General features: G+C 35.2%; 8 protein-coding genes across 11 annotated transcripts; 6 read left to right on the top strand and 2 right to left on the bottom strand.

The window, feature by feature from the left end:
* The first annotated feature begins 23303 nt into the window (after positions 1–23303).
* On the top strand, positions 23304–35341 carry LOC147074101 (uncharacterized). The gene is made up of 4 exons (XM_085943889.1): positions 23304–23480; positions 23795–23944; positions 31447–31581; positions 35315–35341. The coding sequence occupies exons 1-4, from the start codon at positions 23334–23336 to the stop codon at positions 35339–35341; spliced, it is 459 nt and encodes a 152-aa protein (XP_085800015.1). The 5' UTR covers positions 23304–23333.
* A 6388-nt stretch (positions 35342–41729) lies between these two features.
* Positions 41730–43186, top strand: LOC147074100 (uncharacterized). 3 transcript variants are annotated; one of them, XM_085943725.1, is made up of 4 exons: positions 41730–41862; positions 42322–42433; positions 42528–42680; positions 42916–43186. In XM_085943725.1, the coding sequence occupies exons 1-4, from the start codon at positions 41852–41854 to the stop codon at positions 42961–42963; spliced, it is 324 nt and encodes a 107-aa protein (XP_085799851.1). In that variant the 5' UTR covers positions 41730–41851; the 3' UTR covers positions 42964–43186. The 3 variants fall into 3 exon arrangements, 1 of the variants encoding a protein (XP_085799851.1); XR_015070245.1 differs by lacking the exons at positions 42322–42433; positions 42916–43186 and having other exon boundaries at positions 41735–41862; positions 42528–42663; XR_015070246.1 differs by lacking the exons at positions 41730–41862; positions 42322–42433 and having other exon boundaries at positions 42652–42791; positions 42916–43048.
* An 11861-nt stretch (positions 43187–55047) lies between these two features.
* LOC147074099 (uncharacterized) lies at positions 55048–71779 on the top strand. Its single transcript, XM_085943722.1, has 3 exons — positions 55048–55444; positions 55561–55653; positions 71389–71779. The coding sequence occupies exons 1-3, from the start codon at positions 55298–55300 to the stop codon at positions 71647–71649; spliced, it is 501 nt and encodes a 166-aa protein (XP_085799848.1). The 5' UTR covers positions 55048–55297; the 3' UTR covers positions 71650–71779.
* Positions 71780–72057: 278 nt separating this feature from the next.
* On the top strand, positions 72058–101537 carry LOC147074097 (uncharacterized). 2 transcript variants are annotated; one of them, XM_085943719.1, is made up of 7 exons: positions 72744–72878; positions 73596–73656; positions 74031–74164; positions 74720–74795; positions 97840–97941; positions 98562–98684; positions 101398–101537. In XM_085943719.1, exons 2-5 carry the CDS (start codon positions 73605–73607, stop codon positions 97845–97847), a joined length of 270 nt encoding a protein of 89 aa, XP_085799845.1. In that variant the 5' UTR covers positions 72744–72878; positions 73596–73604; the 3' UTR covers positions 97848–97941; positions 98562–98684; positions 101398–101537. The 2 variants fall into 2 exon arrangements, with proteins under 2 accessions (XP_085799844.1, XP_085799845.1); XM_085943718.1 differs by lacking the exons at positions 97840–97941; positions 98562–98684; positions 101398–101537 and adding an exon at positions 76423–76683 and having other exon boundaries at positions 72058–72878; positions 74720–76381.
* LOC147074098 (uncharacterized) lies at positions 83707–89213 on the bottom strand. Its single transcript, XM_085943704.1, has 8 exons — positions 88953–89213; positions 87994–88314; positions 86774–86926; positions 86031–86194; positions 85661–85722; positions 85231–85367; positions 84736–84921; positions 83707–84644 (listed from the first exon to the last, which is right to left on the bottom strand). The coding sequence occupies exons 1-8, from the start codon at positions 89094–89096 to the stop codon at positions 84129–84131; spliced, it is 1683 nt and encodes a 560-aa protein (XP_085799830.1). The 5' UTR covers positions 89097–89213; the 3' UTR covers positions 83707–84128.
* On the top strand, positions 101496–104008 carry LOC147074096 (RNA polymerase-associated protein CTR9 homolog). Its single transcript, XM_085943727.1, has 3 exons — positions 101496–101635; positions 101864–102136; positions 103857–104008. Exons 1-3 carry the CDS (start codon positions 101628–101630, stop codon positions 103876–103878), a joined length of 303 nt encoding a protein of 100 aa, XP_085799853.1. The 5' UTR covers positions 101496–101627; the 3' UTR covers positions 103879–104008.
* Positions 104009–111609: 7601 nt separating this feature from the next.
* On the bottom strand, positions 111610–116418 carry LOC147074095 (uncharacterized). The gene is made up of 3 exons (XM_085943844.1): positions 116212–116418; positions 113116–113268; positions 111610–112918 (listed from the first exon to the last, which is right to left on the bottom strand). The coding sequence occupies exons 1-3, from the start codon at positions 116356–116358 to the stop codon at positions 111824–111826; spliced, it is 1395 nt and encodes a 464-aa protein (XP_085799970.1). The 5' UTR covers positions 116359–116418; the 3' UTR covers positions 111610–111823.
* A 755-nt stretch (positions 116419–117173) lies between these two features.
* LOC147074094 (uncharacterized) lies at positions 117174–121334 on the top strand. Its single transcript, XM_085943888.1, has 4 exons — positions 117174–117736; positions 118618–118712; positions 119153–119417; positions 121318–121334. The coding sequence occupies exons 1-4, from the start codon at positions 117400–117402 to the stop codon at positions 121332–121334; spliced, it is 714 nt and encodes a 237-aa protein (XP_085800014.1). The 5' UTR covers positions 117174–117399.
* Positions 121335–139564: the final 18230 nt, after the last annotated feature.

Genomic DNA, 139564 nt, shown 5'->3' with positions numbered 1-139564 from the left:
GCGATGTTGTCAATGTATGGTGCCATTTAACAGGTTGTGAAAATGGTAAACGTCAAAAATGCCCTGCGTCACCGTATAATAAGTATTATTTCAGGCAGGTTTGCCACTTTCTTTCTACTGGCCATGCGTATCCGCCATGCAAGTCCCAACTACTGCGTTAGGTAGGTACATTACTTAAAAATATTACTCACTTTTCCGCCTTTCCGAACAGGACTAAGGAAATGAAAATCACATATCCGACGATGCATAGGTACATATAAAAGTCGCATCTAATTCTTTTTTATGGCCACCACTGAGTCGTAGGTACCCACTGTAAAAATATTTCTGTATTCTTCTCTGGGTGTCGATGAAGCACTGATCTAGCTGAAATAGAAAATAATACTAAATTACGGTTTTGCTTCTCAGAGCAATGAGCCTCACGCAACAGTAGACTTTTCTACGATTCATTGACTAACATTCATATTTGAGAGGAAGCTTGATGTATTATTGTATGTATGTCGAGTGTAATTGTTGTTGTTTGAGCCATATTAAAATATAGTGCAGATGTATGTATACTTCATTTTAATGTAATATTGTACACAACTTACGTAATTAACACATCCTCCATGGCACCGTTTTTGTTAAACATTGTTTAAATTAATACATAATAATATGTATGTACTAGACACAAAAGTATATTAGTATATATTCTGCTAATTCCGCTTTTGATTTTGTCTTAGAACACACTAATGTTTTGTATAAATATAAAATGTGCCGTTAATATTTACGTACGTCAAAAACTTTCAAGAGGACGCCAGCATTGTTGCCAGATGAAATGAAAAATATGAATTTGCCGAATATTGCCATAAATTTTGTAAATTTTCCCAAGCCGTAACAAGGAACATTATCTATCTAGTACGATAAAAAATATGAGTAGGTTTTTTTATGTGTGGGAATTAATCGCACAATGCAATAATCAAAATTCACAAAAAAAAAATAACTTTAACATTTGGAAAGTAGTTTTCACATATATTAAATGATTTCACAAATAAATAGATGAAATCACACAAAATAGTTTGTTTCACAAAACAAAAATCATAAATCACTCATTGTAAATATAAATTCACTCAATTTTGACAACTGCACACATTTGTAAAATTGTTTTCACCGACAAATAATATATCGCACAAAGAAAAGGTAGAAATTCACAAATGTCAAACTAATAATTGTAGCAGCAATACAATTTATTAGAAGGCAATCGCAAAAATGATGCTTAGGTGTCAATATAATTATTGTTTAACGCAGTAATATAAATATGTGTATATTCGTGCTGCTATCGTTCATATAGTATTTGATGTAAATCTACAACCAAATAACACCACCTAGATATATCTTTTTCGGTTCATCGATATAAATTTTGGTAAATGTGGCGCAGATGCCATCATGAGATTGTATATGTATCATTTTTGAACTAAACCTAACCTAACCTATTCTAACGTAATCTAACCTAATATAACTTAACCTAACCTAACCCAACTTAACCTAACCTAACCCAACCTAACCTGACCTGACCTAACCTAACCTAACCTAACCCAACCTTATCTAACCTAACCTACCCCAACCTAATATTAGGTACCTAATAATATAATCTTAGATTGTGATAATGAAGTATCAAAATCTATGAGCATTTCAAATTTTAAATTAACAATTATTGGATCGAAAAACCTATGTGCCGACAGAAAAAGGTATTTATTATAATTGTCTACTGGAATAAACTGTTTTCGTAAAAAAATCATAAAAGCTCATGACGGCATCTGCGGCACAATTAGGTACCTAAGTTTTAATTAACGTCACTTTCTAAATAGGTATTTATAGTATTATTTGAATCTGAAAGTAGGTACCTAACACATACTTATGTTTTGCCAAAATATTGTTTAAAATCATTAAACCTAATTTTCATAGTGTTTGTATTCTTTACGATTAATTGGTTACAATAGTATATTGATACGTGAAGACTACTTTTTCCTTAGTGCAAATCGATCATTTGAGTGTTGTAGTTGATTTGTGAATATCATCCATTTCCGATGTGACGAACATCTTTTTAAATGTTGTCAGCGCTTTGTGAAAACAGTCTATTCAATTGTGCGAATATATATTCCCCTTTTTTTATTGTTTAAATATCAACAATAATTAAATTACATTATATAATAACTACCCTTTTAAAAAATGACACCTTTTAAATTATTTATGTTTTCTTTAAAATATACAGGATATCTTTCTAAAATAAGTACGCAAATTAACTATTTAGCATGATTGATACAACATTTAAAAATATGTTTTTTATTGTTTAGACCTAAAATATAATTAAATAATAAATGTAATACTCTTAAAGTGACATTCTTCTAATTCATGTTCTTTAAATGCTGTTGATCAGAGAACAATAATCAGTTTTTTAAATTAATTGAAATATGTAAAATCCTAATGTAATTCACAATTATTTCATTGTATTTGATAAATTTATATTTGTCATGATTTTGTGATAATGTAATATGTAATATTATAAACCATGTCTGGAATATTATTCATTTATCATGCTATGTACTATTATTTTTTGTTGTACATTTATATTTCTGCAATAAAAATAATACTTATATCAATTTTTTGACTTTTTATTACCATATTACAATGCACCAGATTATTTAAAAAAAGCCCGCCAGCTACACCATGTTGATAGAGAGAGACAGAATATTACTTTAGAGAGAGACAACTTTGAACCAGTAGGTATATTTGAGTGGCATGTGCTTAGTTGCAAGTTGTATCCCATCGGAGTTGGCGGGTATTTGAGTGGTGCCAAAAATAATAAAGTTCTAATTGTTTGTAGTGGGTTTACACATAATTGAAGTTATTCTAAATACATATTATTCGCTATTGACTCTGAAGTCCCTTGAGATGTTGATCGTATTTTTGCCTTGTGTTCTTCTGCGCTGGCCCCTTTTTACCCCCTTTTCTTCTCGATTATTTACCTCTCTGGTTGTTCATCTTGTTTTTTACCGGCTGGCAGGACTGACGCTTGTATTGTGGCGTGCTTTGTCTTTGGTATTCCATTTTTTGTATTGTATTCCATATTTGGTCTTATGGTGTGATTGTATTGCTTTCGTTCGAAGCGAGAAAATTTTGTCAAACGTTAAACTGTGAAATTTGTGCAATAATGGAGCGTAATGAAGCCAACAACGTCGCGGAGGGACTAGCGATGGAGACCGACTCGAATGAATCGGAATTGCTGTTGGACGATCCAGTGCGTGAATTGAGGGCAACAGTAATGTCTCTTGACAATAAGGTATCACAGATTTTTTCAATCTTGACCCAACAGGGCCTGCCTGCAGCGGTGCCTACTCCGCAGAGGCCGACGGTAAATATCGACTCTCCGGTAAGTTTTTTACGGCCGCCCGCAAGGCCTGAGACAGCGGAAAAACCCAACAGGATTCCGTTGCCTGTTTTTAGCGTCATAGTTCAGGAGCCTGCTTTTCCGACGCCAGACAAAGCTCGGGTAGCGGAACTTACCAGGCTCCAACTGTTCGACACAGATAATTGGGCGGGGGTTCGCTACGCTGAAACCAAAAAACAATATTTGGCGGCCCCGTCTTTCGTTGAATTGGGACTCAACGATGAGTTACGCCCCTACGACCATTCATCGCAAACAATACATTTAATGGAGCGTACGATTGCCGGTCTCCAAAATGCGATGCTCGCTCAAAAAGAGTGTATTCGGGACGCGTTGCAGCGAGTGGTCGACTCTGTCAGCGACCACACCATCGGTACGGCTCTTTTTGAGACGGTCGTAAAGGAGTTCGGGCCCTCTTCAGCACTCAACAAAGTGTCTGAAGACGTCACCCGAATCCTTTGTGGAAAGCGGGCAGAGTTAGTTCAGACGAGGCGGAAGAAAATCCTCTCCGGTATAAGAGACACCTTCACCCGAGAGGCTCTTAACAAGATCCCACCTAGCGCCGAACACATCTTCAATAAAGATAAACTGGCGGTATTCCTAGAGAGAGGTGGGGGTCGTGAGAAGGTCTTCGATCAGACCACCAAAGTGGTTGACCAGGTCAGGGAGAGTCAACCTAGCACTTCATCAGGTGGACGCAAGGACACCTTTCGGAGGCAGGGATATACGAGGAGGATACCAGACCAGGTTAGGGGTGGCCTGCCGAGAGGCCCACGCCCATCCAACCGAGGTTTTCCCAGAGATAACCGAGGTGGTGCAAGGGGCACTTACCCAAGACGCAGGTGACCGGGTCTCCCTCACCACGTTCAAAGGGGGACGCCTCCAGCATTTCCAGGAAATCTGGCAGGCCAAGGGTGCACCACCACCATTATTAAAAATAATAACGGGAACCCGTATTCCGTTTATAAAGAAACCCCCTCTAATAATGCCTTCCGTGCAATTCCAGAAGGATTTCCAAACGCGACAATCGCCGGAGATCACTTCACAAATCGCGGAACTGAAGGAATCCGGAGTATTGGAATTGGCAGAACCATCTCCAAGCTTCCTCTCAACCCTGTTCCTAGTAAGGAAGCAAGACGGCAGTCAACGACCCGTCTTCAACCTAAAACGCCTAAACGGTTTCCTACAACCAAGGCCGTTCAAACTGTTCCACCACTTCAAGGTCCCAACATTCCTGCAAAGGGAAGACTGGTTAGTAAAAATAGACCTAAGCCAAGCGTACCTACATGTACCTATAGCTATACAACATCGCCGATTTCTTCGGCTAGTTTACCAAGGAGAACTCCTTCAATTCACGTGCCTTCCATTCGGACTGTCGGCAGCACCAAGACTGTTTGCCTCGTTAACAAACTGGGTGGCCGAACACCTCCGGGGAAAGGGTATGAGAATCGTCACTTACTTAGACGACTTTCTGATGGCAAATCAGTCCAGAGAGATTCTCCTGTCGCAACTGACTTATATGATAGATTTCATGCAAGCTCTAGGCTGGATAATCAACAAGAAAAAATCTTGTCTGATTCCAAGCCAACAGCGGGAGTTCTTGGGTATCACGTGGGATACTCACAACAATCGGAAATATCTATCAACAGAGAAGTGCACATCACTTCGTCACCACCTGCAATTGCAGATCCAAAAAGGCAGTTGGTCGCTCAGGCAGGCCCAACGCCTCCTCGGGCGACTCAACTTTGCAACCTTCGTCACTCCACAGGGGAAGTTGCATTGCCGACGTCTACAACGTACGAGCGCTCAATTATCGAGGAGCCACCCTCACAAATCAGCATCGATTCCTCCACAAGCTCGAGAGGACATCATGTGGTGGATTCGAGCGGTGGGCTCCTCAGGAAAGATTCACAGGGCAACCTACAATCACTTCCTCACCACAGACGCAGCCGATTCAGGCTGGGGAGCGCAGTTAGACGAGTACCACCTATCAGGTACATGGACAAAACGCCAATCCACGTGGCACTCCAACCGAAAAGAGCTGTTTGCGGTACTTTCAGCCATACAACTCCGGGAACAAACGCTCAGGGGATCAGAATTACTCCTACAAACCGACAACAAAACAGTGGTGGCCTACATCAACAACGAAGGGGGCACAAAGTCCGCAAGCCTACTAAGTCTTTGCCGACAGATCCTGGAAATCGCCAACCAGGCCAGTATATCATTGACTGCACAATACCTTCCAGGAAAATACAACTGCGTGGCAGACCATCTCTCACGCAGCAAAATTATCCCAGAATGGCACCTAGTTATGGCGGCTACAGCTCCCCTATTTCAAAGATGGGGACTCCCAGACGTAGACCTGTTCGCGTCCAACACAGCCCATGTTGTCGCAACCTATCGTCGCTATAGGATTTGTTTCCCGAATATCCATTTTAGTCGAAATCGACATTTTAATGCAGTTCGATTTCTTTTACCGAACTCTACCGAAATCATTTATAAAAACAATATATTTTTATCTAGAAATAGAGATATTTAAAAAAAAAAAAAACCCGAATAGGCTAAATTAAGCAACAATTATTCCGTGCTTTTCTCCCGAACGTCCAACTACCCGTTCCTGAATATCCAAGTTAATTTGTGTCAAAATATACCGCTGGCTGAGTTTTTATTTCCCGAATATCACTTAAGCCAATCAAACCGCGCTGATCTCGTGCATCTCGCTCCCACATTCACGCTGTCTAGCTCTAAAACAATCACGCCCGCAATCATACTTTTTGGCCCTCCGGATTCATCTTTTAAAGTTCGAGCTGTTAAGTATTGTTTTTAAAGTTACCATTGTTTTAATAGTGAGTTCAACAAATTTGAAGAGATAAATCATGGCTGATACGTCACCAGTTCGCCCTGAACTTACAACAGAGTTATGGAAGTGAGTATTTTAACCTAAATAACTGTATTTTGTATCGATGAATAGCGACAAAACCCAACGGTCATATGAATTATACAGCATTTCTACAGTGTGACCCGGTAACTACCGTAACGTAAAGAATTAATTATTATTTCTTCATCAAACATGGTTTGTCTTTATTTTACTTTTAACGTAGGTACCTATTTCTGTGAAAATAAAGACGGTGATATTATTTATTTTAGAATGCGTTAATAGTTAATTTAATTTATTATTTACGTTACCTAGTAATATTTTATTTAGTTAATATTATACACTGACGATATAATATGTACTAATCTAATATTATCAGCTAATGGTTAATAATTTATACATGCTCACATAGTTCTTATTCCTTACAATAATAAATATATAATATTTATTTGGTGGTTTGTAATAAAACTAACAAGTTCGATTGAAGACTATAATGACGCATTATTTTTCTGTCAATAAGAATATCATATAAAAATGTTACAATATGGAAAGAAAATATAGAAATTGATTGTATTAAAACTTAAATTTTACTTTGGTCCTAATCTCGAATTGTTTAATGAAATTTTGACTACGTCATTTTTAGGGTTTGTATTATATGAAAACAGCTTCCTTTTATTTAATTTGCTTATTTTATTTTGTGTTTTATTTAAATTTACCTTTTTCCAGTACCTTCAGAGACTGTATAGAAGCCCCGTCACCAAACCAAACCCAAGGCGAAGAGAATGAGATGTCCATAATATGTTCCTCTTCTCAAAATTCCTGTGGCGTTAAAAGAAAAATTAATCCAACGGAGTGGACACGAAATGTCCGGAAAAATAAAAGGGAACATGGCGAAGAATACGTCGATATTATGAAGAAAACACATCCAGCAAAAATTGTGAAAAGCACAATATGTTTCCCAACATGTCATCTAAAATGTATGAGTAAATTTACGGAAGACGAAAGAAAAATTATCCACTCTCAATTTTATAAGTTAAGTGATGATAAAAAAAACCATTATTACAGCAAATATACAACGAGGTCAATACCAACAAGAAAACGGACAAAGAAAGAAACAAGTCGGAAACGCTTCTCATATACTTATTATTTTGAACTGCTTGCCGAAAAAATTAAGGTGTGCCAAAAATTTTTTTGCAGCACTTTAGACATCTGTGATAGTAGAGTGTTTTATTTTCACGAGAAGGTGCAAAATAGTGTGACAAATGTGCCTAGAACCCCGACAAAAGGGAAATATGTGAAGAGGTGTACAAGCACTACTGATTTAGATATTGTCCGGTCTCACATTCAATCGTTTCCGGCTGTTGAATCGCACTACTGTCGGAAGAGCACAACCATGAAATATCTTGAAGCATCATTGAACGTACAGAAAATGTACGACTTGTATTTTTCACAAACGGAAAACCCGGTCAAAATAAACATTTACCGTGAAGTATTTAAACGAGATTTTAGCCTGGCATTTCAACATCCAAAAAAAGATCGGTGTGATTCGTGTGAAAAATTTAAATACCTGAAAAATCCAACTGCTGACGAAATTATGGACAACGACAAACATATCCAAAGAAAAGTTGAAGGCGCTGAAGAAAGAACCAAAGACAGAGGTATTATAATTAATACCAATGTTAATAATGTTACTCTTGTTTCTGCTGTGGTAACATTTGATTTACAAAATGTTTTTAGTTTGCCCAAAGCTAATGTTTCCAATTTTTATTATAGAAGCAAAATTAATATGTATAATTTAACCGGTCATTGCAATAGTCATATATATAACGCAATTTGGCACGAAGGATATAGTGGTCGCTCAGGTAACGATATTGCAAGTGCGCTTATTAAAATATTAAAAGCTATCGCTTCGGACAATCCGGATGTCCAACATTTAATATTATGGTCGGATAGTTGCGTCCCACAAAATAAAAACTCTTTCATGAGCACCGCCATAAAAAACTTTTTATTGAATCAGGAGATAAAAACAATTAAAGTCGTAGAGCAAAAATTTTCTGAGCCAGGTCATGGAAACATTCAAGAGATCGATTCAGCACACAATGTCATAGAAAAATCATTAAGAAACATCGAAATATATAGCCCATTGGGATAAGTTCGCCAATTTTTAAAAATTCGTAGCGTTAAAAATAAATTTGTCGTACTACAAATGATGGCAGGTGATAGTCTTGATTATGGGAATGCAGCGGTAAAACTATTGTACGCACAAATTCCGTACACAAAAATTAAACATATTCGTTATAACCTCGACCAAATTGATTTAGTAGAATATAAAATATCATTTGCCTCAGATTTCATAACAGTTAATATTTATAAGAAAGTTAACCGTACACCGTCTAACAAGGAAATAAGTTTTCCTACAATTTGAAGGATGTCCACTAATATCACGAAATTGACCGAGAAAAAAGTGAAAGATTTGATAGCAATGTTTCCATACATGCCAGACATTGATGTCACATATTATAAAGCTATTTTAGGATTAAGCGATAAAGGACTTTTTCCTAATTCGATTTAGACAAATGTTTTTAGACCTAAGATTAGCATAGATCAACGTTACCAGGCGACATTTTTAATGATCCCGTCTATTAACTAAATACTCATTCACTTATTTTTATTAATTATGTACCGATATGTCTTTGTAAAATTTTATGCTTTTTGTAAAAAATGCTAAATGTAATCCTAGTGCATAAACTAAACGTTTTAAAACATGTTTATGACTACATTTTCTATGTGACTCCACTTGACCATGGTCTTTTTTTTGTAATTTATTATAAGTAGACTTATTTGTATAAGTGTATTGCAATATTATAATGGGTAAAAAATGATTAATTTTAAATGATTTTAAAAATTTAGATTATTGTTTATGATTCAAATCTGTCAACGAATTTATTATAGGCACAAATTGTCCAAAACCGTTTACTTGTCGAAGTAAAAACTTTTATTTCTATGGATTGAGAACCTCTGAGTCGTGCGTAAATAATTTTTATCCATTGCATGTAATTTGCACTCATGTTTATGTGACATATTTATGTGGCGACTCAAGAGTCTAGACTCGGTATCAATGACTAATTCTGGCAAATATAACAAAAGATCATTGTTTAAATGTGGGTATTTGAAACAAGGTGTTAAGTTTCATGGTTAGTTTGAACCATATTTATTTTTCTATTTATATAATTATTATAATCTAAAATGTGTACTGTTAGTTTTCTTATTTTTTGTATGAATACTTATTTGACAAAGATTGGGGTGATCAAAATAAATTATCAACTAACTGTACGAAAATCGTATGTACCTACTCTTCGGAAACTATAAACCATAGTTTGAAAAACATTAAATCATTAATAAATACAAATATTTATTTAATTATCGATACATTTTTGACGAATTCTGAAAATTCCATGTCAATATGTCGACACATTAAAGAGATATTGCGATTTTAATAAAAACGTCGATATTTTTCGCGACTGCAAAAAAGGTACCTACCAATTTATTGTTTTACCTAATCACGTACGGTAAATAAAGTATTATAATTATATGTTGTATACGTACATAGTTATATCTTGTTGTTTAAATAAACTATATTTTTATTGAAGAAATTTATTCGCTATCAATAAAAATGTTGTCTGAAGGTACATCAATTTCCTTTACACGTTTTGTCGCGACAGCTAATCGGTTTACACGATCTGGTTTCGGTGTAGCATGTTTTTTTTAAATATTTTAATCACACAGGTACCTACGTGATAATATTGGAATATTATTTATATCATTGTGAAAAATTCTTCTGTCTAGAACCAATGATTTTTAATGCGCACTATGCGCTCGTCGAGAGTTTCAAAAACTATGAATGAAGTACAATGCACTTCAATTATCTTTGTTGGTTTCACTATTTTGCTATATTTTTTTCTGTTCACTTGTTTAACTATTTACTTTACTTATACATATTATTATTTTTGTTTACTGAACCCTCTCTATTTTATTCTGTATTGAATTTCTATTTCTCTATACCTGTAAGTATTAATTGTCGTATTTGTATTACATAATTGAAGAGGCCTTGTGCTTTCCAGTGTGAAGTATATTATGTTGTTTAATAAAAAAAGGACTAAATACTTGTTTTTTTTATTTATACAAGAATTATGAAGTTTCAAAACTATGGCCCGCGCGACGAACGTAAGTTGCCACGCGGTTTTTCCCCTCTGTTTTCGATCGAGCAAGCGCAAGTGCCTAGCAGTTAGGGTTGCCAACTTTTCCTGTGACGATTACGGGACAAATATCTCAAAACTGAACATCACCATCAGTCAGCCATTACCTAATTTTCTGAGGAAACTTTTTATGTGCAACTTAATTACATATACCTATACAGAGCTTTTTTTAAACAAAGGTGCCGGAACTCACTTCTTGCCAAACTTCTTACCTTCTAAAGAAAATTACATTCAAATATAATTTAAAGCAACCTTTTCTATGCCAGGAAGCGCATAAAAAATTAAACAAACAAACAAATAGGTACACATAAACAATTAAAGTTGTAAAAAATAATATTGTAAAAACATATATTTGAATAAAAGTATGTGGTGCTTTCCATAGTCCCCATATCCTGAAGCGGGCCCCCAGTCCAGGATCTTTGGCGGACCCTTACCTATACACACATATTACACTAAGATTAAAGGCAGTGTGACCCTCTATAGTAGCGTTTTTCAAATGGTGTTCGAGGTAAAATTAAGGGTATTCAGTGTATCATAAGGGCATTTTCGCCAAAGTTTGTACATGTTTGAAATTTGGGTAATATTATTTTTTCACTCAAATTAACCATTTTTATATAGCTAGCAGATTCCTTGTTCTATTGCTGAATTGGTGATAGCAATTTTTCAGCAAAATATTGATTAATACAATATTTATATCATTTTTATTATGAAATTGGGCATAATAAGTTTCCGTTCCGTGACTACGAAACTTAGCTTTTAAAACATGAATGAAACACTTTTTATCACTTAAAAGAGCTCTATTAGATTAAAAAAACCATACACTTCAAAATAAAACTACAAATAGTCAAAAAATATTATTGAATTTTAATTCTTGGGCACATTTCGTTCCCCTCCGTTACCCTATGTCTATAATGGCAGAGCATTTTTCCTTTAGTATTTGAAAAAACCAATCAATGTTCGTTCTGCTATTTTTTTAAAGACAATAATCACTTTTACTAAATTTTATTGGAAAAATAAATAAGTTTCGTTATTTAATAATCAAATGAAAAATAGTTAACGTTCAACTTTTTTGGGGACATTTTCGGAATGGAACGAAATGGTAACGGAGTGTTATTTGTAAAGCTTAAGTTACATGTTACCATAAAAACAAATTTTTGTTTTATGAAATTTATTTGAATTTTTTGATAGACAGATAAATATTCAACGTGCGTCAAAATAACAAAACAAATCAAACTTAATCACTAAAATAGACATATTTTATAATAAATTTCACAATACTTGTAAAATAAGGTAGGTAATAATTTTGACACACTATACATTACCATAACTTTATTTGGCATTTATATTATTTGTAACTCAGATAAAAAATATTTTTAAGCAAATTAACAATATATGAAAAAAAAAATCAGCAAGGGATTCAGACGCGAGTTCCTAGCGCGGCACGGAGTATATAACTTTTACGAAAATAATTATAGTCAAACTCGGTTATTACGATCTCTGACATAGCGAGATCTCGGATGTAATAACGAAACATTTGTTGACAATTGGTTTATGATTTTCGCCATACATTTAATTCTTTCACTGTTATAACGAGCAACTTATCGGATATACCGAGCTAAAATACTGTTAATGTGTCGACCGTTTTAAAACATTTCGACCCTAAGCAATAAAATCCGATTGGACAGGATGCCGCCGGGGTCGGATTACGTTTATGACACTAGTAAAGTGTCTAAGTACCTACCTTATTGGTGTTTCACCGACAATAATAAAAAAGTATCCACGCATATGGTTGAAAAATCCAAGGTTTGTGAAGTCCGTAGGTACCTACCAGCGTTAATTACAATAAACAACTTCTTTTGTAGTTTATGAATGCCATGCTCGTTTCGGGGATTTTTACGATGGTTTCCAAATTTTTTATTTTCGGCTTTTTGTGTAATGTGACATGCTCATTTAAAAATACCTATTCTCTGATATAACGAGTAACGCTTATAACAAGCAAATTCAGTCGGTCCCATCTTCCTCGTAATAACCAAGTTCGACTTTATGTTGTCTTGAAATTTAATTGTATTCATCAACATAAAATGTAGCTATACAGGTTGATTGTAATCAAGACGTACTTTTCTGACATTTCGTGAATACCTACAGTTCTAGGTATTAAATCTAATCGAGAGTACACATTTCTGTTAAACGTGACAAAAAAATACTTTTTCATACATTTTTATAAATTTCTATGCCTAAAATGTATGGAGAAGTTTTAAAATTTTGGTGGCGTATAACAGAAAGAGTATGACAGAGCCAGTGCCTGTCTCGCAATTATTTCAGTCTGGTGTTTTTTCTTTTCCTTCTGTTGTTTTTTTTTATCTCCATACTTTTATGTGCGCTATTTTTGCGTATTCAGACATATCACATACTTTTTTAATCTTTATTATATTATTATATTATAGTCAGGTTATTTTTTATATTTTTTAATGAAAATATTTTTGTTTTTCATACGAACAGACAAAATAATTTTTTTTATAATCTATGAAGAACTAAACACACACTGTAAACCCAACTTTATGCATGCCATTTCGTTACTTTTACATTCCACATATACGTTACCACCAATATAGTTTCGGAGTGGAAGTAACGGATTCTGTTTCAGAAGTGTTTGAAGCCAAAATTTAGCTTAGTTTTATTGTTAAACCTGCGATATGTTTTATTATATCTGTAGTATGAAAGATAAGCTCCATATGTGTAGTATGTGAAATAGAAATATGTGTTTTCTTACCTTATAAATCGTGGTAACAGTAGTGGAACTTCTTAAATGACCAACCCAGAAAGCAACCTGTTCCGATAGCGATACCGACACACACCAACAATTTAAAGTGTACATGGCGATCAGTGTTATACAAAAATGTTGCTACATTAAAAAAAAACATATTTATAGTGAAAATTTTTCGCCTTCATGCTAAAATCGTGGTAACGGAATGTGGAGTTCCACTTTTTCAAATATCCTGGGACACACTTTAAACGTGATTTTTTTTCAATATTGGTACAAATTTACGAAAAAACTATATATTTTCCAAAAATATATAATGTAAGCTGTTGAAAACACTACGAATTTAATTTTACACACTCAAAATTAATGACGAAATCAGACTTTGTTTATTTGAATTTATGGGTGGGACATGGTAAAAACGCACTACCTTTCGATCTAAATAATCAATTAAAAATATATACAGGTCAGATAGTTGTATTTAACTGATTGAATAGAGTAAATTAATAAATTTGCATGTTAAAAGTACATAACTTTCCAACATTTTATAATATAATAACTATGAAAAAATCAATCAAAGTCATGGGACATGCCAAAAACGCAATGTACAAACTTTGGCGAAAATGCCCATAAACATTAACCAAAAAATGCAATTCCACAACATTTATTTTAAAATGTAAATACGCCTGAAGGAAAGAAGCTCCGCAAGCGATTTTTTTACGTTTAGAGCAAATTTGTGATGTGCGTTTATCTCACTTATCTGGGCGATCCCCCAGGCTAGAGCCCTGTCAGCCCTCTCGTTTTGGGGGCCATGGTATTTTAAAAGTTCAGTCCAATTCTCGTCTGGCAAATCGTCTCGATTCCTTTTCTTAGCGTTACGAGTCTATGGCCGAATGTCTTACACTGAGTAACCACCGATCAACGTATTTTGAAGGATCGAGAAGTGTCAAAGATGGTCAGGCGAGTTTGATAAACAAAACTGCCGAACCTTTTTTGGTCTTCAATGAAACTCTTATTGGGGTAAAAATTAGATTCATTTTCGAAAATTCACTTTCACGTTCACTTGAAGACATGGTAATATAACTCAAGGCATATATTAAACGCGATGGTTTTCCAGGATATATCTTTTCCTATGAGATGATGCAGGAAAATAAGCTTGTAGTATGTACCTAAGCGCGAACATTGTTTCACCTAATTGCTTTTGAAACATTAAAAATACCGTAAAAAATGTGCCTATAACGCATCGATGACAATTTTGATTTGTAATATATTTGGGAAAACGGATAATTGCTCCCATGTCAATTCAGAAAATTCTTTATTTTTCTTTAAAGAAAGACATTTTATTTTGTTAAAATAATTACTTTCGTTAAATAAATAACTTTCTTTCAAATATGTGATACATCTCGTAAGAAAACAATTAGCATCAGATATGAAATCATTCTTCTCGTTTTTTAGCAATTTATAAATTTCCGGGACAATTGAGTATTCATCCGGGATCTGGGACAGCGATTCCGATTCCGGGAAATTTCGGCCAATCCGGGATGGTTGGCAACCCTACTTGCAGTCCGGTAGTCCATGGGGCTCAAACCTTAGGCAAAATCCGCATGCGACGCCCTTTTGGGTAAGGCAATTATTATTTTTCATTTTTCAACGGCTCTTGGTTTTTTTAGTAAGTACTAATCACCGCTCATGGTTCTAATAAATATGCGATACAAAGATTGTCAGTGTTGCTCAACGATTATATTGCTCAAAATACTTGAAAGAAGATAGCATTTGCTGTAAACATAATGGTTGTGGTACTGAGAAGTACTCAGGTGGGGAGCGGAATAAACGATAGACTCGTATGGTAGGTAATAGATAGGCAGATAATTATCAGCAGGTAATACGACATTGCAAAACTAGGTAGGTAATAAATAATAAATTCAATATTTGCGGTAATGAGAGTAATAGCTAGGAAAATAATTTCACTAAACTATTATAATATAGCGAAATAGGGGTAATGCTGTGGTACCTATGCATCCCGGTGAAAAGCCTAAAACAATTGAAAATATACATTTTTAGTCGATGGATTATTTTATAACTAAGTATTTAATTATTTATTCCGAAATAAACCGAACATAGCGAATACCGCATATTATTATTACCTATTAAATTAGGTGATTAGGATCCTTCATATAACATAATTAGGTATTTATATAAGTAGTAAAAGTAATTATTAACATTTATCGTGTAAATAAATATAACATTTGAGGTTCGTATTTTTTGACCACTCAGTACTCCGTCGGTCGTGCCGCATTACGCTACGGTCTTAAATCCCGAATATCCATGTTTTGTCCCGAATATCCGCTATTCTGAGAGAGCGCTAAAAATTTCCCGAATATCCAGAGTGAGTACTTGTAAATAAAACGCATTTTCTGTGAATTTAATGATTTATACCAGTATATTATTCTTGGAATCTATTTTTAGATAATGTCGCAATCATATAGTGTAGAAAGAATGATTGATACATCTACTGATATTAAAATATACGACAATGAAGTTTGTTTTTCGTCTCCTGTAAAATTGACATTTGGTCTATTCGGGAAACAAAACCTATAGCGACGAGGTGTTCTTGCTCAGAAGTTGACGCGACTAATATGTCGTCGATGTAGGCATAGCAGAAGTCCAGGCCTTGCAGCACCTCGTCGATGAAGCGCTGGAATGTCTGGGCTGCATTCCTCAAACCGTACGACATATATGGAAATTCGAACAGTCCGAAAGGGGTTGTGATCGCTGTCTTGGGGATGTCTTCTTTGGCAACAGGGATCTGATTGTAGGCCCTCACCAGGTCAATTGTGGAGAAAATCTTCCTGTCGCGCAGTGATTGCGCGAAGTCCTGGATGTGCCGCACGGGATACCTGTCTGGTATGGTTCGTGCGTTTAATCCGCGATAATCTCCGCATGGTCTCCACTGGTCCTCGTTCTTGGGAACCAGGTGAAGCGGTGAGGCCCATGAGCTTTCGGATGGACGTGCTATTCCGAGTTTAGTCATGGTGTCAAATTCCTTCTTGGCAATTCGCAGTTTGTCAGGGGCTAGGCGTCTGGGTCGTATGGCGACTGATGGTCCTGCAGTGGTACGGATGTGATGTTGAGTATTGTGGATGACTTCTCTTCCTGCTCCATCCGGGCGAGTAAGGTCGGGAAACTGCTGCAGTAATCCATGAAATGTGGATTTGCCTGCGACAGTCTTGATCGATGTGATCTCCGATGTGCTGTAGCGTCCAGAAGTCGTAAGATGAGTCGTTTGATCCAATAGCTTGCGGTTTTTGACGTCGACGAGTAATCCAAAATGAATTAAAAAATCGACGCCAATGATGGGTTTTGTTACATCCGCCACGACGAAATTCCATGTGAAATCTCGCCGTAGTCCTAAGTTCAGGGTCATCGTGATGCTGCCATATGTTGAAATTACCGTTCCATTTGCGGCCGAAAGTTCGTATTGTGCTTTTGTTCGGCGCCCCTGCACTTTCGTGCGTGGGAAAACGCAAAGATCTGCGCCGGTGTCGATTAAGAATTGAATTTGCGTAGCGAGGTCGGTAACGAAAAGACGGCTTGAAATAGGGCTGAAATCGCTTGCCGCATTTAACGAGCGCCCTGGGCGTTTCCCTCGGCGAAAGTGCACGGTGTGACGCACTTCTTCGCCTGCTGGCCGAATCTGTGATGGTACCAGCACATGCCGTGGCGTGATTGGCTTCGTTCTCTGGTTCGGGATGCGCTTCGATTTCTGCTGGGCTGACGTGACTGCCTGCTAGCTGGGCGGGAATCCTGGTTAAAATCCTTGGAGAGTTCTTCGCGGAGTGTTGAGATTTCCTGGCGTAACGTGACGACCAGCTGCTTGATCCGGCTGTCGAACATGTTCTCCATGGCTGTTTCAGCGATGGTGGCTTTCGATGATGATGCAGCAGACATGGCGTCTGCTAGGTCGGCAACTTTGTTCAAATCGGCGTCCTTCTGTGTGGCCAGGACCACTTGCATGGTGTTTGGTAGGCGGCCCATCCACAGAGTGCGCAGGATTTCGTCTGACATGGCTGTGCCTGCGAGGGTTCGCAAGTGACGCAGAAATTGTGATGGTTTCCTGTCGCCAATTTCTTTATGTTCCAGGAGTCGCCTCGTCTTTTGTTCTTGGGTGGAGCTCAGTCTTCGTGTCATCTCCGTCCTTAAAAGCTGGTATGCTCCTTCCTCTGGTGGATTGAGGATGATGTCTCGTACTTCCGCGGCGTAGCGTGGCTCCAGTGCTCCCAGGATGTATCCGAATTTGGTTGCGTCGGTCTTGATCCCAGATGCCTCGAAGCTCCTTTCTGCCATGCAGAACCACATTTCAGGGTCCTCCGGGCAGAATGGTGGAATCCTCACCGCCACGCGGCTGATCTGTGCTGCTGCTTGCTGGGCCGGTGCTGTGGTGTTTTCTCCGGCAATGCTGCCATACCCAGTGGAATCTTGTCCAGTGGGCATCTTGAAAAGCAAGTGATTTTAATTGAAAAGAAATACGCGGGAAAACGGATGTTGAAAAACTTCGCGGGAAAAACGAGATCGACGATTCAGTTAACTTTCTCAAAGCAAACGCAGTGTAAATTTATAAAAAAAATTAAATATGCAAGTAAAGTCTGTAAAGATTGATCAGCTGAATTGATTGATTTACTTTTGAGGGGTCACCACTATTGGTAGGAGGTGTGAGTGAGGATGAGGTAGGTAGATGGACTTCAATGGATCGAAGGTAGATGCGTGTTTGAGTAAATCTCAGTTTATTCTCCTCAACAATACTTGAACAATTCTTACAGACAATATATTTAGAATTACAGTTAAATTGATAAAGTTAAATTATAAAGGCGTGTTGCTATGAGAAAAGTTGAACCGAGAGCGACGAGCAGAGATTCGACTATGTGTTTCAAAGATTTGACGACGTATGTTATCAGATTCGCCCCGCTTTGAGCTTTTATAGAAATTATAACAAAGAAAGGTTATCTGAGGTCAGGACGTTGACCGGTGACCACATGTCACTTGTTTACTGTGAGTTTACTAAGTACGAGCAAATCTGATAAGTTGGCACATTTCCTGATTACCTTATAAGGCCACGGAAATGCTGCTAACGCATACTTGTTACAATGTTGCTCAATAATTATTGTGAATAATTATAATTTATCAAGAAAGCAAATGTGTTTATGATGAAATTTGATGTCTTGCAAATTGCTGCGAAAGTTGACTGACCTGCCAGTGTGTGCAGTCAGTCAGATTATGAATCATGCCAACACGCTTTTCTTATCAACTAGTTTACATAGTAACAAATATTATTAGATACTTAAATATATTATGATAATTTATATGTAATGGTGAGTTTCCATGCTAGTCCCGACAGTTTTAATGGCGATTGTTGATGCACAATATAAATTTATCATAGCTTCCGTTGGTGGAAATGGCAGAATTTCTGATGGTGGAGTTTTTAGAGCTAGTGGAATTTCAAGTTACATTCAAGAGCAAGCAAACAGTTTGCAACAAACACATCTTGTTGGTAGAAATATGAAAGTTCCTTATGTCTTTGTCGCTGATGATGCGTTTCCTCTTCAACCACATATAATGAAACCATATGCACATAAATGTCAAGGTTCAATGAGAATTTTCAACTACAGGCTTTCTAGAGCAAGAAATTATGTCGAAAATGCTTTTGGTGTAATGTCTAGTATTTTTAGGGTACTAAGAAAACCAATTCTTCTTGCTCCAGAACGTGTTGATAAAATAATATTAGCCACATGTTCGTTACACAACTTCTTACTTTCAGAGAAATCGTCTGCTAATATATATGCCCCTGAAGGTATATTTGATAGAGAGAATATCGAAACAGGTGAAATAGAAAATGGAAGTTGGCGAAATGAAGAATCGACACGTAACCTATTACCTCTAGAAAAGCAAGGGAGTAATAATTATTCCTTGGATGCAAAAGGTGTACGAGAAGAATTTAGGGAATATTTTGTCAGTTCACAAGGAGAGTTATCTTGGCAATATAAAATATTATAAAATACACTTTGTACTTACTTAGATACTAGGTACTTAAATATAAAATTTAAAAACAACTAAGAAATTTCATTTTTTTAAATCATTAGTTTTACATACCTACCTACCCACTTGAAATGTGAAGTCGATAAAAGTGCATTATTTGGAACGGCCCTCAAAAATCAATCATTTTAATGATTCCACTAGGAGAAACTATATTATTTCTATGTGAAATTGATGCTTATTCCTTATTAATTGACTATTTATAAAACCAACATAATATGTCATTCTATCCATCTAGTGTTTATGGCAGTGTTACTTTGAACAAAGTTGTTTTTTGAGGGCCATTCCAAATAGTGTACTTTTACCGTGATGCCTAATAATATCTTTGAGCATATATTAATAGATTTATTGAATTTTAAATATTACTTAAGAAAGAACTATAGTATATTGGTAAAACGACTACAAAATGAGAAATAAACAACACTTTGACAGTTGAAAAACAAGGCGATGCGTTTGTGTTACCAGCCTGCCTAGAAATTCCATAAACAAAAATGTATCGACTGATATGTTTATAGAACCGAATAATGAACAATAATTCTGCATAGCCTAACATAACCTAACCTACTTTCAAACTAACAGCCTCATATAATATAAATTTTGACTGTTACCTTTTCAATTAAATTAAACTTATACATAAAATAGGTATAAACAGTTTCAAACTTACAGTTATTGGAATGTTTCCCAGTGTCGATCGGCATGTTGTAGCGTTTGATAAAAACGATAACACTTTATAATAGGGCCACTTCGATTCATATAAGTCATCGAGGCCCGATCCCGATTTCTTTATTTTCGTTTTAAGTTGTGTATTTTTCTGTTAATTTCCACAACTGTGGTATCAAAATTTTTGGCAAGTTCTGATATTGCATCACTTTTTTTCGTACGGATTTTATAATCTTACGCGGTCACATCCCATAACTCCGGTTTAAGGTGATATTTCCCTATTAAATCAAATGTATCTGCTTTATTGTCCGATGCACTTTACTACCTGTCAAACTAGCTAGGTACCTACGAATAATGTCAGGTACTTGACATAAAGTAGACTGTGGCTCAACTTTGGTGATATATCGCTCCAAGTTCGAACTTGTCGTAAACGCGGTGTTTACATTTGCGTACCTATATAAGTAGATTGAATAAGTGGCAGGTGAGGTCGACACACGCAAAATAAGTGGCAGATACAAATATACTCACTGTTTCACTTAAGTGAATATGGTGTCATACATAAATATGACGATATTAGTGTCAAATGTAAACGTACCATAAGAAGACGACACTGTTTTTTATCTGTCAGACTTTTGATTATCATTTGTTTTCTTTTGCGAACGTTTTCATTTGACGTGTTAAAATTCAAATTTCGAATTTGCAGGAATAATCGAAAAAATGTGACATTTCTATTAGTAACCATAAATAATCAATTTAAATCAAGACATTTATTGTAAGATGATTATGTTTTTGTAAATTACGAATATTGTAAAAAATTACATTACGTATCATTAATTAACTTTTATCACCTGTAATAATACCGCTTATTGGCAAATAATAATACCTAGTCAATTATTACTATTTTATGCTATAATTAGGTATTTACTATAATTACGTAGTAACTACTTTTCCATTTTTCACGTGATAAAAATAATATCATTTTTATTTCCTCACCCAGATAATTTGTTAAATAATAAATTAAGCATGTTTGAATTTATTCAGTAGTATTATCAAGAACCTTCTAATTTAAAAATAAAATACCATTTTTGCTCCTAAGCAAAGCATGTTGATACACCCCTTCAGAGTGGTTATAACTATGAGTATCTTGGTATCTTGAATGACTTATTACGAGAGATAGTTTTTACATTTTTTTCAATCTAATGGGATCTTCCCCATTGAATAAATAAAACGTATTGTAACGCAATAATCTAAATGTATGAAAAATTAGACTATCCTGCAGTGGGGATGGGTGGAGGTAGGGTGGATCCATTAAGCTTTATCAATTATACGTATTTGTTTACATTGAAATAAGAATACAATTTAAAGCTGTTGTCAGTTAGTTTTTAAAATTCAATTAAACCCTGAGAAAACCAAGCCTTAATACGCATCTGTCTACAAAATATTTAAAATAATTCCATTAAATCATACTTATCAAATCATTTTCGATATTTAAAACTCATTCACCGCGGAGTGTTTAATTACTATTATTAATTACCACATTTAAATAACATGCTAATTAAGTATATCTAATGGCCATCTAATGCGGAAACAACAGTTGTACCGTCAGCGCTGTAAGGATTTTAACTCTTTTTCCGACCATGTCCGATCCTAATAAATAGGGATCATATCGTCGTTTCCATTGCAAAATTGAATATCTGCAAAATCTCAAGTTTTCAGGGGAGCATAAAAACAGTTTACAAAATGTATGGCACTTGAATCAATTCAAAAAAGGTTTTCATAATTTAATCGATAATGCAATTTTTGTAAATTGTGTTATTTTGCATGTGTGTAAAGGTGATTTTTGCGGTTTTAATTATACAAAAATGTCAAAAACGCATATTTTGCAGATATACAATTTTGCAATGGAAACGACGATATGGGGCCTCCACAGAGTCGAGGTATGTATTAACATATTTTTGTTTTTTACGAGAAATGGATGTCAGCCACTTTGCTCAACCTATTAGGTCCATACCCTGACTCACACACAAATTGAAAAAGAATATGTGTATTTGCCAGACCCAGGATTAGAACCTGGGATCCACGGCGTTATACTCCAACGCTTAAGCCGCGCGGCCACCTCGGGCGAAACTCATTTACGGAGTGTTTTATGTGGGCGAAGTTGTCGCGGAGCGGAGCGGCGCGCGCAACTCAAACGTATAACCGTGTGTGAAAATGTTCGTAGACAGTCGTTTTGTCGTTATACGTTTGAGTTGTTCGTTTGGAGTACTTGGCCATTAGATATAATTAACGTGTTATTTAAATGTGGTGATTAAAAGGTATTTAAAAGTTCAGCAGTGATTGTGTTAATAGATAGAAGAATATTTTTACCTATTATTGTTTGGTTTAGGCAGGGTTTAATAAATTATAAAAAAACTAACCAACAACATATTGTGTAATATGTATTCTTAGTTCAACGAAAACAAATAAGTATGAATGAAAAAGTACAATATATAAACATATTAGGTAAGTACTTATATTCTTTTAAAATCTCATTTGTGGAAATCGGCGATTGCCAACTGTTCTGCTAGATTGGCGCTAGATTCTCTAAATTGGCGGTGACGACATGCAAATCGTACAATTGACAAATCAGCGAAATGTCAAACTGTCTAAGGTGAATGAAAATCCATCCCGAAGGGAAAACTATGGCGCCGTCTATGCATAGTTCACAATTAAGTATATTAATATCCAACACCGCCAAGCCGTCTGCAAGACCTAGCGAGACAGACTGGCGACCGATAGCTGGCTCTGTTAGTATAGATAATTCAAGTAAACTCCTATGGTGTGTCTAACATATTAATATGAACATATCACGATTAAATGCCGAATAATGCTTATAACAACACTTGATTGATTGCCATTTATTAGTCTATGGATCCTCCGAATTGGTTTGACGTTTCATGTCAAACCATTTCTGATGGTCTGAGAACGGTTTGATTTTCAATGATACACTGAACCAAACGTCAAATCTCAAACCATTGCTGGTCGACTCTTCTCATACAATTTGTACGGATATTGTCTATGGTTTATTTTGATTTGTTTGACTCAGGTTAAAAGATACGAACCTATCGAAACTTGTTTCGAGCGATTGTGTTACTAAATTAATATTCCTAATGTCTGGGGAGGTTTTTTTGTTAATATTTTTTAATAGTTTTCAGAATTGCGGCAACATTTTTCTAATAATTATTACCTTGAGTGGATCCGGTTTGTCACGTTGTTTCTAGCATACTAATTATTAGAATGGATGTAAAGCGAGAATGTGATGGAGAACAATCTGATACAGAAGGCAAGCCTTTGTTTGATAAACAGACTAGCCATTCAAACAGCCCGGAAGTTCGCACACATGTAAAGCAGGAGAATGCCGACATTTCAAGTTTCAATTTTGAGGTTAGTTTTTGGAAAATGATTTCTTTTACAATCACTTTACATTGGGAATTACAACGATAAGTATACTATTATAATAATATGTTGATTTTTTACAAACTGTCTATGGACATGCCATGATATTAAACTTTGTTACAAAAAAGAAATTGTTTATTATACAATTTGACAGCTACGATACTTACATCTGTAATATAGGTTCGGTTCTCTACAATTTATGTTAAATATAATTATTACCTATACATTGTTAAATGGATGTTAGGTACATGAACTGAAATTGGTTATACCGTGATTACAAAATATAATAATGCTTCTTTCAGTATCTTATGGCAGACCTCTCAAATATAAAATCTGAGACAAATGTTCAACAAGCCGTCGTCAAGCGCGAGATTATTAAAGATGTTTCACACCCATTATATTATGATGAAGAACCTCAACCGGGTTGTTCGTATTCAGATTATAGGCAAATTGTAAGTATATATAATGTGTACTGTCTTATATAGAAGGTTGGAATTTGCAATGCATCTTTCATACTCATTTCACCAATATTAATTCGTTACAACTTACTTCATTTAGTGGTTTTAGCTCACACTAATATTTTAATAGAATTTATGTGTAGGTAAGTATATAAATCTTTCGTCACGTAGATCAAAATGGTGATTTTATGGTATTTTCAGAGCATAACCCTGGGAATTTCTTAAACGTTGCATATAATCAATTTATATAATTTTGAAGCCTTATTATCCTTTATATTTATTTTAAACATTTGATGACTGCGTAAAGTATTTTTATTACAAAAAATAGTATTCTTTTAAACCTCTCGATGTAATGTTTTAGAATATACCTAGTCATATTTCGGTACGTCCATGTTCAGTGGTGTAAAGATTTTTTAGATTTATTAATTTTTAAATGCATTTATAAAACCATTAGTAAAATTAATGTTAACATTATATAGTGAAATATTTACGATGAAAAAATTATATTTATAATCTCTGTGATCCCAAATTGGACAAGAATTAGGCATTTTATTATTCGAAAAATGGGCTTTTAAATATTAAAAGATAATTAAGTTACTGTTTATAAGCTATGTATTTGACCATTCAAATGTGATAAACATCCTACGAATAATGATTGTTATATAATCGCATTGTCAATTACCACAAATGTTTAATCGACCCATGGTGAATTGACCCGAGTTACGTAAGTAAGAAGAAAGAGATTGAATTGCGCACTGTGACTTTGGTGATGTTCGCGCACACCGTAGGCAGGCACAAAGTGACGCAAGTCGAAACCACAAGTTGTATATTTGAGACTGGTCCTCTGCAGCAAACAGAGAGCAGTAATACACCCCTTCAACACGTTACTTCCCTTGGAATGTGATAGTGACCATGGAGCAAAAGATGAAAAATGAAAATTGCGTTTTGTGAGATTTCCCTTTTCGTCGAAATCTCACGCAACTCCGCAACCTCATTTGAGCGAAAATTTGCTCACCTATCGAATTCCTTCCAACACAAACAACCGCTACTTTGATTCTCCCTGTGAACGCAATGGTCAATGTAGTTGGACCAAGGTTTCACTGTACTTAACTTAACGACAAAGTCTTATGTCGAAAGACTTATGTCAAATTATACTAGACTTATGTATATGACAAGGCACAATATGAAGTAATATATCTAACGATGATGTTGGACGAGACAATTATTAACTAATATTTGGCGATGTCCTTTATATGAAATCGACCTAACGGCTTACCATTCAGATCACCTAATTCATAAACCAACGGAGAGATCTTAGTTAAAACTATATTTTCCACGTACCGTTGCGCAAGCTTGGTACTGAAATAATTTGCAGCATCTGAGAGTTTGAAGTTCCTCCTCCAGACCCTCTGACCTACGATGAGTTCAGTATCTTTCCTTCTGAGATTATACCTTCTGGCGTTCGATTGAAAATTTTCCAAAAGCTGAGCTTGGACGATTTCGAAGACGAACGGCAAGTTCTGTATGCGATCAGCATACTGCGCACAGTCTGCTGCCGCAGGGAGAACTGCGTCTTTGGCCTTGAGATAGTCTTTCGGAAGATGAAAACGACCATCCAAGATTATCTCTCGACCATGCATGAGGAAATAGGGGGAGTACTTGGTTGCTAAGTTTACAGATGCGTTTATCGCAGTCTGCACGCTTTGAAGATATTGCGACCAGAGTCTCTGAACCTTTCCTACGAGGATTGCCAGTGAGGTACCCACTGTCTGGTTATATCTCTCAACTGTGTTGCCTGCGGAGAGTAAACCGCATTAAGGAACAATTTGGGAATAGAGTACTTTTTAATGAACGCCTTGAATTCCTTCGATATGATTTGACGACCATTGTCCGTTAGAATACTGTTAGGTACTCCATGTTTAAGAAAGATCTCCTGTTCAATGAATTTTATGATAGGTGTTGCTGTAGCTTTTCTAAGTGGGTGTAACCACACATATTTAGAAAAGACGTCGACAACTGAGAGAATAATATGCATGTATCCCTCCTTTGATTTTGGTAGAGGCCCTATCAAATCAATCGACAACGATTGCATCGGGCGGTCGACTTCCTTCGGATTCGACATAAGTCCCGCCGGTGCATTAGTTGTGTGTTTATATGCTTTGCATATAGCAAAACCCTTAATAAATAACTTAACATCTCTGTAAATCCCTGGCCAATAGAACAGTGAGGAAATGCGCTTGAAAGTTTTGAATGTGCCAAAATGCACAAAAGCGTTTCCACTATGAAACTCCGAGATCAGTTTTGTTCTATCCGCGCCCTTGACGCACTCTTTCCAAGTAGAGTCATCAAGGGACAGATCTCCTGCCTTGAATTGTCAGACAATCTCTGCAATTCCGCGCTCAAGTTTTTGGTACCTTAAGGCACCTTGAGAAACTCAAACAAACCTCCGCGTGGAACCACAAAATTTTTGACGTTGTTAACGTTTGACCATACCATTTCGAGAAAGTAACATAAAACTAGCCAAGTCTTTTATACTAAATGGAAAATGATGCGGATGTCCACATCCACAACATAAAATTTACTACCATTTGCTGCACCTATTTTCACAGATACGAGTATTTCTTATTACTATACGAAAATGTTATGCACGAAGCCGCAGCGAACAAACACCTACCTATACACTGATCGAAACTGACTAAAACTGGCACAAAATTTACAGAGAAATACAATAATGATTATCCTAAAATAATTTCATTGTAAAGTTATTTTAATTCTACCTATCACTAATCATAGCATAACGTAACTACAATGACATCACACTATTCTTAACGGAATGTTCCAGAATGATTTTGCATTATAACAAAACACGGTACGGCACTGTGAAATTTTGTGAAAAGGGAAAAAAATCCTACGGAGTCGATGTAATTTTTGCCTTTTTCAGGCAAGAGGTGAGCGCTCGTGAATTTTGTAACAAAAAGTTGTTACATAATTCGATTTTCACTGAATTTGTTTTTGGATCGAACCAAACAAATTTTACTATTTGTGGACGCACGAGATATGCTATGCGACCAAACGGAAGCCATAGTCTGACTATCTTGTAAGTTTTCATTCAAGCTAATCTTTTTATAGACGAGAATTCATTTAAGTAATTGCAGGAAGACTTAGCTTTGATTGAGTACGTAGAACATCATCGTGAACTGGAAGGCCACGCGACTTCTACGTCTTATCCATCATCCTTCAGAAGCGACTTCACGTTCCTCCAACGTGAAAAATCCAAGAGTGCCTCCTGGGTGTATGGCAGGGAATGAAAAAAACGTCCTCTTCGTCGTCCTTCACCATTTGTCTCAAGTTGGCTGACTTGATATGATGATTGATATCCACGAACATATGCTTTTCAATAAATTCTAAAACAGTATATTGGAAGGCACAACATGTTAATTATACAAAAGCGCGTTAAACGATTAACGCAAAAGTTATAAGTGTGCACGGATTGCACAGATAAACGTAGATTTATTTCGGATGCTGGATTCTAACCAACCATCCTTGCGCGCCGAAAGCGGAAATGCTCCCTCAAAAACTTCACACTCGTTCACAAAATCACGTGTCGTAAATAATTTGATTGAATCAAATAAATTAACCATATTTCACACTGTGGAAATATTTCCAAAGTAACTTTAATGTTACTATTATGAGTTATAAACTGATTCGAAATAATGCGGAACGCAACAAAAAAATGTGCGTGTTCCTTTTATCACTGTCGAGCAGGAAGAAACCGCACCTTTTTCAAGAATGCGCGCGCCCGCTCACTTCTCGTCATTCCAACCAAAACATTCCGTGATCGAAGAAACGTGACGTTTACAACTAAACTAAGGACAAATGTGCTATGGGAAAAAATACATGTGACATATAATATGAGATAATTAAATGCTGGTGACTGAAATTAACACGTTAGTCAAATGAAACAACAAACCCACTTCACTGTCTAAACCGCGATGGAGGCGCAAATGTAACATTACAGGAACTGAAAGTTCTTCAATTGTTATTATAAATACTTGCCTACATACAAGAGTGGTACTCTTATGTAATAAATGTACTTAAATGAGGATAATGACTATACCTATATCGGACTTATAACTTTATGATGCTGCTCGTGCCGACCTCGTTCTCACCTCCACCTGCCTTTGCCACCTTTCGGTGTAGAACATGAGATTCTTTCACTCAAAGGGCATGGATACGGCCACTATCCAGAGCAGCTAAACCCACGCCGGGAAGCATCTCCCATGGCGTGGATTCCCAGACTCATACAGAGTCTGGAGTAAGGTTTATGTGTTTCATCTAATCTACAAGGTACCTCCGTCCACCAGGGTGGACGCCAGCAAGCTTTTCTTTGGAAGGGAAACAGCTGCAAAAGACCATGTGCTTGGTAGGACAATAGGTTGAAAATGAAAAGAATAGTTAAGTTATATCGCTGTGACGCGGCAACATTTAATAGATGAAATTGGTCCAGCGATAAGGTATAAAAGAATATAAAGAAATTACGTGGACGGAGACCCTCACACGAGCATCCCCGCCACCAGCAAATATTATTAGCCTACACTACAAATGACAATGATAATGATGGTTATGGTTACATATTTACATGAATCCGATGAGTCCGACATGAAGTTGCATGACGGATGTTATAGAGTTCTCCTCTTTGGTTTTCCCTTCATCTCGTCCATGGGTAATTTACTACACACACGCACTTAACACTGAAAGGTACGGGACTATAACGTCGCCTAGATTCTCGTCCATGGCAGTCCGCCATCTTGTACCCAATCCGTGATTCCGCCACCCGGCGGAGCGCCGTGCGGGCGATCCGCCCAGCAGAACAGTTCGAACCAGAAAGAGAACGTTGCCTCGGATTCGTGCGGCACCTTGACATCGCCCCGCGCCCCTCCCACCTTCTGCCAATGCGCTCGTCGATTCCTTGCAGCCAGTGACATGAATGAGTGTTGCAAGTCAAAAGTCACAAGTTAGACTTTTGGTAACGAGTTTATCACGTTACATCATATTTGTTTACATTTGTAATGAAAAATGGAAAAATGGAACACCCAATTTGAAATTGGAATTTTTCAGTTATTATAGGTGCACAAATGAAAAAAAATCGTGCGCAAACGTGCACTAACAATTCACAAACAAACGCACCCAAAAAAAGTTGGAGTTTTAACATTGGGTGATCCAGGTAAATGGACCTGCTGTTAATATTATTTATAGAGACAAATAAATGAATGAATTATTTTTAAGAAATGGCAACACTAATTAGTAGTCAGAAATTGCGTTCCAGCAAAATGTCTGCCAAATGGTCCGCGATCCAACCGTCCAGTTTGATTTGTTTCGTTCAGCTTGGTTTGTTTTGTTGAAACATAACTTTGATATCAGGCGTTTAACAGTATCTACCAGTATTATTATAATGATACCGGCAATACAATAATCTCTAGGAACAATGTGATCTCCCCAGGGATAAGTTCTTGGACCCTTCTATGGAATATCCTGTTTGATGACTTTCTGTCGATCCCGCTTCCACACGACTACAGTGTTATTGGTAATTTCTAATGGCGCACTTCTCCTTATGAGTGCCAACAGCGTCAATGGTCTCGAGCAAGCTGCTAACGAGGCTTTGCTACCTAACCATAATGATCTGTGGTTTTACTTACAAACTTACTTTTGCACCGAATAAAACAGAATCCACTCAAGGATGCAGCCAACCTCAGGTCAATGTCGCTCACCATCCGTATGGGTAGTACTTTAGTTAAAATCAAAGATAGGATTACATATCTAGGCATTTTACTGGATGATAAATTATAATTTCTGCACCACGCCAAGATATCGGTGGCTAAAGCCAAATCTGTTTACCATTAGATCTCCTGGCCTACTGGAAGTAATTATTGGGGTCTTAGGTTAAAATACAGATCTCTTAAAATAGCTTATGATGCAAACCGTATGAGTATCGAGTATCGCCAGTATCATAGATGTAAGTTATTGTCTATCCGGAACAATCTTTTCATACGTCAACACTCAGCATTACTTGCCCTCACTAAGGCTTATAAGATGACTTCCACCAACGCGTTGCCTGTCCTTGCTGGAGTCCTTCCGTTAGACTCACACATTCAAGTTCGTGGTACCATAACTGCTTTGCTCGGAGGTTTGGAGGCGGAGGTTGGCGCTATCTTAATATCGCCACCTCCAGGACTTGGATCATTGGGCCGGTGCGCTCGAAAAGTTATTGTACGCGTGTATGAAACCGAGCCGCGAGCATGGCAGGGGCGATGGACCACCTCTTCCAAGATCAGTCAAACGCACTTGTTTTTCCTAATATAAAGTGGCGCACGGAGATAACCAGATTGACTACACGATTGCACTTATAAGTTCTTAACTGGACAAGGTGGTTTGCCTCCAAACTTTATCAGTTTGGCCTAATAGAATCTCCGACTTATGTTATGTGACAATGCTTATGACGTATGCTTATGTGACGAATTGCAGAATGCCGATCACATCCTTTCTCAGTCTTTAAAAAGTTGGCGAGAAGGCCTTTTCTCATCAAAAAATTGACCGTAATACATTATATCGAAGTAGAAATCACGCACATTCTAGTGCACGCCAACTAAGGTCACGGGAAGTTGCTCCTGGGAGACTTTCGGAACAAATTTGAAGAGCGCATAAAAATATCTAGTAAGCAAATATCTCCCAGTTCACGCGATTTGCTCGAAACCGGAAGTTAAAAACCAATCTGTCATGAAACGCATATCAGCGCCGAATGTTCCATAAAAATACCTCTCATTATGCTTCAAGTATAATAATTATCAACACAAATGTGTGCGATAGTGCAATAAAATACTTGAACATTACGTGTAGCTTCAACGTAAGTTGCATGCTGGACATCATGCGAGAAGACTTTAAATAAGTATTTTAGGCAGACTAGAGTATGCGGTGTGATGCCGCTAAGCTGATGAGATGGAATTGGTCTGGAATATCGTTCGTTGAGTATACATTACGTTGATTTGCCAAATGCAGTCACAAATTGGCACCAACTGACAGCAGAAGAAAGAGCTGTTTTACCGTTACATAATAATATTGATAATGTTGTAATTTTCAGAATCGTGAATCCGGTGTGATTAACATAAAGTCTGAGAATGATAATGATGGAGTCATCAATGAAGAATTTATTGACAACGCAATCCGCCAAAACATTATTCAGAATCCTCAACGTTGTTCCTCTGATCCACAATACAAGTCATTAGATCAGGTACCTACGTTTAATTATAAAGGTCGTATTTTTAAGCCTGATGGCACTTACTTTAAGTTGAAAAATTATTATCTTTTCATCATTTGTTCCTAAAAAGATCGATACTTACTAAACTGGCATTAACATTTTAAAATGATTTCGTGGATATAGATGTGGCTACTGTAACGAAAGAGTTTTTGCCGTTACACAATATTAATAATGTTATTTTCAGAATCGTGAAAACGGTCTTATATATATAAAGTCTGATAATGTGGGAGTCGTCATCAAAGAAGAATCCTTTGTTAACGCAATCAGCCAAATCAATAATGAGAATCCTCAACGTGGCTGCTCTGATCCAGTAGAACAGGTACGTTCAAATTATTATAAAGGATGTTTTTTAAGTCCGATAGAACTTTAAATTGTAAAAAATAGCACGAGGTAAATTTTTATTTTATTTTAATTCGAAAGAAAGACTTGCATGGCATTAACATTTTTTACGGCTAATGGCCACCGCAGCTGTTCTGAACGAAACAAATACTGGACGTCCAATTTAGAGCACTTTTTTTGTACACTGCTGGTTGTAAATCACGAATAAAAGCGAAGCCACAAGGGCGCTTCGTACGCGCTGCTTCGCGAGACCGCTGTATTCCGACTGCGAGTGGGAGTAAGTACGCAACAGCGCTGCGTTCTCACTTCCTCTCGCAGTCGTAATACAGTGATCTCGCGACGCTGCGCGTACGCAGCGCCCGTGTGGTTTCGCTCTTACACGAATAGTGTTGGCTTCCGGTGCGTCAATTGTCGGGTTTTTATCGGCAATAATCAGAACCCCCACATGAATAATTAATGATCCTTAAATAATTCTTAAAACAATTTAGCGTAGTGTCAAATCTGATGACTATAGAGATCAATAAATGACTAGTTCATTTGTGACGACTGATTTTCAAAGTAAATTATGTTAATTTGCTAGCGTTGTTCAAGCGTGATTCTATATATGTTGTTTTATCAGTCTATACTGTTCATAAATGTCAAAATGTCAGGACAGTGTCACAGATTAGTTTGACACATATATTTTATTGATTTTAATATTATTAAATTGACAACCCTCTTCTTTTTGTAGATATCTTCTCAGCAATATTTCACACATAATTCACTGGACTTCGTAAGAAAAGATACAGTTGACTATAACTTCACCAATGTCAATATAACAGATGAAATCAATAAAATGGAAAATATGACACAGCATTCAGCAATTACTACAGATGAACAAAACATAAAACAAAAAGTAGTAGTAAAAGTAGTTTTTAAACACATTTATGTGAATTTCGATAATTTGCTAGCGTTGTTCAATCGTGACTCTATTCATGTTGTTTTATTAGCATAGACTGGAGATTAGTTTGACAGTTAAGCGTTTCGTAAGTTCTATCTAAGCAAAAAACAACCAATCCTAATAATATATACCTGACGAAACACTGTATCAATGCTATTTGAGTTATTTTATTGATTTTAATACAATTGAATTGAATATACCAAACCTTTTCTTTTTGTAGATTTCGTCTCAGCAATGTTTCACACATAACCCACTGGATATCGTAAGAAAAGATACCGTTGACAATAACCTGACTAATATCGACATAACACATGCATCTAATAAAGTGAAAAATATAATACAGCATTCAGAGATAACTATAGATTTACAAAACGTAAAAGAGGAAGTTCTGAAATCATACTTGCCAAAAGTGGTTCGAATTGTGTTGAGAAGGGTAACATATTTTCCACGGAATTTTATTTGCAATTATTGTTATGAAGTCTTTGAATCTGGAAAGCATCTTAATAGTCACTACATTTCATGCATAAAGCCTCAGCATCTTAGATCATACAAGACGTGTATTGTTGAAACTCCAAATCAATGCAAACTGTGTTTTAAAAATTTTCTTACAATTAGTTATCTCAAAAATCATCAATTGACACATACTGGTGAAAGAACACATCAGTGTGATGTTTGTTTAAAAGATTTTAGGCGAATTAGTGAACTCAAAATACATAAAATGACACATACTGGTGAAAAACCACATCAGTGCGATGTGTGTTTTAAAAAATTCATACAAAATAGTTCTCTCAAATTACATAAAATGACACATACTGGTGAAAAACCACATCAATGCGATGTGTGTTTCAAAGAGTTCATCGTAAATTGTAAACTCAAAATATACGTCACATAATATTACGCACACTGGTGAAAAATTACATCAATGCGATGTGTGTTTTAAAAAATTTCTGGTCATTGCTCATCCCAAAAGTCACAAAATGACACATACTGGTGATAAACGACATCAATGCGATGTATGTTTTAAAAAAATTCTGCAAATTGGTCATTTAAAAACACATCAAATGATTCATTCCGGTGTAAAACCACATCAGTGCAATGTGTGTTTTAAAAAGTTTATCGCAAATAGTCAACTCATAAGACATAAAATGAAGCATACTGGTGAAAGACCCTATCAGTGCGATGTGTGTTTTAAAAAGTTCATAGTAAAAAATGATCTCAAAAGACATAAAATGACACATACTGATGAAAAACCACATCAATGCGATATGTGTTTTAAAAAATTCGTACAAAATAGTTATCTCAAATTACATAAAATTACACATACTGGTGAAAACCCACATCAATGCGATGTGTGTTTTAAAAAGTTCATTACAAATAGTGATCTCAAAAGACATAAAAAAGACACATACTGATGAAAAACCACATCGTGGGACTTGTTTAAAATCTAGTACCCATGAGAACAAATGACAACCTAACCATTGCTATCAGGCATAATCCTCAACCTGACTGATGATTCCACATACGAGTCAGAAAGTACCGCAAGAAAACGATGACGTAATATTCCATACGAAATAATCTGACACGTGCAAATATGACTATTTGCAAAGTTTTCATCGTAAAAAAAAACTCACAGATAACGAGGAGATGCTGTGCCCATCTAAATAATCTAAGAGCGCGATGTAAAACCATATTTAGGCGCGTACGTCCATTAGATACTTTATGGGTCCGATTTCGACGACCTAAGTTCTGTGAGAAAAACATTATTTATTGTTATTAGAATTTCCAAGTGGAAGAGTGAAAGGAATTGTGACCGGTTTTTCCTTTTAGAACTGCTGCTTAACGTATATGGTTCTGCATCGCGCTCTAAGATCATAACTAATGGATTATCATAACTCTTTTTATAAACTTAGTGTTATGTTCAAAATGAACATAACTAACATTCATACCTCTGGCAACCCCAAAGAAGATCTATGGTAACGTCGATGGAGCAACGCGATTAATAACAGATGTCGCTGTTGGAATTTCCGGCCGCAACGGACGTCGCGAGGTGTGAAACAAGCAACAGGGCTTTTTGATTCTATCTGTCATCCAGTATAGTCGTGCTCTGCTTTGGTTTTACCCAACATTTATAATGGACGTTACTTAACGGAGCACGGTTGCAGCCGCAGTGCTTGAAGCCTCTGTATCGTCCCAATTTGGTATTTTAAAACTATTATTATTTGATTCACTACTCTTTCAATGTTTTTTTTCTAACTTAGCTGCTCGTATTTCTTTTAGTAATTCCAAATTTCAATATCGAGCCGCTCAATAACCTTTTAATGTAATTCTAATTTCTTGCTTTGACGATAATATAGTTTCTGTCAAGTATATAAATTGATCTTTTATTTATTGTTCCCACTTTATTCCACACTGTTATAAAATTATTATCTTTCACGGTTTCAAGATCGTGTGGCGCCCAGAACATTATTATTCACATCTTTAACCATAGATTGCACGTGCCTTCAGCCGTGTAATGCCTTCTTGTTTTCTAATTTAATTTTACAGTTGTCAGTTGCGAGGTTACGGAAGTAATTATTGTTCAGCTTGAAAAGGATGCAGGTAATCCATGGCCCTTGCTTATGTCTCATGCTCGCTTTACACTTTACTCTATTCTAAATCCCATTTTAGAAACTGTGCCTTTTATTTTGTAGTTGTGACGACAATGATCACAACTACAAAATACTAATATATCAATAGTTAGAGAGAATATTTATGTTTTATATTCGTTTGGCAGATTGTTGCCTTTAAATTCACTCATTAACCCAACGCCATACTATTTAAAGTTGAAATAAATGTAGCAGTAAAATAACATTTAATTTTCACTGGTAGGGACAACCACCAGATGTTTTACATGCAGATGTTTTGCAGTACATATTATACATATATTTATGTAGTGTATAACATGATATATAACATGAACATTATACATGATTTTTTTATATCGAATATAATTACAGTAGGTAACGATGGTCACAACATTGTAGTTTGATTTGATATACCTAAAATAAGGATTGAGGTGCACAAGAAAAAAATGATAATAGTGTTTAAATGATAATCCACATTCCATATTCTTCCAGACTCAAGGTCGGTGACCACTTCACACCAGTTAGGTGTTTAGGTTTCCACTATTTGAGGACGTATCTGTGAAAACAAAACCATAAAATAAATTTTCATAATAGATGGTGTCATATACAAATTCATCGGGCACATCTGTACCTTACAGCTGAAAGTCTGTAAGTCACAAATTTAATATTTTGCAGGAGAGCAGTTTTAACTAAAAACAATCAGTCAAGTATCTCTACAAAAGAAACTTTTCGAATATCCTCGATTATTTTGCTAAATTTGTTATTTGTAAACGTCATTCGAGGTTAGACTTCTTTTTTTTTAAATTAAGTACCTACTTAATTCATAATTGGGAAATTATTGGACTTCAGCACTATCTGCTTTAAAGTGTCTATTGTATAATGTCAATATATACTATGAACCTGGGATTTTAAATAAAGTAATTAAACGAATAAGATATCATTTAAAATTATATAATCATTACAGGTTTATGTTAAGCCATTTCACATGATGCAAACATAAAAATAATAATAAAAAAATAACAAATTTGTATAATATCGTAGGTATAACGTCGTTGCACAAAATAAAACCCCAAGTGCTACCTATCACTTTTTGGTTTAAAGTTATTTTCGAAAAACTAAACCTCTAATGTGATGTGTCTCATATATTTAAAAGTGCTAAAATCTCCGATCTGCTGACTCGTCACATTGGAGGTATTATTATAATTGTGCACGCACTCGGCACATCGGAGCTTATGAGTTCTACGCTAACATTGTGCCGGCAAACTATCAGTTGCTAAATGTGTGTTTTTCGTGATATAAATATGCTGTTATTCTAAATGTTATTGAAAAAATATTTTGGAGTAAGTTATTTTTATGATTTCCATGTACTATTCATCAATTTCGTCGTCTTTCTTTTTGTTTTAATAGATAATATGTAATTTGGACATTAAAAGTAAAGAATAGTGCATAATGTCTAGATACTGGACTTAAGGTGTAAAAACAGAAGATATACCGAAGGAACAAAGAACGCCAATGCCGTTGTGGTCATATTATGACCATACCTAAAAGTAATTAATATTCTTTACTTTGCGGAAATATTTCTGATGAACAGCGTAAAAAAATATTTGAATTCTTTTGGGCTAATAAATCATAGCCCGAGAAAAAGTCGTATATCCAAGGTTTTGTATGCACTCGAAATATAAGAAAACGAAGGGTTACGTCATCATCCTTGTGCAAAAAAAACAGGATGGGCACGACCAGCGCTCGACAATTTGCTGAAGATATTTACATAGTTATCAAATCGTATGTGTATTTTATAAAAAGAAGTGTCAGATTTTCTATTCTATGGCCTATCTACCTTGGACGGTCAACATATTTTTTCCACGAGACGGAGCGTAATTTTACAAATTTCACGAGCCGGAACAGCGTTACGTGCGTCCGACCCTCGATATTTCCGATAGCAATGAGCCTTTCCAAATTGTTGTATAATAAATAATGATAGCTGGTAATGAACTTTTTTATTTTACTTGTTTACTGTTTTCTGCATATATCTGTGCCATTATTACTTATAACTACTGTTTGTCTTTGTCAATATATTGTTTCTGTTCCAATAAATATAAATATAAAAAAAATAATTCAGCTTTTCTATAGTGTTGACAACGTACAATAAATATCTCCAATGTGCCAAAACGGTGCATCACTTACCTCCGATGTGAAACATATTATTGTTATTTCTTTTATTGTAGAACTGATAAGCATTATCGATCATCTCAAGAACTGAAATAGTGTAATTAATATTACTCCGATGAACTGCATTACTATGAAATTAAAAACCATTCTACTGATTTATTAAAACTGTTTTTTGTCTTTATCTCGAAACAAGATTTTTGCACATCGGAGGTATAGGTGTTTTGTACAAAGACGATAAATTTGATGAACTTTGATATGCAGATATTTTTCGCATTATAAAGTTTATACCTACATGTAATGGATTTAACATTTGTACTCTTCCATTTGAGTCGTTTTTTGCAACCCGGGTTTCGCCTTTCAGCATCTTCGGGCACTGTGTACACTCACCAAAAGGCAAATAAATACTGCCAATGAATATACTATTATATAATAACGATACTATTAAATCTAGCTTACAAATCAATACAATAAAGTAGGTAAAAACTACATTACCTTCTTATCAAGTCAAGGGTCACAATAAAAAAAAGATACCGAAAGGCGGGCTTCGCCTTCGGTCGCAAAAACGACTGGAATGGAATTAATAGTACAAATTTAAATCCATTAGAATTTGAATTCAAATTCCATCAAGTACTTTCGGTCGATAGTATTAATATTATACACGTTGCATTGTGCTTTCAACCAAACATACCTACATATCGGATTATATATATTTTTTTAATAATTCAGATGGTATCCGACTGCGATATTTGGAAAACCGTTCATCCATTCCCCTTTTCCTCAACACTATCAGTGCAGATAGTGACTAACAATGCACGAAGATTAAAACAATCTGCCAATTTAGAAATATAGGTATGATCCATAATCCAATTTAATTAGGAAACTCCACACGATACCTTTAATTATTGTGCATGATGTGCATGATGTGTCACTAGATTTATCGTCATGTACCTATTGTCAAATTAAATAAATGTCTATAGCTTTCTTTTGTAGAAACTTTGACTATTAATTAATAGGTTAGCAGTGGTGTCGGCAAACACTGAAAACGCCCCACTGGAATTATTACATAGATAACGTAAATGTATTCCAAATTTGATTTTTTTTAAATACTTCTTTGTGGCTGTTCAAACACTATTTTTTTATTGAATAATTACCTAAATATATATTTGAGGCTATTACAATAGTACTAATTATTGTTTATGCTTAATTTGAATCATTGAAAAGAATGAAACAAATTTAAATCTTTATGAAAGACATCATTATTATTATAGCAACGGGTAATATTATAGTATTGTAATATCTACATATTTATTTCAATCCACTGCTGGGTTCCGCAACCCAGGGCTCGAAATGGACCGGAACGCACCGGAGCGCCGTTCCGTTTCGTGAAATCGGTAAAATTATCGCTGTCTCGTGGAAAAAAAATATTGAACGTTTGAACTAGATAAGCCATTTAACAAACTTATTTTTATAAAATACACATAAAGTTTGATAACTTCCTAAATATCTTCAGAAAATTGTCGAGCGCTCCGGTTCGTAATCTTGTTCAATTCGAGCACTGCCGCAACCTGATTCTACTACTATCGGTTTAACGAATTTGTGATATTATACCTATCTCTATCGTTCTTATTATCATCGACCTGAATCAATTCACTGCTGGATAAAGGCCTCCCTAGCCTGATACTACTTCTTTCTGTAATATGAATTGCTGTATTTATCAAAATCGGTAATATAATATATATCTACATATTCATATCGTCATCATCATCATCAACCAGGATCAATCCACTGCTGGATGAAGGGTTGCGGAACCTGATTCTACTACTATCGGTTTAGCGAATTTGTAATAATATACCTATTTCTACCGTCCTTATCATCATCGACCTGAACCAAATTACTGCTGGATAAAGGCCTCCCATAGCCTGATTATACTCCTTTCTGTCATTTGAATTGCTGTATTTATCAAAATTGGTGATATTATATTACCTATATAATATTTATAATGTAAATTGTGTTAACCAACACACACACACACACACTTGAAAATCCATCGATTTATTTTAATGTGAATTAAGCATACCTACCTAGTTAAAATCTCTAATCCATTAGTAATGTTGAGAGATGGTGTCAAACGAGAGAGATTTTCTGTAAGTAGAATTACGCAGAATCCAATAATTCTTTTCAGTATAACTCAGAGACGTCCATAGATAAAATACCGCCCCTAGGCAGCGCCAAAATGCCGCCTCATTTTTTATATAGTATTTTTATCATTCTTTCCATGACTCCAATATCTAAGAAATGTGTTGTATGGATATATTATATATTACTAACAAAATTTCCGACTAATTATTCGCAAATCTGCACGTGTCGTTTCTGGTCACCAAGGACGTCGAAGGGCAACGGAAGTAAACTAAATATTGTGAATCCGACAAAACCAGTGAGCTGATTTTTTTAATAGAAAGATATTTTCGTTATTACTAAGTTAAGGTACCTAACTATTTCTATATATTGCAAATGATTCTCTTCGATTTGCCGCCCTTCGAGTAACTCCCGCCCCCAAGCGACGCTCAATCTGCCTACCCCCACGGGACGTCACTGGTTACATTACACGCGTCTCGACCTGCCAAAAGTATTAGGATAGCTAGTGTCCGTTTATGTCGCATGTCTTCTTGAGACATGCTGTATCAAAAAATTAAAGCAAACATTCTTCTTATTGTGCCATCCTCTAGCGGAGGTCGGCCACCATCAAGGCGATATTATCTTTGTCGTAATGAGCAATGTTAGCCGTGTCATACAATCGCTAGACTACATCGTTGAGAAGCTAGCTGAAAATTAAATAAACATAAAATACTTAGTCATTCACCACTACACAAAGACAATCAATGGTAACTTGTATGATATTATACAGAATCTTAACTTGATTAATCGAACGTGCATAAAATAGTAAAGCATCCTTTTTGATAAGTTCACGAATAGTATTGCACCATTTTTGTTAGGTTGGTTATTAGTATAAGCATTATAAGTAAGTTAATAATATCGAGTACTTAATGTCAAACAACACTATCTACAAAAGTGCAACTTTACAGGGGAGCTAAAAATCGTTACCTATTTTAGATTCTTGTAACTCAACAAGAGAAATGTTTATTTAATACCTAATGTTCATATTTTATAATTTATTGTGTATTGTACATTTATCTTGCTTATGATGATGTTAAAATTTATAGGAATAGTTTTTAAAAAAATACGAGTATGATAACAAAGGTAACTTAATATGTAGTTAGCGTTCAACTTTACTGACGATTTAAAAAGAAATTAGAAAAGATTGACATAAAGTTGTTTGACTATCATGTAGCCGGAAATGCTAAATAACGTTATCTAAAATAAAATCCTTTTTTATAGAATATAACGTTGTTTGACTTTAAGCACTCGATATAACAACAACAATAATGATTTAATCTGTGAGTTATTGTCAATAAGCGAATCGAATGGTTGAAAATGTATTTTGGGCGATAATTTACCTTACTTTACTTTACGATAAATTTATATGTAAAAACTTACTAAAATGATATACCTACTTAAGTAGGTACTTAAAAAAATCTTAAATATATTTTTTATACGTCAAAATAAATTAAAAGTTAGGTACCCACCTATGTATATAAAAACAAAAGGATTTATTTAGTAAAATTTGGATTCAGCAAAAGATCGCACTTGAGACCCTAAAAGGCCGCAGGTTCATTGTCCCTGATTCCTTGCTTAGTAACTCGATAGGTACTAAAAACAATTAATTACCTACCTAATAATTAATCTGTGAAATCCAGTGTAAATATTAATTATTCGAATTTGACTTTGAAGTCCTTGAGATAGGGTTTGCTCTTTCTTCTTCGCGTGAGGTTATATTCTACTAATTTATTTTCCTTTTTCTTTTCGTTGGTCATTCTCCCCTTTTTATTTACTGGTCATACCCGCTCGCCTTTTTTATGTAGGGAGTTTGGCATTCCTTTGTTTTCATTATGGATTTGGCTTAAAAGCCTCCCCCAAACCAAAGCGAATATTCGCAGCGAATTCGCAACGCCCTCGCTATCGCTGTCGCTACCGCTTGGATTTGATGCGAATTTCGCGTTTGGCCCCACACCAAAGCGTCAGCGACGCAGCCATAGACTAAATAATTTTATTTACGCGCCAGATTTAAAATTGTAAATATTATTAATATTTTACGCCAATTATTCTATAATTTTTATGAATTAAATATAAAAAATACACGTACACTATAGCACTTTCAGAATTGCTACAACTTTTACCCACTTTGCGTAAAGTGTATTTTAATTATCTGAAACAAGGTGGCAGCATTGGATGCAGCCATAGACTAAATACATATACGAATGTCAAAGTGACAGTTGTGTGTTGACAAAATGTACACGTCATCTGAATGCTTATTACACGCTGAAGATATAATGAGATGGCGTGCGACAAATTACATCGACATTTAATATAACCTTACTTTATGACAGGGCAAGATTGCCATGGCTCATAGGTAAGATAGATTTACTCAGTTTCATAACTGCACAAATTATAAATAAGCATTTACCATGAAGGGTTAACAGGATTTGAAGGTAATATGCTATTGAAATAACATGTCTCCGTTATTTGAATTGTAGGTTTTGACTATTTTGCGTTTCTACGCAGAGGGAGCGTACCAAAAACGGGTAGGCCAAGTCTTCTGCGCAATGAGCCAGGCATCAGTAAGCAGATGCATAGGAAACGTGTCCGATGCTATAATAGCAGTGCTTAGTAATACTTACATACAGTCGCCATACAGCGCTGACAGTCTTTAGTGTTGTGTTGATACCCTCTGATCAATTTATACAATATTACAATGTACATGTCATGTAACTAGAGTAACTGCGCATAGACACAACAAGTAAATTACCTACTCAATAAGAATTTAACGGGAATATTATTTTGTGTCGGTAAAAATATTTTTTAATTTCAGACTTCAAGAAAGGGCAGGTTTCCCGAAAATCATTGGGTGCATTAACTGCACCCATGTGCGAATATACCCGTCATACTTGGAGACTTTCAAAAATGAGCGCAGAAAATTTTCTGTAAATGTGAAATTCGTAATAAAATCTATGTTGTTTCTGATACATTCATATTCATTACGTATAATATCATAACATGACATTTATTTTTATGCAGGTATCTGACATGTCTGACATGGACATTCTGGCAGTGAGTGCCAGATTTCCTTTGAGTGTTTATGACCAATTCATATTTAGTGGATCGTTGGTAAAAACTGAAATGAAACATCTACAGAACGACAAGAATTGGGAATTTTGTTTTATTAGGGAAGTATGTTAAACTTTACTTTACTATGGCAGTACCAGTAACAAATATTTTTGTTTGGTTTATATTCATCCGTATTTTGTACAGGTACTTCAAAGGAATCAAAATTTTGCATAGGTATGAATATGATATTTAATGAAACAGTTTTTTAATTATTTAAATCCTGATTTCTAATATTTTTACAACTTTCAGTCGAAAACATATTCAAATTAACAGACTGTGTATATTGAAATCATTCTAGTGCCACCATAGGCCAGCCAGACTCACTACACGGCTGCCCGCTGTTTGACCAGGGATGTGATTGAGTGTTTTTGGATAATGGACCACACCAGATCGCATAGCTACAGCAACAAGTGCAAGACCAACCGTGGCTATACATACAGTATACATGTATATATTAAATATAATTTATGTATATTTATTTATGGCTTATACACCGAAACAAAATATGTCACTTAACTGTACTTGAATATTTTTGCAGGATCATTCAATAAAAAATACTTGGTTTAGGTTAAGAAAGTTTTAATAATCATTTTTGCACAGAATACAAGAAAAATATTTATATAATTATTAGAATTACAATGAGCTTTAAAAGTTACACGATATTGTAATAAAATGGACAAATATGAAAAAAAATAACAATAAATTGTATATAGATAGGTAGACAGGGTTCAGATGATTCTGGCAGTGCAGGCGACTCATTTAGGTGTCAGTATTGTTACTTTCAAATGACAATAACACCATTCCAATGTGATTCGGTCGTGCCAGAAGACTCTGTCCTTCCTCTATTTAGTAACCGGGCGTTTTACAACTTTAAATGAAAATTAAGTGGGTATATAGATAGTATATTTTTTCTAGTATAATATTATTTAATTAGGTGACTTTTTATTTCTTTATTACTTGAAATGGTGTTTATATGGTAGATGGATTATAATGGTTTTGAAATATAGTTATTTTTGTTAATTCTACTTTAACTGAGTCATTTACCTTGACAGCTGTTTCGGCACATAAACTCATTTTCGGAACATTCAACAATAATTTGTGATTATAAAAGAGCTACAGGTCACGTAGCAAATTAAATACGCTTAGTTAAATAATAAATACATACCAAATATTTTACAAAATACACCACATACATCCATCTAATATGGTATATAAAATACAGATTCAAGTATCAAATAATTCTTGGATAAATAGATGTTTATGTAAGTATATGTTTTTTTAAATACTTACATGATACTGTGTTGTATAACATTTAAATTTATATTTTTGATTTTGATTTACATACTTAAATGTACCTACATAAATTTGTAATGTACAGTAGGTACTTAATTACATTTTTAACATTAGGAAATTACCATTATTCGATTCTATCCACCCGCCATGTCTATAATCACCCCAACGCTGGATAGAAAGAGACATCACACAAAATTGGCTGTTTGATAATAAATGGTAGTTGAAAAATATTTTAGAGTATGATTATGTCCATAGAAACAGGTTTTAAGTCATTCATATTTGTCCGAATAATGTGTAGCAGAAAAATAGAAATTTTAAAAAGGGTCTATTCAGTATTCACCCCATTCTACGGCAAACATTTTTCTTAATAAAAATAGGTACATCAATAGAGGAATCATAAAATGGACCTTGGCCCTCGCCCACGCCTTATTCATCCTTGTATATTATATTATCACACTTAATGTTTTGGAAAATTCATTAACATTGTGCACAAATGCCACTTTTGTTGATTGACACTTCACTTAGTTGATCTCTTTGTTCACGTGAAGTACAATAAAAGTATGTAGCAGCGAAGAACTAGAGACCGAAAATAGTAGAAGGAGCTAGAAGAGGCTTTCATCTAGCAGTGGAATGACCCCGACTGATGTTGATGATGAAATATTATTTTATTCCTGTTAATGCCGGGGGTTTCATTTTTAATTTCTTCTGGTGCTTTGTACCTACGTTGAAAGGTTGAAGATCTTTGCTAAAATTAAATTCATCACAAAGCATTAGTATATCTCCAACATCGTTCAGGTAGGTATCCATGATGATAATATAATATTATGTACTTAGAGGAGGTACCTGACCTTTATATTTACATGCACATAAAATTATTAATCTTATTGCCTAATGCAGACCAAGATATACCTACCTACATAATATTACATGAACAGAAGTTTAAGAACATCTCAATTAAGTTTAAAATGTTTGTAGGTAGGTATACAAATTAATGTGAAACAGAAAACATTGGTTATGTTAGGTAGGTACATGGAACATGTAGATATTATCTTGGTTCGCGGTCGGCACTGGGCAAAACCAGTTTATTAGCTCAATATACCTATACATAATGAAGGAAATATATACCTAGTAGGTATATAGGTACATAATATCGTTTTTGTGATTGAGGTCTCTTGAGATCAAAAAACAAACAACCTAGGTACCTATGTCCTACTGTAAATAACCCGATAGTAAGTAGTATGTAAAGTTTTTGGTCTAAAACCTTACAAAATACCACAATGACGACATGGAGTACCTACTTATCTACCTATATGTATATTATATCTTTAGCTACAATAGAAATGCTATACTGCATAATGTTAGATGCAAAAAAATAATCTTAGACTACCTATCTAACCTAAAAAAATATTATCAACGAATATAAAATGGGTATTCACGTGACCGATACCGAATATGATTGAAGTAGGTATTGTAAATGATACGTATCTTATCTATGAATGATACCTAATTATAACATTATTGATATGACTGCTCGAAAGTCGAAACCAAAACGTCAAACGATCGCAATAAGTTAGAACTGTCAGTGCCCTAACAATCAAAGTTATAAAGTTTCTGTTATTAAAGGCTGTGCATGACGCAAATTAATAATATGTATTTTTTAAATATCGGGACCTTAGATTAAAGTTATTTATTTATAATAGCGTATTCATCCTGTCAAAAAACTTTACATACTTTGGTTAGACAAAGATAAAAGATATTATTATGACGACCTTCATACCATTTTCAACAATTTCCCTGCCAATTTCATCCCATATCTTATCTTTCTTTCTCATGTTTTGTAGTCACTGTCAGAGAAATTATAAAGGATTGGATATTTCCGGACCAACTCGATCAGCTGCTCAATGTCTTCGCCATTTTGATTTTACTAATTCCCTTGGCGAAATTGTCCGCCGCGAATAAATTCGCTGTCGACAGAGTTCCCGAAAATCGCAGCGAATATTCGCTGCAAATTCGCACTCAAGACGCAAGGCGGTCGCGCAAGCGTGCTCTGTCCCGTAAGCCAATACGAGCTTGATTGGCGAATAATTCGCTGCGAATATTCGCCGCGAATATTCGCTTTGGTTTGGGGGAGGCTTAGTTTACATGTTGCGCTGACAGTTCATTCTAACTATTAAAAAATTTATCTTGAACGAACGTTAAGTGATAGTTAAGTGAACGTTAAGTGATCAGTGATTGTGGCGCAACATCTGAAGTGAGGAGGATATTCTAAAAGCAATGGACATCAGACGGCGAAGCAGGACTGCTACAGGAGGAAAAGTTCAACGTACCTACGAGCGTCGATTAAGATGCTGATGTTTGAGGTATCCTCGTTACGTACCTTATTTCAGCAGGGGGAACGGCAAGGAGTGGCACAACGCCCAAAAAATAATTCTTGGCGGCCCCTACGGTCGTAGAGTTGGTCTATATGACAAGTTGCGTCGGTGCGACCACTCGTCATCAACTAACCATCTGACGGAGAGGACCATCGCGGCCCTCCAGAATACGATGTTTTCCCAACGGGACAGCTTCTGTAAGGGTATGCAAGGGTTAGTGGATTGGGCAACCATTCCTCAAAACATCATAACAGCGATGGGCCTGTACCAAAAAATCGAAGAGGGTTTTGGGGACGAGTATAGGACTTGCGTGGATATTCCCCCCACCAAACTTACTTTCACGAGTCCTAGCGCACCTGAACTCAGAAAAAGGGAAGTACTTACTAGTGGCACCGAGCTGGAAACAATGCTTTTGGGAAGTGGACTTACGAAAAAGGGCGACAGTACCTCCTTATACATCAGATCTGCTTCTGCAGACAGACAACAAAACAGTGGTGGCATACATCAACAACGAGGCCGGCACAAAATCTGTCACCCTCCTAAACCTATGCCGACAGATACTAGTATTTACCAGTCGAGCTAACATCACGTTTACTGCACAATACTTCCGCAGAAATTACAACTGTGTGGCAGATCATCTCTCCCGCAGACAACTCATTCCCGAGTGGCACCTCATCAACACCGCAACCACCCCCCTGTTTCAAAGATGGGGTGTTTCCGAGGTGGATTTATTCGCAAGCGAAACAGCAGATGTCGTTGCAACGTATGTGTCACGAGACATTACAGACAGTGGCGCGCTGTTTCACGATGCCTTCAGCACCGTCCACCTCCAAGGACCCAGGACCTGTCCCTTTAACACTCCCGTTGCCATGAAGAACTCGCACTTTATTTAGGCCCTTAAATCATGGATACCCCATTTATTATTATATACAAAAAAATCTACTTTTAGCTATTTGTAGATAAAATGCTTATGCGTAAAAATAAAAATGCACAAGTAGTTTAATTGAATGTTTTCTATATAAAATTAATCATTTTCCAAAGTCTGATCGATATTTTGATAAGACAGTGATAGGGCTATGTAAAAAGATATACGTTAGAGAAACCCACATAATAATTTTGTAAAGTGAGACACTATTATAAAATGTTATTTGTTAGAACAGCGAGACCAATTTATGTGTTTGTTCAATTTAATTATATGACTGATGGCTCGTATAAATCCTCCCATAATATAACGAACCTTGAAATTTAAAATGTTCCGTGCATCTGACGATAAATGCCAAACTAACCCTTAATGTAATGTTATTAGTGTTTATTTTATCATGTTAACTTTGCTTCATATGACGTTTATTCCTAAACACTTACCTTAAATTCCCGGTATCTCGGGCATGTCATAAAAACCTTTTTACCCAGATTTAGAAGAATACCAACCCTTATTACAAGGTCTGTAAAGTTTACATCAGTTTGTGGAACATGTGCATTTGAAAATATACCTACCTCGAGTGACCTGCACAAAAACGCACAGCAAGCGGTCGGTTTTCCTTTGTGCATATGAGTACTTGCATATTCTACCTCTATAATAAATTATATTGTAGTTATAAATTACTAATAATAACTTATGCCCGAAAAGAATATTATTTAGTCAGGACATGCATTTCAAATACAACTAGATATTCTTTTGTTTATGAAGTATGTAGGTATACAATAGTCGCAGAAAGTATTTTTAGTATTTTCAATAGTATAGTATACACGACATTCTCGTGGTACGAACCACTATGCTTTCTTTCAGTTGGTTACGTCTAATGAATAAGTGCTTACTGATATTTATTTTTATCTTTTTTATTTAAAAAAAATAATATTAGTGAGTAGGTACATGTCTAAATAATTAATTATATTGAAACTGTTGCATTTACATGTAGTTATTATACTATAACATTAACTCCATGTTATTATGTCCCTGAAATCAGTGAATTTATTTAGGTAGGACTAATACATTTAAGATTACCTACTAATTATTAATTTTGCTTTTAATGTCATAAGTACCAAATAATATTATTTTATTATAAAAATGTTATCATACTCAATCTGATGTAGGTATAAACATAATATAATATTATTTCTCTGCACCCCATGTCTGTAAAATCAATTCATTTTATGTTGGTATACCATTTTGGACATAGTCCGTACATAATGGTATTGACTAAATTTAATGTAAATTGCAAAAAATACCTCTATCACATGTATAAAATGTTTTTATGTATTTTGTATATATTATGTAGGTAATGTTATTCTTAATATTTTGCATTTCAGAAAGTGAGTATTTTTCTTAGAAATATAATAGTAGGTAGTTTTATTATTTCGATTGTTTTATATTATAATATAAAGTTATGAGTCACCATTTAAATTTTAATTAGATAATATTATGTAGATATATTCATTTGTAGTTTGTATAATATGTTATGCTTAGAAAATTAAGTTAAAACGTAGTACAATGAAATAGTCGTAATGGGAAAACCACAGATTTAAAAAAACCCGCAATTTAACTGTACCTCCACGGTGGTGTGGAATTCAGTACAATTTTTGAAGTAAGGGGTCTTTCACACCGTTATCTTCCACCTAAGTAAATCTAATGATTGTTTTATTATATGTAGGTAAGTATAATGTTTAGTATCTACAAAAATACACAAGTATTAAATTACGGTTCCTATCAAATACATCAGTGATTTCCAAACTTAATGTTATTACGCCTCCTTTTTAAAAAAAAATGAAACTTGGCGCCTCCCCCCTTTATTTCATTAAATAATTCAGACACCTTTTTAAATAGTCAAAAATGTAGGCACTAATACAAAAATAAAGAAAACTTAAATATATAAATAATAAACAAGGTTTTACTACTTATATTACTACTTATACTTATTTAAATTAATTTATTTTTCATGCGATGGATGTTTAAAAAAGATTTTGCGAAAAGCGAGCCCCTAGGCCAGGATATTTGTCGGGCCCACCTACCTATCTCTGAGGTTAAGGGCAGTGTGGTACTATAATGTAGTGTTTCCTAAATTATACACATACACGGGAGTTATCATTACATATATCACTCATGATATAGGTATCACATCAAACGTACAACTACCTACATATTTAATATATCATAGTTTTGAAATCAAATGATTTTTTTACTATTAGAGTAAATTTGTGAAATAAATAATGGGGAAAGTGCATTAGCAAACTATCATAACGCTCAGTAAATAGATTTTTGTTTGCTTCAATATATCTGGCGCAAAATCATTTAAAAGTGGAAACATGACGATTTTTTTTTTAAATTTTGATTTCCAAAGCTCCAATTTTTTATGTATGCCTTCACTTTGTCTTTTTAAATCAGTCAATGCATTAGTGGTCCTTGCATTGATTTATTCACTTTTTTTTAATTTTAACTAAATAGACAAATTTAACAACAGTTATCATTCGTTAACAAATTTGCCTCAAATTTCAATATTATGATTTGATCCTTGTATATCATTTTTTCACGAGATAGCCAGCACACTCAACAATAGTATAGAAGTGAGGTATTAAAAAATTAGTCTACATATTATCTTCAGACAGTTTAACAAACAACGTTTTTTAGGACTGTTTTTATGTAGTTTATAACTAGCGGCTGTTTTATAAACTTTATTTGCAAACTGCAATCATGACGTGGCTTTATTTGTGTAAAACTTTTCGTGCCTACCTTCGCAACACTGCGCACCTACCAGTTTGGCAATATATAATATGTATGAAAGTACATTTTTATGGAGATACAATATATTTATTTTAACATAGACTAGAAAACCTCTTGTTATGAAATTCTCGAAAGGTGGGTATATTATAGACTTACTACATGCGTATAGGTACACATAGCGTAGTGATTTAATTTTTATTATGTGTAATTATTTCAGCATAATAAACATAACATTAAATAATTTTAGTGGAAACTATAAGATTGAATTATTTTTGTTTTTAATTATTCTTATATAAATATTTAACGTGTTTTGAAATTATATTATAGGTGAGATACCCGGCTTCGCACAGGGTCGCTTAGTGGATACATTTACCTTAGATATTTAAAAAATAATAATGAAATTATCTTTTTAATATTAAAATATCTGTGTAATACAATATGAAAGTAATTCTAATAGGAGTAAAGGTCAAACAAAAGAACTGTAAATTAAAATCGAATCCAAAATATGCAAACGTTATTAATAGTATTAATATGTAGTAAAAAATTCAAAATTGGATGGAACAAACAAACAACAAACTTTGTATTTTATATAATACTAACCATCCCAGGTGTGCGAACAACAACTGAGAAAAATTTCATCGCAATCTGATGAATGTTATAAGAACGCATACGAATAGAAGAAGAAGAAGAAGAAGATAATTGTACTAATTTAGAAACCTTCGCGGGTGTTGGCACAATTACTGACGAAAGTTTTATTAAAATCGGATGAATGGAATAGGTACGCATACGAATAGAAGAAGAAGAAAAATATTGTTGTACTAATTCAGAAACCTTTGTAGGTGTGGGCACAACAATTGACGAAAGTTTCATTCCAATCGGACGAATGGTATAGGAATCATACGAATAAAAGGATATAGAATAAAGACGATGAAGAAGAAGAAGATGGTTGTACTAATTCAGAAACCTTTGCGTGTGTTAGCACAACAACTGACGAAGGTTTCATCGCAATCCGATGAATGGTATAGGAACCATATGAATAAAAGAAGATATAATGAAGAAGAAGAGATAGTTTTTCTAATTCAGAAACCTTTGCGGGTGTGCACACAACAACTCACCAAAATTTAATCGCAATCGGATGAATGGTATAGGAACTATATAAAATAAATGAAGATAGAATGAAGAAGAAAAAGAAAATGGTTCTAATTAAGAAACCTTTTCAGGTGTTAACACAACAACTAACGAAGGTTTTATCGCAATCGGATGAATGGTATAGGAACCATATGAATAAAAGAAGATATGATGAAGAAGAAGAAGATGATTTTTCTAGTTCAGAGATCTTCGCGGGCATGCGCACAACAACTGATCAAAATTTCATCGCATTCGGATGAATGGTATAAGAACGCATATGAATAGAAGAGGAAGAAAATAGTTGTACTAAATCATAAACCTTTGCAGGTGTTACCACAACAACTGACGAAGGTTTCATCGCAATCCGATGAATGGTATGGGAACCATGCGAATAAAAGAAGATATAACGAAGAAGATGGTTTTTCTAATTCAGTAATCTTCGCGGGCATGCGCACAACAACTGATCAAAATTTCATCGCAATGGGATGAATGGTATAAGAACGCATACGAATAGAAGAAGATAGAATAGAAAAAAAGGTTGAAGAAAATTGTTGTACTAATTCAGAAACATTCGCAGGTGTCGGCACAACAACTGACGCAAGTTTCATTGCAATCGGACGAATGGTATAGGAATCATAAGAATAAAAGAATATAGAATGAAGACGACGAAGAAGAAGAAGATGGTTGTACTGATTCAGAAACCTTTGCGGGTGTTGCCACAACAACTGGCGAAGGTTTCATCGCAATCCGATGAATGGTATAGGAACCATATGAATAAAAGAAGATATAATGAAGAAGAAGAAGATAGTTTTTCTAATTCAGAAACCTTTGTGGGTGTGCACACATCTTCTTCTTCTTCGATGACGCTACAGCTCAAGTCGAGCCCTGGCCTCCTCCACCGCTATCCTCCAGCCGGAACGGTCTTCCGCACGTCTTTTCCAGTTCCTGATTTTTAGTATCTGGTTGGCATCTTTTGTAACATTATCACGCCATCGTGTGCGTGGCTTTCCCACTGGCCTTTTTCCTCCTGGGTTTCCTTCGAGGATCTTCTTCGGTATCCGTGACTCAGGCATGCGCTGGACATGGCCTGCCCAGTTTAGCCTCTGGAGTTTTATGAAGTTGGAGAGTTTTGAATCTTGGTATAAGCGGTATAGTTCCGTGTTGTACCTAATTCTCCACTCCCCATCATCATTCATGGGTCCGTATATCCGCCTAAGGATCTTTCTCTCAAAGCAATCCACCATTTCAGCTGCTTTTACATTTAGCGTCTATGACTCGCACCCGTAGTGCACACATCAATTCACCAAAATTTCGTCGCAATCGGATGAATGGTATAGGAACGCATATGTCAGACAGACTTTCATTTGTATGTATAAGATTATATTCTATAATCTGCGCGCAAGTGCAAGCAATAAGTTGACAAAGTTTTATCGCAATCGGATGAACGGTATGGCAGCGCATAAAAAAACGAACAAACAAACTAACAAATATTCATTTTTATATTATAGATTATAATCAGGGAATCGATATTGCAAAATTATAAGTATTTTTTTTATATACTAGAGAAATTATCTAAAAGTAGGTAAGATATATCTAAAGTCTTAGAGGTATAGACTTAATACGTGCGTATAAGTTCAAGTAGCGTAGTTATTTATATTTATTAATGTGTATTATTTCAGCATAAGAAACATGATATTAAAATATATTTAGTGGAAACTATACGATCAATCGGAGTATTTTTCTTGATTAATTGTTCTTATGTAAGTATATTATTTTAATGTGTTTTAAAATACGATTTTTAAAAATACTTAATAACATGATACAATAAGATCACAGTGTTTTAAAATTATATAGGGAATCGATATTGCAAAATTATAACTATTATTTTATGTGGTGAACGTGATAACGCAAGTCCACACAGATGTTATCCTACCTAATAACATCCTTCGTTCGCTTCGGATGAATTAGCCACCCCCACTCTCCGTGAAATGGCAGCGTATGTTGGTTGTTCCATTTAAAACAGACCGAGACACGCCGTGGCTTAGATATGACGTACTTTTATCGATGTCCGATATTATACACGATTATAAGATAATTGCATGTAATATACACAGAATAAAATGTTAAACGATGACTAAACAGTATTTAAAACATACTTTACCTTTTGAAGCAATCAATTAGCTTTTAAAATGCCTTAAAATGCCAAATTTCTATCGGGACACTGAGTGGACGGCATGGGAACGGGCGTAATTTTTTTTATCATGGTAAGGGAAAGGTTAACAAGGGTTATTTCGGGTGGGGTGAAATAACATCAAATTTAATGGTGGAAGAAAGGGCACTCCTTGCTTCCAAATGGCGGCCTTCGACTCTAACCCAGCTTGGAACAAATGGAAGACAATGACATGGTGTAACATGAACCTAATGGATCATAATAGCCCTCAACCAATGGAATTGGCCAGATACCTAGGCTACTTGCACAACATGGAGGGTTTGTCGTACAACACCATCCTGGTGCGTAAGTCAGCCATAGCTACATTTTGCAAACCGATTATCATTGTAGATATCAGCATCAACGTGGTACCTAGTACAACACAATATGTTACAAGCAATTTCGGTACACAAAACGAAACCTGTCAAACCACCGGTTTGGGATCCAGGACGAGTGGTAGATCATCTTAGGAAAACAACACCGGTGGAGTACAACCTATTCGAAATGTCTCGTAGGACAGCTACCTACTCGGCTGCTTCTCGCATCGGGACGAAGGGTTCATGACCTCACACTACTCAGTAATAGTAGACAATGGATTAGTGGATAAAGGTGATCACATAATTGTATGGCCAATGTTTTGCGCAAAGACAGATACCGCCAAGCATTGTCAATCGGAATGGAAGCTAAGCGCTTCCACGTGTCAAAACATCGACCCAGTATTCTGGTTACGGAAACTCGTCTGCATGTCAAACCCAAGGAGAGAGGAAGGATATTTCGGAATTATTTATATCTTCAAGAGAACCACCAAAACTAGCCACCAGGACAGTTATAGGGAATTGGATAAGGTCAGTACTGTTGGAAGCAGGTGTACAAGAACCACCAGGCAGTGTCCGCTCAGTGGTGGCTTCCTTAAACAGTAAATATACCCAATAGATGATATCTTAAAGAGAGGTAACTGGCGTAGTGTCGACATTTCACGACAACTACCAGAGAACGATGGACACACCACTATCAGAAGGGGAAAAGAACCCATTAACTTCTCTATTCAACTATGAAAGTCACGATGGTCTATACCTCGTCAATGAATCATTGTCACATACAGGAATTTGGCATACCCAACACCAGGTGATAACAAACAGATATCTCAAGGACTTCAAAGTCAAATTCGAATAATGAAAGGAGTTTTACCTACCAATAAAACTCTTATTATTCATGTTGACTTTGAAGTCCAGGTAACTTCTACCTGGTTCCTTGAGCCATATCATAATGAAAACAAAGGAATGCCAAACTCCCTACATAAAAAAGGCGAGCGGGTATGACCAGTAAATAAAAAGGGGAGAATGACCAACGAAAAGAAAAAGGAAAATAAATTAGTAGAATATAACCTCACGCGAAGAAGAAAGAGCAAACCCTATCTCAAGGACTTCAAAGTCAACATGAATAATAAGAGTTTTATTGGTAGGTAAAACTCCTTTCATTAGTGATAATATACGGTACATTACTGAATATATTTGTGTGCTTTATTCACCCTGCACCAATCAATAATAATGATCAATGCATAATAAATTCTGGTCTACAAGCCTGAGACCCAATTAAATACAATTATATTTAAAATGTTTTTTATTTTGTTCAAATAATAATTATTATGATGTAAGTATATAAAATTGAAAACTTGTCTATGACGGTTAAAGTGATGGCAGCACTGTTCTAACTGAATCGACGCCATTTTGTTTCTTATGCCACCATTTGATAGACTCGCGCTGCAAATTATGTATTCTCGTCCTATAAAAGTCTTATTAAAACACAGTAATGAGTGTTAATCTTTATATTTTAATATACCTAGTAGTGATCGCTATTTGCTGTATGGATTAGTTATGTAAAAACTGCTATTTTAGGAATGATTGCCAGTCTTTCATAACCTGAATTGTGACACGTGGCTCCTGTTGTATTATTGTTAATTAAAATGGACATTAAAAGTGAACCGCTAGACGTTGAGGCAGATAGCGAAATACTGCGAAGTGTTATTGATTATAATGTTATACCAAATATGCATTCGCTTAGTCCGGAAGGTCGATCAGCACCAGAACTTGTTGACGATAACACAATTCAGGTTATTTTGATAATGCTTAATACTTAATGTTGCATTATAAAATGCTTTTTTACACTTATTGTCTCTTTCCAAAATGTCGTAATAAACTGTATACTTACTTTTTGGTTTGTTTGTAGGTTGATATCAAACCTGAAGTAGATGAAAGCTGTCATCCGTTTGATGAATTCGGTGTTTGCTCGACCGGGCCGACGATTACTGATGATTCACAGGTGCGTACCTAATTGATTAATTGTTTTCAAGGAAATATGCTGTATAAATGCTGCTGGGACACCAGTATTAAACAATTATGTTCCAGAAGTTTATTATAAATTTTGCATTTTCCTAGTTTATCATGATATTTAGTGTTTTTCTTGAAGTTCATTTTAAATTTCAATTGTTACATTATTAAATTTAAGTATAGATTACAGCATATCCGTACCTACATATTTTGATCTTCTTTCAAAAACAATGTTATGTCCAAAGTATATGCGATCATAAATTCATCTAAATTACGTTAACTGATATTTTCCCCCATTTTTCAACCTTTATGTTCATTTTTTAAATTTAAATTGAAATATTTTTTTGTAAAATAAAGATGTAAGGTGCATTGGGGTAATTCCGAATACGGGTATATTCCGAAAGTTCATATGTCGGAAACATATAAACTACTTTTAATTATTAAATTTCTCTTAAAAAATTACAGCTGTCAAATTTTCAGCTTATTCATTTCGTTCCCATTTATTTTTTTTCGCAAGCGGTGTGCATGCACTTATAGCCATCTTTAAGTAGAATTCAATTCATTTTCAGTTTATTCTGTTTTGTATGAAAAGTTATTTCGATACCATTATTGTTTCCTAGGAGGTCCTAGCAACTAAATTATTAAATAATATATACATGCGTTACTACGGAAATCAATATGAAATGAAATTTCATTATTCAGTATTTCCATCAAGTACAAATTTTTTGAACGTAAGCTAGTCAAGTCAAGTTTATATGATTCAACAGAAAATTTAAAAATGTTGCAAGTATATAAAAAGTTCTTTTTATCTTGTAATTATTTAACATTTAATTTTATGCTGTGGGCTTTTTTTTCTAAAACCAACTACCTATTTAAAAAAAAAGTACAAAAATATGTTTAGTATTTAAGTGGGTACGTGCAAAGAATCGATTGGTATAACACAAGTATGGTATTGGTATTACAGAAGCATTTGCATTGAAAACGCTCTAATAGTGTGATATTTTGCTATTTAAAACCCTTTTTTCAAAACAAACTATATCATATATTAGTTGCGAAGGGTGGAGGTAGGTTATTGACAATGATGTCCCACGGAGAAGTCAGGGTATACATCTATTAGGGATGACAAAATACTATTTTTTATAAGAGATTCTAACAACAAGAGAGTTAATTTCAATTGAACAATAGCAATAGCTTATGAGTTATTATGGGTGTTTTTTGCAATTGATCCCCCCGTACCATTTGTCTATGAGCATTCACGTGTGTATTTATAGCTGGCTTACATATTGATTTCACATTACAATACATATTGTATAATAATATATGACAGCCTTAACCATATCGTACTGAAGTAACACCAACATCCCTTGTCAAATTAAGTCACTATTTATTTCAATTGTGTAAATTATATATAGGTTACCTTTTAATTTGGAAACACGCTAGAAACATACCCTTCCTTTGGAAAAAATCGAATCCATAGGATTCCGACCAATGTACTTTGCCATCTGTACCTTACATAATTACGCTAAAATTAACTAATAGTCACCTGTAAAACGTTCCTCAAATTTAGATTTTAATAAGTTGATGGTTGCGGTCATTGTACGGCGCGTAGTGCCATACTGTTAAAACCACATCTCGTTCGGATCAATGTCGTCCAAATTTACAACACCAAAAAAATTGTTGGTCATGATTCGGTGTCTAACGATCTCCATTGACCGTGATGCTAGCCCCAGTCTCATTTTAAGAAATAAGATCCGATGACCCCACTTGCTTTTGTTACATTATAGATCATACATCAGACATTATAGATCGATGCGTAAGCCTCTCAGCCATCGTTACATTATTGTGGTAATACGGTCGCAGAGTGAACCTACCCTATTCACGTGTTGAGCACTTTATGCAATCTGATGCTTTACCTGCGAAACTGTAAAACTTTTGTACTTATATAATTATATCATCATCAGCCGGAGTCAATCCACTGCTGGATGAAGGCCTCCCCAAGCTTTCTCCAACTCTCTTGGTCCTGTGTCGTTTGCTGCCACGTATTTCCGCCGAACTTTACCAGTTCGTCAATCCAGCGGCTTTTAGGGCGACCCTGTGGCCGTTTCGTACCCCTTGGGTAACATTGGATGATGGCATTTGTCCAGCGGCCGTCTTTTCGGCGAGCAATGTGCCCCGCCCATCTCCATTTCAGCTGTTTGGCAACGTCTATTACATCGCGTACTCTTGTCTGCTTCCTAACCCATTCGTTTCTCTTACGGTCCTTTCGCGTGATGCCCAACATGCACCTCTCCATGCCTTGCTGTTTGACTCTTAGCTTTTGGACATCTCTTGTGTTGAGGGTCCACGTCTCGCAGCCATACGTGAGCACGGGTAGCACACACTGGTTGAACCCTCTACGCTTAAGACATAATGATAGGTCACTCTTGAAGATACTATTCAGACGTCCGAAAGCACTCCATCCCAGCTTTGTTCTTCGAGCAATTTCATCGTGCATGCTTCCGTCTATGGACACCTGGTGTCCGAGATAGATGTAGCTGCTGACTTGCTCGAGTTGGGTGCCAGAAATACAGATAATCGCAGGATCCGAAAAACAGTTCCTCATCACTTTTGTTTTTGAGACATTTATCTTTAGACCGACCGTTTGACTGACATCCGCGAGTTCTTGCATTCTACCTTGGAGGTCTTTCGGGTCTTGTGAGAGTATAACAATATCATCTTCAAAGCGCAGGTGACTGAGGTGCCCTCCGTTAATTGGAACACCTTTTTCCTCCCAATCAAGTTTCCTAAATAAGTCCTCAAGAGTAGCGGTGAATTGTTAAGGTGAAATGGTATCACCTTGCCGGACACCTTTGTTAATGGGGAATTTGATATAATTATATAGACTAGCTGAGCCAGCTGGCTCTCGCCAGTCTGTCTCGCTAGGTCTTGCAGACAGCTTTTCATCATAGTGACTTGGTGTTGGATTTTAATATAATAATTGTAAAGTGTGTATAGACGGCGCCATAGTTTTCCCTTCGGGATGGATTTTCATTCACGTCAGACAATTGAAAATTTATCTGATTTGTCAGTTTTACGATATGCATGTCGTCACTGCAAATACAAATTTGGAGTCATGTGCGTAGTCTATTCTGGAGTCTGGCCTTCTCAATATCATCTGACACCATTTCAGGCTGCTAAGCCTAGCAATCGCCGATTGCTACCACTGTCATTTTAATTTTAATACAATATATGTGTAGGTATGTGCATTTAAATATGATAAATAGTTATACATCTCAATCGTGATTATCATAAATAGCGATCCAATATAACGCGAATATTAATCTCTTTCGGGTCCCATTTACATAATAGAAAAAGGTTAGCAGCATAAAAAATAAATTTAAACATTATTTTGTTTCATTGTCTATAAAAAATAAATGCTTGGAGCCACAGAATAATATTTTAAAAATCATATTTTGTTTTAAAAATTAACCTTAAACAATATAGTTTCCCGGTGCGGGACATTCATATCGAGACAAATGTTGATAAATAATGAAGTAATACATATTATATCTGATAAGAATAGGAATTTATAAGACCTAAAGATGTGGAATCAGCTTAAAAAGGCCTTCATCCAGCAGTGGATTGATACAGGTTGATGACGATAATGACGAATCACAAATTTAAAAAAATATTGCAGTTTATATGACCAAGAAGAGTAGAATTAGGTTGGGATAACCTTCATCCAGCAGTCGATTAATCTTGGTTGAAGATGATAATGACGATATTATGAATGGGAAAATATAATATCAGCAATTTTGATAAATATAGTAATTCATATGACCGACATAAATTCAAACAACTTAGAGAGGCCTTCACCCACCGGTGGATTGATTCAGGTTCATAATGATAATGGAAATATAAATAGATATAATATATTATCACCGATTTTGATAAATACAGCAATTCAAATGACAGAAAGGAGTAGAATCAGGCATGGGAGGCCTTTATCCAGCAATAGATGGGTTCAGGTCAATGATGATAAGGACGATAGAAATAGGTATAATATAGTAGTAGAATCAGGTTGCGGAACTCTTCATCCAGCAGTGAATTGATCCTGGTTGATGATGATGACGATATGAATATGTAGATAAATGTAATATCACCGATTTTGATAAATACAGAAATTCATATCACAGAAAGGAGTAGAATCAGGCTAAGGAGGTCTTTAAGTAGTGGATTGGTTTAGGTCGATGATGATGATGATGACGATATGAATATGTAAATAAATATAATATCACCGATTTTGATAAATACAGAAATTCATATGACAGAAAAGAGTAGAATCAGGCTAGCGAGGTCTTTATTAAGCAGTGGATTGTTTCAGGTCGATGATGATGATGATGATAATGATGATAATGACGATATGAATATGTAAATAAATATAATATCACCGATTTTGATAAATACAGCAATTCATATGACAGAAAGGAGTAGAATAAAGCTAGGGAGGTCTTTATTAAGCAGTGGATTGGTTTAGGTCGATGATGATGACGATATGAATATGTAGATAAATATAATATCACCGATTTTGATAAATACAGCAATTCATATGACAGAAAGGAGTAGAATAAAGCTAGGGAGGTCTTTATTAAGCAGTGGATTGGTTTAGGTCGATGATGATGACGATATGAATATGTAGATAAATATAATATCACCGATTTTGATAAATACAGCAATTCATATGACAGAAAGGAGTAGAATCTGGCTAGGGAGGTCTTTATTAAGCAGTAGATTGGTTCAGGTCAATGATGATGATAATGATAATGACCATATGAATATGTAGATAAATATAATATTACCGATTTTGATAAATACAGCAATGCATATGACAGAAAGGAGTAGAATCAGGCTAAGGAGGTCTTTAAGTAGTGGATTGGTTCAGGTCAATGATGATGATGATGACGATATGAATTGTAAATAAATATAATATCACCGATTTTGATAAATACAGAAATTCATATGACAGAAAGGAGTAGAATCTCCCTATTAAGCAGTGGATTGGTTCAGGTCGACGATGATGATGATGATGACGATATGAATATGTAGATAAATATAATATCACCGATTTTGATAAATACAGAAATTCATATGACAGAAAGGAGGAGAATTAGGCTAAGGGGGTCTTTATTAAGCAGTGGATTGGTTCAGGTATATGATAATGATGATGATGACGATATGAATGTGTAGATACATATAATATCACAGATTTTGATAAATACATACATTCATATGACAAAAGGAGTAGAATCAGGCTAGGGAGGTCTTTATTAAGCAGTGGATGGATCCTGGTTGATGATGATGATGACGATATGAATATGTAGATAAATAACATTAGAAATTCAATACTGTCAAGAATACAATCAACGTAGAGAGGCCTTCATCCAGCAGTGGATTTATTGAGGCTCGTGATAATAATGGCATTATATATAGATAGGTAGATAATAATATTATATCACTGATTTTGATAAATATAACAATTCATGTGTAAGTAAGGAGTAGAATAAGGCTGAGGAGGCCTTCATCCAGCAGTGTATAGGTCAAGATTGATGATGATAGGGACGAAACAAATAGGTAGATATTATACAATATCACACATTTTGATAACTATAACAATTCGTATTAATTTCTTTCATTGTTTGCAATGGCAACTTTTTTAGTATGGAAATTAGTAGCCTAGGTAATTATTCAATAACAAAAATAGTGGGTGAACAGCCACAAAGTATTTTAAAAAAATCAAATTTGGAATATCACATTATCTATGAAATGGCCGTCAGTGGCGTACAGGGGGGTGTATCAGGCATACACCTAAGAGGTATTAAATGATTTGTATGCAGTCCAGACTGTAGAGATCTGTTGGATCGACTGCTTAACAAAATGGCGGTATGTCATGTGACAGGATATTGTAGATATCTACTAGAACTACTGTTACAAAATGGCGATGAAAAATGTGACCAGCTATCATAGATGTTATCCAGCTATATTGTACATTTATATTTGCCATGTGTAATAAATATTTTTTTTATTCAACGAATAATTACAAGATTTAGAAATGTCATACTTACATTATTTTAAAACACTTCTGAAAAATATATAACTACTAGAAAAAATCTTTTTGAAACAAATACGACACCCAGCAGGATCGTGAAGGATTAAATAATTATAATGTATGTTTATTATCTCTTCATTATTTATTAATGTTTCTTTATAAAATAAATATATTCTTTGAACCTTGTGTTTATCAAGTGGAGAAATCTTATTTCAATTATTTCCAGTTATTTAATTATCCTCTAGATAATTTATTAATAATATTTCATATTAGAGAGTTTTTATTGTGCAGCATGTTTATTAGGTATATTGTTATAATTTATAATAAATTGTAACATATTATTTAATTTGTGATATATGGATGTTAGTATAGTTGCAAAAAAATACCTACCTATACCATACCTACTATACCATACCTACTATAAGTGATATTATATTTATATACATATTCATATCGTTATCATCATCAACTAGGATCAATCCACTGCTGGATGAAGGGTTCCGCAACCTGAATCTACTACTAGCGGTTAAACAAATTCGTGATAGTATACCTATTTCTATCATCCTTATCAACATCGACCTGAACCAATCCACTGCTGGATTCCTCCCTAGCCTGATTCTACTCCTTTCTGTCATTTGAATTGCTATATTCGGTTGTATAATTGGTATATCGGTTGAGTGGATTTTGCGTTAAAATCAGACAAACGGATAGACAGATAGAGATTACAAGTTTATATCATGGGCCAAACATAAATATACGTCAGTAAATTTGTACCTTAATCTCGATTCAATTTACTCTATGACCATATCGTGAATATAATACGTCATAACATTTATCCTTTGAAAATAATTTTATTAGGTCGAGAGTTCTTATTTTGAATATTTATATTTTGTTTACTGGATTTTTCAAATGTCAAATGAATAAGAAACAAAACACAATCGGATTGGTGAAAAACACATCGAAATCTGCTAAAACGTGTGTGAAATTGAATACTTTTCGTAATAATTGACTAGTAATAATTAATATTAGATAAAATTTATTAAATAATTTCGAAGGATAGGTGTGCAGTAAAAGGATGTGATAGTTTAGCACGTAAGTAATTTTTTTTCACATAAAAATGATAATATGTATAATATATAACAAATTTCGCTTATTATATCAATTATTGTACAAAATGTATACCTACCTCACACATTAAAACATTTCTTTATGCAAACATTGTTCAATTTAAATATGAAAATAAATATATAGCTTCCATCTACATAATAATACATAATTGTTAATCAATTCTCAGTAGGTACCTACTTCACTTGCAAAATATGGATTAAAGATTGTTCTAAAAATATAAAAAAAATAATCAGCGCTTCATGCATTTTTAATCAACACTATACCACGATAAGCCATGCATATTAAAAACCATGCACTCATAAATTTCAGCTGAAGCGGTGCTGCATCGGTACCCACAACCCGAAAAACATAAAGACAGGTTTCTGGAGTGGGTAAAGTCCAGTGGTGGCAACTTGTCGGATTTGGACCCTAAATTTATTTATGATAATCGTCGGATATGCACCTGTCATTTCAACAGCAAATTCCGTCTAAGACATAACAGGTTGAGTGTGTTAGCAATTCCATCACTCCTTCTTCCGGGTAAGATGACATTTCAGTTTTGTATCGTAATATTCATAAGATAACTAGCTTTTTGTGATAATGGTAGGTGTTATTATCATATCATTTTGCTTTAAGAGTAGCAGCAAAGAATAATATATTATTTTTTACAACTGAAAAGACATGGGGTCATATGCTTATTTTAAGAATGTATCTTTAGGTGTTCTTTTTTTATTTAGCTCAATAATATGATGTAGATCTTGGAAAGCCCACAAAGATTTTTCATAAGCATACATAAAAAACCTGCTTTGAATTTATTGTTTATTATCGTTTATTGTAATAGGTATCTAAAGAATTTTTATATTATTCCATGATTATTTAATCTTATTATAGGTAATCAAATACCCATGTTTCAACTTCATTTCGAAATCTGTTCTGAATTCTGATCTTTGAAATTTTATAGAAATGAGTCTCCCGTGTCTGATTCTAAAAGCATATACAATTAATTTTATCTTTTTAGATCAACCCATGGAGTCAGAATCACCTCTACCACATTTGAGTTTGCCGTCTGACACTTTTGATAAGCAGAACCATCGTAAGTCATATTTTTCTTCTGTCACAGACCATGTTACAATTAATCTATATATATATTGAGATCAATATGAATTAAACGCCGGGTTCGTTCGCCCACTGAGAACGTTTATTGGCACAGGGGATCTAATGGTCGAAAGGTATAATATAATAGTGACAATGTAATAGCTTATCGAATTCTAATAGAAATTATACTGGAAAGTCTACTTCCTGAAGCGCTCAACAGATGGCGGTAACCTCTTCCTCTGGAAGTTTATTTATTTCTAGGTGAATATTGGGGAGTCGTAGTGGCTGTGTCGGTGTAGATTAATAGTATTGGTACTCATGCCGATCTGGGACAAGCCACGATATATTGTCTGCCCCTATGTTTAGTCGAGTTATAAAGAAATACAAGCTTATAAATTAACAAGTCATTAATAGTATGATAATGACCCCTGACATGAAGAAATACAGGTCAACAAATCCTTCGATTGGTTTAACACTACTGTGTAGTGAATCTAATTTATTTTTAAAGGATTTAAATTAGGGTTATTATTAAAAGCAAAAGTAAGAAATGAAGTCATCGAGAATTTGAGCAGCATCAGAGATAAATTTTGACCTTGGAGCTAAACCCCTCTATAAAAAGAATCAGTCTGCTTTGTGCAGATGTCGCTAGTTGGCAGATCGAAGCCGTGATTTACAAAAATACTAAACAATCAATATTAACAATAACTGACACTTGGTTATAATAATGACACAGAATTATAATGGTCTTATGGAATCTTTACAGAGGGTGTATGTCCTCTTAGGGTTAGGCAACAAGAGACACCAACAAGAATAGAAAACAAGAACAAGAAACAAAGTAATTTATATTACTAGGTCGCAATTGCTATTAATCTAAAACTAAAACATACACCATAATATTATAAACACAGTCTTGGTTTTACAAATTTTCCAAACGGGGTAGTATTAAGTATAATGATTATGAGTATATAAGAGAGCGGGATAATATACACTGAGCATAAGAAACAATACGGCTAGACTTTAATTGACTTTAGGTTCTAAAACTAAATAGAAGTTAAATAAAATTAAACAAATTGTAGAATAAAAGACAAATACAATTTAGATCCACCTATTTTTTTGCACAATTTCAGTTTCACATTATGATGATCCATTGAACCGGAAATCTGAGGATTGTTTTATTCGGTCCAGGGAGTCAGCAGAAGCACTTCTGCCACAGTCGAGCTTACTGTCTTACATCTCTAATGAGCAGAACCATTGTAAGTCATATTTTTTTCTCACCCGACAGACCATGTTACAATTATTAATCTGTCTATATTACTCTCATATGTCGAAAACATGTTTGGCATTGACTTAAGCGCATATTACATTGGCAAATTCTCAAGGAAACCGTCTGCCACGGTAGCCCTGATCGTGAAAACCGTTGGAGCGGACTGCTCCCTATTACTTGCGCTAGTTCTATCAACTTTTAATAGGTATTATACGTATACAAATGTTAGAAAACAATATTAGTTTTAAAAGTTTTGAAAACTGTATATTTAATTATGCAAATATACACCTATACCCCATTTAGCTAATAATAAAAAAAGCTTCCGGAGCAGTGGGCAGTACAAATTTTCGGTGATCCGGTTAAAACCCCCTTGCTCCACTGCTCCGTGCTCCAGCTCCGAGCTTCACTCCAACCCTTTGTTGAAAACTCAATTTTGAGTCGTTCCCCAGAGTCGTAATCGAATTGCAATAATTCCTATTTTTCCTACTAATAATAGTAATTATGTTATGATTTCAGTTGAACGTCTGGAATCCACACCATTGTTTTTGGCCCATCAACAACCGGTACCGCTAGTGAAGAGGTCTATCACTTCGAATAACTTGGACAAGAAACGTAAGTAAGATTTTATGATTCTAACCCTAACATTTTCAGCGCTAAATAAATACTAACATGTACCTATTTGTAAGCATAAAATCTTTGATTTGAACCCCAAGTTTGGAAAATTCACATTTTATTATTCAATGTAAGTACCTACCTATGTATGAACCTAATTGGTTCAGCAAGTGATTGAAATCCATATCTCCTAAAAAGAAAGATGCGACATACATTCACATCAGATAAAAGGCCCACTGAAAAAACGCTTATTATATAGGTAGGTAGATAGTTAACAAAATTTAAAATAATGGAACCAGATTATCATGAATGCCAATGTTGCATTCTGGGTGCCAGGATGCTGTAATATTTATCCCCAAGTGAAGATGATACAATTTTCTATATTCATTAGATTCAAAAATATGTTAGAGACATTGTGTGAGAAGGATTAGGTACCTATAAGAAATTCTGGAAAACATTCTAGGTAAAGGTGCCTACCTACTAACTGATATCTCTAGTTTTTTTGTCAATGGTTAAAGGCTCATTCTATAAAATTTAAAACTTACAGACTTCTCATTATATAAGTAAATAAATATTTTTTTATTTTTAATATTCCAGGTAAAACATATGATAGTCTCTTGGCACGTGTCGGAGTGTCTCGCACTAATCAACTCACCCCCAAGGAAAGAGTACTCCATAAAACAGCAACAGATTTTCGAAGGCAGATGTTAAGGGCATTAAAAAAAAATAAGAGTTTTAGAAGTAGACTCCATGCAGCGAAAGTATTGGGGAAAAACACAGCATTTATGCAGGTTACGGAGAACATGACAGCTTCTGCAAAGATCTTTACTGGTCTTCAAATGCTCCAGTCTGGTAAGAAGGCCAGAGGAAGACGGTTTACGGAAGACGAAAAAATACTTTCGCTGTCAATATATAAGCAAAGCCCAAAAGCATACAGATTTTTATACAAGATATTTGTGTTGCCTGCCCCACGAACATTGCTGAAGGTTCTTAACAGAGTACCAATCTCCACTGGCATAAATGATCAATTATTTTCCCACCTCAAACAGATGGTGCGTAGAATACCACCGCACCATCGATATTGCACATTGCTCTTTGATGAAATGAGTCTGAGTCCCCGTTTACTATATGATGAAAGGAAGGACAGAATCGAAGGCTTCGAAGACTTTGGCAATAATCGAAGGAGCAATCAAATTGCTGATCATGTTCTTGTTTTCATGATAAGGGGCATACGCCGTAAATTTAAACAACCTGTTGCCTACACATTTTGTACAGGGTCAACGAAAACACCTGAACTCATGTTTCAGTTGAGAGCCGTTATTAAAGCTGTCAACTCAACTGGACTAAGAGTTATTGCAACAGTTTGCGATCAAGGCAAGAGTAATGAGTCTGCCATTAAGCAACTCATCCAGCAGACAAAAAGATCGTATTTAAGCGACGAAAACCGTAAATCGCTATGGAAGGATGAGGATAGTTTCTTTGAGGTTGAGGGGAAAAAAGTAATACCATTATTTGATCCTCCTCATTTACTTAAAGGAATGAGAAATAATTCGATCGGTAAATCTATAAGGTGCAAAATTGAGGGGAAAATTTTAGTTGGAAAATGGGAACACCTACAGCAAGTATATCATTGTGATGTTACAAAAAACGATATGAGGGTGTTACCAAAATTGACAGATTATCATGTAGAGCCTGATAAGATTCCCAAAATGAAAGTCAAATATGCCAGTGAGATTTTTAGTCACACGGTGGGTGCGATAATGCTACATTTTGCCAGTATGTACCTATTTGCCTATTACTGAATGATGTTTTAAATTTAATAGTGCTTTCAGATTTCCCAGATTAGCTTTGTTTGATTACCTACATGTAGAAGATTTTCGCATTCCTATGCCATTTCAGTTGATAAATAATTACTCATAGTATAAATGTAAACATCTGAAATCATCACATCTGAAAATTTAAAATAACTAAGCTAATTAAAATATTTTCATAACTAATAATTCATTATAACAATATAATCGAATACGACATACTCGTATAGTGAAACGAGTAGATACCTAATAACAATATTATTAGGTACCTATGTCTAATTGACTTTATTTATTTTCAGATGTCAACTATATCCCGAGCGAAGCACGCGAAACAGCTCGAATTATACTCTTCTTTGATAAACTCTTTGACTCTGTCAACAGTAGTTTCGCAATTGCCGTCAAAGGTAAAGAATTACGAGCCGCCCTGACTGAAACGTCAAACCATTTGAAATTTTGGTCAGAGGCTATCGCCATACTCAGCTCTATGGATTTTGTTGATGACAATGGTAAATGTAGTAAGCCACCTTCCTTGGGGAATTGGATTTTTACTATTAAGGCTTTACGAGACATATGGAGAGAACTGAACGGTCGCGGTTTCAAATCATTGCTTCTTCGGCATTTTAACCAAGACTCCCTGGAGAACTTTTACGGATCTATTCGAAGTCAGGGGGTGCGAAATATTATGCCGACTTGCTCAGGATTTGAAGCCGCGTACAAGACGTTACTCATGAACAACATGGTATCGTCTCACTCAGTAGGTTCGAATTGTGAGGAAGATAATGCAGGGAAATGTCTACGACCACTTAGAGCACTTCTGAGTGATCGACAAGACATTACCCCTGCGAAAGATACATGTACAAATTCAGAAAACAACATTTTATTTTCTGAATCTACAATAATATCTGAGAGTATGACATCTTTGGAAGCCGGCAGCTCAACTTACGTTGCTGGCTATATAATAAGAAAGATACAAAAAAAATTTTTTAAACAATGTTCTCTGTGCAATGCTTTTTCTTTTGGCGACCCTAATGCGTCAGGCATGGCCATCATTACTGCTCGCGAATATTCCCATAAACATTGGCTTCGATATCCATCTGCGGATATTATTAATACCTTTAACCATATGAAGCAAATTATTAATCACTTTTTAAAAAATGAATGCCACTCATTAGGTTTGAAAAAGAAAATTCATTCTCAGATACTGCGTGATGTCAATTTTGATTTTATTAATTGTCAAAATCATAAGGATGTCTTTATAAATTATATATCATCATTAAGTATAAGGATTCTCTTACACTGGTGGTGTAAGGATGTGTGCCGAATACTGAGCGGTAGAGATAGCAGGTATAATGGCAATGATCCTGTTAAGTCTGCCGCCAGGGATCGCTTTACTAAATATAATTACAAAAATAGGAAATAATTTGTATTTGTATGGTATTATTTAGTTTATAATTAATTTTACTATTTTTTATTATTATTTATTTACTAATTTCTAAAGTTATCAATAATCATATCAAAATATCAAATCCACTTTGCAAGTTACCACACAAATGCAGCTTGATTATAAATAATACTAATTTGAATTTCTCAACCTTAATAATATTAAAACAGCTATGGCTTCACTGTTAATTCAATGTATTATTACAAACTTAAAGATAATGAATATATTATTATGTAGGTACCTACCTACTTATACATAAGGATAAAAATTCTCATGATTTTTGATAAATTTGATATTTTAAGGGGTACTTTAAATAAACTAATATGTTCCTCAAAAAATCGATTCTCTAGCGAGAATCATAATATGCTACTCTTTAAGAGTAAATGACATTTTATCATTTTGAACCTTGAATCTATAAAATAAAACTACATGAATTAATTTGTGTAAGTATTTAAATTAACATGGCGTTAATCGTCTATAATGAAAATGTACCTATTTATTTTTGCAATTTTCTCCGCTCATTTATCAGTGTACATAGTTTCAAAATTGCATTGCAAATGGAATTCTTCCAATTAAATGCTATCTCATTTAATATAAATTATATAAGCCTTCAGTAAAATTTCTTGTGGTTAATTAAAAAATGTTAAACCTTACTTTGATTTAAGATTTTATTGAATTTGTCATATTACATTCTGTTTTCGATAATCTGATGATATTTTGTTGTAATATTATGTATTTATATTTTTATTTTATATGCTGTTCTGTATTTCAAAAAATAAAATGTCAAACATATAATATTTTTTTGTTTTTAATTCCCGCCTAAGTCCCAGTCCAAGATTCAAGCCACTTTTTAAAACGAAGACCTCCAGTTTTAAGATTCGAGCCATTTTTTAAAACGAAGACCTCCAGTCCAAATTAGAGAGAGATATATATAGAATGATTTTGAACCACTTCTACACATTGAAGTGGCCTATCTATAGTATATAGTATATTAGTCTATGGTGGCGTACCCCGCTGTCAAAAGATATTATACGTATTAAATTGTACCAAAATTATGGTTTTTTCACCGGAAAAAAGTGCGCCAATGCCTACATTACGATATTTGAATAAAAATAATCGAATTCGTTTGTCAAATAAAGGATTAGAAGGTCTTAAGCGACAAAGACGTCATTCTGACAGGCGTAGACAGTAAATATGGCGATCGTATACGGTGTGTAAGAAAATATCGGATATAAACGTCAAGTACCTGTAAAATCATTGAAAATTTGTGAAATGTGGTCAATTCAAACGGTAGATGAATCGGTAGCGCTCATTTCGAAGTGAAGATGTAAAAATAACAATAAAATGTCGCTTAAATGAGCCGTTAGTGCGTTTTCCAAAATCTCTTAGGATAATAATAATGAAAGATACTAAATATTGTACCATAATTCGATCAGTGCATATTTTTTGCCTACTAGATCATACGGTAACATTATATTTTATTTGATGTGTATGTAACATCTAAGTCAGAGGGGGGCAAACTTTTTAGATGGAGGGCCAAATTCAAGAATTCAAAATGAGCGGCGGGCCGCAAGTAAAATACAATTTTTCGATATACAATATTTATTATCACGAAAAATATACATTACAAAAAAATTAATGAGAAGAATAAACTGTTGTACATTTTTTAAAATTTAGGTGTTAATTTTGTGGTTGATATTCTCAAAACTGCTTGTAAATGGGCATCGGAGATATTTGATCATAAAGAATTTTTATTGAGGTTCATGATCGAAAATGTTTGTTCACATATATAGGTTGATCCAAAAATAACGAACATTTTTCTTGCATAATATTTAAGTTGGTCGAATTTGTCTGAATTAAGGGCATTGTAAAATTTGAAGATTTCTTCACGACGATGCAATTCAATTAAATCAGTGTCACACTGCAGATCAATAATCTCAAATTGTAGTTCTATCGGTACACTATCAATATCTATTGAAAATGGATAGCGTACTGTTGCTAAACAAATTTTAATCTATTGTCAATATTTTTTAAAGAATTATAAAAAAGTTATTTGTAATCAGAAGTACAATTAACGATGGCGGGCCGTAAAAAAATACCCGTCGGGCCACATGAGGCCCGCGGGCCGCAGTTTGCCCCCCCTGATCTAAGTACTAGTTAATATTATCATTTCTTATCGTCATTTTTACTATCACTTCTTTACTTAATATTGTAATATTGTACATATTGTCTGAAATTGAAAAAAATAGCTTACGTGGAATAGTATAAAACATAATATAGAATTTATAAGAACGATAATTTTGGTTTTCTAGGTTTCTACCAAGGGATTTTTCACAAGTCATCAAGATACATATAAGAGTCAACAATCGTCGCCTGATGGAATCCAAGATCGACTGATGCAGTATTCGGAAGTGACGATAGATGAACAAAATATCAAAGAAGAAATCTCAAAACTAAATACCCCGAAAGAACTTCGACTTATTCTGACAAGAGTAATACATTTCTTACGTAATTTGATTTGCAGCATTTGCAACGCAGAAATCGTCCTCCATCACGGTCGTGAAACGTGGTGAAGGAAGTTATTGCAAAATATTTCTGTGATCGGACTATTTAAGAAAAATTACATTTATAATATGTGCCAGTGAAAAGTTTCATAAATAAATATATATATATATATTAAGTATATATATACGCGTCGTAAAATGTAACAGTTCCATTAAGTTTCCAGTTGAAAATTTCTTTCCAGGAACTGAGTTATAGAACTAAAAATAAAACAGTAAAAAAAACTTCACATAAGTATATAAGTACATATATATATTATATGTATGTCGGAAAAAGTTGCATATATAAACTTATTATGAATATGATAGTCATGGGAAGATTCCGATTAAAAAATCCATTCGGGGACCGAGCTATAGAAATTAAGAATAAAAAGCGTTTCGCGTCGACTCCTTTCCTTACGAACAAAATTAAATTAAATACAATAAAATCTTTCTAATATAATTATATTTTGTAAAAATAAAATAATTTATTGCACAAATTCGAAATTTAAATCGAACGGTTTTTTTCTCGTCGATGTTATAAAAAAGATCTTCGTCTCTTTCTCTCTCATACAATAATTGTCATTTTTTCTCTCGCTTTACTTTCGTGTCCGTTAATTAACGGATCAAATTATATAATTATATGCAGGAATTTCTTACATTCTAACAAAAGGTATTGTTTTTACAGTTTTACTCATTATGCCACATTGTATGGCGAATTATTAAGACATAATTTACCTTTCATAGGCCTTATGGCCGACTTTCATTTGTTCCTCGGTTTACCTGCCTGATTCGCCAGTGTAAACCGCGGAACTTTCACCTGGAAATTTTCATCTCAGCTGTCAAGAGATCGGCGCATACGGTTGTTGTCCCAGTTGACTATGTAACCAGAGTATATGGTTAGGTCGCCAAATGCTTTATATAGTGAGCGTCAGTGGGGTCGTATCATACTATTACCATTTCATATCGTCATTTTTACTCATTGCTTAATGTCTGAAGATGCTTAAAAGCAAAAACGTTGGAAAATAAATCTAGTGTAAAACAATTAAAAATTTATAATGACGATAATTTTTGTTTTTTAGGTTTCTCCCAAGGGATTTTTCACAAGGCATCACGATACAGATAAAAGTCAACAATCCTCTCCTGATGGAATCCAAAAAGGAATGATGCAGTATTCAGAAGTGACGATAGACGAACAAAAAATTAAAGAAGAAGTCTTAAAATCATAAACTCCGAAGGAACTTCGACTTATTCTGACAAGGGTAATAAATTTATCGTATTATTTTATTTGCAGCATTTGTAAGGCAGTTTTGGATGCGGAAAACTTTAAAGTCACAACATGATTAGCACGGACGTGATTACTGATCAGAGATAACCCTGAATTACTTGAAATTTTATTTATGTATAACATCCTCGCAAGTAGTAATGACTAGTGTATTTGAGTTTTGAAACTAATGTAATGTACTTAGGTAGGCACTAAGTGTGTTCTTTTAGACAGTCTACAGTGCCTAACATTTGAAAATGATTTGTGGCATTTGGCCACCGCGGCTGTTCTTGACGAAGCGCATTCTGGACACCACTTTCTCGAGCACTTGCTGGATAGGTACCAAATCACGAATGAAGCACTACCGAAGTATGGTCGAAATAAGTATCAAACCTGCCACCAGCAAGTTCCAGCCTGCTTCATAATGCGATAGTGTGTTCTCCGACGCTTCCGCGGAAGTATACCGCTTCGCCCTGTGTCCAATAATGCAACCAAATATTTGCCAAAAATCGGGTGTACATTTTTGATCGCCTGAGAGTTTGCATTATATTTTTGTCTATGCCCTCACTGACAGCAAAATTTGGCGCGCAGAGAAGTTTTATATCAACAAATACGTCGGTAAGTGTCGGAACATTTATTTCGGATGTATTGTGTCTCTTTTATAGAATAGTATGTAGAAATCGTACTAAAAGTGTATTTATTTATTCCTTTACAGAAAGGAAAAATGGCTATTGCAAATCGAGTGCAGATGGAGATGCTAGTAGAGTTAATGGAATGTAAGTACTTACACAACATTTTTATTCATTTCATTGTAAACATATCTTGTATACTCGTAAGAAATGTACCCTACTAAAATAATGCCAACATGTGGTAGTACAAACATACAAAATTAAATTTAGATATAAATAAATAAATAAGCGAATAAATGTAATATTAGTTAGACACTTACCCAAATCACAGAGTCTGAGATGCTATTTGGTTGATATGTCTGACAAATTTGGTTTGTACCATTTAGTAATACCTCCACGCAGATGTATTATTTTCACACCATTTTTCTATGCTATTATTGTACCCTTCAGCTACTGTAACTCAAACTACCTTAACCGCAATGACGATGTGAAATACTATAAAATTACCCTATTTTCCTTAGTGCATCCTGAACTCGTCGCAGGAAGGATATCCAACGACCTCACCTGCTTTGAAATCAAGAGGCAGTGGAGGGAGATTGCGGTGCGACTCAATGCTTGTGGGGGTGCCACTAAAACATGGCGAGATTGGAAAAAGGTGATGTACTATTACTATATAATATGTTTAATAATAATTAATTCTTCGATTATCAGCTGTTTTCGTAAATTAAACCACGTCTTTTGAAAGTATCTCAAATGTCACTGCCGTGTATAGTACTACAGTCTGTATTCTATAAACTGGCGTACACGTCACACGGAAAGCATTGTGCCATCGCGTTGAACGGTTGCAAGCTTTCAATGGGACGGAACGAGATGGATGCGGGAAAACCGGCACGCCAGCTTATAGAAGACAGACTTTAGATTGTTAGGTAGGTAGTAATATGGCAAGACACGCAGCGCAACACGTGGGCCAAAATGGCCAAAATCATTATTTCGCAGAGGTAGACGGGAGGCGGCCCGCCCTGTAGAATCCAGCTGTCTGCTCTCCAGAACCGACTTTCGGTTCTCATACAGCCAATAACGGTTACTGGTGAGCACATTGGACAGGGGAGCTTCTCTGGGGTAGGTCATTCATAAAATTCTTTATTGATTAACAGTATAAAAGGATTCATCCGTCGCATGTTTACTTATGATGATTACATTTAATTTACAGATGCGTCATGATGTCCTGTTGCGTATTGGTGCCGCTGCAACTCCTCCTGCAGAAGTTGGTGCCACGGAGAACTCCGGTAACAGTATGCGGAGCGTGCACCCTGCAACTCCTCCTTCTACAGAAGTTTCCGGCAACACCATGCAGAGATTCGGGGCTCGGAATATGTCACCATGTCGAGTGACATATTCCGAGTCATCAGATGCAGACATGGAAACCCCTGAATGTGCAATCTCTGTGACACCGCGGGTCACGGCTGGAACTGTTGCACAGGAAGACAGTGCTGTCTTTACGAGAGCCCATGCTGCTACACGTGAAGGCAGCGCTGTCTTCCCAGCAACAGTGAGAACCCGCAGGCTCTCGTTGTCCCAAACTTCTGTGGGAACGCAGACAATGGGTCCGGTGCCCGTATTGAATACCACCCTAGAGTTGCTGGCCATCAACGTTGCTGCGCTCAGGTCTGACATGGTGGCTCTCAACGCTGCAACCAAGTCAGAGTTGAACGCACTAATATTAATGCTCGGTGCAAAAATAGACAATCTGGGCAATGCACCGTAATCACTTCTTTGGGGTGGTTGTCGCTATTTCGGGGGTTTCACTGAATCATAATTTATTACCGTGTTGAGCCGAATATAAAATAAGATGTTGCAGCATAGTGTATCTCAATGTAAGTGATCCAATGTTTTATCAGAACTTATGTTTTATGTATATGGCGATATTATGCTTGTCCACTTGTTACATTTTAAACCATGCATGAATATACCTGTTTATAATCAACTGTGAAACATTATTTTATATTCGTCCCAAAACAGTTTTTTCATGTACCTAAATACTCGAAATAATTCCATTTTCATAACTTTTGCATGCCTTAAAGCCGCGTTGACACTATTCAAGTTGACTTGGACTGAGCGCCATCCGAACTCACTCGTACGAGACATCTTCATACTAATTATTCCTATCCAAGCTACTCGGACCGCGTCCTACTCATCCGAGCTATCTCGGATAGGAGTAATTAGTATGAAGATGTCTCGTACGAGTGCGCTCGGTCCAAGTCAACTTGGATCGTGTCAACGCGGCTTAAACCAATAATTATTTGTTTAGTTCTGTTTCAATGCAATGTTTTATTTAAATGGAATTGTTTAATGAGTATTTATGTGTCTGCATCTGTAATTTTTCCATGGTGTCTCTAGTTTGTTATGAAAATGTGCAAATCTTATGCAAACCTATATTAAATTTAATGATTTTGTGTGTATAATCGGCGTATATAAAACATTTTTTGAGAGGCAGGATGAAATAAAATTCCAAAGTATATTGAAACAATCATTTTTTTATTGGTTTCATATTTCACAAGAATATTCAAATATTTTAAAAATATTCTAATATTAACATGAGTATGAGAATCATAGTTTTGACTTTGAAGTATGTGTCCGATGCATATCGTCGTTGAAAACCTGGTAACTTAAAATTTTACGTTATTGAGTTTTTTACTTATTTTATAGCCATTTTGATGAGCTATTAAGGCTACGTCTCTATACTTCTTCTTCCGGTGACCGTGAGCCGAAACACACGTGTGGGTAGATTTCTCTACCGTGGCGAGAGGCGTTCTGCCTCTCGTCACGAGCCCCGAAGTGTAAAAGTGCTTTCAATAAACGTTTGGTAGCACAGGCAAACGTAAAAGTGCTTTCAATAAACGTTTGGTAGCACAGGCAAACTTCTGTGTTCAAGATGTAATTTGGAATCCATCGTGGAGGACTTGGTTGGGCCCGTATGCATCAGCATGCGGGCATGTGTAAATATGTGTCGTCTTTATTTTTATTTCATGTTTAGTTTATAAGTTAGAGTAATGGTTGGCGACGGAGAGGCGCAGAGGGCGATCTCCGTTCCTTTCACTTTCCCTGTACTGGTAAATTCAATCTGTCGCTGTATTTTTGTATATTAAATGTTGTGCCATGCAGCGACCTAAACTATAATCAATCTTTTATTAATCACCTAAAGTCCCTTTTACATACATGGTCTTTTGCTGCTATTTCCCTTGAAAAGAAAAGCTTGCTGGCGCCCATAAGGTAATATGGGGATCGCCTATAGGTTGAGTGAGGCATGCAACACTCATTCCAGACTCCATTAGAGTCTGGGAGTCCACGCCATGGAAGACATTTCCCGGCATGGGTTTCACTGCTTTGAACAGCGCCCGGATCCACCCCCCTGAGAAAGATCATCTCATGCTAATAAGGTGGGTGGATCGGAGAGCATGGTCGACAAGTAAAGTATTAATGTTATAAGACCAGCGTAAGTATAATATCCGACTTTCAGTCTAGCGTTACATTGGCACATATGAGGCTATAGACTCATATGTGGTATTTATTTCTAGTTACTGAGATATTTAAAAATCTCTTTATTTTAAATCAAAGTTCACCACTTATCATTATACTCTTTAATTTGGATGCTGGAATTATATTATTATTATATATATAATATATCGTCGGTCCAAGTACACTCGGACCGAGTGCCATCCAAGCGCAGTCGTATGAGACAGCTTCATACAAATAATTACTCCTAACAAGCTAACTTGGATGAGAAGGACGCGGTCCGAGTAGCTTGGATAGGAATAATTAGTATGAAGCTGTCTCATACGAGTGCGCTTGGGTGGCACTCGGTTCTAGTGTACTAGGATCGTACTTGGACCGTGTCAACGCGGCTTTAAATGTATTATCAGTATCAGTTTAGCTTTTGTACGTCATGGAACAAGTACTAAAACATTGTGTTTTATTTGTATTAATAAAGTACACTGATATTAAATCATCATCATCATCAGGAGCGCGACAACCCGGTGTGGGTCCTGGCCTCCTCCAACAGCTCCCTCCACCTGTCCCTATCCAGTGTGGCCGCTTTCCAATTTGGTACCCCCAGAATACGGCAGTCACTGGCAGCTCCATCTAATCAGCGAATCTTTGGCCTCCCTCTTCTTCTACGTCCTATTGGATTGCTGGACATCACTCTCTTTGCCGGTTCATTGTCATTCATACGGTGCACATGACCTAGCCATCGCAGTCTCCCAATCTTAATTGATTGAACTGCGCTGCAATCTTCGTACAGTCCGTAGAGCTCAGCATTATATCTTCTCCTCCAATTGGTGCCATCCCTGATCGGTCCATATATACGGCGGAGAATTTTCTCTTTCAAAGATGTTCAGGGCTCGTTCATTTCGCAGAGTTAATGTCCAGGTTTCCGATGCGTAGGTGAGCACTGGCTTTACAAGTGTCTTGTAAAGAGTGCTTTTAGTTCGACGAGATAGTAAGCGGGACTTAAAATGTCTTAACATACCAAAGTAGCATTTATTCGCAGACATGATTCTCTTGTTAATTTCTTCTGTAATATCATTATGTCGAGTTACAAGAGATCCAAGGTATATGAAACTGTCGACCGTATCAAACTTGTATGCACCAATATCTAACTTTGGTGCGACTTCTCGTGGTGTGACATAGACAGGCATGTATTTAGTTTTTGCCTCGTTTATTTGTAAACCCATTCTTTTGGCAGAGGCTTCTAGTGCTGTGAATGCCTTTTTCAGCGCCAATTCTGATATGGCAATGATGTCGATATCATCGGCATACGCCAGCAGCTGCACAGGCTTAGTAAATATCGTGCCACTGCCACGGGCATCAATCTTTGCATCCCGTATCGCCTTTTCTAGCGCAATATTAAAAAGAAGGCATGCCAGAGCGTCACCTTGCCTTAGGCCATTCAGTGATACAAATGGCTCGGATATTTCCGCTTGAAGCTTTACCCGGCATTGTACTGGTGTCATTGTCATCTCTTCAAGTTTAATTATTTTCGTCGGAATTTCAAATTCTCGCATTGCTTCGTATAGCCGGTATCGATTAATGCTATCATAAGCTGCCTTAAAATCGATGAACAGGTGATACGTGTTAATATTGAATTCAGTGGTCTTTTCTAGAATCTGCCTTAGAGTGAATATTTGAGTAACACATGATCTCCCTCGTCGAAAGCCTCCTTGGTAGTGCCCGAGTATTCTTTCTACAATGGGTTCCAGCCGCTGGAATATCAGAATCGACAACAGTTTATATGCAGAGTTAAGGAGTGTCACCCCTCTGTAGTTACTACATTCTAGTTGGTCTCCTTTCTTGTGCAGGGGACAAATCAGCCTATCCTTCCACGCCTCTGGCATCTTTTCTGAAGTCCATACTTGGTGGATTAGGCTATGTAAATGTTTGAGCAGGCTTTCTCCCCCACATTTTATTAATTCACTCTGGAGGTTATCTATTCCAGGCGATTTGTTTGTTTTTAACCTTGACATGGCACCTTTTACCTCATTTAATGTCGGTGGTTCATCATTATGGGGGGTATTTAAATGTTGATCAAAGAAACCCAACCACCGGGCAAGAATACGGTGCTTTTCTGTGAGTATCATGCTGATATTAAATCACCATGATTTAAATAATGTGAACATTCCTGACCATAATTGTTATAGTTAACCATTTATGTACCTATTTTGCTTTTCATAAATAATTTTTTGATAAATGGTTTTATCCAAAATACAAACATCTTTTTCCAATTTTTTCATTTCAATTGTTGAAATATCCGACAAACTGTTTTTAAAATTTTCATGAACACACCTACCATTAATTGTGATTAATTATTAGTGATAATACCCTCACCTTTACGTCCTACTTAGCTGAGTCCAACAACATCCCAGTGGATATTCGTGAGCCCTTCTTGTAACTCTACATGTTTGGCATCGCTGGACAATGTTCTCGCGTTATACGTAGCAATGGTCATCTGTTGACAGCCTTTCCCGGGTCTCCGGAGATTGTTAGCACCCTCTGCCTTCCTTCGCTGATCGCTGCCGTGATCAGTATCAGGTTGGCCTCCGGAGAATGAGGGCCGGGTTTTAGAAGTTTGCGTTTTGATTTTGAAGGTTTTGGTTAACACACCACGCTGTCCAGACCGGTTGGTGTGTGGTTTTTCTGTCTGGGTGATCCTTCCCGTAGCCAAAGGTCTCTTGTTTTAAGGCACTAGAGTTTCGCCTTGCACCCTTCTCTATTAGCTACAGATATGCTGCGTTATACAGTACATTATCTGCATTGCCCTGGGGACGCCGCGCGGAGGCTAGAGATAGGATTTGCTGACTTTCTTGGACATTGGCGTCTCAACATTTTTCAGAAGTATACCTATTGGCATCAGTAAATCATATATATAAAACTTACAGTTTACAGAGCTCGCTGACGTCCCAAAGCGTACATAACCCACGTGATTCCGCAAGAAGATTGGCAAACTATGGGAGGAGGTGCCGTGTGGTGTTCATATGATGAACTTACGGAGTGTAAATGGTTAATGCATTTATGGTTTTAAAGTTATGTCATATTTTCAAACACAAAATTCATGGATACCGATGTAATTTTAGTCTTTGTGATTGATATATTATATTTAGATGAGAATACCTATTTTAGTATGTATAATGCCAAATATGTGCGTTCCAACGATTATTAACTAACTTTCAATAGTCTGTTTATAATTAATTATTAATTTGCATTTTATGTAAACGTCGTATCGCAAACTCAGTGTAATGAGAGGCTGCATAGTGAGTTCTCTTATCTCCTCGTTGCTCCTAAAGTCATACCATCGCACACTTAGTATCCATCGCAAGCATCTGTTTTCGAAGCTCAGTATACGGTTGCTCTGAACCTTCGTAAGGACGTGCCATGATTCGCTACCGTAAAGCAGCACCGTCAGAATGCAAGCGTCGAAATAGTTATAATATTGTATTATCTTTGAAAGATGGGGTTAAGTTGGACTGCAGAGGTAGGTACCTAGTACCTTTGTTCTGAGTAAACCAGACACTGGTTCTCGCTGTCCTACAAGGCAAGTGGATGCGTAATATAGATAATATAGATGTATACGGATCATTAGCCTCTCCCTTACCGAGACCGTCTATGCGTGGTGCCAGCACCACATCATCCTAGAGGTGACCCTGGTATCGCAGAATACAGCGGATCTAGACTGGGAAGTCAATAAATATCCCTGGTATTGGGCAGCAGCAATTACCAGTACTGATGTAAGGTGGAGAGGATGGAGTTCGGTACAGCTTACATTTAGATAACTGAAGGCATGGTCGCAACGGCTTTAATGGTTTTGACACTGCGATGTGGAAAGCAACGGGAAACTACCACATTAACTATATCCCTAGTAATTATCATGGCTGGAAAATCAAATTGCATGGCCCTCAGTCTACGGCAGGCCTTAAATGGTCAGAGGATGCTAAGAATCCCCGGGCCAGCTATGAAGATTGCGACCTGGAATGTGCGATCTATGTTTAAAAGTGGAAAATTGCAAAACGTTATAATGGAAATGAATCGGTTAAAATTAGACATCCTTGGTATCAGCGAAGTAAAGTGGAAGAGAAACGGTAGATTTAAAACTGATAACGGCACCTTGTATTACTCGAGAAGTGATGATAACCACCATCGAAATGGAGTGGGTATCATAGTGACCGATAAAATTAACAGATCCGTCAATAGTTTTGTTCCCTACTCTGACAGAGTAGGCAATGCTAATACAACTCAAATCATGGATGGGTAATCTATAGATATAAGACAAAGGCGGGTTAGTTACACCATTTATAACTCAAGAACGGCTGGACCGATTTTTATGATCTTTGATTTGTTGGATTCGTCTTCGCCCCGAATAGCAGAATCACTATTAAAACATCGGAAAAAAATTATGAAGAAAATTCATTTTCTCATACATTTCGTATGGAACGGCTTTTTTGATGCTATCTCGAGAACTAATTGACTGATTTCGATGATTTTTTTTTTGTTCGTCTCGGCCTAGAAAATTTTTCTCGCGCATTGGAAAATACGTACGAAAATCACAAAAAAAAATCGTATACAACTAATAATAAACTGCGTTCGGAGAAGTATATTCATTTACGCGATGCAATCAGCACCGAAGGAGATGCAGCTAATGTTGGTCGATTGAATATTCTACCGGCGACGTACATGGGCAACCCGCGTCATATGCATGAATATGCGCAAGATTCAATGACATATGTTCGTCCAGATCTATTCATCACCTTTACGTGCAATCCGAAATGGATAGAAATTCTTAAACTGCTACTCCCCGGACAAACATCAAGTGATCGGCACGACATCACCGCACGTGTCTTTAAATAAAAATTTCTGTCGCTGATGAACTACATTGTTAAGCATCGCGTCTTTGGGGATACTCGATGCTGGATGTATTCGATTGAATGGCAAAAACGAGGCTTGCCGCATGCACACATTCTTATTTGGTTAGTCGAAAAAATTCGACCAGACCAAATAGATGACATCATATGTGCCGAGATTCCTGATCCCGAAACCAATCCAAACCTGCATAATGTTGTAAGTACTAACATGATTCACGGACCGTGTGGTGCAATCAGCCCCCAATCACCGTGCATGGTCGACGGCAAGTGTTCCAAGCGTTATCCACGAAATTTGACGGCGGAGACTATCACCGTCAACGATGGTTATCCACTGTATCGGCGTCGATCACCCGATGATGAGGCAATTGATGATGGAAATGGTGACTTATTTTTCCTCGATGCGCCTGGTAGAACTGGGAAGACATTCCTCATGTTATTGATTTTGGCCACTGTTCGTGCGAGATCCGAAATTTCTTTAGCATTTGCTTCTTCTGGTTGAACGGCTCATTCAGCGTTGAAATTGCCGTTAAACCTTCAAACGACTGAAAAACCGACATGCAATATTTCGAAACACTCAGCAATGGCCAAAGTTTTGGTAGCAAGTAAAATCATCACCTGGGATGAATGCACAATGGCGCACAAACGCGCATTAGAAGCACTCAATCGAACTATGAAAGATGACTCAAGGTGTTTTGGAGGCACAATGATTCTACTATCTGGCGATTTCCACCAAACACTACCAGTCATTCCAAGATCGACCGCTGCCGATGAAATAAACGCTTGCCTCAAATCCATAGCGAATATTATTCCATTCCACATTTGGTTATTGGTAAAGCCATATGAATAACTCGTGATGCATAATTAAGGGTATTACTATATTTGGATCGAATATTTGGCTGTTTTTACAATATATGGGTTACATTGTTCATATTATACTGTGTTTCAATTAACTTTTATTTGACTTCACGTTGGTAACCCCTCGTAATATAGCCAAAGGGTTGGGTACTTCAGATTTTTTTTCATATCACGGCCTATGGCCAGATTCTTGAAATTTCTATTCCATTTTTATTATATTCCACATCAGCAATAATAAGAATAATGGCACTGGCAATTGGTGTTCATCTCATGAACGTCAATATATAATAATATCTTAATATCAATAAATAGCAAACGCCACTCCACTAGCACTCACAAAAATGCAATAATCAATCTTGAATACTACTCGATCGATATTCAAACTCAAGACGTCGCGTGGGTCAGTATGCTTGATGCTACAACATCCGTGCAATGGAACAACATGGAATGAACATTTTTTAAACAATGTAACTAGGACAGTCTGGAAATGAAAACATTTTTTAAATTTGAGATAGAATAAAAAAGAATCGCAGGTATCGAGAAATCCATTCATAATTCTTGTATTCTGATTAATAGATTAAACAGAGTTCTGGAAATAGAACAAAATGGCATTAAAAAGCCATTTTGCTAAAAAATGTGATATAGAATAACCTGGAAATAAGGCAGCTAAGTATCTATCAGTAACTTTAAATAAATACCACATGAGTTAGACGCCTCAATAGCTCATCAAAATGGCTATAAAATATATAATATAAAATATGCATCGGACACATACTTCGAAATCAAAACAAAGATTCTGATACTCTGTGTATCGAAATCAAAACAAAATACACTATGGTGGCACACATAAACACTCATTCCACAATTCCTTATAAATATTATATAGACTAATTATACATAGTAATCATACGCACAAAATATGAAATTTAATATAGGTTTGCATAAAATTTTCAAGACACTTATTATAATAACACACAAGATAAGGCTGGAAAAATCACAGATGCAGACACACATACATACTCATTAAACAATTCCATTTAAATAAATCACTGCATTGAAACAGAACTAGACAAGTAATTATTGGTTTTTCATAAGGATACTGACATGAATGTATACTTTGAAATGGATTTCTTTTGAGTATTTACATGAAAAAACTGCTTTGAGACAAATATAAAATAATGTTTCACAGCTGTTTGTAAACAGGTGAAATAATGCATGGTTTAAAATGTGACAAGGATCACTTATACTGATATACACGATGCTGTAAAATCTTATTTTATATTCAGCTCAACACGGTAATTATGATTAAGTGAAACCCCCGAAATAGCAACAACCACCACCCCAAAGGAAGTGTTACTGTGCATTACCCAGACTACCTATCTTGGAACCAAGCAATAACACTTCTGTTTTTAGAGCCAGCATCTCAGACCTGTTTGCAGCGTTCAGTGCCACAACCTCTGACCTGAGCGCAGCCATGTTGAGTGCCAGCATCTCTAGGATGGTATTCTGAGACAACGGACCCATCGTCTGCGTTGCCACAGAAGTTTGTGACAACGAGAGCCTGCGGGCTCTCACTTTTGCTGGGAAGACAGCACTGCCTTCACGTGTAGCAGCATGGGCTCTTGTGAAGGCAGCACTGTCTTCCAGTGCAACAGTTTGAGCGGTTAGCCGTGATGTCGCAGAAATTGCACATTCGGGGGTTGTCATCATATCTGCATCTGATGATGATTCTGAATGTGCTGTAGTAGGTACAGTAGGAGGGGTTACGGTGAGAAACTCCTCCATGTTGCTCGTGCAGGGTTGGTTGATCCACCGTTGGGGCTCTGATGTTGACGCGACACAGACGCGACCCAAAATTTCCTGTGGTACCTGTGAATTAAATGTTATCATCATAAGTAAACATGCGACGGGTGAACCCTTTTATACTGTTAATCAATATAGAATTTTATGAATGACCTACCCCCTCAGAGTAATTGCCCTGTCTACCTTGCTCCCCAGGAACTGTAAATGGCTGGCTTAGAGCCATAATTCGCTGCTGGAGAGTAGACAGCCGGATTCTAGAGGGCGGGCCGCCTCCTGTATTCCTCTGGGAGATCAGGATTTTGGCCATTTTGGCCTGCGTGTTCTGCCTCGTGTCTTGCCATCCCTGTAAACAATAAAAATTAGAAATTTTTAATTTCAACAATATTACTAACGATTTAGTACTATACACAGCAGTGACATTTGGGATGCTTTCAAAAGATGTGGTTTAATGTATGAAAACAGCTGATAATCGAAGAATTAATTATTAAACATTTCTTACTTGAACTTGCTATCTATATTCTATAGCTACCTATGGTGGATTTATGTGGAGTGAGATATTTTGTAAAATAATATTGGATATGTTGTTGACACAGTCTAATTAATTTAAATCAATAATAATTTCTACCGATACTAGTAATAAATAGTACATCACCTTTTTCCACTGTCTGTATGATTTTGTGGCACCACCCACACAAGCATTCAATTGCTCCGACAGTTCTCTCCACAACCTCTCCATGTCGAGGCTGGTGAACTGCCCGGTAAGCCTTCCGGCGACGAGGTCAGGATGCACTAAGGAAAATAGGGTAATTTTATAGTATTCGATATCATTGCGGTTAAGCTGGTTTGAGTTACAGTAGGTTATGGTTTGGTTTTTAGTCTCAAAAAACGAGGTCATTACACAATTCGCCATCACAAATTAAACACTTTTAACCATATAAATATGTCATTATAATTATACAGGCTACGTCTCGAACTGTGTTAACTCCACATGTTGGCGTTATTTTAGTAGGCTACATTTCTTAAGAGTATACGAGATATGTTTACAATATATCCAAATTGAATAAAAACTTTTATGTACTTACTTTCCATGAAGTCCACTAACAGCTCCATCTGATACCTATTGGCCATTGACATTTTGTTAATTCTGTAAAGGAATAAATAAATACACTTTTAGTATGATTCATACATATTATTTTATAAAAGACACAGTATATCTGAAATAAAATCTGACTTACCGACGTATCTGTTCTTATAAAAGTTTTTGCGCGATCGAAACAGCCGTCAGATGAAGGCATAGACAAAAATATAATGCAAACTCTTAGGCGATCATATATGTACACCCGATTTTTGGCAATTATTACGTTCTATTATTGGACATATGGAGAAGCAATACGCTTCCACGGAAGCGTCAGAAAACACACTATCGCATTATGAAGCAGGTTTGCTACTCACTTCGACCATGCTTCATTCGGGGATTGGCCTCCTGGCAGTTGTCGGTAATACGCATGCGGGGTTGCGGTAACAGACATGGGAAACGATGATCGCTTTGTCGTTTTCCTACTGCTGTTGACGGAATACCTTCCAGCACCGATACGCGTCAAAACTCGAACAGGTATCTGTGAATGAAAAATCTAATCGTTATAAATACACACGAGGGAAGCTGTTAGTCAATAGAGAATTTTTTTAATGATCTACCCCAATGAAACTACCCTGTCTACTACGCTCACGTGTTACCGTAATTGGCAGTATAAAAGAAAATAACATACTAGCGCCTGTACACGTGCATAGATTTACTTGTATAAACAATGTGCATTTCAAACTATCGCAATAATAAATAATATTTACACGTTAAAAGTGCTGACTGTCTCTGCAAAATCATACTTCAAGCGTAAGCGAGACGCGATGTCATTCGGACAAGTTCGTAGATAATCGGTAGACATCAAAATATTTTGTGTGATGTAGTTCTTATTTTTTTCGGCAGGTTCGCCATTATCGTTTCACTGCGCATGCGCACCGTCATGCAAGCACCAATAAATTACATGCAATCTTGCACGATAATACGTGTTTACACGTCCATTTTCTTGTTATAACCGCGATAATATGTACTGTCAGCAGTTTATCTATGCACGCGTATACGGGGTATCATAATCTCAATTATATAGTGATTAATGAATTAATATTATCAACGTTCCTACCTGTTCTACTGGCTTGCATTCGGAATATGAGCAACCGGGTTGTGAATCTTCATATTTGATTTGTGGTTTTGTATCTTCTATAAATTCATCCTTCGAATTAACTAGTTCAGAATCTGTCTCACACTTTACATTAGCACGGTTAATTTTAGGCCACTGAAAAATATACAATTAAATTTTAAACGCCATTATTTTAGTATGAGGGAGTTAGTTTTGTTTATAATTAAAATGGTACTGATTCGACTGAAGAGAAGAGTGGGAAGGGGACAAGGGGAGGCCTTCATCCTGTGATGGATCGACACCTGCTAATGATGATTATGGTATTGAGATTATCATTATGTAGCGATTAAACTTGACATACATAAGTATGGATTTATTCCTGACATGGGGCTGTTTGTTGAAAATTTAGTTTGTTCCAAAACTGTATTTGGAGGTATGCTGATGTTGGAGGTAGATGAAGAGTCATTGTTGCTTGGTTGTTGAGATGAGGGTTTATTGATTGATACAAGAATATGGATTGGACGATGACGTGAGATTATAATCGCGAGATACGTGAGATCTATATGATCAAGAGATTAATTATAATAATGCAGTGAGACTTGATTCGAGTGGAATAACGGATGTACAATGTCGAGTGAAGAACTCGTGACAATAGCAATACCCACGTCTCGTGACGGACTCAACAAGTGGAGTGTTAGTTCATAGATTTTTATTCTTATTTACATTAATGAAGTACATATACGTCTCGTGACGGACTCAACAAGTGGAGTGTTAGTTCATAGATTTTTATTCTTATTTACATTAATGAAGTACATATATTACCATAGATATTCTCAGTAATTCTCAACCAAAACAAACACTACCTACTGGTCTAAATTCTAATGGATTTAAGTTTTGCACTCCGTTTTCGTCGTTTTTTGCAACCCGGGTTTCGCCTTTCGGTATCTTTGGGCTTTATGTGCCCTCACTAAAATGTATATACACACTGAGATGACGAATAAAATTAATACTCACTTATAAATAAAGTACCTAGGTAAAACTTTATTACCCACCTATTAAGTCAAGAATCTCGTGTAACACCCCCCAGCATCCATATCCACCAATCAATTACAATCCACTATGAAAAGTGCAACCATATAGTATATTTCGTACAATTCCCAAGTGTTTCAATTAACAAAAATATTTATAGTAGGTAGCAATAATACAATGACAATGGAACGTACTTGTGAATCGTTATTCAACATTGACGCTTCCGAATATTCGCCAAACTCTTGAAAGGCTTGCGCTTGAAGAAGGGCTACTTTATTATCAGTCAGACATGCGTCATGTATACACTTGTGATAGGTCAGAATCTTTTTTGAAGAGAAAAATGCATAACATACATCGCACACAAAATTATTGTGATAAAATGAAGCTCGTGTCAATTTTAAAGAGATTTCTTTTTTGGGAGCATTCATTATTTCCTGCTTAATGTTATGTTCTTGTATTGTAATTGCATTGTACGGCATTGCGGCTTGTATCTCACGATTGTCATGTGCTCCGTGCTGAAAAAATGAAGCGAATTAATTTTGTTCCTAGATGTACTATCTTATGCAAATGTTCATTCAATATACTGTAGATATATTATGCGTAAATTAGCAATGCTATCAATCAGCGTGTTGTAGAAGACTTGATATTATAAATAAATGAAAAAACCGAAATTTTATAGTAACCTGCAGTATCGCCATTGTGGTTAAGGTGTTTTGATAGGTAGGTATCCTGGTCCCGGGTCCCCTTACAACCTACATTATAAACCGATGCGTAAGCCTCTCGGCCATCGATGGGTGCCATGAAGCATTGTTTATATTTTAAATAAATAAGCTCGACAATTAAATGTGTGCCCTTGTAGATGACGAGCTAGGTATAGCAAGTTAAAATTTTATAAGCTCATTTCAAGTTGCCATTTCAGTCAACGAGTTGCTGTTTTAGACACAAATTAATGTATTATTGAATTAACTTTGGGTTTTGGCAAAACTAAATATTAGTTGTCGGAAATCGCTTTCCCGAGTATATATCTGTCAAATCCAACCATCCGATTTCATTGATTCGGTTTGAAATGCTATGTAACATAGGTGCCTACAAAAAACGAACTAAGGCCTACATGCATTCTACAATTATTAATAATTTGTAATAACAAACTAACCTCAAAAATGCACGTGGCAGCATCGGCATTCTCTTGCTTTATATTGGTGTTGGCGTCTGGTTTGCTTGTATGTTTCACATTAGAGCAATAGTTATGATCTTTTATATAAGATTCCAGCTCAGGTATTTCACGTTTTACGTCCATTTTACGTGTTTGAATTTGAGAATAAGCCAAAGACTATCGCGACAGACCATAGCCGACAAGCCGACTCATAGACTAATATACTTTTAGCCGACTGTAGATGGCACGATGGCAGTGGACAAAACACAATTTGGCCGGCGAAGTGTTGCCATCTTTTCAAACTGAAATTATAGTACATAGCCTCAAAAATTATAGTATTTGGGGAAAAAATATAGTACGCGTTGTCATCTGTTGAAAATGTATAGGTTTTTTGTTTTTCAGAAAAAAAAATAACGGAGAATTTGAGAAACTCCGAGACCCCTTTTTATTTAGATAGGTACCTCTTCCGACCAAAAATGTTGGGATTTTCTTACGTTTTTCGAGCATTTTTTTCCAAGTTTTCCAAATTATGTTATATTGCGAAATTATAGTACTTTGCACAAATGTATCGAACAAAAATATCGAAATTTTAGTACTTTTTACATATTTTTTCCGATAGTCAAAATTATAGTACCTATTTTGGGAGGTCCATTTACCTGGATCACCCAATGTTAAAACTCCAATTTTTTTTGGGTGCGTTTGTTTGTGCATCGTTAGTGCACGTTTGTGCACGTTTTTTTTCGTTTGTGCACCTATAATAACCGAAAAATTCCAATTTCAAATTGGGTGTTCCAGCTAAACGTTGGGTCACCCAATGTTGAAATTTCAACTTTTTTTGAGTGCATTCGTTTGTGCGTCATTAGTGCACGTTTGTGCACGCGTTTATTTCGTTTGTGCACCCACATTAAGGGGGTTATTCGCATTTCAATTTGGGTGACCCAGCTAAATGCTGGATACTTGTGTCACTAAACTTATATTTTTTTTAAAATTTAAATTGTACGCACTAGTGCGTTGGTAGTAAACGTTAGTGCATGATTCTTTTTTGCCTTTTCACCTGTATTCAGCGCGCTATTTAATTTTTAAGTTTGTATGCAAAACCTGACTGCGTGGGTTTAAAAATATTTTTTTTAGTGAAATCTCTTGTCGCATAGCTAATGCGCAATTATGCATACTTTTTTTATTTTTTTCTCATATAGTGCGTGAGTTATTCGATATGAAATATTTGATGAACGTTAAGTAGAACCATCCAACAAACTTTTTTAATTTTTTATTAGGTCATCAATTTGCCTATTATTGGCTTACGTTTGTGCATGTACTTTTTTTGATTTCGAGATTATATCTTGAGAGATATTATTTTTTTAAATTTAGTGACTTGATACTTGAACCATTAAATTTACTTTAAAATTGTTTTGTTAGGTGCATACAATTACATATATTTTTTTAAACTTTTAACATGATTTTTCAATTTTTTATCTCTTATATTAATCTATAAATTTGATTTTGAATGGCCGTCAAGTTTTAACATCAAACATTTTTTTTCCACATTTTTTAAATGCACACCTTTGAGTAATTTAATTACATGATTTTTCATGTATTTTGTATTGTTTTTCCATGTAAATTACGCGAAAAATTCCAATTTTTCCATTTTCACTAAGTACCCCGTCAAAATATTCCGAACAAAAACAACCGCATCCGTTTGGAAGATCCAGTCAAAAGAATCTCGCAAAATAGCCAAAACGGTGTATGCTCTCTAAATATTTCGGTTTATAATAGATTACTTAAAAATAAATATTTTGTATACACAAAAGTGTCAAAATTTAAAAAAAAATCACTATTAAACTTAAAATTTGTCTTTTTATTTATGATTGTGAATGGATGAATGTTAGTTTCATAAGCAAAAACGCAGTAAATAATAATTATACTTACCTACTGTTTTTAACTTATGATCCGTAATAAAAAATAAATAAGTTATAATAGAATAATTAGGTTGGTATGCATATTTTTGAAAAATGCAATGTATTTTATGCAACGATATTTTCTTCAAAAGATAATATTGGAATGACATTTCGTCAACTAAATGCGCGGAACTTGTAACTCCGTATTAACCAACTTCACAGAAGGTAGAAAAAACTGTTTTAAAATAAAACGGACTGGTTTAGGAAATTTGAACACTTTTAGTATTTTAATGTTATAAATGAGTAAATCTGGTCATTTTTACAAAATATTTATTAACATAGAATATAGAGGAGTTACATGGTTTGCTTTTGTTTTTTTGAGATTTGAGCTGGGAGTTACAATGTTTGAATTAAAATAAACAGCACCAAGTTTTACAGTATCTATTGCTTGTCTACATTATGTTGGAAAATTCAATAAAATCGCATAAATAGGGGTAATAAGCATCACATAAATGAACAAAATAATATTTAATTCATTTTAATTTTCGAGTTAGCTTTGAAATGACAGATTATTATAAAATTAGTGATAATCAGCCACCATACTTATTTTCAAGAACTGAAGGTATTCTTAGTTATTTTATTTCATGCCTTTCTTGATATAGTTGAGGAAGGCTGCAAAGAATTTTGGTTGCATAATAGTACTTTAATTTATTCGTACAGGGACAAAGAGATTGGAGGGAGCTCTTGCTATTCTTCACCAAAACGCAGTTTGAAATTAATATTTCCATTTATTAGATCCATTATATTGCAGTGCTCGAATATAAGTCATTAGTTTTCCTCCTGGATTTGTGGATTTGTAAAATCTAACACCAATATTTTTTTTATTAAAATGATGGCATAAATATGTAACATGGTATCTTCTTCTTCTTCCACGGTGCTACATCCCGGGGTGGGATTTAGCCTCCTCCACAACCGCTCTCCACTCACTCCGGTCTCTCGCCACACTTCTCCAGTTACCGGATCTTCCTATATGAAGCCAGTCAATTTCTACGGCGTCAGCCCATCTCTTTCTTGGACGGCCTCTGGGTCTCTTCCGTTGGGGTAGCCACTTCGTCATGATCCTTGGCGCTCTAACTTCAGGCATTCTCTCCACATGTCCCGCCCATCGTAGTCTTTGGAACTTACAGTGTCTTATGATTGTTTGCTGTTCAATCAGCTCTTCCAACTCGTGGTTCATTTTAATTCTGTAGTTCCCATTTTCCAACGCGGGTCCAAAGATTTTGCGGAGTATTTCGCTCTAAGACAGCTAATTTGTTTTCCTCGTTTTGAGTCAAGCACCAAGTCTCACAGCCATAAGTGACCACTGGCCTTATAATCGTTTTATAAATTAGAAGTTTACTTCTTTGGCCTAGAATTTTCGACCCCACCAGTCGCTTGCAGGCATGCCAGCATTTATTTCCGGAGATAAGGCGGATATTTATCTCCTCTGCTGTCTTATTTTGGGTATTTAGGCTGGATCCGAGATACGTGAACTTGTCCACCCCTTCATATGCATGCTGTCCTACAGTGGCGGAGGGTGGAGGTAGGCTGTTAAGATCCGCCATAAATAGTGCACATTAACCTTTTTCAGTCAAATGTATATGTTTTTATTGAAATAAGACTACAATTTACAGATGGTATTGGTTGGATTTTAAAAATCAATTAAACCCTGTCTCAACCAAACCATAATAGTATTGGTATATTTTAGGCGATATGACAAAATTGTGCACATTTTTTCATTCTTACTTATTTGTTTTCGTTAGATTAAGAATACGTATGACACATATTGTTGGTTCATTTTTTTAATTCATCAAGCTATGCCTAAACCAAACTATATTAGATAAAAATTATTATTCTATCTATAATATCCAAATTTATGTATGATTTAATTGCATAATTTTAGATATTTTATAGATATACGAGTATTTTTTGATTATTATCTATTATGGCTTGGTTTTCGCAGGGTTTAATTGAATTTTAAAAACTTACCAACACCATCTGTAAAATGTAGTCTTATTTCAATGAAAACAAGTATGTATGACTGACAAAGTTAAGTGTGTAATATTTATGGCGGATCTTAACAGCCTACCTCCACCCTTCGCCACTGCTGTCCTATGACTATATTCTGCAGCGGTACCTGATCGCGTGTGCTGACCATATACTTAGTTTTTGACTGGTTTATTTCCAGCCCAGCGTTTTCTGCTTTTATTTTCATAGTGCCACCATGGTCGATCATCCTCTGTTTGGATCTGCTTGTAATTAGTATCCGTCAGTATGGTCTTTATAAGCCTTACTAGTTTTAAGGGAATTCCCAGTATTTTTAGGCTTTGCAGCATCTTATCCCTATTCACACTGGCGAAAGCTTGTTTAAAATCAATAAACAGGTGGTGGAGTGTCAGGTTGTATTCGTGCGCTTTCTCCATAGTTTGCCTCATGAGATGGATGTGATCTATGGTGGATCTATTTGGTCGAAAGCCGCATTGGTATTCTCCCAGGATTTCCTCACCATAGATCATTAACCTGCTATACAGTACAGATGAGAAAACTTTATAAGCTGTGTTTAGAATTGTGATCCCTCTGTAGTTATCGCAGATTGTTTTGTCTCCCTTTTTCAGAATAGGCACGATTATTATACCCATCTTCCATTCCTCAGGTAGAATTTCTTTTTCCCAAATATTGAGAATTATCTTGTGGATATTTGCTTCCAGTGTAGGGCCACCAGTCTTTATCAGCTCGGCTGTTATCCTGTCGGTTCCAGGTGCTTTATTGTTTTTCAGCGTTCTTAATGCTCTTCTTACTTCAGGCAGAGTAGGCTCATCAATAAATTCCTCAGCAGTGCGGTACAATACTTCTTCCGTTTACTCATGACCATTATTATAAGCCTGATTTAAAAGTATTGTGAAATAGCCTTTCCATCTTTCCATAATGTCCTTCTTTATGATCAGCATTTGTCCTTCACTATCCTTACAGGAGTTTAATCAGGGTTGATAGTATTTAGTCTTCAGTCAGTGCTTGCCTGCAATCAGCATCAAACCATCCTGCATCTATTTTTGCTTTGTTTTCCCCCAGAATTTCTGTGGCACTCGTGATAACACAGTTTTTTGTATTTTCCCAGTCCACATTCACATCATCGGTTATTAAAGTAATTTTTAAGTTTGTTTCTATAGATTCCTGATATTTATCCAAAATTTCTTCATCCCTCAATTTTTCAGCTCTCCATTTAGTTCTTCTCTGGCCTTCTTTTTTCAGTATTAAGGAGATTTTTTGTTTTAATTTTGCTCTCACCAGGAAGTGATCAGAATCGCAATTGGCTTCTCTGCAGACGCGCACATCCTCCACTGTTGTCGCTCTTCTTTTTGATATAAGAATGTGATCATTCTATATGGTTGCATGTATTATTTCCAGGTATTTTCCAGGTTCCTTTGTGGATATTTTTATGTTTAAACCATGTACTACTAATTAATAAATTATTTGCAGCCGCTAAAAAGCATAGACGTCCACCATTATCGATTGTCGTTTGATGCAAACTGTGCTGCCCAGCTACTTATTTAAATGCTTCATCTTTTCCAACTTTTGCATTGAAGTCTCCCAAGATAATTAGAGCATCATGTGGGAAGACTTTTTCGCAGGCTCTCTGCAGATCTTCATAGAATCTATCCTTAATTTCCTCGGTCGCATCATCAGTTGGGGCATAAACGTTGATGAACGTAATATTGAAAAGTGTACCTTTCAGTTGAGGTTTACATAATCTCTCACTAATTGGCTCAAATCCTAGTACTGCCCTGCGGATATCAGAGCTGATTAAGAACCCAGTTCCATAGCGACCCTGCGTACCTGCAGATCCACTGTAATACAAAGTGTAGTTTCTCTTGTTTATGAAACCTGCGCCCTCCCATCTTATTCCCTGCAATACAGTCACGCTCATTTTATACTTATGCAATTCAATTGCAACCTCCTCCATCTTGCCCGGCTGCAACATAGTGCGTACGTTCCATGTGCCACATTGTAAATATAATCGTTTGTCCTTAATTCTTTGCTTGGGTCGTTGGTTTATGGGGAGTCCGGGGTTCGTAATCAGGGTTTTTTTACCGTGTTGGGTGATTAACCCTACGACGAACCCTCATCCTTTATCCGGGCTTGGGACCGGTCATAGCGTAGGTAGAGTCGTTCCCTATTACTATAGGCGGAGATTGTGACATGGTATGGCTTAGGTTTTTCCAGGCTTCTTTAAACGCAGTTATATAATCAGCATGAACACGTTTTTTTTTATTTCTCAACCTCATTTCAATTACAGAGCGAATCGTTCAACCTCAATTTGAGTGTGGTCCTTCTCCTTTTTTTAATGTCCATTGGTGATATTACGTGGCATTGCAATATTAATTTAATAAAGCATTGGTGAGTACTAAATTTTTTCCTGGTTTTTTTCCCTGCTCCATCACTATACAGAATAGCGGTTTTATAGTCGTCGTCGTCGTCGTCGTAGAAAGAGGCAGAAGAGGAAGAGTAAATCATTAACATATTATTACACTGGAAAGCTAATTTGCAGTAAGCCCACTTTCGACTTCAATCAAAACATTGCAAAGACCATCAATCGTTTTTGGTTGCAGAGAGTAAAATTATGAATGGCAAGTTTTGTTTTAAATTATGCGCTGCACACATTAGATTTTGGATATATCAAAACGCATTGTCTATTGTAAACACATATTTTTCAGTAATTTTGTCAGATTCCTTTTCCCTTCTGGCGTAGGTATTTTTCTTTTCTTGCTGAACAAGGTATTTTAGTCCATCTAAATTATTTGTTTGACTGAAATAGTTTTCAATTCAGGTATTCAAATTTCTGACAGACTTCTATACTATGTTTAAAATGTTTATTTGTCCCTTAAAATGGTCGAAATCAGTGTTTCTAAACCTTTTTACAGCTGTGGATTACTGAAATTATTAGAAACGTTTTACGCACCGCTAACGTATAAGGAAAACATATTATATAATATATAATAACGTATGATAGCAGTTAATTTCGTCACGTAAAACCATTAATATATTTAAAGACAAAAACACAATGCTCAAATACTTACAGTTAATGCTGCTCTGGTCTTTTCATTTTCTGATGTTTTAAAATAACTCCACAATATTGAAACAAGTTATAATTTTTGGGGGTGTCTTCACAGCCTTTCTGGTGTTTATCATTTTGAAGTGTTTGTATTTTTCTTCACCAATAACTTTTTTTAAAAATCACAGGGAATAATTTTGGTTCAAGTTTTTCTATATGAAAATGGAGACCAAGCTATACATATCAACAGACGACGTAATAAAATAATGACCGACACCTTATTTTATCAACCAAAAGTTGAAACGGCCAACTACTATGCTATGACCAATTCATAAATAAAAGCACCATATATCTATGTATTAATTAAATACATAGAAATAGGTATGTACCTACATATTATACATATTCGGCGTAAAAACCTCAAAAATGATAATCATGCACGACTATTGCCACTCGATTACTAATGGTAGGGAGGTACCTACCTATCATACATTTTTTTAACTTCAATGTGACCTGTATGGGCATTGGTTAATAATAATCGCTGGCAAGCTATATTATTTTGTCTAGGTATCTTATAGGTTCAAAATGCTTGGGTGACTAGGTACAATGAAAAAATGGCGTTGCGAAAACCTTTATAACATTTTGTAGTCTTGGGACATCTCTCAACAGCAGCCTCAATTATTTAACTCATTATTTCGTTCTTCCAGTCAGCTTTGAACGTAATATTAGATTGATTAAGGGCATTAAGGCGAGATATAGGTACCTAGGTACCTAACTTGCCGACAACACCGAGTTGAGTCTTTATTTTAATTGAGGCTTTTCAGCGATTAGGAATGCAGTATATGTATGAATAGAATAGTTACCTAAATTATAATAATACTTATATTATAAGTACCCACATATAATTTGATTTTTTACGGCGTATTGAAAACCTGTGTTATTAAAAATCTATAAACCTTATAGAGATAGGTACCTATCTTCTTCTTATTGTGCCATCCCCTAGCGGAGGTCAACCACCATCAAAGCGATCTTATCTTTGTCGTCTGCTACCCGGAACAGTTCGGTGGAGCTGCACTCGTACCAATCACGGAGGTTCTTAAGCCACGAAATGCGGCGCCGTCCTCTGCTACGCTTCCCATTGATCTTTCCTTGAATGACAAGTTGGGGAATGCTGTATATGTGTCCTCTCATAATGTGGTCGAGGTATTGTAGTTTCCTGGTTTTGATACTACGTAGAATTTCTCGGTCCTTCCCCATTCGATTGAGAACTTCAACATTTGTCACCCGGTCAGTCCAAGGAATTTTGAGGATGCGTCTATACAGCCACATCTCGAAAGCTTTAAGTCTCCGTGACATCTCTTGGTTTAGCGTCCATACTTCCATGCCATAGAAAAGAATTGAGAGCACATAACGTACCATACGCAGTCTCAGACCTAGGTTAAGATCTCTATTGCTAAGGAGGCGTCTCATTTTGAGAAAGGCGCTCTTTGCGATCTCAATTGTAATTTTTATTTCCTGAGACTGGTCCCATTTCTCATTGACCCATAATATCGTTGTTAGGCAAAAAATACAGCAAATCATTAATAATTAATAATTATTATGCTGTGTTATAATATGAATCATTATTTTTTACTGTTTATGTGTTAGCAGATCTAAAAAACTATAACGAAGTGATCGTATACTATTTTAAACCTTTAACTTCCAAGTCGTATTTCTGATATAAATTTTATAAGCCCCACATGCCTATACGCTGAAATGATTCATTATTTTTCTATGTTACTTAGAGAAGCTTCATACATCGATTGGCGTAGGCCGTAGCGTATCGTTATACCGTACAATAGACAAAGGGTTAAGTTGACGATTATTCGTTATAAGAAAATATAATATATTATGAATTTTGCAGCAATGTGAAAATAGATTACGGCAAAGCAATAATTCCTTACGGGGCTTCCCAAGTTTTCTAATGCAGCTCGAAGACCGAAGACGGTGAATTCCCATAACACGGGTAAGTACAGCGCAATTATTTTTTACTCTAGTAGGCTTAAAATGTAATGACGTCATTCTTTAGTTCCTAGTACCTACTGCAGGGGCTCGATTTCCTAACTATCATCTCGTGTGACACCAGACGACATGACGTAATTGTGGCGTCAGCCAATACACGCTCGAACGGGCGGCATTTATTGGCTGACGTCACAATTACGTCATGTCGTCTAGTGCCACACGAGACGATAGTTAGGAAATTGGGCCCCAGCAGCCCGATTTCCTAACTATCGTCTCGTGTGGCACCAGACGACATGACGTAATTGTGACGTCAGCCAATACACGCTCAAGCGGGCGGCATGTATTGGCTGACGTCACAATTACGTCATGTCGTCTGGTGCCACACGAGACGATAGTTAGGAAATCGGGCTGCAGGTGCCTGGTCATGCGACTTCGAAACATTTTGATTTTTGATAATAGTGTAAAGATAAACCATCACTTATTTTATAATAATGTAGTGTTTTGAATGTATAGTTTCGTTATAATTATTACATTGAACTAGCTAAAGTTTTGTGATGTGATTTTACTTCATTTTATGACATGTGACGTAACCAATGTCGTTTGCCTAATCTAAATTGTTTTTAGGTGATCGAAGTTGGATCCTGAACAATTATTACCTACCGCATGAGATGAAAAAAAATACTCAGTATTCTTCGCCTAGAGAGATCCCACTTATCATCTGGGTCAATGTCAATGTTGGCGTAAGTAGTAAGTACCTACTTATAAGATTTTACGCATGGAATGTAATGAAGTTAGAATGTCACCATCAATTTCCTAGGGTAAACAGTATATTGTAGAAAAAAAAACTATCAATTATGATCTGGATGGCGAACCCTTTTGAGTAGGTATATTAATATTTTACTAAATAACTAAATGAATACTTTTTTAATCAATTTTTATGGGTAATGATTACTCTCTGGTGTTTGCTTTTCTCCATCGCCAACCACCACGTCTCGACACACATAGTCGAGCGTAGGGTAGTTGTACCAGTAGTCAGCCACTTAGCACATATCTGAAGTGCATACTGATGTAATATGTTTATAAATAACATTGGGTGTTTGTGTTTTTTTTGTAATAAGCGAAATTTAATGAAGTGTTGTTGACATTTTTTATTATGTCTATATCTCATGGAGTTTAGCATATAAATATTGTTTTTGTGAAGTAAACCCAATTTCCCAGTGGCCAGCCACCATGTTCCTAATTCTGGCCACCCCAGCACCAGAAGTCAGCCGCCTGATTCTAAATAGGATTTGAATTTATTATTATACTCTTACGATAATGCTAGTAAAACAGGGCTATTTAATTTGGGTACTCAAATTTTATTAAAAAAGGTAAAAAATATTTACTTATTATATAAAATTGTACGTATAATACTATTGTTAGACGATAAAAAAACTTGCAAAACATACTACAAACATAGAAAACTACGACTACTTAGGTACAAAAATCGCAGACAAAACTGTTCGTGTCTGCATCAGCACATGCCACATGACACCACACATCGCAGACCACGCATTTAATCCATTCTTCCCCTAATGTACCTTGTGAAAATTTTCGTTTGCAATATTTGCACTCAGCATCGTCAGAAGATAGAACAGAGTTTTCACTGTTTTCTTTACGTGCTTTCAGCTTTTTCTTGGGTATCATATCCGTAGTTGCAACATTTTTATTTTCTTTTAGAACATTTACAGAAAGTGCTCTTTTTTAGTTTTTTTGGCTATATTTCCCGCTTTCTGACGAGCCTCTTTCCTCGTTCTTATTTCTTCAGCCTTTTTAATTTTTAAAGCTTCCTTGTTCGTTTCAAGCAACCTCCATGCACTCGAAGAAATCGCACTGGGCTTGGAAAGTTTCTGTTTGGAATTAGATGGGCTTGGAAGTGGGGAAGGGTAAAAGAGATGGCTAGAAAAAGGTGAAGGAACTGAGAGAAATTTGGTTGGTAATAATATGTCTTCTAGCACAGTATTTTGTTTTATTCAGTCGTTTCAGATTCGTCATATTGCCGCAACAAACGCTTCTTTGGCTCCATATCTGTAAACTGAAAACAAATAATCAATTTATCAACTAGATCTCGTTATAAATACAAGTAGCTGTTTTTATTATAAAATAAATCTACAATGATTAAATGAAGAACTTAAAAGGTGGCTGACCTAAGGATTTGAGAACTCCAGTTTCGGCCGCGAGCATAATAGTACTTTTACAAGCGGCTGACTATAGGATCCTATGAGAAAAATAAATATTTTTTAATTGTATTGATTAGAGAACATCATTAGCTTGTCATATCAATACCAAGCGATATAATATATTTTTTTATCAAATAATCCAGTTGTCGGCCGGGTGGCTGACTTTTGGAAAACTCGGAAAAAGTTGACCCTAAAGGCAGCCGCTTTAAAAAAGTAACTAATATTATTTAAATGCATTCTTTTTACACTAAAACATAATAAATATATCATGATTAAGTAGAAGGAAAACTTACCTTGAACAAATTATCACAGAATATTGAAGTATATCGTATTTTCGAGCACTGTGTCAACTCGTCCAAAACGTCAAAAACACGTACTCACTCTCCGAACTTCCAACTCCAACTAAATAAATATTAAAATTTATTTCTCATTCGAACCACAGATGGCAGTACACTATTGTCAATAATCGTTATTAGGTGACCGAGCATTGGGTCAAATAAATTAAATATTTTAATGTTTACTTTACTTCGTATACAATGTTTTGTTTGGCATGGCTGACTACTGGAGCTGGCTGACCAAAGGAGCACCTACCCTATACCATGGTGTACCGAACATTAGGCGTTTTTCATAGCTGTGCTAAGAGTGACACCTGTAGAATCTTCCCGATATCTCGATTGGCGTGCAAGAATGCATGATTTCTAGTCCAATTTAATCTATTATGGTCATGCCTCAATGAAAAAAGACCTTGCTCATCATATGACGTTTCAAACTTTTTGAAAGAAATAGTGCCCCATAGAAACCAAGTTACAATAACCAAGCGGGTATTAAAACTTACTCATTTGTATACATTGATATAAGTACCATGATAATACACCGTTTCATACAAAATCACAATATTAAAGTGGGCAAGTTTTGCAGAATAGGTCAAAGACATCTTTCAAAAATCTCGAATAATCCTTTTTTTGCAATGTGGGTAAAGTTAATATTTAACTACTTGCTACAATATAATATATATATATTAGCGTTCTGGAAAGAAATGTTGTACAACAATAACCCTTATTGCGATGTAGGCAGGGTTAATTTTTCAACCACATTTATCCACATTTTTATGTCCAGAGAGAATGATATTTGAATGAATGGATGGGACCTGTCGGATCTTGATTTCTATTAGCATCGTTTGCGAGGGTCCTTTCAATTTTTCAAATTGCGTATTCTCATATAAATGTTTGTATTCTATACAGGTGCCGTACGTAAACAAAAAGAACTGATGACTTCATTAAAATCTTGGATGCGGGCCGCACCGCGGCCAACATCGATTATTCTAACTCGGAGAAAGATCAGATGCGGTGCCTGGACATGCTCGCCACATACTGCGTGCAGGAAGCTAACCATGAAAAGAATATAAACATGAAACGGGATCTGTTCACCAAAGCCACAAACCTATACACCACTGCCGACAAAATCATCATGTATGATCATGTAAGACAATACCTACCCACTTTCATTACCTATTTTATTCAACCTAGTCAAATTTTGTTCAAATTTCTTTATATATAATAATATGAAGTGAACTTTACAATTTACAAGTTCAATCCATTCACAACATGACTTGGAAAAACAAAATGAAAACAACTGATTTTTCATTATACAACAGCCGAATTTACTTTACCGGCGAAAATGCTGTACATCTGTATTTTTTTTTTGCAGAATCTTTTGGGCCGAGCATACTTGTGCTTGTTGGAGGGTGATAAAGTGGTGGACGGTGGATGCGCAATTCAATTTTGTGGTGAATCAATCTTCCAACAACATCCCCTCGCTGTTCTGGAAAGTGTGCATCGCTTTCAATAAAAAAGACTACCGCAGCGCTCTCGGCTTCTACAGGGAAACTCTGAGAACCAACCCCAACCGCCTGGCTGTCCTCCGTCTCCGTTTCGGCATGGGCCATTGCTTTATGAAGCTAAATAATCAGGATAAAGCAAGGTTTGGGATACTTACATTGTTTTAAATATTTTTCACAGCAAACGTCAATCTGTGAAATGAGAATATACTCATCTCTCATTTAAAATAGTTCAATATAATAGTTTAAATATTCAGTTAAAATGAATATCTAGAATTTTTCAAAATTGAGTTTGCATATTTCATCAAAGATCCAAGTTTTGTTGATTTACGGATGAATGCCATGTGCCAAGTGCAATTTTGCATTATCTATCTTATATTCAAATTCTAAATAGTCATGACTCATGACTCTGGATCCAATTGGTAATGCAAGTGGCTAAACATCCATTTCTCATAAAAAAAAATATTTTATACTTAAAATATTTTTTCCAATGAAAAACCATTATAGTGTAACAATAATTTAACCCTGATCATCCACAGATACGATTTCTAGTGCGCATGAATTACACAACTGATAAACATTCTACGAATAATGTTTGCTTTATAATAATTATTGACCTAAGAATAAGGTAGTATTATTTTGAAATACGCCATTTCTATTGGCATTTCCCAGTGGCTAAGCCACAACATACGACCGTAGCCATAACCATAATCTAACCTAACCGAAAAAAAATATTTTTTTAAATCGGTACATGTTCAAACACGGGCATTACCATGATCTTACTCCCTACTTCATTTATCATTTGTCAATTTATGGCTACGGCCGTATGTTGTAGCTTAACCACTGGGAAATGCCAATAAATATGGCGTATTTCAAAAAATAGTACCTTATTCTTAGGTCAATAATTATTATAAAGCAAACATTATTCGTATAATGTTTATCACATTTGAATGGTCAAAGACATAGCTTATAATTAGTTTCTTTAGAATTATCTTCAAATGTGTTAATCGTGCCAATTTTAATAATAATAAAATGCCTAATTTTTGTTAAATTTGGGATCACAAAGATAATTAAATATAATTTTTTATCGTAAATATGTCACTATATAAAGTTAACATTAATTTTACTAATGGTTTTGTAAATGCGTTTAAAAAATAATGAATCTAAAAAAATATTAATACCACTGCACATGGATGTACCGAAATATGACTATATTCTAAAACATTAGAGCGAAAAGTTTAAAAAAATACTATTTTATGTATGTAATAAAAATACTTTATGAAGTCATCAAATGTTTAAAATAAATATAAAGGGTAATAAGGCTTCAAAATTATATAAATAGATTATCTAAAACGTTTAAGGAATGTCCAGGATTATGCTCTGAATATACCTAATAGGTTGAGCAAATGGTTGACATCCATTTCTCCTAAAAAACAAAATCTGTCAATACAAACCTCTACTCTGTGGAGGCCCATATGATCCTATTAGGATCGGACATGGTCGAAAGAAAAAAGAAAAAGAATACCATAAAAGCTCCATTTTTACCTACGCTGAGCATGTGGGCCGTTAAGTCTGTAAAGAAAACATGAAGAAATTATATGAACCTATAATTATGTCTGATTAATAAAATTACATACTTAATGTAAATATTATGATATAAATTTTATATATCACATGAATATGAAATGAAATTTATGACGAAAAGAATAAAATCCTTTCTACATAAATTTTAAAAAGATCTCATTGCTCCATCTATCTAGTAATCATAATAGTAATTCAAGAACCTTGTCTATCCGCTTAATTCAGCAGGGTGAAAATTTTTCTCAGTTCAGTTCATTCAGTTGTCTTGTAATTTGTTTTCAGGGTTACAATCCAAGTCCAATAACAACACAGAGAATCGGGGGTTGTGTGCGGAGAACTGTTACTAACTTGCACGAGAAACCGCGACCAGGCTACGCAGTTTGCACTTTCTGGATTTGTCCTGCCGCACTTTGGCCTCGAGCAGATGTATATCATTTTATCGAGGGGATTCAGAGAATGTATGTATATTTTATATCATATTTGTATAGGCGTACAGTTAAAATTATATTTTTTACTGGCCCTACAATCCGATGTGGATCTCGGCTGCCTCATGAAGAGGTCTCATAACAGATATTTTTTACAAGAAATATATGATCGTTTGCTCAACCTATTGGGTCCACAGCTTAACAGTTGATATTCCTAAATAATACACGTAATTTAAGAATGTAACAGTCTTCATTGAAAATATTTAACTTGGAACAGCCTCAGTAAAATACTCATTCGAAAAATCTTGGATCTTCTCAAGCTGACTCAGCTGGCATGCGATAAATCTAGGGTTGATTCCCATGTCATGTTCTAACATTTTTATCAATTATGTTTGTTTCTGAACCTGTTTCGAGTTATGTATGGAAGATTGATGAATGTTTCATTGTTAAATCTTGTGTAACATCTTGAAGAATCTATAATTTAATTTAAACTATTAAAAAGTACTAGTATGTCAGTACAAAAATTCGAAGAGATCCTTATGCTATCTATGAATCAAAATTTGTATATAATAGAATATGACCTGGTATTCACCATTTTAGAAAATTGCTTTACAATAATTGTTTTGTTCACCCATACGCACTTGCGGCAGGCCGCTGCGGCTAGCCGGCATACAAAAAACGATATGCGGCTAGCCGCGATGCGGCCTGCCGCAAGTGCGTATGGGCACTAAGCTTTTTATCAAGTCATCATCATCAGCCGGGGTCGATCTACAGTTGGATGAAGGCCTCCCTTAGCTTCCTCCATTTTTCTCGGTCCATAATTATTTACTGCCACATACATCCTTCTTCTTGGTCGTTCACTCATGGCTGAGGATCGTGACCACTTTTTAATTTTGCCATCCAACTTTATTGCTGAGTTTTTTCTTATTTTTTTATCAAGTATGAGGACTGAAATTTATGTTCTAGTCTATGTTATTATAATGTTGTAATTATTATTGTTAATACTGGTGGGCGAATTTAAATAATTCATGCAAAGCCAATGTATAAATATATTAAGTTGTTTTATTGTATTCAACAATTATTCCTTCACTGGGCCTCCCAATGTTTCAAAAATGTCATAAAGGCTCAACCAAACAACTACGAGATAATAAAAATTCTTGGATCACTATACGCTAAATCTACCTTTCAATCTTAACGAGATGTAGCTCGTGCACATCTCAAGAAAGTCACTGATCAATTCCCAGATGACATCGAAGCTTGGATTTAATTAGAGCAGTCTGATTTGCAGTTATATCATCCCATTTTTTATTAATATACAAGACATAAACTTTCATTTTTAAAGATATAATAATTATGTATAACCATCTTAGTCATTTTGTCATCTGTCTTTGTTTCATAGTTGATACTAGATAGATCAATATACACTTCAGAGAAGAGGTGTTTATTATCTGCATTGTGAAACTTGTAAAACAGTTTAGAGATTCACACAATTCACCAAGCACATCTTTATAGCGAGCAGCAGCCATATTGTAGATCCAATTCATGGTCCGAAATATGTGTATCTATATGACAAGGATGATCGACTAAATCTCATGGAGCAATTTGGGATAAAAAAGTGTATTCCAAAAAAGTCTATGTGGATGTTAATCTGTAAAAGACTTGTTTTCGCAGGGTTTAATTGAATTTTAAAAACTAACCAAACACCATCTGTAAGTTGTCTTATTTCAATGAAAAAAATATGCATGACTGACAAAGTTTAATGTGCACTATTTATGGCAGTTCTTAACAGCCTACCTCCACCCTTCACCACTGCTATCTATGCCCCAAGGCTTTCTATGCAATGTGCTGTTCACCCATCTAATGGTTAAACAATCAATGAAATGTAAAAACAATAAATTGTTGACTACGTAGTATACGTTTATACAGCAAATACTTTAAGTAATATTCTGTTTATTTCTGTACATGTTTGCTTAATCTTATCAATGCTTTTTTGTTTGCAGTATGAGAATTGTTTGAACAAATTCCACGCTCACCATAATGTGGATGGTTTGATTTACATGGCCCGAGCTGTGTCGTATGCGAATCGACTCCAAGAAGCCAATATAGCTTTGCTACGAGCCAGACGAGTTGGGCCTTGTAACGGCTCTCTACTCTACACCATGGTGCTCATCCTGAGAAGAATGTCCGCCCACGTTTTGATTGGTCACAGAAGTTTATTACTTTCAATACTTACCTATGTAACTACCTACCCACAGAAAATTGATTAATTTTTGTATCATAAATTTCATTATTTTTCCTTTATAACATTGATGATTTATTGTAATATATTTAGACCAAGCAAAGAAATTAAACGTTACACCTCCTTACATTTTTAAGTTTAAGTCGACCACCCAGTTAAGTACCTCTTGGATTGATGATTGTTAATAGAAAGGTAGTTTAAAGTATTTTAATAAATAATTGATGTTTTATGATAAATGTTGAATTTCATTTTTTCACCCTTTCCTTTGCTCAGCTGTTATAAAATATTATTATATTCGCAGAGAGCATAATATTCATAGACTATAGATACATCTAGACGCCACCCGTTGCATTGCTAAATGAAGCTGCGTGCCATGCGTTTGGTTTGTGGGCGAGCGAACGCATTCGTCTACAAATGTTCAAGACCATAGACCATTTCGGTATTGCTCGCACTAGACGCTCAGAATTAAAATATAATTTTCTATAATAATATACAAATAAATTATCACGAACATGTATCAACTTACCTATGAAGCGTAATACCATCTTTTTGATTATCAGTACGGCTACCATATTTTAATACAACACATAAAACCATCTTTCCTGCTTAAATAATTAAAAATATTTACCAATGACTATGTTTAACACAAAAAATAGCAATTTAGCAACACGAGCTACGACGCTACGTGAAGCGATTTACCACAATTTGTCGGCGATACTTTTGGAAACTAACTCAAACATATGTAGACCTTTTATCTTACTCTAGTGCGTGTCGCAGAGATTATAAGGGTGCCGAATACTTTCCCACTCGCACTCATGCATCGTTTTTGTTCAGGCCTTGATAATATTACTAATTGCACTTTTGGAGGAGTCCACACTGCTCTAAAGGGATCTTATAGAATATACTATATCACAATATTTGTGAAGGTGACATTCTTTATGAACATAAAACACAATTTTAAAACATATCTGCTCGATTAATGGAACCGCTGGAAGCTGAGTCCTATTGTATTCTTACCAAGCCGCAAAGGTCAATAATACTAGCATAATTTGTAAAAAGCTTCAGTCACATTACGGCTAGTTATGCCGTAATTGGATATAATACTGGTGACTAAATTGGTAAAGCGCATCGGCCAGAATTCAATGTATACAGGTTCGAATTCTGTCAGGTGTCATATTTTTTTAAGTACCAATGTTTCTGAGGTGTTTTCAAACAGTGCAAGTAGGTAGGTATATTGTTCTTGTCGGTTTATAGGAAGCCAGCGGCAAACAAATTTTGAAAATAGCTGATATACCTACTGGATTATTTGTTAGGTTAGGTTTTCATTTTTGTATTCATGAATTTTGCCAAAATCAGCAATAAAAATTGGCGCGGTTCCCGCCTGGCTTTCTATAAACTGACTTGCACCGGTATGTAAATCAGTGCCCCGCAACCTTTTCTCCACGACACACCACAGGTCTTCACAGAAGACAGTGACACACCGCATGTTAAACAATTTATACACCAAAACATGGACCCCACATCCTGAAGGGGGACCCCAGACTAGGATATTTGCCCCCCCTACCTATCGCTAAGGTTAAAGACAGTGTGATACTCTAAAATAGAGTTTTTAAAATGGTGTTTGAGGTAAAATTAATGGTATTGAATGTTTGTATTTATTAATACATCCACTTGAATTATGGTTAGTTGTCTGGTTAAGAATATTTGTTTGTCGAATATTGACACAATAATAATAAATAATTATTGTAACCTACAATTGAATGTTTTAAATTATTAATACCAGCGTAGTAAAATAGCGCTGCAGTCAATTATTTTTAATATGTGAGCAAATTTGTAAATCCAAGAATATTCTTTTTTAACCGAAATCCAGAAAATAGCCAATGGAACATCTGCAAAATTTAGTTTTTAGAGTCCCATCGTTTCTCAATTCAACTTCAACGAAAGCGCTTCTATAGAATTTTCGGCATTGGTTGCGGAAGGGTTTCGAATCCAGTCGTATTGATTGTATGAATGTAATGATGAAATTTTTTTTGCTGCAAAGTTTTTTGTTTTTGAGACAGATCCAAAATTAATAGCTTGTTTTTAATGGTGGTCTGGTAGGTCCTTTGATACATTTGTAGAGATCCTTGTCTTAACTCCTAGTTTATCAGAGCACGTCAATATATTATTTTCATTCTGACTTTGCATTGTTTTATTAAGTTCATGCAGGTGCTAAAATATATTACCGAACATATATTTTTATATGTACGCAAATTTGGTTATTAAGTAATTATCGTATAATATACAAAATTATTTGTTTTTTGCAAGCAATGCACCGCGACACACCTACCGTCTAGCGGCGCACCGGTGTGCTATAGAGCTACAAGTCTCATGACAGTGTTAAACAGAGTATGATTCTCTCAGTTCAGATGGCATCCTAGTTATTTTCGTGGAGCGTATGTGGCATAGGTGCTGGTGCATTATGGCTCATCCATCAATATTGACCACGGCACTGGGTGTGTAGAAAATGATGGGTATTAGGAAATGAAAAAAATATCGACGTTATCGTGACATTGTTACCATAGAATACTTCAATGTAGTTACTAGGTGCTGGGAAAATTCTAGGGAGAACAATAATTATCCACTATAACTGCTTAAGCAGGGATGTGGTAAATAGACGGATAAACTTGTATTAAATAGTATTTCCAGTACCCTAAACCTGAAAGGCTGTGCCAGTGTTGCCAAGTCAAAATTTAAAATTTCAGTAGAATGTGACAAAAAAATTCAGTAGATTTGACAAAATATCAGTAGATTTCAGATTCTGAATACCTACTCATTGAATGACCAATTCTTTTCTGGATTTTCAAAAAATTACACGTAAAGTAATTAACGTCTCGTTTTTTAGAGTAAAATACCGCGTAAGGTAATTAACGTCTCGTTTTTTTTAGAAAAAATTCAGAAAGTTCAAAAATAATTAGCGAGGGCTTCAAGAAATATTCGATTGCAAACTTATTTTCCAAATTTTCATTGCATTTCATTTCATTTCAGTGCATTAATCATGTCAAGTTTACTATTAACATAATCATGAATTTACTCACAAATATTATGGAAAACACAAATATTAGTAGATTTTAGAAAATGTAATAAGTAGATCAGATAGGTATGATTTAAAAATAAGGAAAGAACTCACCTTGTGCAGATAACAAACGACCTTGATGCTACTTTAGAATATTATGGTCTTGTAATAATAATTATGAAATAAAATAACAATAATAAAACTATTCATCACCATCTATTTATTGTTTGTTTTCGTTATTATTGTTTTCTACACAAAATAATGTTAGTTTATAATACGATTTATCACTACACTTAAGTAGGCACCTAGTTATTTTTAAATCACTGGTTTCACGATTACTACTAAGGACAATTTAAAATGTTTTCTGAATAACAAATGAATCAGGAAAAATATTTTAAGAAGTTCAAAAATAATAGGTATCAATATTAACGAACTTGTATTAATAATAATTTTATTATTGCTATAACTGCTGCTATCGGAGAATGCTAGAATAAAACTGATGAAAATTAAGGGCACAGTAGAAACCATTTTCGACTGTCTAAACTCTAAACAATCTGATGAAAACAAAACTATAAAAAGTAGGTACTAGGTAGGTACCCAGTTGTTCCTTGTTCGAGTTTCGAGATCCCATTATTTGGTGTAATTAAAATAATTCCTAGTTATAGAAAGGAAATCTCTCCATTCGCGATGTTTTATTCAGTTTTATTTTCATTCTAAATATCATGAGAAAGTTTTAGTTATAGATATGCCACCATAAATTGTCCGGTTTTCGAATTTAGTACTAAGCTCACCACAGTATAAAAAATATTGAATGATATACCTATCAAAATCAACATGTGGCGCTCTCACTAATTAATCGGAAGACTTATAAATTGTTATATCATATAATTATGTACATTCACCTTTACTTGCTGAAAGGTTCTTGAGAAACCTGACCTAAAATTTTAAATTGCTATTCAGTAATTAATACCTAACCAAATTAAATGTTCAAATTTACTTTATGTACCTGAGCCGGATCCAAAAAGTATCATTCATTCGAACTTACGTGCATAAGAAAAATATTTGAAACCAGAAGAAAAGTTTTTTTGCGTTCTAAAAAAAATATTTGTGGACAAAAACCCTTTGTACTAACAATGATTGAAATGTTTGAATAATGTCTCTTGTTCTTCGGTTTCCTTATCAGTTTATCACTTAACAATGATGCAATTGTTCATCCCCATTAAATTTTATTTTTGCTGGTCACACATAGCATAGCATTAAAATATAATGATTATTGAGTCATGTTACGTTATGGTGTAACGTTTTACGTAATAAATAATAATAGGTAGGTATTAATTTATTATTTTCTAAGCAATGATGATGTCAGTGGGTTAAAATGCCGGTATTGGGTAGCGTAACAATGCATCCTTTGTTAATTTAGAAGCGTGTATCCAAATCAACAAAGGCGTGCGTAAATCTTTTCAACTTTATTAATAAATTCACCATCGTTGACTTAAAAATATGGGATATTCTGATACTGGGTACTCATAATAACGCAGTTCTTCAACTTTATTACATTTTATTTGTCGGTTACACAAATCATCGCTGTATCTAGATTATATTATTATATTTATATGAAAAAATAAGACTAATAAAGAGGAATAACTACTAATATTAACAAAACCTAATAATATTTAAGTATTATAAACAATGATTATTTTGAGTAAAAAGGCGGTCTTGAGTTGCTTTCTTTGTCAATTTAAAAGCGTCACAAATCAAGAAAAGAATTCGGAAATCATTTCAAGTTTTTTATTATAATAAACATGAATCAACAACAAATATGAAAATACATCAGTTGATTTCTTGCAGTTCGAAAAAAAATCAAGAATTCAGTTTCCCAAAAATGTAAGTAGATCTACTGATATTTCAGTAGACATGGCGGTGATCAGTGATTCACATAATGTTACCATTGCAAAAATCGTTTCAAGAAAGATCCAAAGACAATTGGGTCTTTCATACAAAAATGATTGAAATCGGAATCGAGACCAACTATCACTGGACTTTGTAATACGGCATTATTTTAGAAATAAATGGACGGGAAAGGAATAACTTTACAGGCTGGATCTTTTTTGCATATATATGATGATAATATACTTGAAAGACAGCAATGTGTCAATATTGCAACCAAACAGTCCGGCTGCCAATATTTGTATTGAGCAAGAGAATGCTGACGATGCCAGTTTTAACGAGTTTTAATCAGTCCCTTTGTGTATTTTAATAGATTTGGATGTAATACATTGTCAGTGAACAAATTTAAATTGCTTCACACAAAAATAAGATCCATTTTGTGTATTTTCATACCACCAAATCTAATACATGAGTAATTATATAGGTTACATTTAAATAGCTTTTCATCAGAATAAGTCGTTTTGTATACATTCATTACACTAGATAATAAACATGTACACTGGTCACTTTTAAATAGTTTTTCAACAGAATGACTCAATTTGTGTATTTTTATATCACGAAATCTAACACATGAGTATATACATTAAACACATTTAAATGGTTTTTCATCATGAATCATTTTGTGCTTCTTTATCTTACTAGATTCTACACTAGAGTATTCACATTGGTCACATTTAAATGGCTTTTCACCAGAATGAGTCATTTTGTGCCTTTTCATCCCACCGAATTGTATACAAGAGTAATTGCATTGGTCACATTTAATTGGCCTTTCACCAGAATGAGACATGTTGTGTATTTTCAATTGACTATTTGTTATACATGAAAAGTTACACTGATCACATTTAAATGGCTTTTCACCAGAATGAGTCATTTTGTGTAATCTCATAGTATTAGACGTTTTCGATGTGTAGTCACATTGATCACATTTAAATGGCTTTTCACCAGAATGAATCATTTTGTGTATTTTCATACCAGCAGATTGTATACAAGAATAATCACATTGGTCACATTTAAATACCTTTTCACCAGAATGAGTCATTTTGTGTATTTTCAATTTACAATATGTTATACTTGAAAAGTTACACTGATCACATTTAAATGGCTTTTCACCCGAATGACTCATTTTGTGTAATCTCATAGTACTAGACGTTTTGGATGTGTAGTCACATTGGTTACACTTAAATGGCCTTATACCAGAGTGATTCATGTTGTGTAGTTTCAAAGAAGCAGATTGATTGCTGTAGTAGTCACACTGATTACATTTAAATGTTTTTTTACCAGTTTGAGTAATTTTTTTTATATTCTGAAAATTGGATCTAATGCTTACATAATTACCCGTTTCTGCTATTGATTTTTTATGCAACGCTTTGTGGAGCTTTAATAGAGATAACGATGCAAAAAAATCAAAACAAAAACTGCACACAAAATTTTTGTTATTAAACAATTTTTTCTCCAACTGTATAACAGCTAGTAATAATTTAGGATCTGTGATGTTAGATTGTATATTCTTACGGTCATCAGTACGGCTAACAATATTTTTATTGGTTTCATATATCCCCAATTCTTTTGTAATGTCTTGATCGTCGATGTGTATTTCATCGTTTGCCTCTTCTAGTTTGATTCTCTCTGAAAACTCGAGACTACTGAAATAGGTCAGGGCAGTGGTTGCAGGAATCAACTAAAAGCAGGTAAAATATCGCCTTAGCATATATTATGTAAACGGCATACGTATAATTATGAGAGAATATTATTTAAAAAATCAAACATTTTAAAGATGTGCAGGGAGGATGCAATTTAGGAGAAGATGGTGTTAATAAGTTAAATTAATATGTTACGAAATTATTTTTAATTAATAGATTGTTATACAATATGTACCTGATTTGTTGGGTTGAATTTCGAATAAGAGCAACTAGGTTGATGTTTATCATAATTGCTTTGCTCTACATCCTCTTGAAAAATCTCATTTTTTAAGTCAATCCGTTCAAAATCAGTCTCCAGTTTTACAGTGGTAGGGTATTTTGAAGGCAACTATAAATAATTACAAGATAAAAAGAAATTTTTATATACAACGTTTTTAAATTTTCTGTTTAAATTATGCTCAATATGCTCAAACTTGTACTTGATATGAAGTATATAAAAAACAAACAAACAAAATACAGAATACTGTAATGTCATTTTGATTTCCATAGTAACGCACATATATATTAATAATTTAGTGGCTAAGACCACCCACTTAGCAACCAATAATAGTGGATTGGATTACGGATTTATTCTGAAATAACTTTTCACACAAAATAGAATTAACTGAAAATGAATTCAATTCTACTTAAAGATGGCTAAAAGTATTCAAAGAATGCATTGGCATCGTGTTCTGAAAGTTTCAAATACTAGCTAGTCAGAAAGTTAGTTAAAAATCGATTGCAAGATTTGTACCGGACAAATAAGAATATGAGCTTATAAAACGTTGTAGAATACATTAATTTTATAAAAAAAGCATAATATCAGTATCTTCTTGTGACGATATTATGATATTATGGTGTAAAATAGCGTCGTTATTTACAATATAAAAGGAGAACAAACATTATTGAAAATAAAATATGTATATATATATATACATTGAGTATTATTAGGCAGTGGGAAGGTACCTAGTGTTACCAGACAAAAAAGAGAAGACCCCGGCGCGACAGTTTCAAATTCTAGATCAACGATTTAACATTAATATCGAAACACCTCCCCAACTAAAAGGTTGCACAGCCCTACCTCACAAACATTATCTTTCAAAACGACGATGCAAATCTCGGGTATCCACGGTCACAAAGGGAAGTACCTGCCTACAACCAAGGGCATTGACGGTTGCCCACTCCGCGGTGAAAAATACCGTAATTCGTTCGAGTTTTGTTAAGCAACCTCATCCCTTACCCCGCGAGGAGGAAGCATCCCTTGAAAAAATAGTTTTGCGGACAGTTCGAATCTACCCACGACCGAGGTGTCACTAAAATACCGAAGCGGCGTGTCCCCGCGTATCCCCGGTGGCGGGAAAGTGCCGCGTGGACTCGCCCGCCTGCCGATTATTACGTCTCGAATCACGCGCGGTTGTCGATAACTATTAAAGTGCCCGCGAAACTAAATTAAATAATGTGCAAACGCGTCCATGTGAAAAGGAATGCAAAGTGAAGTGTTGTCTATTCGAATGCCGCGTGCCCGCCGGCCACCCACATGCTTCGCGTAGTCTCTGTCATTTAAATGTTACTTTATCTCAGTCATGCTGAATCCCTGTATTCCTAACCTGTATAATTTAATGTAATTGAATATATTCTCCGCGCGGAGGCTTTTGAATCGAAGATGTGTTTTATATAAATTAAACCTCGTGATGTCACACCTCCCTCAAATTAAGTGATACATTTGAAGAATGCTGCCAGCATACATGTGAGTTCCTCGCCCTTCTTCCCGGTATTACTAGTTACTTAAAATATAAAATAATACAAAACGCATCATGATTCGGTATTTGAAAATGATATATTAGGTACGCCTTAGAAACAAACGAAATTGTGTAGTCCGTCAAGTGATGCAAATGTGAAGTATCATTTTATATGGAGTTTTAATCGTTTCTTCCTCTTTTCCGCCATTTAATAATCGTTGATCGCCAATGTGGCTTTATAGATTTGAATAAACACATCGAATATTGACAGGCAATGTATATTAAATGTAATAAGCAATATGATGGTGTACCCATGGTCCCCACATCCTGAAGCGGGTCTCCAGGCCAGGATGTTTGGTGGGCCCCCTATCTATCGCTAAAGTTAAGTGCAGTATGATGTCTTACACTAGTGTTTCATATATGGTATTCCGCAGAGATCCAGAGCATATTAAAAAGCACTGATATCGAGCCCTTTTTGTGGTAGCTAAGTGACATGCAACTCTTTGCCATTTTGGATAAATAGCCACTTTTATTAGTCAGAAAATACACTAAGATAATTAAAAAATAACATTCTACACTTGAATTTTCTTCTAATTATATCAATCATCATATTACATCAACATCAAATTGCATTGCATTAAATAATTAATTATAAAATAAAATTCTATACAATTTTTTTTTATTATTACAGCAAATTTGTGGTGTATGTTTTTCTCACTTAACTTTTCGACCCACTACGCCGGGCCCTCCTTAAGCTCAGGCCCCCAGGCTAGAGCCCTGTCAGCCCTCCCTTTGTGGGGGCCATGGGTGTATCTATTATGACAGCACGGAATAAAATGACGAGAAGTTATCGAAATATATGAGAAATGCATTTTAAAGTGTAGTAGAGAGAAGTAAGTTTGGGACTTCAAAGATCGAAGTGAAAGAGTCTATAAATAAACAAACTGTCGTTTAAATAAGAAATAAGTGTTATCACAGTTATTTTAGAGTAGCTATAAATTTAAAATAAATAAAATATTGTAAGTAGGTAAGCAACTGATTTGGAGACTCGCAATTTGAATATGAGCAACATGGTTGCGGATCACTTTCTTTGTCAAATTCATCTTTGAAATCAACTCGGAGAGAATCAATCTCGGTTTTAATAATAGCAAGGCTACTTACAGGAGTCTGAAAAGAAGACAGTAGGTATTTTATAGTACGTGTTTATACGTCCTATATTAGTATTTTGTATTGAGCGCCAACACACGGGCGTTTCTGGCTGCGACCTATTATCACGGGTTGACACTGTTCAGTTAGTATTAATAAATATTCATAAGCTGTCTTCAGATGAATGAAAGAAGTGAACCAGTGGCCACAGAGACGTAGAACCTATAGGTTGGTACCAAGTCAAATAATCGTTGTAAAATGACAATACAACGATGTATAATTCATTACATGTTTCAGTTAGTAAAGTTCAAAATGTCTCCCAAATGTTTTATTTGCCTTAGTAAGAAACCACTTTAACATAGAATAAGCATAATCTGACAATGATTAATATGTTTGGAAAACCTAACCTCAATAGTTCTGTTGGCATCGTAAGCTTTCTCTTGTTTTATACAAATGTTTGTAACCGGATTGTTTGTATGCATTGTTTTAACATCAAACGATTGCTGCACTTCTGAATCAGATTCAAAATCATCTAGTTCACGTTTTACATCCATCTTACGAAGTTTAATTGACGCAAAAATATCACAGGCAGTCGTGTAGGTAAGGAGACTGACAGCATAGATAATTGACAGTCGTGACAATAGACAATCGGCTAAACCATATTAATCCTTGATCATAGACAAAACGTCTGCATTGCCACTGCCACAATAATTAATAGTCGACACACATAATATTGGGTGGGAATTAAGGGTAAGCTCTACAGAATTGCCCTTGAGAATTGAAAATATGATTTTTTTATATGTGGTCCGGAATTGTTGGTCTACTAGCAATATACAAAGGTCGCCGACAATGCTTGTGTCAAATGTAAATGGTCTCTAAATTAAATTTAAATCATAAACACGGTCGACGTGAAGACAGAATGGGGTGACCAAAAAATAATATCTTCTAATATAGGAAGGTACGTAAATGTTACTAAATTCAATTAGTTAATCAACTGTTTGGGGGAAAGTATTGCAACCAATATGATGGTGACATTTTCAATTATGTGGTTGCCACAATATAAACTTAATAATATATTAATAACTTTTAACCTGAAATTGTCCGAGAATTAAACATACGAAGGATGTTGAAATGCATATCTACCTACATTTTTATTTCATGTGCTATCCAAAAAACATTAATAATGAATAGTATTTATTTTTAATGTGTAGGACCTACATATTAAAAATAATAGGTACTTATTGCGCAATTTTACTTTTATACAAATAGTGAAACAATAGGTAGGTAGTACCTACCATTATTGTATGTAATGCCGGCGCTCCATTGGCACGCAAGTCAGACGATTTACAGTCTTCGGACTTTTTTTTCGCGTGGAGCACCCCAGGTCTGCGGACTTTTTAATCCGCAGACCAGGCTCGTTGGATTTCAAACATGTTTGATATTTTACTCGCCGAGCCGCTGAAATTCGTACGTTCACCACGCTTTACCGTCACATTATTTATATCTATGCCGACGGACGACAGCGCCATATATTAGTCTATGAGCGCCATCATTATTTTACTGTCATTCAAAGTGTTCGGACATCGAAAACAACAATGGTAGATCTACGAGTGCATTCGAAAAGTTTCTTGGAAGATTTTATTAGTTGTTTTAAAGACAACCCGTCGTTGTGGAAGACGACCAGCCCACTATACAAGAATCGTGATGCCAAGTCCTTGGCGTATGCGGAACTTTTGGAAATATTAATCAAAGTGGAGCCGCAGGCAACGGTCAACGATGTCAAAAAGAAAATACAGACATTGAGGTCGGGTTACAGAAAGGAGAGAAATAAAGTAAGGACATCATATCGAAGCGGAGCCGGCACAGACGCAGTATATCTACCCAAACTGTGGTACTATAAAAATTTGGAGTTCTTGAACGACCAAATGGAAGGTACGTGGGAATGCTTTAAAGCTATTTATTATACACGTGCAGATTATGAAATTGCCGTAGCTCTGAAAGTGACATCGCATTAGATTAGCTACTATTAAGCAATTAAAACATACAGCTATGAATCATTTCTAGTCACAATAAAATTACTTATTCTTTGCTGAGGTAGGTAATAAATAATAATAATATATAGGTACGAGGGAATGCTTTAAAGCTATTTATTATACACGTGCAGACTATGACATTGTCGTAGCTCTGAAAGTGACATCGCATTAGATTAGCAACTATTAAGCAATTAAAACATACAGCTATGAATCATTTCTAGTCACAATAAAATTACTTATTCTTTGCTGAGGTAGGTAAGAAATAATAATATATAGGTACGATCATGGTGGTGGAAGCGCGGCTTATTGAGTCGTGGTCGGGTCCCAGGTTCAAATCCTGGGTCTGACAAGTACACATTGAATTTCAATTTGTGTATGAGTCAGAGTATGGACCTAATATGTTGAGCAAGTGGCTGACATCCATTTCTCGTAAAAACAAAATCTGTCAATACAAACCTCCACTCCGTGGAGGTCCATATTATGATCGGACATGGTCGAAAGAAGAAGAAAAGAAATGATCATAAAATCAAAAATCGCTCGAGTTAGGTTCCTTCAGAGACAATCAATAAATCGTCAATCATCAATCAAAATTAATGGTACAGTTTGGTTATGAGGAATACAGCGGAAAACACATTTTGAAAATACCCGATATACTGGATTACACCAATTATACCAATATCAATATTAACCGTATGAAGGAATGGGTACTTAGGGGAGAGATAATAAAAAACAAGTTTGAGTATTATGTTGTATTTTAACAATTTACATTTTGTTTTACAGAATCGAGCTCAATATCCAGCATGGTGGACGATTTGGAAAACATGTCTCCTGATGAGAGTTACTCCAACTCGTTAAACAACGAAGATTGTATTGAGGTAAAATATTTTAACTAAATTGTTACATTGGTTTAATTTATCTATTGCTTATCATACTTTCTTGCCATGTGACAGCCCCGGTAGTATTAAAATATTTTTTTGGTGCAGGTATTTTTAATCTGCCTTCGTCTAAACGTTTGAAAAAATCAGATTTTCTCAGTACGCCTCCATCAGAAATACGTCCATTTGTTCCAACACCAACATAAATAAATTCATAATTAGCATTTGCAATCGCCATCAAAACAATGCTGTGGAAATGTTTGTAATTATAAAAGTGGGAGCCGGCGCCTGCAGGTGGCACGATTGCAATGTGTTTCCCATCAACTGCGCCCAGGCAAGCTGGAAATTGCCATTTACTATTAAATTCTTCTGCAATCGTCTCCATTTCTTCGTGCGTATCAGGGAACTGCAACAAAAAATAATCAACATTTTATTTACAGATAGAATATTCGCCTTCAACATCCACGTTGTCGACTACTCCAAGGTCGAATCTCAATAGAGCACCAAAACCCCCATCGTTCAAACGAAAAAAATCGAATGATAGCGCCAACAAAGTGTTAGAATTAATCACCGACAAACTAAGCAAGACTGAAGATGAATTTGATGTTTTTGGCAAAATGATGGCCATGAAACTACGATCGATGTCACAGGGACAAAGATTGCTGGCTGAGAAGCTGATGCATGAAGTTGCCTTTGTGGGACAAAGTGACAAAATAATGCCAGCAACTACTGTTCATACTCAACCAGTTTATCGTATATTAAGCAAAAATGTACAAAAGCCGGTATAATAAATTAATGTTTTTTGTATGAATAAATATCTTGTAAAAATATTTGTTTTTTTGTTTGTTTTTATGCCTATAAACCTTAGCTTAAGCGATACAACAAATGGTAAGTATTTGAGCTATGTTAGCAAACCTATATTATTATGTGGCCTCATTTAGAAATCAAATTCCATGCTTGCTTTTCGAAGAATATGACTAGTATTACAATACATTCAACAGGAATAATTAAGCAGCTTGCTTACAGCCTATATGGAGAGTCCTGGCTAGGTACAGCATTCTAATGGTCTATTGAATATTTAACATGTCAACGATGGCCTTATTTGTGACTATATATATACCTATCTCAAATGCATCTTGTCTGCCATTCTTATGATGTTGCCGTCTATGATTTATATAGGTAAAACAATCCACTAAACGTTCACTTTATAAGACCAACCAATGTCTACTTGTTAATGATATATTTGTAAATTTGCCCAACTTTATTAGATGACGTATAATATAATACACACCTTGAAATATTCTCCTTTCAAAACGTCAATGATGACTTGGCAAGTTTCGGGAATTATCTTGCCCAGAGTTTGTCTTCCAATCGCAGTTCTATAATGCAAGTCAGTGAATGTTCCGCCGGCAGCCAAAAATCGCAGGGTTGCACATAATCTATCATGAGGAGAAATAGCTTCCCTCATCATAGTATTTTTTTTTTTAATAAATGGGGAGACCAAATTATACAGTTCTGTGTATACATCCTCCGACATTCGCAAATAATTGCGGAAATCGCTCGGTTGCAAACGCAATTCTCGTATTAAATTTGTGTGGGATAATGTCGTTCGTTTCCTTATCCAATGTTTCACCCAGTATTTGTGTACCCTTTGCTTCGTTATTACATTATCTGCCACCCAATAACCCAAAAAACATAAAACGTCGGTATCATTTAACGCCATCACGATTTAACTGTCAGATATACGTATATTATCTATGCTGTCAAAGTCGACTGTTTTACTCGTCAAATTAATTATATACTCGTTTCGTTGAACGTCTGTTGGCCAGTAGCAGAACGTAGAAAAATCTGAAGACTTATTGTCGTCGGACTTTTGGCTCGCCAATGGAGCGCTGGCATAAAGCCAATGGACGAAATAATTTATATCATGAGTGCCTAAAAATAATTATTAACATACAGTCACCACACACATTCATTTTGTATTCGCCAGTCGGACTGGCAGGCAAAAAATAACGTCAGGGTTGTCGAAGACGTAATTATTTTGTATTTTTTAAGTTTTATTTATAATATTTATATTATTTAAGTTTTGTCCATCTAATATCCACTGCGGTTCACGTAGTGGCATGTACCTGTTTTTTGGGGTCAACTAATTCAAAAAGTAAACACCCATAATAGAATTTTTCCAGTTTTGGTTGCATTATATTCCAACTCATTTCCGATTTTATTAATGGAAATTTCTCGGTGTACATAGTAAATAAACCTACGAATAAAAAAAGACAGGAAGGAACACATTGGTTCATCGCAGTAAAAACTGGCAACCAAATTCGCCATTTTCGAGAAAGCGACGATTTTGCGTAAACAAATATCACGTGGTCTGCACGTGTGCGGTAAACTTCGTATGTGTTTGTAATTTTGTGTATTTTATGTTTGTGTATCATGCATTGTCGGCCATATTTTCCGGCCTTTCTGATTGCCTTGATTTTTTATTCGTAGAAACAAACAGCATTTTCTATTAGTTATATAAAGTCAACTTTGAGCCGTGCTCACTCATGAATGTAATTCTTCATTTAAGTAAGTCTATATAAATTTTGATGTTATCTTGCAGAGAAAACAGTTATCTGACCTTTTCACTATATTATATACATGCAAATATAATGTTTTCAAATAATTGATATGGATTATAAATAATATATTCCATCGTATTATTTTCTCGAAATCATAAAGATACTATAATAGTAATTGAGTATCAACCTATGTTCAATTTGAATTGGGTTATAATAATAATATACCCGTAGATATATATCAATAATATGTTTGCTACGATATCCACCCAAGTTATCAGTATGTACTTGCACAGGTTTGATTAAAAACTATGATGAAATTAACATTTTACAAATATTATATTATTTTGACAGCCCTGTTTTCTGATCAGCGGACACGTGCAGGTGTTTATCAAATAATAATGTAAGATTGTCCACAATAATAATAATGTAGAAGGTCGACAATAGTAATAATAATGTTTTTTTTAATAAAATCTCCGATGATTAGTGATTTTTGCCAAAAGATCGATTTAAATTAACGTGCGTACGACGCCGAGGTCCATTTCATACTAAATTATATTTGAATACCGGGCTGTTCAGCCCCCCCTTAATCGCACAATGCAATAAACAAAATTCACAAAAAAATAGCTCTAACATTTGGAAAGTAGTTTTCACACATAATACATGATTTCACAAATAAATAAATGAAATAACACAAAATGAAAGAGTTTTACCTACCAATAAAACTCTTATTATTCATGTTGACTTTGAAGTCCTTGAGATAGGGTTTGCTCTTTCTTCTTCGCGTGAGGATATATTCTACTAATTTATTTTCCTTTTTCTTGTCGTTGGTCATTTCTCCGTTTTCATTTACTGGTCATACCCGCGCGTCTGTTTTTTATGTATAAAGTTTGGCATCACTTTGTCTTCATTATGATATGACTCAAGGAACCAGGTAGAAGTTACCTGGACTTCAAAGTCAACATGTCGAATAAAAAGGGTTTTATTGGTAGGTAAAACTCCTTTCATTATTCGAATTTGACTTTGAAGTCCTTGAGATATCTGTTTGTTATCACCTGGTGTTGGGTATGCCAAATTCCTGTATGTGACAATGATTCATTGACGAGGTATAGACCATCGTGACTTTCCATGTATATGTTGAATAGAGAAGTTAATGGGTTCTTTTCCCCTTCTGATGGTGGTGTATCCATCGTTCTCTGGTAGTTGTCGTGAAATGTCGACTCACTACGCCAGTTACCTCTCTTTAAAATATCATCTATTGGGTATATTTACAGTTTAAGGAAGCCACTACTGAGTGGACACTACCTGGTGGTTCTTGTACCCCTGCTTCCAACAGTACTGACCATATCCAATTCCCTATAACTGTCCTGGTGGTAGGTTTTGGTGATCCTCTTGAAGATATAAATAATTCCGAAATATACCCACCTTCCCCTCTCTTTGGGTTTGACCAGCGCTCGAAATGGAAAAGATTACAAACCGGAGCGCTCGAAAATTAACATGGTTATCAAATTTTATGTGTATTTTATAAACATAAGTGTGCTAGATTTTTTTTTTATTATATGGCATATCTAGCTCGGACGGTCAAATTATTTTGTCCACGAGACGGGGCGATAACTTTACAGATTTCACGAACCGGAACGGCGCTCCGGTGCGTTCCGGTCCATTTCGACCCCTGGGTTTGACATGCAGACGAGTTTCCGTAACCAGAATACTGGGTCGATGTTTTGACACGTGGAAGCGCTTAGCTTCCATTCCGATTGACGATGCTTGGAGGTATCTGTATTTGAGCCAAACATTGGCCATACAATTTGTGGCCACTTTTTTCCACTAATCCATTGTCTACTATTACTGAGTAGTGTGAGGTCATGAACCCTTCGTCCCGATGCGAGAAGCAGCCGAGTAGGTGGCTGTCCTGCGAGAGGTTTCGAATAGGTTGTACTCCACCGGTGTTGTTTTCCTAAGATGATCTACCACTCGTCCTGGATCCCAAACCGGTGGTTTGATGGGTTTCATATTTTCAGTTACCATTACCGAAATTGCCTGTAACATATTGTGTTGTACTACCACGTTGATGCTGATATCTACAATGATAATCGGTTTGCAAAATGTGGCTATGGCTGACTTATGCACCAGGATGGTTATGTACGACAAACCCTCCATGTTGTGCATGTAGCCTGGGTATCTGGCCAATTCCATTGGTTGAGGGCTTAGGTTAGGTTGCTTAGATCTATTATTACTAGCCAGTCTTCTGTTTGTAAGACGGCTGGAACCTCGTAATGGTGAATTAGTTTGAATGGCTTTGGCTGTAGGAACGCATTCAAACGCTTTCGGTTGAAAACAGGGCATAGGGCCCCGTCTTCTTTCTTGATCAGAAACAGGGTAAAGAGAAAAACCAGGGGTTTGACCCGCTTCTTCTAGAACCCCTGAGTTATTTAAGTCCTCGATCTCGAGAGTGACCGCTGGTGATTGTTGCGTTTGAAAATCTTTCCGTAAAAGTAAAGAAGGACTTACCAATGGTGGTGTCCGCACAAAAGGTATGCGGGCTACGGCTATTATTTTTACCAATTGTTTTGAGGATTAGTTGCCCAATCCACTAACCCTTGCATACCCTTTCAGAAGCTGTCCCGTTGGGAAAAAATCGCATTCTGGAGGGCCGCGATGGTCCTTTTCGTCAGATGGTTAGCTGATCACGAGTGGTCGCACCGACGCAACTTGTCATTTAGACCTAACTCTACGACCGTAGGGGCCGCCAAGAATTGTTTTTTTTGGGCGTTGTGCCACTCCTTGCCGGTCCCCCTGCTGAAATAAGGTACGTAACGAGGATACCTCAAACATCAGCATCTTAATCGACGCTGGTACGTTGAACTTTTCCTCCTGTAGCAGTTGTGCTTCGCCGTCTGGTGGTGTCCATTGCTTTTAGAATATCCTCCTCACGGTCATTCAGATGTTGCGCCATAATCACTGATCACTTAACGTTCACTTAACTATCACTTAACGTTCGTCCAAGATAATTATTTTGATAGTTAGAATGAACTGTGAGACGCAACACGTAAACAAAGTAAGAAAGTCAAATCGATAATGAAGACAAAGTGATGCCAAACTTTATACATAAAAAACAGACGCGCGGGTATGACCAGTAAATGAAAACGGAGAAATGACTAACGACAAGAAAAAGGAAAATAAATTAGTAGAATATATCCTCACGCGAAGAAGAAAGAGCAAACCCTATCTCAAGGACTTCAAAGTCAAATTCGAATAATGGTTTGTTTCACAAAACAAAAATCATACGTCACTCATTGTAAATATAAGTTAGCAAAATTTTGACAACTGCACAATTTGCTAAAATTGTTTCACCGATAAATAATAATAGATCGCACAAAGAATAGGTAGGTAGAAATTCACAAATGTCAAAGTAAAAATTGTAGTGGCAATACCATATACTCATTCGAAAATGTCAAGGTTTACGGCGTCTTGTACTGTCATTATTTTGTTTATTATACGCTATGATTATGATTAGATTATTCGTGTTACAACCTCACTCGTGACTACATCGTAAATACATCGCCTATTATTAATACTTATAACTTTTTCGACTTTCGTGTTCAAGTGCACCTACGATGGCTTCTTTGCAATATGTGGACGCATATAAATCAGACAGTGATTCCGATGATACCTATTGAAGTGCCGCACATTTTGAATAGAAGAAAGCCAGCTATCAAACGTGAGTGGATGAAATGTCAAGAATTTGACACAACAGAATTGGCTCGAGCCCACGTGGCCTCTTTGAACACGTGGAGCAAGTACGCATGCTACAAAACGTCCGAAGGACTGCTATCGCTGCACAGCCGGTTTAAACCGAAAAGAAGAACGCCCTGCTAGAATCCAGCTACTATTTCATGCGGAAAATGTAAAGGTGTCCATGTATAAAACAATAAATGAGCATGACAGCCACGCGGACGGTCCTCGAGGTCCTGCAGCGTCAGCAAAAAACATTATACGGCAATTATTTGATGACAGTGTTAGAAAACCGAATGCTATTTTGAGTGCATTCGTGCCCGCAATCTAGAAGGGCCAGAAAAATCAAAATTGAAGTCCTTTCTGACGTCATTCCGAAAGGAAAAGTTTGGCCCGCCAACTATATTTTTAGCGGAATTAGTTGAATGGGGTGCCAGTGAAAAAGGTATTTCAGATGACGATGACATGCCATTTGTGGCAAATGCCAATATTGAGGTGGATAAGGTTGATCATACAAAACAAGGCCTCAAAATTGTCCTATCAACCAAACGGTTACTCCGAATTGCTCTAGATAGTGAGAGTATGCAAGCTGATGCAACTTAGAAACTGGTTTGGCAGGGTTATCCTGTAGGTACTAATTATAGGAACGTCAGATTGCAACCGAGCATTCCACCCATTTGCCATTGCTGTTTGTAGCAATGAATGTGAAGCGGACTTCACATTCATATTTCAAACAATAAAAGAAACTTTGTTTCTCATTTTTGAAACAACGTGGAAGCCAAAAGTTTTATTGGCCATGCCAGTGATGCCATTACAAATGGCTTCAAAAATGTTTTTGACCCACCGGAACGACGGTTGATGTGTTACTTACATGTTATTAAAAACATTGATGATAGGCTACGAACCATCATGTATAAAATAGACATCAAGAGTGACTTGATGTCTATCTTACTGATGATAGTGTGACAGCGAGTTGCATAATGCAGTGACGATGATATGTTTGATGTTGCTGCAAGACTTTTCGTACGCAAGTGGAGTTCCAAAAGTGATGACAGTGTTAAGAGTTTTCTTGAATATTTTCAATCAGTGTGGCTCGAAGCACACCGTTATTGGTATGAAGGGGCAAGGCCATGTTTCCCTAGTACTAATAATGCATTGGAGTCAACAAATGCAGTTATAAAACGGAGGTATACCTTCCGTGAGCGTTTTTCCTGTTGGTCAATTTTTGGAGTTGTTAGATTAGTCTTTAGTTAGGAACTGGTCAACGCAACGAAATCCTACGAATATAAATTGTTTACTACATCGGTAGACTACACTACTAAAATTTGGACTAATGCCTATCAGTGGGCCAGGTCGGATGTCAATATCGTCACCGTTTTAGCAAAACCATCTATGTGTCACTTTTATCAAAAATGACTTTTAAATACCAAGTCATTCCTTATTTTTTTGTCTATAGGCCAGTAAAATGATCTATGTGTTGGGTAAACTCGCTCCGAAGTTATTTCAAAAAATAGAAAACAGCTATGTGTAAGGTTCAAAAACCACGGTTCACAAAAACAACTATGTGTATATTATAGTAACATATAGAATTATAGATGGTATTTTGATATCGAGAGTGTAATGTTTTTTTACAGTTTGGCTACACATAGTTTGTTTCTATGTTATATGCTATGCATTATGGTCTTGCACGACGGTTTAAAAGATGCTTTCTCAAAAAGAGAGACAGGAAATATTCAATAATTTCTGGAAGATGCCTACATGGTCAATAGGGTATAGGCGAGAATTAATTTAAAAGTTGGATAAACAACTACAAACGTCTCGATGACAGTGGCCAATTGAAAGCAACAATGACAGGTAATAAGAATCTGACTGAAGATAAATAATTGGTAGTGCAACCAAAAATCAAAACGGAGAGATTTGTGGAAAAATGTTACATTATGGTTGGATCTAATTCCAAAGTTCCCAGCCATTATTGCAGAGAAAATACCTCCAGGGTATATGTGGAATCGTGTTTCCGATCCAAAATACAAAAGCATGATGAATATAAAAAATGGTCTCTGGAAAATGGTCATAAAGCAGCAGAATATACTCCAGTATATTTACCACCAAAAAATCAGTATCCACCAACCACGTAAAGATCAATGTGCCATCACTGCCATCTGCTGTAGTTATAAAATGAAGAATGTTTCAGAAATGGAATACAATAGCCACATTATTATAAAAAAAAGATGCTAGAAGACCAAAAATGAAATGAAGGAGAGTACCAGAACGTGGACGGTTAGTAATCACAATGGATCTCCAAAGTGTGCTGCTATGTCCAAAACACAGGCACAAATTTATTATAAACAAAAGCTGCAACTACACAATTTCACCATATACATTCTTCATAATGTATCTTCTAATGAATTTGTCTCATCTCATCGAAAGCAGGACAATACAATGAAATAATTCTAATATCGGATGGGTGTGGATATCAAAACCGAAATAAATTATTCGCTACTGCTCTAAGTTATATCTTTAGAGAGAAAAAACATCGAGATTCAACAGCTTTTTCTGGAAAAAGGCTACACCATGATAGAGGCCGATAGTGCACATGCCACCTAAGAAAAGTATTTTAAGCCTCCAATATATTCACCATCTGATTATATAGCACATATGCGGCTAGCAAGACCAACACAACCTTATAAAATTAATGTCATTGATTTTTAATTTTTAAGAATTATGGATAAGATTAAATCTGGATTAAGTTCAATCAGACCAGGAAAACGAACCGGAGATCCTGTTGTATATGATTTTAAAATGTTACAGTATCTACCAGATGGAACAATCTTTTACAAACTCAACTTTATCAGTGCAACCGTTTGACTGCCTTTGTAATATATATAATGAATCATTGCCAATATCGCAGTCGAAATACATACATCTTCAGGAATTAAAAAGTGTAATAGAGAAAGATCACCACTATTTCTACGATAACCTAACATTTAAACCTGCTAATAGAAAGTAAACGAACTTATAAATATAATATCATCTCAGTATTGCATTAATAATTAATAAAATGATATTGCAATTTATCACTAACGCACTATGTATATTTCAACTATTATTTATGTAACAGTTTTTCATGAATTTATTATTATTCACATTTTGATGAATAAATTAAACTATGTGTATTTACAAAACGGTCAAAACAACTTATGTGACATCACAAACTGTATTTTTATTATTTTTGTATTAAAAATAAAATATTTTTGTAAACAAAATAATAATCTTAGACCATTTTCTGATTATAATAAAGCATTCTTCATAATTTTAATGTTTAAATGTAACATTATTTTTTTATTCAGTTTTATCCTTCTCCTGCACAATTTGAGAAAGTGCACATAGATGGATTTGCTAAAACGGTGACGATATACTGGAAGACAAAGGGGGTACTGCATCGACATTTTATATCCCGTCTGGTGGAGTAGAATTTTTCAGCCAGAATTTCGTAGAATTCTACAAATGGCAGTACCTTAATTGGAAAATATTTGATGATTTTAAAGAAGGCAGCAGCACGATGTGGACTGTTACGTGTGAATTTCATAATCTCGGCATCTCGTATTCAAAATGTTCATGCCCCAAATTATCCAAGCAAAATGTATGCTAGCATAACTTAGGTATATTAATTCGATTAGGGAAAAAGAAAGTGCCACTGGAAGCAAAATGTTTTCCACCCGAACAAAAAAACGCGGACAAGGACCCGTCCTAGCTTGGCTAGAAAAACTCTTTTAAGTTGAGTTTCGTGTAAATAATTATTATGGTGTACATTAATAACTCTTTCTACAATCTGTTATTACCTAGCATTATTTTTGATTTTGTAAATATTAATTTTGAAATGTTTTATTTTAGAAATCTATAGAACTAAAATATGTCCAGATATTATTGTGCTCCATTATAATAATATGTTCTTCATCATGGAATTGCTTATTGTACTAGTCATAGAATTACTGTACACGCATGAGTTAACATCATCATTTCATGGTTAATGTTTTGTACTAGTAACTAGACCCAACTCTCTAAAAGTCTCTACTTACTGAATAGTATTACTTGGCTGTATATTATACCTAACTGCCTTTTTTAATTTGTATTAGTATGTATTTATAATTTCTTATCGTGAGACTGTTCACACGTTTGCAATAGAATGATTGTCAAAATGATCATTCAGTATTAATGTATTAAACAATAATAATGTAAGTACAAATAATATACAAATTTTGTTTTATTAAATTTACATTAAGTTATCAATATTATCACAATATAAAATTATCCAATATACCTAAATGCTATTTTGACCCTAAATGTTGTCTTGTGTGAAAATGTGTAATAACTTGAAGAAGAGATGATGAGAAAAAATTGTGTGATCTTATAATGATTTACATATATGCATGTTTAATACCTATAATATAAAGATGCCAGGAAGTTTATTGCCGATAAAAATTATGAATGTGTGTTGAAAACTGACAAACGTACCTAGGGATTAACTATTACACGTATGTGAGCAATACAATCGTGTTTATCTTGAGAAGGGTGTAAACTGTAAAGTAAGCTTACACATTTTTTAACTTTACTTAGTCTATACGTTTTTTTTGCTTTGCGTTTTGTTATTTATTTAAATTGTATGTGTGTTTTTCCTATTTACTGTTTCCTTGTTTTTTTGTTAATCTTTAGGTACTTTAAACTACTTGTGTTTCATTTTACTATTATTATTTCCAAGATTTTGTGTTTATTTTCCGGAATTGTGTTTAATAAATTTCATTCCTGGCGTCTGTTCCTTTATATATTTTAGCACTATGCAAATGGGAACGGCCATGCGTTTCACTATTTACATGAATATCATTGTGGATAGTTTTATGTCTTTTCAAAATACTAGAGGATTCGAAGACTGCATTACAGATATTGCATATGAAGTTTCGCGGAAAATGCATTACTCTTCTCAGCGCCATTGCAGCAACCTTCGGAGTATGAGCTGCGGAGATTTCTTCGTTAATATTTTGTTCATCGATCGTTATATCTTGGTTATCATCAGTTGTGGGTGAACGGTCATGCGTTTCACTATTTACAGTAATATAATTGTATATAGTTTTGTGTTTTCTTAAAATACTAGAGGATTTGAAGACTGCATTACAGATACTGCATATGAAATTTCGCGGAAAATGCATTACTCTTCTCAGCACCATTGCAGCAACCTTCGGAGTATGAGCTGCGGAGATTTATTCGTTAATATTTTGTTCATTGATCGTTATTTCTGAATACACAATCACCCCATCTTGGTTATCATCAGTTGTGGGTGAACGGCCACGCGTTTCACTATTTACATTAATATCATTGTGAATAGTTTTGTGTATTCTTAAGATACTAGAGGATTCGAAGACTGCATATGAAATTTCGTGGAAAATGCATTACTCTTTTCAGCACCATTGCAGCAACCTTCGGAGTATTAGCTGCGGAGATTTCTTCGTTAATATTTTGTTCATCGATCGTTATTGCTGAATACTCAATCACCCCATCTTGGTTATCATCACTTGTGGGTGAACGGCCATGCGTTTCACTATTTACATTAATATCATTGTGAATAGTTTTATGTATTTTTAAAATACTAGAGGATTCTAAGACTGCATTATAGATACTGCATATGAAATTTCGTGGAAAATGCATTACTCTCCTCAACACCATTGCAGCAACCTTCGGAGAATTGGCTGCGGAAATTTCCTCTTTTATAATTTGTTCATCTACAGTTATTTCTGAATACTCTATCACGCCATCTTGGTTTCCATCAGTTGTGGATTGTCGGCTGCTATCCGTATTGGGACACTCAGTGACACATCGCTGGTTAGAAATCTACAACGAGATAAGATCAATATTATATACCTATATGTATATAATAAATATGATCTAGAGATATTTTAAATTAAGGTATACCTTACAGGCGAATCCAGCGACACATAAGAAGGCGTGTGCCAAATGAAAATGAGTTGCCAGACACGGTACATGTGTAAAGAGTGAGATGCTTAGTGAATTATTGAACGGTTTTCTATTGTTTTTGAAAGTTTAAATTAAATATGGCAATAAAATAACCCAATTAACAAAGATTACATTATTTACTAGAAAAACCAACAATCCATGGTACATGTCGGTTTACAGGAGGTCAGATTGGAGATTTTGGCAAAATTCATGATTTCAAGAATGAAAACGAAAACCTAACCTAACAAATGATCGAGTACCTATGTCAGCTGTTTTCAAAATTCTTTGCTGCTGGCTATAAACAGAAAATAACCAAAACCAATTTCACTCGAACTCTATAAGGGCACAGGCGTAAATTTTTAAAAACCTGCCGTGGAACATCAATGTTAAGGGCATACTTTTCATGGCGGACTGAAGATCTCTACTATTAAAATAATAAGTACTTACCTGATTGAACTTAAATAATATTACATATAGTTGGCTATATAAACTTACATGTGAACCAGTTTGTGGACTTGGCCCAAGGCAGTCGTCAATGAAATTTTTGACTTCCGATGTTTCGTTTTCAGCTTTGACGGCAAACTGAAAACAATACAATATCTTTAAGAGCCCGATGAACAGGAACAAGGTCATTCATAGTTCATTCAGAGAATGATCTCAGAGTTAAATCAGATCTCAGAGATCAAAGGACGTCATTTTAATTCAGTCTAACCTCAAAAACCTCTAACCATCGGGGATTTATTTTAAGAAACGCAATAATTATTAATTACAATTCTCGGGCGAATGAATATTATTATTATTATTCCCTTCAAACATAACATGTATGCGACGTAACCTGAAGCCAGCCGAACGAATACAGGGCTGTCAAAATAATATCAATCTAATTTTACGTTTTAAAAAGTTACAAATTTAAAGTTAAAAATAGCTTACTGAACAGATGGAATAATTACATAATTCCAAGCGTCAAACGGCATACAACATTTATCTAAAATAATTATGAAAAGACTGGCTGATTATGTTATGTTATTTTTGTATTGTTCTTATTTTTTTGCTTATCAAAATATTTCACATATTATCTGATGATGTGTATTTTGGATATATCGTAATATGTATCTTGTCTCATTAAAATTGATATTAAGTTGATATAGCATAGGAAAATCTGTAAATCATTATAATGTTAATTTTGTTATAGTTTTTAATTAAACCTGTACAATTACATATTAGATTTAAACACTGTTGTACTATGAAACTTTTATAATATCAGATATCCTTACGTGAGATGGGCAAGATAAAAAATAAAACTGTAGGATGTCTGCAAAAGATTAAACAAAACCCATCTCATTGGATACCCGAATGGTAAGCAACTGTATATATATATTATATTTTTCCGCCAAATTGCACACAATTAAAAACACATCATAAGAATAAGTAATTAGTCTTCGACAGCCCTGGTCGGTAACTTTTATCTTCTCAGCGACGCTAGCTTTGAATAAAAAAATGTGTGGGTGTCTCTACGTTAATAATAATTTTTTATATAAATTATTTCTTGCAGTGGCTTTACTTACCAACAATAATTATTGTACCTACCTATTTTTATAAAAGTAAAATTGCGTTACTTGTTTGTAAAAGTGTCAGACTAAATTAATTAAACTAATCGGGTAAGTAATATAAAGTCATTAATTGAGTTAGCAGTAGTAACCAAGTAAATAGTAGAATTCCATTTTAAAAGAAATGAAAATATAATTAATTATATTTTCATTTCTTTTAATAAAAAGTCACTTTCTTTTTATAATAAACAGACATCATTATATTACACTTTTTTTTTTAAATATGCATTAGAATTAAACAATGTGTACCTATTTTTTTAATAATTATGTAAAAGGTCTTACACATTCAAAATAAATACTATTCAATAATAATGTTTTTTGGATAGCACATGAAATAAAAATGTAGGTAGATATGTATTTCAACATCCTTCGTATGTTTAGCTCTCGGACAATTTCTGGTTAAAACGTTTTTAATATATTATTAAGTTTATATCGTGGCTATCCATCATATTGGTTACAATATTTCCCACCAAACAGATGATTAACAAATTGAATTTAGTAACATTTACGTATATTAGAAGATATCATTTTTTGGTCACCCCATATTTTATTCACGTTGACAGTGTTATGTTATGAGAGATCATTATTTACTTTAGACCAAAGCATTGTCGGCGACCTTTGAATATTACCAGTAGAGCAACAATTCCGGACCACATGTAAAAAAACCATATTTTCAATTCTCAAGGGCAATTCTGTAGAGCGTCCCCTTAATACATAAATGAAAAGGGCGCAGTAATTTTGTTGTTAACTACCGCATGTCATAATATATTATACCGATGTATGGATGGATGGATGTAAAAAAACCGCCTCAAAATTAGTGAAATCAACACGTTCCTGCTTGACGGAAAATTCCGAAGAAAAATCCTCATCCGAGTTATAAGAATCACTTGACCAGGTTCCAGTGGATTCATCTAAATCGGAATCAAAATCTACCGGTTCAATTTTAGTGTCCATTTTTAAGATTTAAGCAATACTGCCTAGTCAAAATTTGAAATTTCAGTAGAATGTAGAAACAAATTTCAGTAGATTCGACAAAATATCAGCAGATTTATGTTTCTCAATTTAGACCGCGGGCCGCAGGTTCCCAATTTTTCATAGTAGGCTCGTTTGTTTTTAGGAGAAATATTTCACCGCGGGCCGCAGGTTCCCAATTTTTCATAGTAGGTTCGTTTGTTTTTAGGATAAATATTTCACCGCGGGCCGCAGGTTCCCAATTTTTCATAGGTGGCTCGTTTTTTTTAAAAGAAATATTTCGCCGCGGGCCACAGGTAGCCAATTTTTCGTACTAGTCGGCTCGTTTTTTTTATGACAAAAGTTTCGCTGCGGGTGGCATGTTCCCAAATTTTCATAGACGGCTCGTTTTGTTCCCGGATGGTGGGAATTTTGTGGAACGTAAAAATATCACTAGATTTTCATAAAATATAGTATTGGTATTGTTTGATTACGATTCGATTGACAAAATAAATCAAATCAATGTAGACATGATCGCCGTTTCTATATTATATGGTATATGCGATAACTGCAATACACAAAACGGGAGTAAAATATTCGCCTACTCTTCGACTGTCAAAAGAATAAGGTAAACGGCGAAAAAGATGTCAATTTTCTTATTGAACTCTATTGTACATATCTACATATTATGTATATGAACATTATATAATTTAGAAAAACACTAACTGAGAGAGTATATCACAACCAATAGAAAAAACTTTTTTGAAAAAAGTAAACCAACCGGTCGGGAATCGAACCTGGCATCTCCAATGGGTAAACGCCCCAAACTCGTCGCATTCAGCTATTACGCTACGGAAGACATACTAATAACGACAAATATTATAGCTATTGGCTTCTAAATACCTACCACTCATACATACATACATCATCATATAGTTTAGTACCCTGGTGTTTTTAATAAAATACATATAAAGAATATAATATCCCTTTCAGCTTATTTTTCATCCCAATTAGAACTATCACGCAGATATATGAAGGGTTTAATGGATTATTTTGTGTTTTTTCATATTGCCAGATGTTATACATGAGTAATCACATTGATCACACTTAAATAGTTTGTCGCCAGAATGAGTCATTTTGTGTAATTTTAAATTATTTGACTGTATACACGAGTATTCACACGTGTCACATTTAAACGGCTTTTCAAAAGAGAGTGTCATTTTGTGTTTTTTCATACTACTTGATGTTATACATGAGTAATCACACTGAGTACAATTGAACGGCCTTTCGCCAGTATGAGTCATTTAGTGTGTTTTCATGCTACTTGACTTTATACAGGAGTAATTACATATATCACATGTAAACGGCTTTTTACCAGAATGCGTAACTTTGTGGATTTTCATGCTACCTGAAGTTATACACGAATAATCACACTGGGCACATTTGAATGGCCTTTCACCAGAATGAGTCATTTTATGTAATTTTAAGCTACAAGATTGTATGCAAGAGTAATCAAATATATCACACTTAAATGACTTTTTACCAGAGTGCGTCATCTTGTGTATTTTTATGTAACTTGATTGTACACATGAATAATCACATTGATTACAAATGAAGGGCTTTACGCCAGTATGAGTCATTTTGTGTACGTTTAACTTACTAGTTGTTGAACACGAGTATTCACATTTGACACATTTAAATGGCTTTTTACCTGAATGATTCATTTTGTGTAGTTTCAGCTTATAAACCGTTATACACGAATAATCGCATTGATCACATTTAAATTGTTTTTCACCAGAATGATTCATCTTGTGAAGTTTCATGGAAGCAGATCGATTGCTGAAGTAATCACAGTCTTAACATTGAAATGGCTTTACACTTGTTATAGTCTTTTTGGCAATTGTATTTTTATGACATGCTTTGTGAAGCTTTAGTAAATGAAACGATTCAAAAAAATCGTAACAAATACCACATACAAAATTTTCATTATAAAACTGTTTTTTCTCTAATGTAATAACAGCTATTAATAAATCAGGATATTTGACGTTAGATTGTATATGATAACGTTTAGTAATACGAAGGATGGTGTCTGTTTTAGTAATTGTTTCATATATCTCCAGCTCTTTTTTAATGTCTTGTTCATTAACCTGTACTTCATTGTATGGCTGTTGTAATTCTGAGATACTCTTTGACGATTCGAGACCAGGAATGTAAGTCAATGCAGAGGTTTCAGGAATGCACTATAAAATATGAAATATTAAATTAAAGTGACGATACAAATAATTACAAGATAAAAAGAACTTTTTATATACAACGTTTTTAAATCCTCTGTTGAATCATATAAACTTGACTTGACTAGCTTAAACGGTCAAAAAAAATTGTACTTGATAGAAATACTACAGAAACGTCATTTTTGATATTTAATATTGATTTCTATAGTAACGCACGTATATATTAATAATTTAGTTGCTAGGTTCCCAGACACCTAGCAATCAATAATGGTGTCAAAATAACTTTTCATACAAAACAGAATTAACTGAAAATGAATTCAATTCTACTTAAAGATGGCTAAAAGTATTAAAAAATGCATTGGCTTCGTGTTCTGATATATTCTAAAAGTTTCAAATGTCTAGCTAGTCGGGAAGTTAGTTAAAAATCGATTGCAAGATTTGTACTGGATAAACAACCACCGGACAAATAAGAATGCAACCAAATAAAAACGTTGTAAATACACGAGTTAATACGAGAAAAGACACTCACAGGGTAGGTAATATATACAGAAAAGAGGGATAAGTTATTTTAGTATAGTTATTTCAACCACCAATCTCTTGACATCTCTTGCGGGGATTTCTAATAAGCTCCAGTCTTGAATCTGTTTTTTTTTTTAGATGTGTGTAATCGGTGCTGTGGGACGTGGCATCTTACCACGCTGTCATGATCTCAGCTTTTGAGCTTTGAGAATCGAAGTCTTAGCTGAATCCTAAGGGAAGATTAGTGTGGCAAGTTATATACACTGAGTTCATGAGCGGATATGGCAGCCTCGAAGATTGAATTAATCACGCAGAGACCCTAAACTTGGATGGGATATGTATTTCTGTTACCGCCAGGGAGAGCGGCACTTCGTATGCTTGTGATACATACTCAGAAGCTCCCTCACAATGCACAATTGCTACTAAAGCGATCTACGCTCTACCGGTCTTGTAGTTGCGAGATTTAACGATTGAACAATGGAAATGGCGCAACCTTGTCCTTGCTCAAATACGCTGACGAAGTATATTTGTTTCAGTAATAGCTGGTGCACCTTCTGGAGACACATCCTGAGGATTGTACATTCGCAAATGCAGTTAACCTACCCAAGGCACCTGCAGAACATCGTAGTTGGACACAGCTCAATTGAATTTATTGCCCTATAGTGAATATAAAAGTTTTTAACACACATGACTTGAAAACACCTCAGATATATACCTACTAGAAAAAAATCATAATTGAAACATATCCACTATAATCACGCCAATATGCTTTAACCAATTAAGCTATATGACTCCTACCTAATTTCAATAGTTTAAACTAGTAGGTCCCAAATGAAATGTTTATCAAATTGCATTATTCTTGACTATCGGCTTTTGTGTTTTAAATCGAGGAATAATAATTGCCTTAGTTACTAACCGACGCCCGGATCTGAATTTTATTATCCGTTGAATAAAAAAAATGGTTTATTAAAAATTGTAAGCAAGATCCAGTAGATGTTATAAAAGTGTTATAACTAAATATTTGGCGAGAGCAGCCGTCGTTTAGTAACTAAGGCAATTAATATTAGGTCAATGTCCGACTCCAAATACAGATTGAAAAACAATATGTGTAATTGACAGACCCAGGATTCGAGCTTGGGGTCCACAACATAATAAATCGACGCTTATTGATAGTTTATTTTAAGTTCATAAAAGATTGTGTACCTACCTGGTTTATTGGTTTGTATTTGGCATACGAGCAACTAGGTTGAGAGTGTTTATCATTACTTTGGCATATATCATCTAGAACGATCTCTTTCTCTGAGTCAACCCGCTCCAAGGTAGTCTCAGATTTTATAGTGGTCAGGCATTTTGAAGGGATCTAAAAATATAAACATTTTATGAATAAAAAGGCATATTTTTTGTAAGAATATTATTAGTGTATGAAATTCAGAATAATATGTAGTGATAAATCCAGGGTTCCGGTCTAGCTCAGACGATGTCCAATTCGAACCCTGGTATCATAATTTTTTTTTTTTTTGTCAGTGTTCGGCAAGGTGTAAAAAATAAGAAAACTCTGGAGAAGTAGTATTGTCCCACTTTATTCACGTAACGATCACATTCAGTTTATAGTTATATTACAGGCATTTATTAATTCTAACTTATAGTAAACCTTAGACTCTAGATCGTCTGTTATAGATGGCGGTTGGTTATTTGCCGTATAATTCCCACAAAATGGCCGCCCATTACTACAATTTCACGCGAATGACTCGACAGCTTGTCTGGCAACGTTTTATCATTCCGCCCGAACGGATCTTTGTATGCAACCTCTTTCTTATTACCACCAGACGTGGATTTTGCGATGATCGGTTTTTTTTCTTTACTGACTCGTGCCGTAGCTTTGCGTAACGGAATTTACATATATACTGTGCGTGGGATCCAGGTCGGATCCCTTGTTGCAACTGCTTTTTTGCGGGAAGAAATCAAGTTTTTATATCTTCTGAAAGAGGCCGTGGTAGTGGGGGGCCTTGGACATTTTGAATTTTGTCGTTACATTTCAATTACCGCCAATTTTAGCGCGTAATTTTAATTAATTAATAGTTTTGTTCTATGTTAATTTCTGATTATTTTACAATGGTAATTATCTGGTAGCGGCAGTGTTGCCATCTTTTAAAAGTGGAATTATAGTACAGAGCCTCCAAAATTATAGTATTTGGGGAAAAAATATAGTACTCGTTGTCGACGTTGAAAATGTATGGGTTTTTTGTTTCTCAGAGACCCCTTTTTATTTTGGTACCTACCCTCTTGCCACCAAAAATGCTTACCGAAGAATTCAAGAAATTTTATTTGAAGCCAGTCGGGATTTTTTTACGTTTTTCGAGCAATTTTTTTCCAAGTTCTCCAAATCTTCTTATATTGCGAAATTATAGTACTTTGCACCAATTTATCGAACGGAAATATCTAAATTTGAGTACTTTTTACATATTTTTTCCGATATTCAAAATTATAGTATTTTGGGCGTACTATACCTGTTTTATATCGTACATAGTACGCGGACCAAAATTATAGTACAAATACTATAATTATAGTACGGTTGGCAACACTGGGTAGCGGTGCTAATGCAAATGTACGACTTGAAATATTCGGAGAAAAGTCAATTTCAAATCAATTAATCTTCATTTTAAAGTACAGATTTTCATGAACCTTCTCCGAATGGCCTTATCTGGATGTCAAACCGTAGTTGACGGAATTCCTTATTGAATGGGCCCCATGATTAGTATCCAAAAAGTGAATACTAACCGATTTATCGACGTTTCAGAGCGTACATTTGAATAGCCGTGTTTACATATTTATAATTATTTTCTATCAACTCTTTCATTCCTCTGGTACAACCTGTTATCTTTCTCATTCATTCTTTACACATGGTATTACAATTTTCATACGTTTTCAACTAGACATTTTACTACTTACATAGTTTTATACATGGTATTTTAATAACTCGCGTAGTAACACCAGTTAAATGGCAAAAGCCTAATATCACTCATCATCTCGCGTACTTTACTCGAACCTGATCTTCCACGAACCGTGTCCTCAGTCTCTAAGACACGGGCCGTGGGACTTATTTCTGGAAAGAAACGTCCCTCTGGGTGGTCAAGGGTGCGGCTCGGTGCAGTTTATTTGACTACGAGGCAAAGGGCGTGTTCAGGCCACTCTACACCCATAGAAGGTACTCCAGGTATAAGACCCGAAGTCCGAGGTGGTGACAG

Source organism: Rhyacophila brunnea, unplaced genomic scaffold (genome assembly GCF_057557595.1).
Source record: "Rhyacophila brunnea isolate RB1 unplaced genomic scaffold, BYU_Rbru_1.0 scaffold_16, whole genome shotgun sequence".
Classification (NCBI taxonomy): domain Eukaryota; kingdom Metazoa; phylum Arthropoda; class Insecta; order Trichoptera; family Rhyacophilidae; genus Rhyacophila; species Rhyacophila brunnea.
This window is presented reverse-complemented; position numbering and strand designations above follow the sequence as displayed.

Bases quoted from the DNA above. Each gene is read 5' to 3' on its own strand.
- LOC147074101 (XM_085943889.1), top strand. From the start codon at position 23,334: ATGGATGTAAAGCGAGAATGTGATGGAGAACAATCTGATACAGAAGGC. The intron at 23,945-31,446 runs GTAAGTATATAT...TGTTATTTTCAG, and splicing joins ATTCAGATTATAGGCAAATT to AATCGTGAAAACGGTCTTAT. The intron at 31,582-35,314 runs GTACGTTCAAAT...TTCGTTTGGCAG, and splicing joins GCTCTGATCCAGTAGAACAG to ATTGTTGCCTTTAAATTCAC.
- LOC147074100 (XM_085943725.1), top strand. The intron at 42,434-42,527 runs GTAAATGTGAAA...ATTTTTATGCAG, and splicing joins ATGAGCGCAGAAAATTTTCT to GTATCTGACATGTCTGACAT. The intron at 42,681-42,915 runs GTATGTTAAACT...AAATCATTCTAG, and splicing joins AATTTTGTTTTATTAGGGAA to TGCCACCATAGGCCAGCCAG.
- LOC147074099 (XM_085943722.1), top strand. From the start codon at position 55,298: ATGGACATTAAAAGTGAACCGCTAGACGTTGAGGCAGATAGCGAAATA. The intron at 55,445-55,560 runs GTTATTTTGATA...GTTTGTTTGTAG, and splicing joins TTGACGATAACACAATTCAG to GTTGATATCAAACCTGAAGT. The intron at 55,654-71,388 runs GTGCGTACCTAA...TTGGTTTTCTAG, and splicing joins CGATTACTGATGATTCACAG to GTTTCTACCAAGGGATTTTT.
- LOC147074097 (XM_085943718.1), top strand. From the start codon at position 73,605: ATGGCTATTGCAAATCGAGTGCAGATGGAGATGCTAGTAGAGTTAATG. The intron at 73,657-74,030 runs GTAAGTACTTAC...TATTTTCCTTAG, and splicing joins GCTAGTAGAGTTAATGGAAT to TGCATCCTGAACTCGTCGCA. The intron at 74,165-74,719 runs GTGATGTACTAT...TTTAATTTACAG, and splicing joins CATGGCGAGATTGGAAAAAG to ATGCGTCATGATGTCCTGTT.
- LOC147074098 (XM_085943704.1), bottom strand. From the start codon at position 89,096: ATGGACGTAAAACGTGAAATACCTGAGCTGGAATCTTATATAAAAGAT. The intron at 85,368-85,660 runs GTAAGTACATAA...TATTTTCCTTAG, and splicing joins GTTAGTGGACTTCATGGAAA to TGCATCCTGACCTCGTCGCC. The intron at 84,645-84,735 runs GTAGGTCATTCA...TTTAATTCACAG, and splicing joins AGGGCAATTACTCTGAGGGG to GTACCACAGGAAATTTTGGG.
- LOC147074096 (XM_085943727.1), top strand. The intron at 102,137-103,856 runs GTTTGGGATACT...ATTTGTTTTCAG, and splicing joins AATAATCAGGATAAAGCAAG to GGTTACAATCCAAGTCCAAT.
- LOC147074095 (XM_085943844.1), bottom strand. From the start codon at position 116,358: ATGGATGTAAAACGTGAACTAGATGATTTTGAATCTGATTCAGAAGTG. The intron at 113,269-116,211 runs GTTAGGTTTTCC...AATTATTTATAG, and splicing joins ATGCCAACAGAACTATTGAG to TTGCCTTCAAAATACCCTAC. The intron at 112,919-113,115 runs GTACATATTGTA...ACCTGCTTTTAG, and splicing joins AATTCAACCCAACAAATCAG to TTGATTCCTGCAACCACTGC.
- LOC147074094 (XM_085943888.1), top strand. From the start codon at position 117,400: ATGGTAGATCTACGAGTGCATTCGAAAAGTTTCTTGGAAGATTTTATT. The intron at 117,737-118,617 runs GTACGTGGGAAT...TTTGTTTTACAG, and splicing joins CTTGAACGACCAAATGGAAG to AATCGAGCTCAATATCCAGC. The intron at 118,713-119,152 runs GTAAAATATTTT...TTTTATTTACAG, and splicing joins ACAACGAAGATTGTATTGAG to ATAGAATATTCGCCTTCAAC.